The sequence below is a fragment of the Rana temporaria genome, chromosome 6 (genome assembly GCF_905171775.1).
Source record: "Rana temporaria chromosome 6, aRanTem1.1, whole genome shotgun sequence".
Lineage (NCBI taxonomy): Eukaryota > Metazoa > Chordata > Amphibia > Anura > Ranidae > Rana > Rana temporaria.
In genome coordinates this window covers 115,288,153-115,390,941 of record NC_053494.1, presented here as the reverse complement: position 1 = coordinate 115,390,941, position 102,789 = coordinate 115,288,153, and the positions used below count along the sequence as shown (strand labels likewise).

Genomic DNA, 102,789 nt, shown 5'->3' with positions numbered 1-102,789 from the left:
TCCTTGTGGATTTAATTAAAGCGGAGCTCCACCCTAAAGTGAAGTCGCGCTGATCAGACCCTCCCCCCCTCCGGTGTCACATTTGACACCTTTCAGGGGGGAGGGGGGTGCAGATACCTGTCTACAGACAGGTATTTGCACCCACTTCCGGCCACACGATACGGGCAAAGGACGGGTTTTTTCCTGGCATCCCGTCCGTCCCCCGTTGTATGCTGGGAACACTCGGCTCCCAGTACACAGCGGGAGCCAATCGGCGGGCGCAGCGCGACTCGCCCATGCGCCGTAGGGAACCAGGCAGTGAAGTCGGAGCGCTTCACTTCCTGGTTCCCTCACCGTGGATGGAGGGGGGAGCAGCAGGGTGACGAGCGATCGCTCGTCATCTGCTGCGGACGGCGCTGGACTCCAGGACAGATAAGTGTCCTTATAGTAAAAGTCAGCAGCTGCAGTATTTGTAGCTGCTGGCTTTTAATATATTTTTTTAGTGGCACATCTACTTTAACTTTTTTTTGGTTAAAGGGGGTCTGTCAGGGGGCGTGTCCTATGCCTACATACCTTTGCAAGTAGGTGTCCCTCCTTTGCATATTTTCTGTTGTTCACATCCCTGCACTTGGTCTTTCTTACCTAGGCGAGAATGACGTAGCGTGTACTGCCCACAGACTCCTGGGATATAATTATCATATGTCCCAGAAGTCTTCAGGCAACTCCAAGAGCACTGGGCACACATGCCCCACCAATCCCATTCATGCATGCCCAGTGCTGTAACTGAAAAGTCATAATGTTTCCACATTGCCTTAGTATCAGCATTGTATAAATAATAGGGTTCCGAGGGCGAATGAGCAGTACAGGTGTTGTATGCATCCCCAGAATTCTAACCAGGGAATCACACAGAGAAATTCATAAGGATTGTCATAGACAACCTTTAGAGCAGTGGTTCTCAACCCGTCTAGTGCCGTGACCCCTTGATAAAATTTCCCAAGTTGTGGGGACCCCTAACGGTAAAATTATTTTCCTATCATGTGTTGTCGGCACCCAAGGTAAGACAAGTAATTTGCGCCCCTAATCCACGGACATTTAGCGCTCCCTGAGTGCCTTCCACACGTACAATATTAAAACCCCTTATAGTACATTTTAGGATGTACCACCCTTTCCCTTTTTCTCCTTTCTTTCCCTTTTATCTCTCTCTATCCTAATTTCTTGTTTGTTATCCCCATCCCTCTCTAGACGTCTTTCTTGTTCTTTCTCTTATTCTTTCTCTCCCTTTTTCTTAGTTCCTCCTCCTCTTTTCCTCTCCATTCCATGTATTCTCTATTTTTATTCCTTCTTTTACTCCCTGGTGAACAGTATGGGATAAGTGGCAGTGTTTGCAGGGAGTTGGGATCAGTGGCAGTGCTGTCGGGGAGTTGGAATCAGTAGTAGTGCTGGCAGGGAGTTGGGATCAGTGGCAGTGCTGGCGGGGAGTTGGGATCAGTAGTAGTGCTGGCAGGGAGTTGGGATCAGTGGCAGTGCTGGCAGGGAGTTGGGATCAGTGGCAGTGCTGGCAGGGAGTTGGGATCAGTGGCAGTGCTGGTGGGGAGTTGGGATCAGCCAACTTAGGCGCTCTTGATCAAGGTCATGTGCTGATCTGAGAACTGTGGGCAACTCTAATCACAGGTAGTGTTACTCACTGTGTCTCCGACTTTGTGGTTTTCGTAGCAGTGACACCTATGCTGAAATCAGCAGATAGGGTCTCCTCCAGTCCCTCCCACTTCACATTCCTCACCAGTCAGCTGACCTCTAGTCCCTGCCTCCCAGCTATGCCGTGAACTGAATGGGCAGCTGTGAAGGGGCTGAGTGGGCGGCTGCAGGCTTCAGGAACAGCCCAGGTTTTGGGAACCCCTGGCAAATCCTCATTTGACCCCCAAGGGGATCCCGACCCCAGTTTGAGAACCACTGCTTTAGAATTTCATCTGGGCACAACACCGAAAGTGTCAGACTTGCACCTAATTGATGTCCTGACAATTACATGAATTTGTTGGTGCCGCACCAAAGTCATAGGGGGTTATTTACGAAAGGCAAATCCACTTTGCACTACAAGTGCTCAGAAAGTGCACTTTCAAGTGCAGTCGCTGTAGATCAGGGAGGGATATGCAAGGAAAATAAAAAAACAGCATTTTAGCTTGTAGAAGGTAAGACCTAATGAATAAGAACCAAAGGCTGCTTGAGGCCAATTAGCGTCAATAATCACAGGTCAAAAAAAGGGAGGGGTGTTGATTGGGACTTTCGAGGCACTGATAGAAGACCATAAAGGTGAAATAAAACAATATTTATTTACATACAACAATGTACAGTATAAAACACATTTGGGACAGACCCCACAAATGGAGCCATTGACCTCGACCGGTTTCGCATTTTAGCTTGCACATGATTGGATGATAAAATCAGCAGAGCTTCCCCTCAGATCTACAGCGACTGCACTTTCAGTGGAAAGTGGATTTGCCTTTCGTAAATAACCCCCACAGTGTTTACTTCCCTCCATGGCCTCTGCCCCTATCTCACTGATGGGCGTATGGCTGAGAAGTTTTGTAGTAGGGGTGAGTGGAGCCTGGTGGGGAAATGAAAGACGAACTTCCCATCAGGTCCACTTTACTTTGGATTGACAGTGGGCAGATTAATAGCCGCTATACAGTCCGATAGTGGTTCTTGAAGCCTACTGTTGTGCTAGCAATCAAAAGTAAAGAAAAGCTGAAGGGGAACCAGTCTGTCAGTTCACCATAAGGCTCTTCCCATCCAGTGACAAGTCATTTTCCAAATACAGGTGTAGCACTACCCCCGCAGGAGCCACTGGTGAATGTTGGTTATCCCCCATCCTGCACAGCCAGGCACATGAATTTCTCAATCAATCCTGAGACAAGAAGCAGTCCTTAATGATGAGAAGGGGAAACATTGAGGAGGGGGCACAGTGATGACGATGAGAGGGCACAGTGATGATGAGGAGAGGACTCAGTAATGATGAGGCGGGGGCACAGTGAGGAGGGGCAGAGAGATGACAAGGAGGGAAAACAGTGAGGAGGGGGGCACAGTGATGATGAGGAGAGGACCCAGTAATGATGAGGCAGGGCACAGTGAGGATGAGGAGGGGAAACAGTGAGGAGGAGACACAGTGAGGATGAGGAGGGGAAACAGTAAGGAGGAGACACAGTGAGGATGAGGATGGGAAACAGTAAGGAGGAGACACAGTGAGGATGAGGATGGGAAACAGTAAGGAGGAGACACAGTGAGGATAAGGAGGGGGACACAGTGAGGAAGAGACACAGTGAGGATAAGGAGGGGGACACAGTGAGGAAGAGACACAGTGAGGATAAGGAGGGGGACACAGTGAGGATGAGGAGGGGGACACAAAGAGGATGAGGAGGGGGACACAAAGAGGATGAGGAGGGGGACACAGTGAGGATGAGGAGGGGAAACAGTGAGGAGGAGACACAGTGAAAATAAGGAGGGGGACACAGTGAGGAGGAGACACAGTGAGTATAAGGAGGGGGACACAGTGAGGAAGAGACACAGTGAGGATAAGGAGGGGGACACAGTGAGGATGAGACACAGTGAGGATAAGGAGGGGGACACAGTGAGGATGAGGAGGGGGACACAGCGAGGATGAGGAGGGGAAACAGTGAGGAGGAGACACAGTGAGGATAAGGAGGGGGACACAGTGAGGAAGAGACACAGTGAGGATAAGGAGGGGGACACAGTGAGGAAGAGACACAGTGAGGATAAGGAGGGGGACACAGTGAGGATGAGGAGGGGAAACAGTGAGGAGGAGACACAGTGAGGATAAGGAGGGGGACACAGTGAGGAGGAGACACAGTGAGTATAAGGAGGGGGACACCGTGAGGATGAGGAGGGGAAACAGTGAGGAGGAGACACAGTGAGGAAGAGACGCAGTGAGGATAAGGAGGGGAAACAGTGAGGAGGAGACACAGTGACGGGAAGCACACCAACGGGGAAATAGCGGTGGGTACATGATGAGAGGGTTAGCACAGTGACAATGCTTTATCACAGTGAAGCTTTTTTTTTTTTATGATTGTGCTAAGGTTTATATGTGTCTAACAGACTCTTGCTTGTGACAATGCAACCAAACATATTTCATAGGTAAAAGGAATTCCATTTTCTTTTTTTGACCATGGCTCTTTAGCCCCTCCTACCATTTGGCCACACTCGCTTTTTGTAGTCGCGTGCAGCGTGCTACATGCACCGCAAGTCACTGTTCCCTTGTTCTCAAGTTCTGCATTTGCGAGGTAGGCCAGCAGATCAAGCCTGCCTTTTAGCTACACAGAGCCACAGATTTTCATTGTGCACCATTACAACCATCTAGTCACCGACATCCTAACAATGACGTCCTTGGTTGATATGGATCATGTAGGGCACCTGCACTGCATTCTTGTTTGCGCTCCCTTGTCCCTCTCTGTCAACAATGGTATCACATCGAGTGATGGTAAAAAACGAGGGGAGAAAAGAAACATCAAAATACTAGTCTGTACTGCCGCACACCTCCCAACTTTTTGGGATGGGAACGAGGGACACCTATTAGCAAATGTGTGCAGGCATAGAACACGCCAAAGATGTATTTACGGTGCAAGAATACACCACCTCTAACATTGGGTGTCGTATGTATGCAGCAGATGCTGTTGCTAAAGTCTGTGGGCATTCCATTCTGTCATTCCTTTTAGCATGTCCCCTGCTGTGGCATTATGTAAAAAGATTAGTTTCGTTTTTTACATTTTAGAACGGGGTGCCCTGAGATTATGCAGAATTGTATAGGGTGCCTTGACTTAGAAAATGTCGAGAAACAATCTTCTAGAATCGGTTTGGGCGCTGCTCCCCAAATCAAGGCTTGGCTTCCGCTCTCCAGATCGAGGCATGGCTCCTGCTCTCCAGATCGAGGCTTGGCTCCTGCTCTCCAGATCGAGGCTTGGCTCCTGCTCTCCAGATGGAAGCTTGACACCTACTCTCCAGATCGAAGCTTGGTTAGTGCTCTCCAGATCGAGGCTTGGTTAGTGTTTTCCAGATCGAGGCTTGGCTAGTGCTCTCCAGATCGAGGCTTGGTTAGTGCTCTCCAGATCGAGGCTTGGTTAGTGCTCTCCAGATCGAGGCTTGGTTAGTGCTCTCCAGATCGAGGCTTGGTTAGTGCTCTCCAGATCGAAGCTTGGTTAGTGCTCTCCAGATCGAGGCTTGGTTAGTGCTCTCCAAATCGAGGCTTGGTTAGTGCTCTCCAGATCGAGGCTTGGCTACCGCTACCCACAGCGAGGCTAGGCTGTTGCAGAGGAATTAACCGTGGAGCGGGCTGGGGTGGACAGGGTGATGAAGCGTGTGGCTTGTTTCCGTATCTCTGCAGTGATGTACTGAGGGAGCTGGACACAGAACAGGTAGTGTGCTGTCTGTAATATATGGACCCGCCCCGGGTGGGGCGTGTGCGCTCATGGTGTCGGTGTGGGATACTAGTGGGTGTCATTCGGCTGTCATAGGCTGTATAGAATCGATGATCTGTGACATCATTCATGTCCTGGTCTCATCTCTGTGTCCTGGACTTGTCTGGTCTGTATGTGTTTCTCCTCTATGGTTGTGGTCTGTATGTGTTTCTCCTCTATGGCTGTGTTTCTGTATGGGTTTCTCCTCTATGGCTGTGTTTCTGTATGGGTTTCTCCTCTATGGTTGTGTATGGCATGTGTCATATTGTCCCTGTATGATGTGCCTTCCATAGATCATCATTCTGTGACCTTCTTCTCACATCTCCTCTGATCCACATCCAGGACTGCTCTGTACTGATTGGATAGAATTAGTCTAATCCTGGGATATATTCCGTGTTATCATAAATCTACAGACTGGCCTATGAATAATGAAAGTACAACTACAGGAAAAACTTTTTTTCCCCCGTTTTATTCTGGTGTGACACGGGCGCTCCAATCAGGTCTGACTGACAGTATTTTTCGGCAGACATGATTGGGCCATCCATTGTTCTTTATAGAGCGACAGACGTCAGCGGACACCCACCGGCATCCAATCCTGTCCACCAAAAACAGGATCCATTCCCCATCCATCTGGCAGATCGGATGACAGAAAAGGACAGGCCACGTGTTTCCATCCAACCACCCCATAGAGAACAGCGGGCTGTGTCAGCTCTGCTATCATGGACTTGTCCGCCTGCTCAGTGGGGATCAGTGCAGAGATCCTATGCTGAGCAGGTGGATGCGCATTATAGGGAGGGTTATCACCCCGGTTCTGTTGGGGAGATTTCCCTTCACTTCCTGTCCCATACCCAAAGCTGGAAGTGAGAGGAAGTGCTGGTCCATGCTAATGTGACTTGAGTCACATAGAATCGCATGAAAACAGAAATTACATTATTTTCAATGGTGCCCATTGAAATCAATGCAGTTTAGTAAAAAGGTTCCTGTGCTGCTTTGATACAATTTACAGTGTGACTTGATCACTTTAAAATATGTAAAAATGCAGCCAAGTCGCATCAATGTTACACTGCGTTAGGGTTGTCCCAATACCACTTTTTTAGGACCGAGTACAAGTACCGATACTTTTTTTTTTCATGTTCTCGCCGATTACCAATACTTTTTTTTCATGTTCTCGCCGATACAGATTACCAATACTTCTTCTTTTTTTTTATGCCATGTGACAGTTTGGGTGGCACTTACTGATGGGCACTGACAGGTGGCTGGCACTGATGGATGGCACTGATGGACGGCACTGACAGGTGACACTGATAGGCGGCAGTTATGGGCACTGATGGCACTGACAGGTGGCAGTTATGGACACTGGCACTGACAGGTGGCTGGCACTGATAGGTGACAGTTATGGGCACTGGCACTGTCATATGGCACTGACAGGTGGCTGCCACTTATGGGCAGGCACTGAAATGCAGCAATAAATGACATGAGGAAAGTATTTTGAAATGCTATGCTGCAGCGCCCATCTTGTTACACCCTGCACTCGGCATCAGTAAGTATCAGCAGACATCTTGTTGCACCCGGCCCAAACTATATGGGCTGGGTGTAACGAGATGTCAGCTGCTGGCTTACTGTGGCCAAGTGCAGGGTGTGCCAAGATGGGCGTCGGGATGTCCAAGCTGACAGCGACCAAATGCGACGGTCCGGTCACCGATCCTGATGCGGCTGCAGTCTGCCAGCTTACCTAGCTAGTTCTACTGCAGGTGAGGACTCGCTCTCCGGCCTGCTGACTTCGCCCACTGAGACAGCCCGCCCACTCCGCCTACTGACTCCGCCCACTGAGGCAGCCCACCCGATTCGCCCACTGAGTCTGTCCGCTGAGCAAGTATCGGGTCAGGCATCGGGAGCACAAGTACAAGTACTCGCACAAATGCTCGATATCGGTACCAATACTAGTATCGGTATCGGGACAACCCTACACTGCATAATTGCACTGAAAATTGCAGAAAAATCTCATTGCAGTACTGTGAATCGAGCCTAAATCCCTCCAAAGTGGGGGTGTCACCCGAACCAGTACGAAGATATTTGCCAGCACACAATGGAACGACATAATTAGCGTCCAAATGGATAGTTTATTGCATGATCACATCACAAGGAGAGTGCAACGTTTCGGAGTCACGCAGGACCCCTTCGTCGGGCATCATATACCTGAGGAAGGCATGTGGGTGCTGCAGCTGGTTGTTTGCTGCAGCACCCAAATTTGCGCGCTCATCCAGGAATGTGTGCGATGGGAATATAAAGTATCACCTGAACCAGTGTCCCAACCTGAAGATGTCCCCTCTATTCCTGTTTTGGTGACAACCAATTTGTTTTTTCTTTCACTTTGGGTGATAATGATTAATGTCAGAGAGAGGATGAATTTCCCTAACAGAGTCGCAGAATACAATACAAAGTCACAGGTGTTCTAGTCCCCCTCCACTCTATCTATAGCAAGTGTCTTTAGTTATACTTTAATGTATTCTGCCCTAAGAATGACTGCTAGGTCTTATATTTAGCTCTATTTCCATCTATTTTGTGTTTTGGCGGCGTGGTGGTGGTGGCGTGTTACAAAGCAATGTGCATATAGGAACAGTTCACACCACATGCAGTACAGTGCGTTTTATTTCTGCATGAAAAATGCATGGGAAGTAGGTTATATAGTTTCCAATGGAAAAGTTCACACCAGTTCCAGGGCGTTCCAGTTTCAGGAAAAAAAAAGTAGAACCTGCTCAATTTTTCCTGCACTGGACTGGAAAGCGGTAAACTGCATCAATACACACCAGAAATGCACTGGAACGCATCAAAAATGCCCTGGATCTCAGTACAATGGAAAAAGAAAAAGGCATCCGGAAATGCATCAAAAATGCGCTAGATTGCGTAAACAATGCGCATGCAGGAACAGATCCGGAGTGCGTTTTTGTGGTATGAACCAGCGCTTAAAGAGTAACTTCACTTTTTGCTGAGAAAAAAAACAAAAAGTAAAAAAAAAAACCTGACGGAATTTTTTCATCGGATATTCCGACCGTGTGTGGGCCCCATCAGACTTTTATTTCCGCCGGAGATTAGAAATAGAACATGTTTTTTTTTCGGAAATTCCAATCGTTTGTGTGGAACTCCGATGAAGAAAAAACCCACGCATTCTCAGAATCAAGTCGACGCATGCACGGAAGCATTGAACTTCATTTTTCTCGGCTCGTCGTAGTCTTTTACGTCACTGCGTTTTAGACGGTCGGAATTTGGTGTGACAGTGTGTATGCAAGACAGCTTGAACGGAATTCCAAAAGAAAATTTCCATCGGATTTTTATCCCATCGGAAATTCCGATAGTGTGTACAGGGCATAAGTGTCATTTGTCTGCTGCTTCGTTCCTCTGCTATAAGCATGAATCACTTCTGACAAGTTTTCCTGACACCAAGAGAAAAAAGGTGACGGGGAGGGCTTTGAGAGCTGATTGGAGGAACAGAGCTGAGGCTGTCAATCATCTGGAGGTCCTTCTCCTGTCACAATTTTTCTCTTGGTGTCAGAAGTGATTCATGCTGATAGAGGAATGAAGCAGCAGACAGAAATGGCACTGCTCAGAATTGAGACAAGTTCATACCCTGGAAGGATATGCTTTGTTCATATTTAATGTCTGCGGTTTTCAATCACTGTAAGGCAGTAGTGTCCAAACTGTAGCCCGGGGGCCAGATGCTTTGCTTGCCTTTATCTGGCCTATCCCTTTGTTTGCCTTTATCTGGCCCTTGGGGCACTATTGCTCACCCAAAACAAGGCACTATTCCTCAGACTGACACTATCAATAGGGCACATTCCACCCATTGACCCCAATGATGGGGCACTATTCCTTCCCTAGATACCAACAATTGGCACTATTCCTTCCACAGACACTAATGATGGGGCACAATTTCTCCTGCTGACACCAATGATTGGGCGCTATTCCTCCCACTGACACCAATAGGCACTAGTCACCCCACTCGTATGATGAAGCATTTTTCTACTCCCACTGGCCACAATGCGGCCCTTAGAAAGTCTAAAGGGCAGTAAACTGGCCCTTTGTTTAGAAAGTTTGGAGACTCCTGCTGTAAGGTGTCTTCATTCTACATAGTTTTGATAACTCTAAAGAAGTTTGTGCTGTGCAGCCAGATTGTATAGTGTAAGGCCAGTTTAAAGAATATGTTACCCCCAGCATCTCTTATTCCTGATATGTGCCTGCTGTACTATGTAATTGTATGAAAAAGTATCCTGTGAAATACCTGGTGATCCTGCCAGTTACCCTGCTTTCCTATTTCAAACTGACCACACTAGGCACAACAGCACATCAATTCTAGTGTGGCCAGTTTTCTTGCTGTGTTGGGAGAACAGTCTGCCTCTCCTCCAATGATCAGGTTTGTGCTGACACGCCCCATTGCGAAGCTTGGTGTGCGGCTGTTTCTCTTTCTCCCCAGCTCTTATGCAGCTGAGAAGAGATAACGTGATCTATAATAATAAAAGAAAAATAATTATACAGTTAAACCTTGGATTGCGAGCATTATTTGTTCTGGAAGCATGCTTGTAATCCAAAGCACTGTTGTATATCAAAGTGAATTTCCCCATAAGAAATGATGGAAACACAAATGATTCATTCCACAACCATTTATTCATAGGTCCTTCAGTTTATAGTTCATATAAAAAGATTAGAGCAATGTGATAAGTTGTGTAACCATAAAATGTCCATCCATAAGGAGATTAGAAGCAAAATCCAGCAGGAGCTACAGGGTATAAAAGAGTTTTTCCGGCGGTACAGCGCTAAAAATAGCGCCTAAATACCTCCTGAAAAAATCCTGCCCAGCCGAGGGCTTTCACACTGAGGCGATGCGCTGGCAGGAGAGAAAAAAATCTCCTGCAAGCAGCATCTTTGGAGCGGCGAGAGGAGCGGTATGTATACCGCTCCTTCCCATTGAAAACAATGGGACACCGCGGTAATACCACCCGCAATGCGCCTCTGCAGAGGCGCATTGTGGGGGCGATTTTAACCCTTTATCGGCCAAAAGCGGGGGTTAATACTGCACCGCTAGCGGCCGAATCCCGTGGCAATTCCGACGGTATAGCGCTGCTATTTTTAGCGCCGCTATACCGCCACCGCGCCTCCCGCCCCAGTGTGAAAGGGGCCCAAGTGTAACAATATGGTTACATTTAATGAAGATATGACATTTAGCAACTCACATGGTTGATGAATAAAACAGACACATCTAAGTATTCAGGCATCCGGGGTAAAGCGATCCATATAGACCAGGGATAAGCAATTAGCGGACCTCCAGCTGTTGCCAAACTACAAGTCCCATCATGCCTCTGGGTGTCATACTTGATGCTGTCAGAGTCTCGCTATGCCTCATGGGACTTGTAGTTTGGCAACAGCTGGAGGTCCGCTAATTGCATATCCCTGATATAGACTGTCCTCCGCACCGCTGACTCTCACCGCTATCAGTCTGCAATCGTGACCGGGAAGACTACCCTGCAGTAGAGCGATCTGAAAGCGTAGCTTGAACCACTCGTGGAAAGGAGGACATTGATGGCGGTGCAGAGGATGGTCTATGTGGACAGATTTTCCCCGGATGCCTGCATACTTAGATGTGCCTCTTTTAATCATCAACCATGTGAGTTGCTAAATGTTGTACCTTCATTAAATGTAACCATATTGCTACACTTAGAGTCTCCTCTCTTCTTTTTTATACTCTTGTGACATGACACTACTCTTATATCAAGACATCACTTGTATATCAAGGCAAAATGTATTAAAAATGTTTGCTTGTCTTGTAAAACGCTCTCAAACCAAGGTTTTACTGTAATACGTTTTATATCTATACACAAACATTTTGCCTTTCTTTTCTATTTTAAACTGTGTTGTTTTACAAGGAGAGGATCCACATATACTTAGGGGGCCATGCACACTGGGCGTTAATCTTGTTCCTTTTACAGGCGTTTTGCTGTTTTCATGTATATGTGCAAAATATACTGACAGGCAACTCAGATTTCTTTTTTTTTTTTTTTTTACTGATCTATGCGCAGTGTATGTTAATGTGCTTGTGTGTACAGGCATATTGAAAACAATAGTCTGCATTTACAAAAAAAAAATGCTTGTATGCCTAGACATATTGCGTTTTTAGGTAGCTGTGTGCAAGAGGCCTTAAAGGAGAAGTCCAGCCAATGCTCATTGTTCGTTTTGCACTCCCATTACCCGTTTTCAGCAGAGCAGGCTGAAGTCCGCTCTCTGCTGACATCACGGATATTGGTCCAAGCACCGCGTCATCCCGACAATAAAGTCTGGATCCGCCAGTTGCCTGGACTGATTCCCCGCCCCCTCCACAGCTCAGAGCTGTATATCGCAATCAATAGTTGCAACACTGACACATGTCTTTACGTTCATACACGCCTATATGTGTGTGTTTGTGTGTGTGTGTGTGGGGGGGGGGGGGGGGGGGGTTATGTAGTTGGGTGTAACTTTTTTTTTTTTGTTGCACAAAAAAAAAAACCACTTATTTTTTGCTTAACTTTATTTTTTTATTTTTTTTTATCACATAGGGGCAATGTGATTTTTAGGTGACAGGTTCTCTTTAATTCAGGGCTTGTATGGAAGAACCTCTAGGTGCCCACACCTCATGTTTGGTGACTAGTCAGCACACTTTTGGCTTCCTTCTTATGCATTCTAGAGACTATCCAGCTTTCTAATCTTTAAGCTTCAATGCCAAGCCTCTTATAAGACTAAAGTAATTAAATTGACTTGAAAAGGGATAATCCCCGACTGTACTCGCTGAGCTAAAGTCCGCACTGAAAGGAGACTGGCATGGTGCTGACAAAAGCCTTCCAGAACCCTGGGTTGGCATGCTTGGCAGCAAGAGCTGTTTAGGAAATAAGATGTCATTGTGCGATATTGTGTGTAAAGCTGCCCTGCACACATCTCTCCAGCCAGCAGGATGTCCTGGTTGTCAGTGGAACTGCCGCCGCTTAATTGGAGTTGTCACGTGGCAAGGGATTGGTTTATTCTGAGCTGCATTGTGTGCGATTTGTGAGCAGCACAGGAAGTGTGGTGGGGGGAGGGGAACTTGCATTGCTTGTTTTTATGGCAAGATCTGTTAGGATTATCTTTTTCTTGTTTCAGGAATTGCTGTAATTACTTTCTCTATTGAACATCTTTTAACCACTTCAGCCCCGGACCATTTCGCTGGCCAAAGACCAGGTCACTTTTTGCGATTCGGCACTGCGTCGCTTTAACTGACAATTGTGTGGCCGTGCGACGTGGCTCGCAAACAAAATTGACGTCCTTTTTTTTCATAGCGGTGATCAGCGTTTTTTTTTTTTTTTAGTGACTGTGACTTTACACAAAGATGTGTGAACTGGCTTCGTTGAGAGCTGGGCACACTCTTGTCATTCAGATTGGATGTGGAGAAACCCACATCCAATTCGCACTAGTGTGAACCCAGCGTAACGCTTGCCTGAGTCCTGTATCGATCCAGCACTGTGCCAGGCTGCAGTTCTCTCTTACAGATTGCACTAATTGCAGCGGGAGCCATTGGCTCCTCCTGCTGGCAATCAAATCATCAGAGGAGAGAGCGGGGGTGTGGCCAAGCCACGCTGTGTTTTTCTATGTATGCACACAGCCCTGGTTCAGCATGTGTGCCCCCATAGCAAGCGGCTTGGTCCTTCTTTTTTTTAACATATGACGTCCACTCAGAGGGCGGGTTCCTGCTGACGTCATTTTACAATGACTCGGTAAGGAAGGGGTTGTTTTAACTTGCCCTGGCCATCTGTCTAAGGATGGTTTGTCTGTTCAGCTACCAGGTGATGGGTGAGATGTGGACGAGCCGGTTGGCCCGACGGATTCTGTCTGCCACCATGAGGCACCCGACCTGTTCCAGGGGTTGGCACCTTTTAGGCTCCATTCACACCTAGGCGTTTTCACGCCCGACGCCCGCCGCTATTGCAGCCTGCAATACGCTGGAGGGGTGATTTAACATTGTCGGCTATGGAGATGGTTCACATCTCCACGCCGAACGCTGAAACGCCTGAAGCTCAAAACAAGTCCCTGACCCTTTTTTTTTTTCAGGCGTCTTCGGCGTTCGGCCATATTACACAATGTGTAATCACCCCTCCAGCGAAAATCGCGGTAAAAAACACCGCAAATCGCCTACGCCTAGGTGTGAATGCAGCCTTATGCCACCATGGGGTGGCTGCCTTGATTTGTGGGGGGGGGGGGGGGGGGTGGGGTTTGGAGGAGTTTAGGTTCTTATATTTTTTTATGGAAAAAAAAAAATTACTAGTGCAACATTTGACGTCGACACCTTTGGCAAATGTTTATTGTGATGTATTGCACTGTCTTTCATAAATAAAGATTATATAAAAAATATATATATTTGAGTACAGTGCTGGCATGGCTGAGTAATTGTCAGTCAAGCCCTGAAAAATGGCCTTGGTGATGAAGGGGGGGGGGGGGGGGAATACAGGCCGTTACCAAGATCTGTGTGACTGTAGGAAGCTACATATGGTCTGTTTAGTATTCCGATTCCAGCAGCTTCCAATCTGTAATGGCAGCACAGCTGCTGCAAGGACACAGCCAAGGGATGAGATGGCTGGAGGGAACACAACGGCGTGAATACATCATGTGATTAATAATAGTCTCTGCTTTACTTCTCTATCAAAGGACATGTAAGGTCTGCCATAGCAAATCCAGCAGAACTCTGATTAGGAGGCATCCTGTTCCCATGGTTCCCACGGGGGTTTGCCTGTCAAATTAAAAAAAATAAGTTTGGTTTAATTTTTTCTTATTTATTTTAAATTTTTTAAAGGTAATTATTTTGAAGAAATATTTTAATCGGAATGTTTTGATCAAATTTTCTGCTGTTGTGCAGGACTAAAAATGTTTTTGGGGAAATATTATGTATGCATATTTCATTTTCTTTCCAGTAGATGAGTAGTCTGCTAATCATTACCGTATTGCTGGAAAAGGCCTGTTTAGACAACTGAATAGCTGAAAGTCAAATTACTTGCAGAGCTGAGTTGCTCCCCCTGTTCCATAGAACTCTGTACAAATCCTAAAGCACAACTCTGTAGAGCTGTGTTTCTAAAGAGGACAGTGGCGTCACTAGGGTTGGTGTCACCTGGTGCGGTAAAATATGGTGTCACCCCCCCAATAACATTTTTCAAATATTTTTTACCCTACTGTTTGCTCTCTCTTCTCCTTTCTTCCCCTTTTCTCTCTCTCCCTATCCATCTTTCTTGTTCGTTCTAGCCCTTCTTCTTTCTCTCCATTTTTCACATGTCAGCTAAAAAAAAAAATTAAAACAAATGTTTTTTTTTTTAAATCGGGATGGTGTCACCCCTCTTGCGGGTGTCACCCAGGTGCGGACCGCACCCCCCTTGCAACGCCTCTGGAAGAGGACAAGTAGAAGATTTCAGAAAGATCTACATTTGTTATTTTGACAGCTGGTTCACACAAGGGCAACACGACTTTGCAAGGTGACCTCAGCGTGACTTGAGCACGAACCACAGCGCGGCTTGAATTTGCCTCCAGGACAGGGGACTTTGTCAGTGGCCAATCAAAGAGCAAATCAGCTCTGTGGGAGGGAGGGGTTTGCCGAGAAAACGATTTTTACTTCCTGGAAAGTTGCTTCAGTTAAGACAGGGGATCCGACTTGGAGGCGACTTTCATTGAAATCTATGGGTACATGTCGCCTAGAAGTAGTACAGGAACCTTTTCTGAAGTTGGAGCGACTTCAGTAGTGTACATTAAGACGGCTCTCATTCACGGCAATGTAATTTGACATGTCGCGCGACTTCAAGTCGCATCTGTGTGAACCGGCTCTTACAGTTCAAAGTTGCATGACAAGTCGCACCCCATTTGTGGTAATGGAACGAATCAAGTCGCAGCGACTTTGAAAAAGGTTCCCACACTATTTTTGTGCGATTTATTTATTTTCAGTGCGATGTGTATTGACATCTGTTAGATGAAGATGAAGTCACACAGATGTCAGCAAGCCGCACATGAAATCGCACTAATAGTCGGCTTTGAATTTGCGCGCCTTCAAAGCCGCACTGTTGTGATCCAGGGCTTAAAGAGAAACTCCGGGTATGGAGGTTTTGGCATAGTTCTATTGGCCCAGCTTGAACCAGTGTAACTCTTTGCTGGAGGTACCATGCGTGGCAAATGCCCCTTGAAGCTGGAAATCACTGATGTAGTCGCACACTGATCTCTACTGGCTTCCGGGTCCTGCTCCAAGCAGCTGCCTTGCTGAACACAGGAGGGGAGGTCGCTCGCTTCGCAAGAGCACCATTCAGGGAACCCTTTAGGGCTGAAACAACTAATCGATTATGAAATTAATCGATTACTATTTTCATAACCAATTAATTGGCCAGTAACATAATGGGGTTAAAAAAAAAAAAAAAATTGCCCTTTATAGTACAAAAAGAGCAAATCGCTACTGTAAATATTACTTTCACTGTCACACAGTAAATAATGAACCCCTTACAGCAGGGTTTGACAAATTTGCTTGGAATCTAGGAGCCAGCTAAAAAAGTTAGGAGCCAGAAAACGCACCCCGTCCCGACGAGCTTGCGCGCAGAAGCGAACACATACGTGAGCAGCGCCCGCATATGTAAACGGTGTTCAAACCACACATGTGAGGTATCGCCGCGATTGGTAGAGCGAGAGCAATAATTCTAGCCCTAGACCTCCTCTGTAACTCAAAACATGCAACCTGTAGATTTTTTTTAAACGTCGCCTATGAAGATTTTAAAGGGTAAAAGTTTGTTGGCATTCCACGAGCGGACGCAATTTTGAAGCGTGACATGTTGGGTATGAATTTACTTGGCGTAACATTATCTTTCATAATATAAAAAAAAAATGGGGATAACTTTACTGTTGTCTTATTTTTAATTAAAAAAAGTGTAATTTTTTTCCCAAAAAAGTGTGCTTGTAAGATCGCTGCGCAAATACGGCGTGACAAAGTATTGCAACGATCGCCATTTTATTCTCTAGGGTGTTAGGATAAAAAATATATATAATGTTTGGGGGTTCTAATTAGAGGGAAGAAGATGGCATTGAAAAATAGTGAAAAATTACATTAGAATTGCTGTTTAACTTGTAATGCTTAACTTGTAATACCAACGGCCACCACCGATGGCGCCAGCTTACACATCTGGTGGTAATAACTTGTAATACCAACGGCTCACCACAAGATGGTGCCAGCTTTTTTTTTTTGCCCACCTTCCAAGCCAAGTCGCCAGGACACTATTTCTAGTTGCCCTGGCGACCAGGATTTGTCGAGCCCTGCCTTACAGTAGCGATTATTTGCTCTTTTTGTACTAATGTTAGTTTTTTTAACCCCATTATGTTACTAAACATCTTAGGCCTGGGTCACACCTCTGTTTTCAGGTGTTTTTTTTTGTTGCAGAAACACACTACAGTTAATTTACATGGTTTCCTATGGGACACGTTCACATGCATGATTTTTTCAGCTGCTGTGTATTTGGAAAGGCCAAGGACTTTTTTTTTTTTTATTTTTTTTTTTTAAAGCAAAACAGTGCTATTTATTTTTTTTGGTTCAATATACTTCAACGGAGAAGCTGCAGAAAAGCATGTAATGTGTTTTTGGGGCAATTTGCGTTTTTTAATCTGCCCAACAACAAATTGGCCTAAAAAAGAAAAAAAATGCAAATCGCAACAAAATTATTTTTTCTAAGGTTATTAACCGATTAATCGAAACAATAATCGGCCAACTAATCGATTATGAAAATAATCGTTAGTTGCAGTCCTAGAACCCTTTGCATTTTCTCATTTTGATTTCAAAGTTTTTTTTTTTTCTCATTGGGCAGATTGATAGCATTGGCTCCCACTGCTGTCAATCAAATGCTGTGATGAGGGAGTGGGGGGTGGTGCAAAGCCGTCCACTGTGTCACTAGATGCAGACAGAGCGACCCCGCCCATGGAAAGCAGCACTCGCTGAAGAGGAGAAGCCTGGAGCACTCTAGAAGAAGATTGGGGCAGGTAAGTATAATCCTTGTTGTTTTTATTGATTTTAAATAATGTCTGCTGACATGGAGGGCAAAGTGACAATATCTGCAAGGGGCATCCCCTGATTCCCTTGGGCCCCTTTCTCACTGCTGTGACTTGAAAATCGCACAATTGTTGCTGCGATTCAGGGAATGCCTCAGTAAGCTTGAGGTCTATGGACCTCAACTCGCATCAAAGTCGGACCAAAGTAGTACAGGGACTACGTTAAAGTCTGTGCGACTTGAAGTTGCACAGATATAAATGGTACTCATTGGAAATCATGGAATAAAACTTGACATGTAACTTTGCAGTCACAAGTGTGAAAGGGCCTTATGCTCACATTAATGGTGATCTCTCAAACTCCTTGCAGCACAGGAAAGCGGTAACATCACATCCATGGTCATGTGAATAAAAATAAATATTTTCTGGACAGCCGCACTGTTGCCTTTATTCGTAAAAACAGGAAAAGCACCACAAACCACAGCAAACTGAGCATCTGACGCGTTTCACACTACACTTAGTGTTTTATCATAGTTATGCATCTATCACAATTTGGATCTGCCTGGAGCGGTAACTTCCCCTTTTCCCATGGTCATGTGACTGTACTTGGTTTTAGCAACTGCCTGTTAGGCCTGGACACTGTCATTGGGGAGCAGGTCCCATGCTATCCCATAACCAGGAATACCAGGTAATTTTTTTTTTTTTTTTGGCCAGGTGCTACATGGGAGCGCAGATGAAGGGTAGTAAAAGAGGGTCAGATGATGACCTTTCCAGAACAGCAGTGACTTTGCCCTGCATGGATGGCAGCGTCTTGTTACTATGCAACCTTTTGTTTCTGTCTTTTTTTATTTCACATTTTTCTCTTTATCACATCACTTATTTCTGCTTATCTTTTCAGATTTTTTTTTATCTAATCTATAAGTCTTTGCAATGTATAGTTTGCACAGATCCAAGGGACAGAATGTGGTATGTGCTATAACGAGATTGTAATTCCCTACTTACAAATCTGTCAGCACAGTGAGATCCAGAAATAGACACATTATCTACACACACCCTGGGGCTGGCTATCATTTCTGGCGTGGTTCTGACATACTTTTTCTTAACCTGTTATGCCAGTGCTAATAGGTTAAGGTTAGTGTCATAAAATGGTGATATGTGCACTGTGACCAGATCTAGTAGCGGTAGTGAGCCAATGGCTGCAGGGAGTACAACAGCATTACCTGCAAGATTATCCACTTGGGCTCCATTCACACCTAGGCGTTTTAACGCCTGAAGCGCGACGCTACAATACGCCGGAGGGTCGAAATTACATTAATCTCTATGGAGACTGTTCACATCTCAACGCCGAACGCTGAAACGACGATCGCCTGAAGCTCAAACAAGTCCCGGACCCTTTTTTGTCACGCGTATCGGGCGGTTTGGGCGTATTTGAGCGTTTCCATTTCCCATAGAGAGTAATGGAAACGCTCGATTCAAGCGACTTGCGCGACAACGGGCGTTTTCTATGGGCGTTTCGTCGCTTTAATCAATAGAACTTGTCGCCCATGCAGAAGATTGAAAAAATCTACCAACATAGCAACAAGTGATGAAAAGATGATAATTTTTCCTATTGGCTAAAATAAAAAACGTCGAAGTACAAAAACGTCGGACGACGCTGTATGCAAACGCGCAAATAAGCATGAATACGCGTGACAAAACGCCGGAAAAAAACGACCGAACGACCGACGCTCAGGTGTGAATGCAGCCTTAAAGTGGTTGTGGACCCACTGTAAGGACTTTATCTAATCCTCCTGGTCTCCTAAGGATATGTGCTTCTGTGTCTGTGTTTTATAAAAAAAAATGACTATTGTACCCTATTTCAGAGCACAGATCGGCGCTCACGTGACCCGTCGGCTCTCTCCTCTCCCCGTCTGACAGATTCAGTGGGTGGGACCGAGATTCCCCCGGTGATGTCAGTCAGGATGAGAGCGCCGGCGGATCACATGAGCGGCGCTATGAAATGAGGTATAATCGTAATTTTTGTAATAGAACACAGAAGCACACATTATATAAAGTATTAAATGTTATTTCAGCAGCAGGAGCCGACAGGGAGGGAGGGGGGCGAGGAGGACAGGAGAGCTGCGGATGATGGAGGCACGTAAACGGACCACCATGTCAGTGCTCAGCAGCCATAATACACCTTGGTCAGTTTACAAGGGGGGCAGAAAACTGGCAAGATCAGCCAGGTTTTTTAGGTATTGCAGGGGGCCACATTACACAGCGCAAACACTGTGCTGTATAACATGCTTATAAGGGAACAGGAACCAATTGTATAGGTTAACAAACGCTTTAACCACTTGCCACCAAGCCGCCATCATTATACTGCAGCAGGTCGGCACGTTCCCACAAATCACCATAGATGTATGTCGGCACTTTTAAGCCGCACAGGGGAGGAACCAATGCAGATGCCGGTGGCTGTGATGTCCGTCGGCCACCCACAATCGCAAGCTCGAATAACAGAACAGGGATCTGTCAGTGTAAACAGACAGATCCCTGTTCTGACAGGGGAGGAGAGACAGATCTGCTTTTCCTAGTGATCAGGAACACCAATATGTCTCCTCCTCCGGTCAGTCCCATCCCCCCACAGTTAGAAAAACACATGAGGGAACACATTTAACCCCTTGATCGCCCCTAGTGTTAACCCCTTCCCTGCCAGTGACATTAACACAGAAATCAGTGCATTTTTATAGCACTGATCGCAGTACAAGTGTCAAAAGTGTTCGCTCCGTCTGCAATGTCGCAGTCCTGCGTAACCACTTAAGCCCCGGACCATTATGCAGCCAAATGACCGTGCCACTTTTTGTGATTCGGCACTGTGTCGCTTTAACTGACAATTGCGACATGGCTGCGGTTGTGCGACGTGGCTCCCAAACAAAATTCACGTCCTTTTTTCCCCACAAATAGAGCTTTCTTTTGGTGGTGTTTGATCACCTCTGCGGTTTTTACTTTTTGCACTGTAAACAAAAATAGAGCAACAATTTTGAAAAAATCAATCTTTTTTACTTTTCACTATAATAAATATCCCCAAAAAATTATTATTGATCAGTTTGCGCAAAAGTTATAGCGTCTACAAAATAAGGGATAGTTTTATGGCATTTTTATAAATAATTTTCTTTTTTTTTACTAGTAATGGCGGCGATTTTTTTTATTTTTATCGTGACTGCGACATTATGGCAGACACATCGGACACTTTTGACAAATTTTTGGGACCATTGTAATTTTTATAAAGATCAGTGCTATAAAAATGCACTGATTACTGTGAAAATGACACTGGCAGTGAAGGGGTTGACCACTAGGTGGCACTGTAGGGGTTAAGTGTGCCCTAGTGAGTGATTCTTACTGTAGGGGGGATGGGCTACACGTGACAAGACAGTGATCACCTCTTCTGATTACAGGAAGCGGTGATCACTGTCACCAGGCAGAGCGGGGAGATGCTTGTTTACATTAGCATCTCCCCGTTCTTCCTTACCATGAAACGATCGTGGGTATCTCTGAGGCGATCAAATCCACGGGATCCGCAGTCGGGCTTGCGGTGCACACGTCCACAATGCCGCACTCTTAAAGGGGACATATATATACATCCTTCTGCCTGTCCATGCCATGCTGCCGACATATATAGTCGTGCGCTGGTTGGCAAGCAGTTAAAATCTCCATTACTAGTAAAAAAAAAAGCCTACTACTTTAAATTTCCAAGAACTATATATCCCATGGTACCTTGCTGTCTGTAATCAGTGATTTCTGTACTTACTCCACTTCCTCACTCTCCTCTCAGCACCTCTGTGGTTCAGCAGGCTCTGTAAAATGGTGTGACACAGCAGTGTCTACTCAAAGGGCATAGTGAATACGTGTCACAGAATATAAAGTGGTTCTAAAGACTTTTTTACCTTCATGCATGAAGGTAAAATAAACTTTAGCGCAACCCCCCCATACTTACCCGAGCCTGATCCAGCAATGTGCCAGAGAGCAGCTACTCTCCCAGGCCTCTGTTTCCTCATTGGCTCTCGTTGCTGTCAATCAACCAGTAAGGAGGGAATGGGGGGCCAGGTTGAGCTTTGTTCTGTGTGTCTTATGGACACATGAGTGCCCCCATAGCAAGCAGCTTTCTATGGGGACACTCGGAGAAGAGGAGGAGTCGGGAGCACCTGCAGGGGGCTCAAGAATAGGAGGATCAGGGCTGTACTATGCAAAGTCATTGCACAGAGCAGTTAAAGGAGAAGTTTAGGCTGGGCTTTTCCTATGGGTCACAGGAGTGCAATTAATTTTGCACTCCTGTGACCTGTTTTCAGTGGAGAGCGGTCTGAAGTCTGCTCTCCGCTGACGTCACTGCCATCAGTCGGGGCAGCGCGTCATCACGACTTCCAAGTCGGGATCCGCCAGCTGCCCACGAGCCGCTGAGACAGCCTCTCCCCGCCCCTCCACTGCTCGGCGCTCCAATAAGTGTGGAGAAGCAGAGAGGAAAGCCGCTGACTGACAATCGGCGGCTTTCCTCTCGGGGATCTGTGAGAACCGAGCCATCAGCAATGTTCGGTGGCTCAGTTCTCAGTGCAGGGATGGCGGGGGACAGATCTGATGCTCCATCCACCGAGGTAAGTATGAATCTAAAAAATGTTTTAACCCATACTTCTCTTTTATGCATAACATGTTTGGGACACCACGTGTAATCCGCACAGGAATCGCAGCACATTTCTGTGCGCATTACATGTGGTGTCTCTGGGGGTGCGATTTGAGCCATGGATTTGTATGGCTCAAATTGCACCGCATTCACACCAAACTGGTGCAGGACCTTTTTTTGTTTTTGTGTGTGTGTGTGTTTTGTACCAGGATCGGATGGCAATTCTGCAAATTGTGCTGCGTTTTGCAAACCGATTGCATGATGTTGTTTACGTAACATATACTTTGCAATCGGGTTGAATGGATGGGTTGCGATTTAGATGCAATGCCGAATCCGCAGCAAATTCGCACCACATCTAGTGTGAACCCAGGCCTAGTATGGCTGTAAGAAAGGAAATGTGTGGGATGTTCACAAAGTGGGTTTAAAAACTTTACAATCATTCAGATAGCTGTAGGCTAGAAATGATTGCAATACAAGGGGGAAATGTAAAAGTATGGCCAAAGCTTTCTTGCCCCTACTTCTGGGGAATCGCAGTGCACTTTGTTTTGTGCTCCTGTGTCCCAGATTCAGCCAACAGCGGGCTAAAGCCTGCTGTCAGCTGACGTCGCAGGGACGGTCCAGGTTTGGCAGGGATTCCGACAATGTCGGGATCCACCCAAATGCATGACCAGCAGCTGGCTCAGCCTCACTGGGCTGCTGAGAGCCTGAGTCAGTCGCCCCTCCACAGTCTGCTGCTGGAGGGGCAGAACACATGGTGGTGACTGATAGTCACAGCCTCTCTGCTCACTGAAGACAGAACTGAGCGGTCATCAGTCTTTGATTGCTCAGTTCTTGGTGGGGGATAGTTGCAGCTTTGGATCCATTCTGCAGCCATCTCCGTGAGTATGCTTCTTTTTTGTGAATTGATAAGAAAAGCAGGGCACAATCTGAGTGTAGCATATGAACGTATTTATTGGCACAAAGTGCCAAGTTTCTCAGTACATTTAATGTTGCACTTTGTTTGGCGCCCTCCGGTGTGTTCTCTTGGTCCTGCAGGTGTATCCATTAATCCACCCAGTTTCTATCCTGGTCTGGGATTCCATGATGTGAGAATGTCCACTCTAAGCTTTTACTGTAGTATGTGCTGTGATTTTAACTGTCACAATATCCGTTGCCATTTGTCTTTTCACCACAATAAATACGTAAATGTACTACACTCAGATTGCACCCTGCTGTACTTCTTATCTGTTTGCCTAGAGATACTTCAGTCTCTCGTGCATTGAAATCAGCGGGAAGTTATCCCTAATACTTCTATTGGACTCCATGAACTTTTTGCTGTACTGCCTAGACATTTATGTGACACTTATTGTTGCATATAACCCTTTACTATTGTGTTTTTGTGAATCCATACAGTACTTCTTTTAACCACTTGACCTCCGGAAGATTTAAACCCTGTCATGACCAGACCATTTTTTGTGATACAGCACTAAGTTATTTTACCTGATAATTGCAATGCTGTACCTAAAAAACATTTATAAATCCCCCCCCCCCCCCCACACACAAATAAAGCTTTCTTTTGGGAGTATTTTATCACCTCTGTTTTTGTTTTTTGCACCATAAACAAAAATAAAAATATTTTTTTTATTTATTTATTTATTTTTTACTTTCTGCTATTAAACATATTCAATTAAAAATAAAAATATTTTTTTTCATAAATTTAGGCCAATATGTATTCTGCTACATATTTTTGTTAAGAAAAATCCCAATAAGCGTATATAGTTTGGTTTGCGCAAAAGTTATAGCGTCTACAATTCTATATATACCGGATTTTTTATCTATAGTAATGGAGGCAATCGGCGACTTGTAGCATCACTGCGATATTAAGTCGGGCACTAACTGACACTTTTGACACTTTGTGAGAACGAGTGACACTAATACAGTGATCAATGCTAAAAAATATGCACTGTCACTATACTAATAACACTGGCCCTGCTTTGCTGGGACACAAAATCCATCCCCCCCCCCTTTCTGTCAGAACGGAGATCTGCCTTGTTTACAGTGGGTGCCGGCGGACATCCAATGCCTGGCACCCGCAGATTGGCTTTTGCTGTGAGTAATCACTGCAGAAACGCACCACCGGCAGCGCATGCACCCCCTAGGCAGAAGTGCAAAATCATGTATATATTCGTGATACTGCACAGGAGGGTCAACCTGCAGCAGTAAATGTGCTACAGGCAGGACTCGACAAATCCTGGTCGCCATGGCGACTAGAAATAGCATCCTGGCGACTTGGCTTGGAAGGTGGGCAAAAAACAAAACAAAAAAAAAAAGTTTTTTTTTGTGAAGTCCCCAGCTCTTCCTTGTGTGTGCTGGCGCCATCTGGTGGTGGCCGTTGGTATTACAAGTTAAGCATTACAAGTTAAACAGCAATTCTAATGTAATTTTTCACTATTTTCACTGCCATCTTCTTCCCTCTAATTAGAACCCCCAAACATTATATATATTTTTTATCCTAACACCCTAGAGAATAAAATGGTGATCGTTGCAATACTTTCTGTCACGCCGTATTTGCGCAGCGGTCTTGCAAGCGCACTTTTTTGGGAAAAAATGACACTTTTTTTTTTATTAAAAAATAAGACAACAGTAAAGTTATCCCCGTTTTTTTAAATATTATGAAAGATAATGTTACGCCGAGTAAATTCATACCCAACATGTCACGCTTTAAAATTGCGTCCGCTCGTGAAATGCCGACAAACTTTTACCCGTTAAAATCTTCATAGGCGACGTTTAAAAAAATCTACAGGTTGCATGTTTGGAGTTACAGAGAAGGTCTAGGGCTAGAATTATTGCTCTCGCTCTACCAATCGCGGCGATACCTCACATGTGTGGTTTGAACACCATTTACATATGCGGGCGCTGCTCATGTATGTGTTCGCTTCTGCGCGTAAGCTCGTCCGGACGGGGTGCGTTTTCTGGCTCCTAACTTTTTTAGCTGGCTCCTAGATTCCAAGCAAATTTGTCAAACCCTGCCTTAAGCATTTAATATCATTTTACATTTGACTGTATATATGCTATAAATCAAGATTTATATTTTCACGCAATTTTAATAAGACAGTGACCATGTCTAATGACCCCTGGTTGTTATGGGTTAATATACTTTGTACTTCCTTAAGGCCCCTTTCACACTGGGGAGTTTTTCAGGCAGTTTAGCGCTAAAAATACCACCTAAATACTGCACTGCATTCTCAATGTAAAAGCCCAAGGGCTTTCACACTGAGGCGATGCGCTGGCGGGACCACTCCAAGTCCTGCCAGCAGCATCTTTGGAGCGGTGAGACGAGCGGTGTGTTTACGGCTCCTCCACCGCTCCTTCCCATTGAAAGTAATGGGAAACCGCGGTAATACCGCCGGCAGTGCGCCTCTGCAGAGGCGCATTGCCAGCAGTATTAACCCTTTTTCAGTCGTTAGTGGGGGTTAATACCGCACCACTAGTGGCCGAATACTGCCGCAATTCCGACGGTATAACACCGCTATATCGCCACCGCACATCCTTCCCCAGTGTGAAAGGGGCCTAATAATATGTCTGTTTATGTATCTGCTTTGCACAAAACATTCCATTCTATGAACCTTTTTGTTTGTGTACAACCAGTCTTTTCCATTGTTCATATGTTCCTTTTTAGTTTTGAGTGAAAAGAGGAAGGGAAACAATGTTGTCTTGCAAGAGGAAATTAGATTTCAGTGGGAAAATAAAAACTACTTTTGTTCAGCCATGTCGTATAAAAATAGAATGTTGGGAGTGGATAAAATAAGGATAATGCAGTTATCAGTTTCCTTGCACTGGACACATGGCGCTTGATTCTACGATATTTGATCTATCTATATTTTATTTAAGCTCTCAACGTGGTTTTTTTTTTTTTTAAAGGGACCCTGTCGCCAGAACACCAATCCCACCAAATTATTAATAAAATGATATACAAATTTTACTTCTCTTTATGCATGTTATTTACCTGCAAATTTGAAGAAAAATCTTGCTCTTGGCTCAAAAAAAAAAAAAAAATCTGGATTGCTGCAACTTTCATAACCCAGACACTGGACCAACAGCAAATCGTTTGAATAAATAAAGTGCACTGTCCCTTTAAATCCTATTGTGAAAAATCAAATCAATCCTGAACTGAATTCATCAGTGAAAAATATGCACAAAATCGTGCATCTAAACCTAAAATTACTAACATTTATGAAAAATGTGTATATATATATAAAACAGAAAAATATATACCGTATATATTCGATTATAAGCCGAGGTACCTAATTTTACCACAAAAAACTGGGAAAACATATTGACTCGAGTATAAGCCTATGGTAGGAAATGCAGCAGCTACTGTAAGAGTAAAAGCGGGTCAAGCATGCCCATTGCAACCTCACTGTGCCCATCCTCACTGTGCCCATTGTCGGTTTACCTGAAATTGACAGGCCGCAGGCGTCCATTCATTGTTTTAAAACTCACGGTCTCCTCCTGGTCCCTTCCATGATAGGCGTTTCTCAGTAGACCCAGTTCCGCCTATCATGGACGTTCTCTCATCCCCGGTTTCCCAGCAGACACTGGCCCGGATTCACGTACGAGTTACGCCGTCGTAACTCTGAGTCTGAGCCATCGTATCTATGCGCCTGATTCTTGGAATCAGTTACGCCAGGGTTTGACAAATTTGCTTGGAATCTAGGAGCCAGCTAAAAAACTTAGGCGCCAGAAAACGCACCCCATCCCGGAGAGCTTGCGCGCAGAAGCGAACACATACGTGAGCAGCGCCCGCATATGTAAACAGTGTTCAAACCACACGTGAGGTATCGCCGCGATTGGTAGAGTGAGAGCAATAATGTTTGCCCTAGACCTCCTCTGTTTCTCAAAACATGCAACCTGTAGATTTTTTTAAACGTCGCCTATGAAGATTTTAAAGGGTAAAAATTTGTCGGCATTCCACGATCGGACGCAATTTTGAAGCGTGACATGTTGGGTATGAATTTACTCGGCGTAACATTATCTTTCATAATATTAAAAAAAAATGGGGATAACTTTACTGTTGTCTTATTTTTTAATTAAAAAAAGTGTAATTTTTCCCAAAAAAGTGCGCTTGTAAGGCCGCTGCGCAAATACGGCGTGACAGAAAGTATTGCAACGATCGCCATTTTATTCTCTAGGGTGTTAGGATAAAACATATATATAATGTTTGGGGGTTCTAATTAGGAGGGAAGAAGATGGCGGTGAAAATAGTGAAAAATGACATTAGAATTGCAGTTTAACTTGTAATGCTTAACTTGTAATACCAACGGCCACCACCAGATGGCGCCAGCTCACACAAGGAAGAGCTGGGGACTTTTTTTTGCCCACCTTCCAAGCCAAGTCGCCAGGATGCTATTTCTAGTCGCCATGGCGACCGGGATTTGTCGAGCCCTGAGTTACGCATAGATTTGTATTAGATCTGACCGGCGTAAGTCTCTTACGCCGTCGTATCTTAACTGCATAGTTACGCTGGCCGCTAGGGGCGTGTACGCTGATTTACGCCTAGAAATTTGTAAATCAGCTAGATACGCCAATTCACGAACGAACATACGTCCGGCCGACGCAGTACAGATACGCCGTTTACGTTAGGCTTTTCTCGGCGTAAAGTTACCCCTGCTATATGAGGCGTACCAATGTTAAGTATGGACGTCGGGCCAGCGTCAAATTTTGTTCACGTTTTACGTTGTTTGCGTAAGTCGTTCGAATAGGACTGGGCGTCATTTACGTTCACGTTGAAAGCATTGGCTTCTTGCGGGTTAATTTGGAGCATGCGCACTGGGATACTTTCACGGACGGCGCATGTGCCGTTCGTAAAAAGCGTCATTTACGCGGGGTCACATAGAATTTACATAACACACGCCCACATCTACCACATTTTAATTAGGCGGGCTTACGCCGGCCTATTTACGCTACGCCGCCGCAACTTTGGTTTGAGAATACGGCACTTGCCTGTCAAAGTTGCGGAGGCGTAACATAAATAGGATACGTTACGCCCGCACAAAGATACGCGATTCTACGTGAATCCGGGCCACTGTGTTCAGTGTTCCGCCTATCACGGACGTCCTCTTGTCCGAGGGTGAAAAGGCGTCCGTTTATTGGTGGAAAACTGAACACAGTGTCTGCTGGGAGACCCGAGGATGAGAGAATGTTCGTGATAGACGTTTCTCAGCAGACACAGTTCCGACTATCACGGAAGGGACCAGGAGGAGGCCTCGAGTTTTAAATGATGGACACCCGCAGCCTCTCAATAATTTCAGGTACACTGACTCGAGGGGGCTATTTTCAGCCCTAAAAAAAGGGCTGAAAAACTCGGCTTATACTCGAGTATATACGGTATATTATCATTATTCATACAAGGACTTGAAGGGTTTGAATTAAGAGACTCATTATTTTTATTACTGATATCAATTGAATTTAGTTTGCACATTTTCATTTATTTATTGTTTGATTTGCACTATTGCTTTATTGCACAATGTTTATTTTATATAATGCATAATTTGCACAATTTTATATTTATTTATATTTTCACAGATGAACTTAGTTCAGGATTGATTTAAAGCGGAGTTCCACCCAAATGATCAACTACATCCCATCCCCTTCAGTACACTGCATATATGTTCAATTGCCACATCCATTATTTTTTTGTGCTGTAAATAGCTTTTTTATTGCGGGGTAAAGTCTGACTTCCTGTTTATCACTCCCATGGGAGTTGGTGTTTTTACTGCTTTCCCCAGCGCAGCATTGTCTCTTGTGTCATGCTTCCCAAGAGTCAGTGCGAAACGCTGCCCAGCGAAATCTCGAGTGATTGCCATCACAACGGGGCGGGAACTTTCGATGATGCCGCCCGTTGTGATGGCAACCAGGACGTTTACGGCACTGCTCACAGTAAACACTGAGCCTGCGCGGGAACGAGCGGCGAATGCTGGGAGGTAAGCATTCACTGCATACAGGAAATCTGTGCTCGTGGGCTTCGCATGCCCACAAGCAAAATGGAAAATGCCTTGATCACTTTTTAAAAGATGTTCTTGTGCACGAAAACGGACAGCGGATATACAAAGACACCAAAACGGTGAGTATTGTTTTGTAATGTGGAAAAGAATTGAATGACAAAAAAAAAAAGTTGGCCGTGGGACCTCCGCTTTTAATTATTCACCATGGGATTTAAAGGGACAGCGCACTTTATTTTTTTCTAAATATTTACCTGCAAAACCTCCCTTGTGTGGACATCCAAAGACCCTGAAACTTCCGCATCACCTGCAGTTTTTTAGGTTGGTGACAGGGTCTCTTTTTACGTGCCATTGAGAATATCTACCAAAGATCCCTGCGCTGCGTGAGCTGACCATAAACGCAAACACTTGGCTCAGCTGAATGCTCTTGTTTGTCTTTGGAAGGTTCATGGATTGTTACTAGTAAAAGGTATATTGGAATTCCAACCTGCTTGGCTAAGCTGTATTCATTTTGGCTGTAAATTCCTTAGAGAAGTAATATGAATTCTGAATATAGGAACCAATCTTCTGCCCATTTAAACTGAGGAATTTTTATATTATATGTGCAGCTTAATGAATAGTGAAATATATAACATTTAAACAGACATTAACGTTTCTGTTATCTCTAATGACGTCTTTTATTGCTGATGTCTGACAGATAAGGAATACTGTGCTGTTTATGATTGGGTGCTATGTGCAGAACAATGGACAAACATGGATAAGGCCAATTCACACTGAATGGTCAGACTCCCGTCACCACCACTACACACTGAAAACAAGTGTTGAAAAATTGTAAATAATAGAAAAAAATTGAAATGGCACGTGCAAAAATAAAGTGACGCAAACCTACAATTTTTTTTTGTGTGTGACCTTTTAGAGGAAATCATCGCAAACAAGCGATTTCTGTAGCTCTAAGGCTGACCATACATGGAGCTGATTTCTGTTTCTGCAACCACAGATTGATTCCCCCATCCGCACAGTGTTGACAGGTGAATGCTTCCCAGCAGTGGTTGTCACCCCCACCTGGAGAATACAGTGATTGTTGCTAGCGATAATTGCATGGAAAAGCAAGCAGGCTGGTTGAACCTAAGGCGATTGATCAACTTGAGTACATGCAGCCTGCCCATGCATGGTTTGAACAGGAACCGGCCGAGATTTGCACCTTCTGTGCTTGGCCTTAGTCAGACTTCTGTACCTGCCAACAGGTAGTTTGGCCTACTCTTCTTGAGCAAACTGCTCCAGCTTTTTCTCGAGTCAAGGGGGACTTCTTCAGACTGCAGGATTCAGCTTCTCCCATAGATATATAGTATTACAGTTTGTGGTTATAGAAGGCCAATTTAGAATCATTCAGGCTTCATTGTGTCCCACCAGGTGCAGCAAAGCAACCCCAACACATTACCAAGCCTTCTCCATGTTTCACAGTAGGTGTTCTCTTCTTTAAAAGCTTCATGTTTTCCTCTGTGAACATAGAGCTGATATGACTTTCCAGAATTTTTCCTTTTGTCCATCTTTTGCACTATCCTTGTGTTAAATGTGTGGTTGATTTTCCTCTCGTGGCCACATCCAGTGAGGTTGGCCACACTCCCATGTACCTTCAAGGTAAACTTTAGCTACAGGTTCATATACATGACTTGCCTGCAATGAAGTATATCCCACAATGTGCAGGCTGCTGAATTCTTTTTTTTAGAAATCTTCTTTTTTTTTAGAAATCTTCACTGCAGAGCTGCCCTGTGCTCTTCCTGGTTCTGAATCTCTGGTGCTATATGGGTTCACAGCTTTGGTGTCTGGGCTTAGCTGCACTAAATATGGTATGATGGAGACACGCCTCCTCCTTCCCTCTCCTCCCATTGAGAAAAATTATTTCACTGAGTAGACTGAGTGTAACATGATCTGTGACTGGAGGAGGTCCTTACTCACAGATTGTGTTACAGGCATTTAAAGCGTAGTGCCAGGCTAAACCCCCCCCCCCCCCCCCAAAAAAAAAAAAACATCAAGTCTACAATATTGGTAGCTGCTGACTTTTAATATTAGGACACTTACCTGTCCAGGCATCAAGCGATGTCCCCACCCGAGCCGATTCTTCAATTATTCTGATAAAGGGAAACCAGCAGTGAAGCCTTGCGAGGCTAGGACACAGTGAAATGATCTAGAAGGCTGCGGGGGAAGAAGGGGAGGGCAAACTGACCTGGAAGCGGGAGTAGGTACCTGTCAAAACCAGCTACTGGCTCCGCCATCTCTTCCAAAAGGTGCTAAATGTGGCAGTAAAGGGGGAGGAGGCAGACAATCGGAGCGTCCCCTTTTGGGTGGAGCTTTGCTTTAAAGCAGTATTAAAACCAAAATAGTAATACAGTATATTGCACCTTACTTACTAATCATTGCCAACCTATAAATCATTTATTTCCCTTGAGATTAATAAAGTATTCGGAATCCAAATTAGATGTGGTGGCTACATTCGTTTTTTATTTTTTATTTTTTTCCCCATATGATTTCGCCTGGTGATCTGGCCAGTAACACACCTTCTGTATTGGAGTGCTCCCAATCTGGATGAAGAAGCACTGGGCACATTTGGACAGTAGCATTGTTAGTAAGTGAGGGTAGTGTTGGGTGTACTAGCAGACTTGTATACACTAGCAAATTGAAACCAAACTCCAGCTAACACTGTAAAAGCAGTTATAGCATGTCCTTCTTTTTTTTTACTTTTGGGATAAAGGTTTTACAAACTGTAAATAACTATTCCTGATCAATGTTAGTACCCCTGCCAGTGTTGAAAGGTTTGTCTCATCCTTGTAACTGATACATTTGCAGGACAGCTTGTTCTAATGAAAAACTGGCCAGATCACCAGATGAAAATAGAAGAAAAAAAAAAGCATAAAAAAAGAAAACTAATACAGCCATCACACCTAAGACTTGTTAAACTGCAGTATAATACATGTTTGCTTTTGAGTTTATTAATGCTTTAAAGGGGTTGTAAAGGGAAAAAAATTCCCCCTAAATAGCTTCCTTTACCTTAGTGCAGTCCTCCTTCACTTACCTCATCCTTTAATTTTGCTTTTAAATGTCCTTCTTCTGAGAAATGCTCACTTCCTGTTCTCCTGTCTGTAACTCCACACTGTAATGCAAGGCTTTCTCCCTGGTGTGGAGAAAGCCTCTTGAGGGGGGAGGGGGCGAGCAGCAATGTCAGGACGCCCACTAACACACAGCTCCTTTCTTTATCGTACATCACGGGACACAGAGCAGCATATTCATTACTATGTGGGTTATATGGAGTACCTTCAGGTGTTGACACTGGCAATCTCAAACAGGAAATGCCCCTCCCTATATAACCCCCTCCCATAGGAGGAGTACCTCAGTTTTTACGCCAGTGTCTTAGGTGTTAGTCATGGTTTAGCTTGCCTCCGCATCCTTGGGATTAGGTGAGCTACCGGTTCTGTCCAAAAAAGCCTGAGCGCTAAAGTGGTCAGTAACCGGACCCCAAACCCTTGGGGTATAGCCCATAATGCTTTCTTTTTAAGAGAGCTGGACCCTGGGCCCAGAACTTAGAAAACCTTTGGGCGCCTAATGTTTTCTGTTTGCCAGGGTGCTATATGGGTCCAGGACAGTGGATCCTTCATGGAAGAAGAAGGTTCCCAGGGCCTGAAGATCTAGACATCCCCACGGAGATGGGGGAAGATTGGGCCTCTTGCTTGGCAAAGTCCTGCGGCATGGAGCAGGTAAGTAAGGGGAAAAAACTTGCGGAACTTGGCTCTTAGCAAGTTTTTTCTGGGAGGTCACAGGGGACATGCCTAAGGTTATGCATTGCATCTGGCAAACCAGTCACATATCATGAAGATAGGATGGCTCTATATGTTATCATTCCCCATAAAAAGTGACCTCCCTGGTAGTGTTGGAAAAACTGTGAGTGGGGCCTTTTGTGTACAAATGTATGTGTGTGTCAGAGAGCTATGCTTACCTGCAAGCCTCCAGGCGATGCTCTATCCAGTCCTCTTCCTCATGCCTGCAAGGCAGGCAAAAAACGCTGACCTCCTCGTGTGTTCCAGGCCTGCGGCTGCAGGAACAGAGAGGCCCTTCCTCCCAACCCCCCCCCCGTCGGCGGGCGCGCGCGCGGTGCGCGTGCACGTGTTATAGGCGCATTTGGCGCCGTTTTAGCTGGGGGGGAAGGGCGGGTCAGTGGTTTAAGGAAGGGGCGGCCCTTCCTTAGTGCCACAGCTCATTCAATACTTTGGCTTGAGGGAGGAAGGACTGGAGTGAAGCACGGGGCGCTGAGGACACACAGTGGCCAGAAAGAATACTACAGTCTTCAGAAGATTGTGGTTTAGCCTAGGAATAGGCTGTTTTTTCTTTTCCATCTCATAGTCTTTTCTTTGGCAATACTACTCAGGGGGATAGAATGTTTTTTCTTGCCTAGATTGAAAAAAAAAAAAAAAAAGAAGAAAAGTTTTTTTCTTTTGAAAAAAAAAAAAGGTGTCATCTGGGGTAGAGGAAACATTTTTTATTCCCCAAACAGGTGTTTGGGCATTTAACTATTTATAAGTCCCAGGTACCAATAAGTAGCAGGTGTGCCTCGGTATTGTACCATGGCATCAAAGAACAAGCCAGAGGGTACAAAAGGTGGGGATTCCCCCACAGAGTCTGAGGTCTCGGACAGAGCTATGCCGCTGCTTTCCCCACAGGGAGCCTTTGGGCCATCGGGATCTGGGGCTGGAGCTGACGCGAGTCAACCCAACCCTAAGATGGTCACGGAGGAGGTGTTGCTCACCTCTTTAAATGAGATGCGGAGAAGCATGGGAGAAATGATAGCCGCAGCTATGCGGGGTAGTAAGCGGAATAGATCTCCGTCACCCGTGCGCGGACCCTCGGAAGAGGAGGTCCTTTCCTCTGGGGAATTGGACGACCTCTTGGACAAAGACCAAGTAGGTTCAGGGATCGAAGATCCGGATACAGAGGAGTCTGGGGCAGTCTCCCTGAGGGAGAGCTGGTGGATTCAAGGCTTGACGGACTTGGTCCATAAGGCATTCAACCTGCCTGTACCAGATCTCCAGGTATCGACGATTTCAGCTTTGGGCTCACTGAGGGCGCCTCAAAGCAGTGCTGTGTTTCCGATCCATCCTCTATTGGAGGGAGTCTTGTTCCAAGAGTGGAACAAACCAGACAAGGTGTTCTTACCACCTAAGAAATTTTCTGTCTTATATCCTATGGAAGAAAAGTTTTCCAAGAGATGGGCTTCTCCTGCAGTAGACGCAGCCATCTCATGTGTTAACAAATCGTTAACATGCCCTGTAGAGAACGTACAGGTTTTCAAAGATCCAGTTGATAAGCGCTTGGAAGCACTACTTAAGAACTCCTTCACTTCTGCAGGGGCAGTAGTACAGCCAGCCGTGGCTGCGATTGGAGTCGCTCAAGCCTTATCAGATCAATTTAAGCAAATGCTTGAACTCATTCCTGCCGAGCAGGCAGAAGAATTTTCGGATGTCCCTAAGGCCATATGTTTTACGGTAGACGCAATCAAGGATTCCATCCAGCAAGCGTCACGTTTATCGTTATCCCTTATCCATATGAGAAGACTCTTATGGTTGAAAAGCTGGGAGGCTGAGCCCCCATGCAAGAAGCTCCTGGTAGGGTTCCCCTTCCATGGAGGACGGCTCTTCGGAGAGGACCTAGATAAATACATTCAGACCATTTCAAGCGGCAAGAGTACACTCTTGCCAACTAAGAAGAAGGTTCAGGGGCCTGCGTTTAAACGACAGTCCTCCCCTGGGCAGGGGCCCTCTAATGCCAAGCAGTATCGACGGCCTCCTGCAAGAGCAAACTTCGGCTTCAACAGCAGATCAGAAGGACAGGCTGTTAGAGGCAAGAGGCAGTGGTTTCGCAAGCCAGCAAAACCAGCCCCCAAGTCTACCTCATGAAGGGGCGCCCCCACCCACGAAGGTGGGGGGAGGGCTGCGACTCTTTTCGGAGATTTGGGAAGCCAGCATTCCCGACGAGTGGGTACGGTCTTCCGTGGCCACAGGCTACAAGCTAGAGTTCCTAAGGTTTCCTCCTCCTCATTTCCAGGAGTCGAGGATTCCAAACGATCTGGAGAAAGGAGCCGCATTAAGATCGGCTCTAGATCATCTACTTTCCCAGGGAGTAATAGTAGAGGTACCAGTCCTGGAACAGGGGCTGGGTTTCTACTCCAACCTAATGGAGGCTACGGCCCCCCGGGTGTTCACGAAGGTTCTAGCTCCAATCCTAGCCAAGCTAAGGATCCAAGGGGTCACGATCCTAGCATACCTGGACGACCTCCTAGTCATAGACCACTCGTCTCCCGGCTTGGAGCGAGCAGTGGCCCTCACGGTCCAATACCTCGAGAGGTTCGGCTGGGTCCTAAATCGAGAAAAGTCAGCATTCCAGCCCACAAGGCAGTTGGAATATCTCGGCATGAGATTAGACACAGAACAACAAAGGGTGTTCCTACCTCTGAGGAAGGTCAAAGCCATCAAGGAATTAATCCTACTGGTTCTAAGCAAGAAGGAACCGACTATTCGCCTATGTATGAGACTACTAGGCAAGATGGGGGCTACATTCGAGGCGGTGCCATACGCCCAGAGCCACACTCGCATCCTGCAGGCCGCCATCCTGTCAGCATGGAGCAGAAGGCCACAGGCCTTGGATATCCCGTTGCCACTCTCATCAAGAGTCCGGCAAAGTCTGTGTTGGTGGTTAGACCCTCAGAATCTACTGAAGGGAAAGTCTTTCAACCCAGTGGCTTGGAAGATAGTGACCACAGACGCCAGCCTGACGGGCTGGGGAGCGATTGTGGATGGTTCCACTCGCCAAGGTATTTGGGCAAGGCCAGAGAAACTTTTACCCATCAACATCTTGGAGCTCAGAGCGGTTCGACTAGCCCTCAGGGCTTGGACGTCGAAATTGCAGGGGTTCCCGGTGAGAGTTCAATCAGACAATGCCACGGCAGTGGCATACATAAATCACCAAGGGGGAACCAGGAGTCAGGCCGCTCAGAGAGAAGTGAGCTTGATTCTCCTAGGGGCAGAGGCTCATGTGCCCTGCATATCGGCAATATTCATTCCCGGAGTGGACAACTTTCAGGCGGACTTCTTAAGCCGCCAGACTCTATTGCCGGGGGAATGGTCTCTGCATCCACAAACCTTTCAAGCACTCTGCCAAAAATGGGGAGTGCCGGACGTGGATATCATGGCATCGAGACTCAACAAGAAGCTAGACAGGTTCATGTCCCGCTCAAGGGATCCGATGGCCTGCGGAACCGATGCTCTGGTTTGCCCTTGGCATCAGTTCAAACTTCTTTATGCGTTTCCCCCGCTCCAGTTACTACCCCGCCTGCTGCGCAGGATCCGGGTGGAGCACATACCAGTCATCCTGGTAGCTCCAGCATGGCCCAGAAGGGCATGGTACTCACTAATCTTAAGGATGGTAGTGGGAGACCCTTGGACTCTTCCTCTACGGCCAGACCTGCTATCGCAAGGTCCGATCCTCCACCCTGCCTTACGGCATCTAAATTTGACGGCCTGGAAGCTGAATCCCTGATTCTCAGGGGTAGAGGTCTGTCTCAGAAAGTAATCTCTACCCTAATCAGAGCCAGGAAACCGGTCTCTAGGGTGATTTATTACAGGGTCTGGAAGGCCTATGTAGGCTGGTGTGAGTCCAAGCGATGGCTTTCTCGCAAATTCACCATTGATAGAGTTTTAAGTTTTCTCCAGCTAGGAGTGGATAAAGGATTGGCATTAAGCACAATCAAAGGACAGATTTCTGCTCTGTCAGTGTGGTTTCAGCGGCCGCTGGCCACCCACTCGCTGGTTAAGACCTTCCTTCAAGGGGTCTTACGTATTAAACCTCCAGTTAAATCCCCGCTTTGCCCGTGGGATTTAAACCTTGTTCTGTCAAGTTTACAGAAACAACCGTTTGAGCCGTTGGCTGAAATTCCTTTGGTTTTACTGACAAGGAAGTTAGTATTTTTGGTCGCCATAGTTTCCGCAAGAAGAGTATCGGAACTGGCGGCCTTATCCTGTAAGGAACCATATCTTATTTTTCACAAGGACAGGGTCGTTCTCCGCCCTCATCCTTCCTTCCTACCGAAGGTTATATCCAGTTTTCATTTGAACCAGGATTTGGTATTACCATCCTTCTTCCCTAAACCTACTTCCAGAAAGGAAGGGTTGCTGCATACCTTGGATATCGTCAGGGCCATGAAGGCCTATCTTAGAGCTACAAAGAAGATCCGGAAAACAGATGTGCTGTTCATATTACCGGATGGGCCCAAGAAGGGGCAGGCAGCTGCAAAGTCCACCATTTCTAGGTGGATTAAGCAATTAATCACTCAGGCCTACGGCTTGAAAGGGTTGCCTCCTCCAGTATCATTAAAGGCTCATTCTACTAGGGCCATGGGCGCCTCCTGGGCAGCACATCACCAGATCTCTATGGCTCAAGTTTGCAAGGCGGCAACCTGGTCTTCTGTCCACACGTTTACAAAATTCTACCAGTTGGACGTAAGAAGGAATACTGATACAGCCTTTGGGCAGGCAGTGCTGCAGGCTGCAGTTTGAGACCCTCGGATTCCGGGGGCTCCTCTTTTTTGAGTTAAATTTAAAATTTAAGATTATTTTTCTCAACTAAGTTGGATTTATTATGATTTGAGTATTTCTCTAAATTAAATCCTTTTGTCTTGGAGATGTTCTCCCTCCCCTCATTGTGAGCATTGCTTTGGGACATCCCACATAGTAATGAATATGCTGCTCTGTGTCCCGTGATGTACGATAAAGAAAAAGGGATTTTTAATACAGCTTACCTGTAAAATCCTTTTCTTGGAGTACATCACGGGACACAGAGCTCCCACCCCTCTTTTTGGGGACCATTTTGGGAGGCATACTGCTTGCTACAAAACTGAGGTACTCCTCCTATGGGAGGGGGTTATATAGGGAGGGGCATTTCCTGTTTGAGATTGCCAGTGTCAACACCTGAAGGTACTCCATATAACCCACATAGTAATGAATATGCTGCTCTGTGTCCCGTGATGTACTCCAAGAAAAGGATTTTACAGGTAAGCTGTATTAAAAATCCCTTTTTCTCTATCTACAAAGTAGAGAGTGTCCTGACTTGCCTGCTCGCCCCCTCCCCCCTCAAGAGGCTTTCACACCAGGGAGAAAGCCTTGCATTACTGTGTGGAGTTACAGACAGAAGAACAGGAAGTGAGGATTTCTCAGAAGAAATAAGGACATTTAAAAGCAAAATTGAAGAATGAGGTAAGTGAAGGAGGATTGCACTAAGGTATTTAGAAAAAAATAAAAAAAATCCTTTAAAGCCCCTAGAACATAACATCATAACGTTTTCTGATTGTAGAGGCCCTATGGGATAGAAAATGTTTTTATGTTGCAGCATAGGTGCACAACTGTTTATCAAATCCATTTTAATAATAAAAAAAATTGTACAAAATAAAAGATGAGGAAGTGTCGAGTAAAGAGATACCAAATAAGTCGAGCCTCACTGCACTGCAGCTGCAAGCTCAGTTTTTAGCAATTTGGGCATCGGATGTACTTGCTGATCAGCTAAATCAGGGATCTTCAAACTACGGCCCTCCAGATGTTGTGGAACTACACATCCCATGAGGCATTGCAAGACTGGGACATTCACTGACATGACTAAGCATGATGTAGTTCTTGAACAACTGGAGGGCCGTAGTTTGAGGACCCCTGAGCTAAATTCTGAAGAGTTTAATAACAGGAACAAAGGTTCTCTGTGAAGATAATGGTGTAGGCTTGTTGATGGATTTTTTATTTTTTATTTTTTTCCAGAATACTGACTTGTTGAGGGAAGAACTCCATGAATAAAAAATCTATTGTCCCATGCAGTGGGGCTGTGCCCAGCACGGCATGATTATGTTGCTTGTTTTGTCTAGGAGTGTGAGGAAAAGCTATACTTGCCTGATACTCGGGAAAACCATGCCCCCCCCAGGTCCAGCAGTGGACTGTTCCTGTTGTCCTTACTTCCAGAGCTTGTCTATGGGCATGATGACGTCAGGAACAGTCCATTCAAGACCAATAGTATGTGGGTGGATAAAAGTGGCGGAAACAAGTCTTGCGCGCGGAGGATCAGCGGATTAAGTTTGGTATATCTCGGCTCCTCAATCGCCTAAACATGGACAAAAATTAGAAGGTAACCAATGCAGTGCTGGCACAGCCTTACTGTGTGGGAAAATGAACTTTTCCCCAGGAGTTCTTCTTTAAACACATGTTGTAAATGGTAAACTATATAACAACATAGTTGTAAACAACGTTTTATATGTATCAAATCGTTTTATCTGCACATCTTTATAGAGTACAGTAAGTTTGTAATCTCTGCTCTGAGTAGAGACCTGTGTTGTAAAACAGTAATAATGTTTTGTAATAAAGTATGCAGTGTGTCTGTACATACAATGTGTAATGTACACTAAAAGCAAAGTCACTGGTATATATTTTTAATAACCTTTTAAAGAAAAGATTTGATATTTACCTGTCCTGCCACCCACTCCACCAATATCCGCTGAATTGTCTGGAAATCCTTCTGTATGTGACACATTTCTGGGTGTGTTATGATTTCATGGTTCATCTTCTTCCAACACGCATGTCACTACTATGATCCATGTGATAACGTCGCAGCTGGCAGGGAGAACCACATAGGTAGATTCACAAAGAGTTAGGCCGGCTTATCAGTAGATAAGCCGACCTAACTCCGAATCTACGCCGCCGTATGCTCAAACAGAGATACGCTTAAACAAAGCTAAGATAGGACGGCTTGCGCCGTTCTATCTTAGATTGCAATTTTTCGGATGGCCGCTAGGTGGCGCTTCCATTGTGGCCGGCGTAGATTATGTAAATTAGCTTGTATGCCAATTCCCAAACGTACGCCAGCCCGCCGCAGTCGAATTACGTTGTTTCCGTAAGGCCTATGAGGTGGAATAACAATGTTAAAGTATGGCCGCCGTTCCCGCCGCGAGGTTCGAATTTTTTACGTCGTTTGCGTAAGTCGTCCGCGAATCGGGAGTTACGTCGTTTACGTCCACGTCAAAATCAATAGGCCGTACGGCGTACTTAGCCACAATGCGCACTGGGAAATGTAGGCGCCCGGCGCATGCGCAGTATCAAAAAACGTCAAACGTGAGGTCAAGCCTCATTTCCATACAACACGCCCCCCTCCAACCGATTTGAATTAGGCGCCCTTACGCCCGCTCGTTTTAGGCTACGCCGCCGTAGAGTAGCAGGTAAGTTGATTTAGAATCACTACTAGCCTAGCTAATTTACGGCGGCGTAGCCTAAACACACTAGGCTACGCCGCCGTAACTTTATTCCACTGTACGTGAATCTACCTAACAGTGTGCAGAGGGGGGCCAAGCTTTTGACACTCCCGGAAGTGTCAGATGCTGAAAATTGTTCAGCCACCACAACTGGTGTTCGCCACACACCGGGATGTTGGTGATTGGAATCCACATATTCTACCTTCTTTCTTTACAGCAAATGATTCCACTTGTAGGCCATTCACAAGATTAAAGGACTGTTCGTAATCGCCGCAATGATAAGAAGTCTGAGTCTTTTATGGCCCTTTTTATATGAAACTGGCACCAGACGGGCAATAATCTTTTAGACCTTTTCCTAGGAATCATAAATCGATCCAAATTTGTGTGACGTTTAATACGGTTATCAATGGAGAACATTTGCTTTGCATTTTTGGGCAGAAATAAGTATTTGTGCTTTTATCCAAAAATGTCCACATCTCTTATGCTGGGTAATGTGGTAATGATTATATGATGGGCAAGTGCCAAATGTTTTGTGGCCCAAAGCAGAGATGCATTTCTGAAAACATTTTACAAAGCAAATAAACTAGTTCAAGTTTAGCTGTTTATTTTCTATGGGGTAACTGTAAAAATTAGGTCAAGGATAGGCGAGCCACATTTTTAGTCATCGCACTTCCCCCCTGAATGGAGGTGTATTAATACTGCAGCCATGATGCTTTGTGGCACAATAAAAATTCTCTCTCTGATGTTTTCAGCAGGCGGTGACCCCACCAAACACAACATATTTGAAAGAATGAGGCGGTGTCACAACTTCAAGCCAAGAGCTAAGCTCGCGGTCACATCGCCGTGTTCCTATTCAAAAGGCCTGTTTGGCTGTCACAAGAAAAAACAAACAGATACTCAGGAGGCGGTAGTATTGCCTCATGAATGCCTGAGGCCCCGTACACACGACCGAGTTTCTCGGCAGAATTCAGCCAGAACCTCGATCGGAGCTGGATTCTGCCGAGAAACTCGGTCGTGTGTACACTTTTCAGCGAGGAAGCAGACGAGGAACTTGTCGGGCCGAATAGAGAACATGTTCTCTATTTCCTCGTTCAATGAGGAAAGTCATCCCGCCGAGATCCTCGGCGGCTTCAACACTGAACTCGACGAGGAACTCGATGTGTTTGGCACGTCAAGTTCCTCGGACGTGTGTACGGGGCCTGACAGTTGCCTCTGTATCCACTCTCTGAAAAGTGATCCACCGCATATATTTCTTCAAAGAGCGACACAGGTGTACAAGAGCCCTTACTTGGCGGCAAATTGGGATTTTAGGCTACAGTCCTCATCTTTTAGAATGCTGAAGGCTCATTAAGTGTTCCAAATAAATGGCTGATTAGTCTCTGCTCAGATCAATAATACACTATCAGTATATGGTAATAATCGGCGATTCCCTTTTTGAGAACTGTTATATTGTGGCAATTGTTACATGGATATTGAATATGAAATCCACAATTTGAATGGCAGCTAAACTGACTTTAGTGAATGGCCATATCCAGCCACTGAGTAGGCTTCATAAACACAGCAGATCTGTGGATGATGAAAACATTTTTACATTTTGTTGGATAGAGGAACATGCGATGGAAGACTACTCTTATGCCCCGTACACACCATCACTTTATGTGATGAAAAAAAATGACGTTTTTAAAAACGTCACTTTATTTGACCGTGTGTGGGGGAAAACGTCGTTTTATGTCTTCTAAAAAACGACCAAAAAAAATTGAAGCATGCTTCAATTTTATGTGTCGTTTTTCAAAACGTCAACTTTTACTTCACAGAAATTGACCGTGTGTAGTAAAAACCGTCGTTTAAAACGACGTTTTTTCACCCGCGCATGCCCAGAAGCTACTTATGAAGCGAGCTTCAATGGAAAAAGTGGTGAGAACGTAACCTCGCTTTGCTAGAACATTGTGAGAAAAACGATGGTGTGTAGGCAACTTCGTCTTTGAAAATTGAAGTTTGAAAAACGTCATTTTTTACTTCACAGAAAATGTCGTTTTTTTTCATCACATAAAGTGATGGTGTGTACGGGGCATTAGGCTTGGTTCACATCTATGCGGTTTTCCCCGTGGCTGCGTTTGCTTGTGCACAGCATCCTATTAATTTGAGTAGGCTGCTGTATCCACTGAAAAGGCCTGGAAAAGCTCCCTGCACCCTCTCAGAAAACACAGCTGCAGGGAAGGCATATAGTGCAATGCAGTTCCCAGTGTTTGAGGGTACTATTAGAATGAATGTTACCCCCACCCATCTCCTGAGTGGCAGCGCAGTTTTCTCTGCAGGTGTGAGAGCAGGTACGGTCCAACAGCAGCAACCACCTGCAGAAATGGGAACCTAGCCTTAGAATCATTTAGCCATAACATATCTAGATTATAGTTTGAGAATCATTTAGCCATAAGACTCCATTCACTCTTGTACAACTCCAAAGTTGCAACTTTGGATGTGACTTGTCCCTCTACAAGGTTGAATCTTACTGTTGCATATAAAACATTCGGGTACGACTTTCACACAACTTTTGAGGGTTAACATTGAATTCTATGGCCCTCAAGTTGCATGAAAGTCAGACCACAGTAGTGCATTAACTACTTTGAAGTCGCTATGACTTTCAGTCGCATATATATGAATGGTCATCATTGGGAAAACTTCTCCTGTGCAGGAGTATTGGCAACAGATCTTCACACTATACTGCAAACCGATGGCGACCTCTATTCACCCTTCACCTTATCTATACTCCTCGGCACGTTCAAATCCATCAAAAAAGATGTATTACGACGCTTTCTGGCGGCGGCCAGAGTAGTGATCCTCCGTCATTGGAGATCGGCAACTGTGCCTTCCCTGGGGGAATGGGCTACTGAAGTGGACCTCATAAGGGACCTTGAACGTCTGTTGGCAAAGGAATATGGTAAATACGAACAGTTTTCGCTCACCTGGACTGCATGGTCCGTGTTTTGTTACTCCTGAGTTTATCTCCTGGGCTGAGCATGGCTTAGATTGTGTCTCCTTGGGACCATGATGGAGTGATTCTTGTCTCCTATCTTTCTGCCCCCTCTTGTCTGCCCCTGATCTCCTCCTTTTTTTTCTTTTTCTTTTTTTCTTTCCTTTTCTATAAATTTAAATACACCCTGAGGAATCCAGGTGAGAGCGGGCAGAAGGGAGAGAACACTCACTATTTAGCAAGGCTGCGGGCCACTTCCTGTTCCAGATTCGGCCTGCGATCCACCATTTAATAATGCCTGATGTATATCTTTTGTGGCCCCGATGTTGGGAGATCGTTGGGGACCACAAAAGATATACATGTCCAGATAACAAGATGGGCCATTCAAAACCGGAACGCGGGCCGGACTGATCTAAGATGTTAGACCTGAAACTGTCTTTCCAATAATGTAAGGGGTAAAATCGTACGGTACTTCACAAACGTGAGCACTTTGCCTGTATCTGCTGTGGTAGCTGAGGGCTATTGTCACAGTACAAGGAATGCTTCCAATAGAAAGTCACACAAGGGAAAGTATAGAAGAATTGGTGTCCTGACAACACAGTTGAAAAGCCGGTTCATACCTGAGCTGCACAGAACATGATTTCATATTGTTTGGCAGTTTGCATGCTTAATTAAAGCTCCAGGGATTCAGACTTGACAGCAAATTAAAAGCTGAACATTTACTGAAATGTTGCTGCAAATAACACCAGAGGGAACTGTGAGCTCATGCGCTTCTCCAGCTTCTAGAATCACTACCTAAAAATATTAACACTGGATACATACATTTAGTGAAGGGGTCAGTTTTGCTGCTTCACCTCCATTTGTTAGATTCCCAGTAACGCCTAAATAGGCTTATAGTAATACCCCCTGCCCCTTACTGTCTGAACACTGATCTGCAGGACATAGATACCAAGTTGCTAGTGCAAGGATTGAGGTAATATTTAAAAATACAATAAAGTATTTCAATGAATATATAACTACATTGAGTAGGCATCTTTTTATAACTGCCTATTCTTACACTTAAAGTATATATAATGCCTTTATTTACATTTCAGATTAGGAGTAGGAAATATTTAATACCTCTTCTTCCCTTTTTTTTTTTTCCTTTCTGTATCCTATGTAAAGGTGCGAAGTTCAGGTAGAAAAAAAAATTATAATTTTTAAAACGGGAGCCTTGAAAGCATTGCACCGCATGATCAGCTGATTGCGGGTGCAATGTCAGGCTCCTTTACACACTGTGTACAGCTTTGTTGCCCATAACTCTACACAGTCTGTCATCGCAGAGCTGTAGGCAGTGTGAATGGACTACTAGCGTGCTGATCGGCGCACCCATAGTTCATGCAAACTACAAGTATGTCTGTCAGTCGCGGTGGGTGGCGGTGCTTGTTTATTCATTTGCAGGAAACCGGGAATGAATGATGCAACTGTGTGGGCGGAGCTGTCACAGGGAGGGGTGGGTGTTGTAGGTTCTGGAGCTGAAACATGTTACACCCTAAAAACATGTAACCTGTTACAAAAGTGAATTTATCCCTGACCGTTTGCTGCCCGACCACAGTACATTTATTGCGGGAGGGCGGCACAGCCAGGCAGGGTAATGTACTTGTATGTAATCCTGCCCCCTCTGGGGTAGTGATGTGCAGCAGAATGCTGCTGTGCCATTTGTGTCCCCCAGACACTTTGAGCGGCTGGGGGATCACAATGTCAGCAAAGCTGGTAGGCTATATTCACACTACAGCGTTTTGAATCGCGGGCAGATTTGCCACGAATCTGCTCACGATTTGACAGCGTCGATGTGTGAATGACAAATTGCGGGACTCGCATTTAAGATGCCATTCATTTGAATGACACCGCAAAAGTTCAGGCGCTACTTTGGGGCGACATGCTTCCTGCGATGCAGATTGCCACAACAATTTTGGCACGATTTGAAGTGTCATTCAAATGAATGGCATCTCAAATGCGAGTTCTGCAATTTGTCATTCACACATTCACGCTGTCAAATCACTGGCAGATTCGCTGCAAATCTGCCAGCGATTCAAAATGCTGTAATGTGAATGCAGCCTTATGAATGAATTTCATTCCTTAACAGTTGCGTTTCCTATAGTGATGCTGTGATTGGCCCACAGCTATCACATGGTACCTGGGCCAATCACAGCACCTTTGTATCATGTGATAGCTGTAAGCCCATTACAGCACAGTAGTAAATCAAAGCTGTTACTCCAAAATGTAAAACATTGCTGTTACAGTGATCATCACTATAATGGCAATCCTAGTGTAAAAAAAGGTTTAAAGGAGTTGTACTGTTTTTTTTTTTTTTTTTATAGAGCTGGTGGTTGACTTTCTTGTGCTAAGAAGCTGCTTTGTTGTTATCCTAAGCAGCGGGAGCAGGCCTTCCGCGGCTCGCCCGGGTTCTCTCGCCCACCAAGAGGCCCAGCTGGCCAAATAAAATTTAAGGCGCCCCCATCCCTCTGTGCTCACACGCAGAAGCGAACGCATACGTACTTTGTGCCCGCAAATGTAAAAAGTATTCAAACCACACGTGAGATATCGCCGCAATTGTTTGAGTGAGAGCAATAATTCTAGCACACTGTAACTCTAAACTGGTAACCTGCAGTAATTTGCCGACGTCATATGTTGGTGGCCTGGAGGGACGAAGGGTTCCTGCCCGCCGTCATATGACTATATGGCGATAGGCAAGTGGTAAAGCAGGTCTATTTACTTGGGATAACATCATCATTTACATTATACAAAATAAATTGGTCTGACTTTACTGTTTTTAAAAAAAAAAAAAATGTTTTATTCATGAAAGTGTTTTTCCTCTCAAAAAAATTACATTTGAAATACCACTGCACAGATACAGTGTGACATAAAATATTGCAACAATCGCCATTTTATTCTCCAGGGTCTCTGCTAAAAAAAAATATATATATATATATATATATATATATATATATATATATATATATATAAATATATATATATATATATATATATATATATATATAAATATATAATTATAATGTTTGGGAGTTCTAAGCAATTTTCTAGCAAAACATATGGGGCCAGATCCACAGAAGAATTACGCCGGCGTATCTATTGATACGCCGCGTAATTTCAAAGTTCCCGCGTCGTATCTTTGTTTTGTATTTACAAAACAAGATACGACTGCATCTGGGATCGATGCGACAGGCGTACGTCTTAGTACGCCGTCGGATCTTAGGTGCATTTTTACGGCGGCCGCTAGGTGGCGTTTCCGTCGAATTCCGCGTCGAGTATGCAAACTAGCTAGATACGGCGATCCACGAACGTTTGTCCGGCCGGCGCATTTTTTTACGTCGTTTGCGTTCGGCTTTTTCCGGCGTATAGTTACCCCTGCTATATGAGGCGTACTCAATGTTAAGTATGGCCGTCGTTCCCACGTCGAATTTAGATTTTTTTATGTCGTTTGCGTAAGTCGTTCGCGAATAGGGATTTGCGTAGAATGACGTCACCGTCGTAAGCATCGGCTTGTTCTGGTTTAATTTCGAGCATGCGCACTGGGATGCCCCCACGGACGGCGCATGCGCCGTTTAAAAAAAAACGTTGTTTACGTCGGGTCACGACGTATTTACATAAAACACGCCCCCATCACATCGATTTTAATTGCACGCCCTTACGCCGCCAAAGATCCACTACGCCGCCGTAACTTATGGCGCGCATTCTTTGAGAAATCACAAAAAAAAAAGTGAGTTACGGCGGCGTAGTGTATCTTAGATACGCTACGCCCGACGGAAATATGCGCCAGGGTACGTGGATCTGGCCCATGGATTTTAACTTTTAACAAATGTCAGAAAAAGGCTTAGGCATGAAGTAGTTAACATATACTGTATCCCTGTTCTCCGCCGCACCAGTCATATGATGGCGCTGTGCTGTACTGCACTGGTGATAGTATGTAAAAATAAAATACAAATTAAAATACATTTCCATAGACCTACAGGAAGAAGAATCAGTTCTGAAGCAAATAGAAGCCTGTCATCACAGGTCCTAAATCTCCCTAGGAGGGCAAATCATTTAGTTGTCTTTGTCCCCAGGGGGTTGGTTTATTCTCAGTTACTGTCCCTGGTGCCATCAAGAACAACTTCCTTGACTTGCGTTTAAATATATGAGTCAGAGTTACAGTATGTTTGTTGTGTTCTCTCCTTTAGGTGACATGAAGAAAGAAAGGTGAAGTTCAGCATTTGCCCTGAGCCAGCCCGTGTGTCTATTGCAAATGTGTTCACAACCAAATCCAACATTACCAAAGTCTCACCGCTTTCTGCCTCCCTGCTAAACCAATAATCCAGAGCCAATGCTCACCGGACATCACAGCAGATGCTAGAATCAGCCACCTGAACCCGAAAAATAACTCATGAATATTCAATGTGGAGATAAAGCCCCTGGCAATGGTAGGTACAATGCAAAACGAGGAAACATTTCTACCAGAATAGTCCAAAAATGCCAAGATAGAAAATGTTCCATTGCAGCTTATTTTTATATAACCTGTGGGCAAATGTTTACTGTGCCCATCTGCGTTTTGAATGAGAACAGGGAGATTATTTGGCCAATGAATGTGTTTTTTGTAGTGGTGCACCGAAATGAAAAACTATTGGTGCCGAAGCCGAAAACTCAGGATGCACTTTGCTAAAACTGAAATTTAGTTTAAAAAATAAAAAATAAATTATATTACACAATCTTGAAAGAAGAAAACAAAATGTAAACAAATTTCTTTATCAGTTTAGGCCAATATGTATTCTTCTTCATTTTTTTGGTAATAAAAAATTGCAATAAGTGTATATTGATTGGTTTGCGCAAAAGCTGCAGCGTCTGCAAAATAGGGAATAGATTTTTTGCTCTTTTGTTGTTGTTGTTGTTGTTTGTTATTATTTTTTTTACTAGTAATGGCGGTGAACAGTGATTTTTAGAAGGACTGCAACATTGCGGCGGACACTTTTGACACTTCTTTTTGGGACAAATGAGATTTATACAGCGATCGGAGCTAAAAATAGCCACTGTTTGCTGTATAAATGTCTGTTTACATTGACAGATCCCTGTTCTGTGTCTCTCAGGAGCGATTGCGGGTCGCCGGCGGACATCGTGGCAATGCGCATTGTCATGCGGCGGGCATGCACTCCCCTATACCCCTTAAAGCGCCCGCCGTACAGCTACGCCGATTGGTGCAGGAAAGCCAACCTGCTGCCATATAGCGACGGCGGGTGGTCGGCAAGAAGTTAAAAATCCTGCTTGCTGCATTTATGGTGCATATTTTGACAAACCACACCAAAAACGCACCTCTACATTGAAATGCATTGAAAACACAGCGAGACTGCATCAAAAATGCACCTGTGTTGCATTTTTGGTGCGTTTTGTGAGTCACATGACCTATGAAAAACCCACCATAAGCAAGGTAAGACCGCAACAAAATCGGCAGCTATTATCAGCACTTTTTTTTTTTCTTTCAGCACAACACTGAAAGCCCTATTTTTGGGCCGTGTTTTTTTTATGCAATACTAGTGTTTTGTTTTACTATGCAATAACTTTCATCTCTGTGGTGCATACAGATGTCATATTATGCACCAGCCCAACCAGCCAGACAAATGTTTAGTTTAGGAAGGGGTCAGAACCACTGAGTTTTTTCCTGTCATATGTTCCCCCATTGGGGAGATTTCCCTTCACTTGTTCTCGGCACAGGAAGTCGTATAAAATCCCTCCAACAGGAAAACGGCCAAATACTGATTTTTTTTTTTAGAATGTGGAAGGGTCTGTGCCTTTCTGTCCTGATAAGTTTCAACCCCTTTTGTTGTACATGTTACAGGGAAAGGAAGTGATTGGGGTGGTTTTCAATCTGGTAAGAAACAGAAACCTGCGAGAAATATGGTATTCACTTTTTTATTGAGAACTAAAGCCGCCTGCCACCATGGCTGATGGAAGTTGCAGAACTCTGCGTTGTATTTGAATTGTGACAGTGGGTGTGGGGAGAAGATCCCCCCCCCCCCCGCTGTCACAATGGAGGATCGGGTTGGGGTGGTGGAAGGTCATTTAGTTACATGTTATACCCTAAGTATGGGTTTGACATGTTACTAAAGGTGAACTTCTCCTTTCAGTTACACTTACTGTGATTTGGCCTTCCTACAATTTTAAGGTGGGATTGCAGTTTATTCTCTCTTAAATTTTGTGTTTGCAAGATGGCAGAGGAGGGTAGAGCGCAAACCATGGAAGGTCTGATTCAACTCAGAAACTAATGGTTATGGGAACTGTTGGGATTTACTTGGCATGGCAGCCAGGTCCTGAAGATATCCTAGAGTGGGAATTGTTTAGTGGTTTATAGCAGCAGTTGCCAACCAGTGGTCTGAGGACCACTTTGTCCATGATAAAAATGTTGTTGCCCCGGGGGGGGGGTGGGGGAGGTGTATACCGGCCAATGTTTCCAGGGTTGTTCTCAATGCGTTTTGACAGTCATAACTGTCAAAACGCATTAATACCCAGTGCCTTTAGAGGGAGGCGCCGGGAGTAGTGCAGAGAGTAAGAGGTGAAGGAGAGGACTTCCAATGGTAGCGCTGATCACAGGCTGTGGGAGGGAGCACAGAGCTAGAGCACGTGGCTGGATAAGGGGGATGAGCTCAGATGATTGATCTGTGTAAGGCAGTAGTGTGATGCAGAGTAGGGGACATTGTGTGTGTATAAGGCAGCAGTGTGATCTGAGAGGGGGGCAGAGAGCCGGAGCATTGTGTGTGTGTGTGTGTGTGTGTGTGTGTGTATAAGGCTGGAGCCTGATCCAGGGGGAGAGGAACAGAGAGCCATAGCATTGTATGTATAAGGCAGCAGTGTGATCCAGGAGAGGGGGCAGAGAGCTGGAGCATTGGGTGTAAAAGGCCTGAAAAAATTTAGGTTCGTGGGCCGCGGGATTCAAAATTGTGAGTTTAGTGGTCCATGAGGTCCAAAATGTTGGCGACCACTGATTAATAGTATTTTTAAAATGGAGAACTGTGTACATTGTAGCTAAACTCTTCTTTACCTCTTCCTTCACTAGAGGTCTATCATAGCCAAGATGTCCCTGAAATGGAACTGGTGAACATGTTAGAGGATCAACTACCCCAGTACAGATTACGAGTGGACTCCTTATTCCTCTATGATCACCAAGACTGGATCCAGTCCCCAACTAAACAAAGCAATGGAGCGGGCAATCTTTCTCCTGTTCTGGCTGAAGAGACTTTCCGTTACATGAGTAAGTGTCACGCTGTAAGCGGAATGCTGGTAAACTCTCCTTACTAGTCTGATTTTAGGTACACTTGTCGCAGTGTAAAAATGGCTAACTGGCCTTAAAATTAGAAATAGATACTTTTTAAGCATTGCATTTACTTTTTTAGATGCCTGCTTAGGCAAATGGGATGCTGTAAATGTTTACACTTACTCTCAAGGTTGAGACCTGGGCCTCCCTGTAATACCACATCTAATTGGCCAGTAAGCCTGCCCATCATAATGATGCGCTTAGGCCTCATGCCCACGGACGTTTAAAAAAACGGGCTGTAAAGCTAGTACAGACGCCAGGAAATAAAGGGCCTTTTTAACTCAATTTTTTTCGCGTTTTGCATTGAATTCAATGCACATTTCACTGTGCTAGTTTTCAGACGCATTTTTCTTTCTCTATCCAAAACAATGGTTCCCTATGGGAGCCCATTGATTTGAATAGAGTTCGCACCAGAAGTTGGATCAAGCTGCAAAAAACGCTCATAAAAGTGGCTGTAAAAAACGTCCGTGGACATTGGGCATTATTACAAATTTACATGAGGGTGGAGATCTGTCAGGGTCTCTCATGAATTCAGCCACCCCAGCTGCTTGAGCAGATATACAAAAATACAACCAAGCACCTAAGGATTTCTGGGGTATTTAAAGTGATTTTTTTTTTAAATAACAAGCATGTCGTACTTCCCTCCACTGTGCAGCTGGTTTAGCACAGAGTGGCCCCGAACACCCTCTACTGGGGCCCCTTAGGCGGCTCTCGCGGCTCCTCCCCACATCAGATAACCCCCTGGGAGAAGCACTCTCCCGAGGGGGTTAGCTTGCGGGTGCGCTCCCGAGTCCAGCATTTGCATCCACAGACACGAATGCCGTACTCGGCCCCGCCCTCCCGGCACCCGCATCATTGGATTTGATTGACAGCAGCGGGAGCCAATGGCTGCACTGCTATCAATCTATTTAATCAAGAGCCGGGACCCCGCGGAGGGACGGCGCATCCCCGCCAAGGCAAATATGGGGCTCAGGTAAGTAACACGGGGGGGGGGGGCTCTGTCTCTCCAGCGCTCACTGTAGTGCCGGTATGTGCAGGAGTGGGAATATCTGGCTCAGGCTTTCAGTGGCATGCTCAGGCTGAGCCAGCTGCCGGTCCAGGCATCGCGATGTATCCCTACATTAAAGTCGGGATCTCTCCAGTCTGGACCAGCTGAGTGGCATCAGCTGACCGCAGGCTTTAGCACGCCGTTGGCTGAATTTGGGTCACAGGTGTGCACTTATTTCTGCACAGGAGAAGTAGGGCCAAAAGTGCTTTGGCCCTATTTATCCTTTACAGGAGTATTGAATGGGCATAGCTGGCCAATCATCTCTGCCTGAAATCATTTCCCCCTTTGGCCACATGGCGATGGTAAGCATTGGTTTCATGACCTGACCTGCACGGAGGATAAACTGAAATGTTTTTTAAAAAAAATAAACTTTTTAATGCTTTAGGATTATTTTATACGCCTGGTAGTTTAAATAATACTGACCCATTTTTAATGTGATCTTTTAGTCTTTGGTTAAATTTAAGGGCGCCGATTATGGGATACAAATGGGGTATGGGAAAGGGTTTAAGTGTTTAGATTAAGTTATAAGAATTTGTTTTCAGAGTTGAGGGACAAGTTTGGGGTAAACAAAGAAAAAACAAACAAAAACACATACTCGCATTTATGCTGCAGCATCGGTGTGAAGCTGCAGCAGACCCATGTCTGTTTTAGGCCTGAGAACTGAGCGATCATATAATCAATCAGTTCTCAATCTGATCAGAATGTAGAGCAGTAACTGTCAGTCCCTGCTCTCCGCTCTCTTCCTCCAGCGCTCATTGGAATTCCGGGCTGGGGAAGGGGTAGCTGCAGCTGGCTCTGGCTCTCAGTTGCATGCTGAGAGGCGGAGCCAGTTGTCAATCGGGCAGGTGGCTGGATCCCGATAATATGCTCAGGATCCTTCCCGAGCGGCTTTGCCACATCAGCTGGTAGCGGGCAATAGTCCGTTATCGCCTGATTCTGGGTCACAGGAGAGCAAAGGTAAGTGCACTCTTGTGACCTCTCGGAGAAGTATGGCCAAAAAAGCTCTGGGCATACTTCTTTAATTTAGAGTTATTTTATGGGTTGGAGTATGGATTAAATGTTGGGGTAGGTTAAGTGTCTGAGGCTAATTTTAGTTAACTTTTAGTGTTAGGAGGCTGTTGAATGCCTGAAATGAATTGATTGTATGACATCGGAATCGGAGAAATCGATATATGTAGGATCTGCTGGTTGTGCTTGGAATGTGTTTTACACAATAGCTGACCTCCAGGTTGCTGCCTATAATAAAAGTAGAAGTGTTCACAAGTAATATTGATGTTTTTATCTGAGTTGAGCTGGGCTGGGCTGTGTTTTTTTTTATTGCACTGAAGTGCCCGAGGGAAAGTGTGCACAACTGTGTACATAGGTTTCACCCAGTACCTTGCTAGTCACACAATGCAGAAGTCAGGACTGGCTACACCACCTCAGGTCTGACAGCGCTGTGCTCCTTCATCAGAACAGCGATGGACAACGGTGATTTGGATTTTAATCAGAATGAGGAAGTTCTTAACTCCATTAGCCTGCAAGGTGAGCTTGCTTAGAATGCTGCAGTTTGTCAATTGTACAGTGATATAGGTGTAATCTCCCATTTTTAATAAGTGACCAGATCACTGTACTGAACATTGCAAACATTTTTAGGACTTTAAAACTGCAGAGAGAGAATATGGAGATTTGTAATGCCTGACTGCTGCTGTTCTGTTGGTTTAATAAAAAAATGAGAGGCACTGACATAAAACACAGATCAGATCTAACTTTACGCCAACTTTCTTAGCTGCCCGCTTGTTCTGCTTGAATTGCTCAAATGTATTGAAGAGACAGCCAGGCAGACAGTATTTTTAGAAGGAGGTCGGCACTCCATGTTCCTAAACCATTTTATTTTCATAGGGTCCCTTTAAGCTCTTTTAAATTAGAATTACCCCAGAGATGGGAGCTGAATGGCATCTGCAACTGAGCAGTACCTGATTGGTAAACATACTACAGTGCCTTGAAAAAGTATTCCTACATTTAGGTGTAAATTTCACCAATAAGTTAGTGTCTGTCCTTTTTTAATAGGCTGGCCAAAGTTACACTTTTTTTAAATTGGACTAATTGACAATCTTGGGCCAGATTCACATAGGAGATACGACGGAGTATCTCAGATACTCCGTCGTATCTCAGAGTATCTATGCGACTGATTCATAGAATCAGTTACGCATAAATAACCCTAAGATCCGACAGGTGTAATTGTTTTACACTGTCGGATCTTCGGATGCAGTACCGCGGCCGCCGCTGGGGGGAGTTTGCGTCGTAAACCAGCGTCGGGTATGCAAATTAGGAGTTACGGCGGTCCACGACGGTTTTTCGCGTTCGCTACGTCGCCGCTAGTCTAGTTTCCCGTCGCAAAGTTAGTCGTCGTTTTGGGTGCCTTAACTTTACACAGCAAACGTATTGCTGTATAAAGTATGGCCATCGTTCCCGCGTCGAAATTTAAAGATCAACGTCGTTTGCGTAAGACGTCCGGGAATACGGAAGTACGCTACGCACGTCGCCGTTCGAAAAAAATGACGTCACTTTGCGAAGCACGGCGGGACTTACGAAACGGAGCATGCGCAGTAGGTCCGGCGCGGGAGCGCGCCTAATTTAAATGCCACACGCCCATTTAAATTACGCGGGCTTACGCCGGAGGCCGCCGGCGCCGTTTTTATTGCAAGTGCTTTGTGAATCAGGCACTTGCGATGAAAACTTGCGGCGGTGTAGCGTATCTACGATACGTTACGCCGCCGCACTTCTACCTGAATCTGGCCCCTTGTTTTTACATACAGTGCCTTGAAAAACCCCTTGAAATTGTCCACATTTTGTCATGTTGCAACCAAAAACAATGCATTTTATTGGGATTTTATGTGATAGACCAACACAAAGTGGCACATAATTTTTTTACAAATAAATACCGTATCTGAAAAGTTTGGCGTGCATTTGTATTTCATACTCCGGAGTCAATAACTTTTGTAGAACCACCTTTCGCTGAAATTGCAGCTGCAAGTCTTTTTGGGGATGTCTCTACCAGCTTTGCACATCTAAAGAGTGACATTTTTGCCCATTCTTCTTTTTCAAAATAGCTCAAGCTGTCAGATGGGATGGAGAGCATCTGTGAACAGAAATTTTCAAGTCTTGCCACAGATTCTCAATTAGATTTAGGTCTGGACTTTGACTGGGCCATTCTAACACATAAATATATAAAAAAAAAATCCAAAGCTAAACACTGCGCTAAATAAATTGTGAATGTAATACGCAAATGATGTGTGATAAATTAATAACTAGCTGCCAGTACCAAAAAATTTGTGATACAAAAAATTCCTAAAACATGTGAAAAATACAGTACAGCGCTCAAAATGTTATATATAGGATTAATCTTATATACTTATTTCACTTAATATTTTGAGCGCTGTACTGTATTTTTCACATTAACACATAAATATGCCTTGATCTAAACCATTTCATTGTTGTTTTTTTTTTTTTTTTTTTTTTTTTTATAACCTAACCTTGCTTTAACCACTTCAGCCCCGGACCATATTGCTGGTCAATGACCGGGCCACTTTTTGTGATTCGGCACTGCGTCGCTTTAACTGACAATTGCGCGGTCGTGCGACGTGTTTTCCAAACAAAATTGGCGTCCTTATTTTCCCACAAATAGAGCTTTCTTTTGGTGGTATTTGATCACCTATGCGGTTTTAATTTTTTGCGCTATAAACAAAAATAGAGCGACAATTTTGAAAAAAATGAATATTTTTTTACTTTTTGTTGTAATAAATATCCCCAAAAATATATATAAAAAAACATTTTTCTCAGTTTAGGCCGATAAGTATTCTGCTACATATTTTTCGTTAAAAAAAATCGCAATAAGCGTTTATTGATTGGTTTGCGCAAAAGTTATAGCGTCTACAAAATAGGGCATAGTTTTATGGCATTTTTATTAATATATATATATTTTTTTACTAGTAATGGCAGCGATCAGCGTTTTTTTTTTTTTTTATCGGTACTGCGACCTTATGGCGGACACTTCGGACACATTTTTGGGACCATTGGCATTTTTATAGCGATCAGTGCTATAAAAATGCATTGATTACTATAAAAATGCCACTGGCAGGGAAGGGGTTAACACTAGGGGGCGAGGAAGGGGTAAATTATGTTCCCTGTGTGTGTTCTAACTGAAGGGGGGGTGGGACTGACTTGGGGAAATGACAGATCGCTGTTCATACATTGTATGAACAGACAATCAGGCATTTCTCCCCCTGACAGGACCGGGAGCTGTGTGTTTACACACACAGCTCCCAGTTCTCGCTCTGTAACGAGCGATCGCGGCTGCCCGGCGGTGATCGCGCCCGCCGGGCACGCGCGTCGGCACCAGGGACCAGCGGGGGGCGCGTGCGCCTCCGGCAGTGCGCACACGCCCCTATTGGCTGAATCGCGAGATGACGTATAGCTACGTGATCTCGTGCAGCCGAGCCGACCTGCCGCCGTATAACGTCGGCTAGTGGTTAAACTTCTTTACAACTTTATCTGTGATTTTTCTGGTGTTTTCCTTGGCCTTCTTGATGCTGTTTGTTCACTAAGGTTCTCTAACAAACCTCTGACAGCTTCACAGAACAGCTGTATTTATACTGAGATTAAATTATACACCGGTGGACTCTATTTACTAATTGGGTGACTTTTGAAGGCAATTGGTTCCACTTCATTTTAGTTGAAGCTATCAGAGTAAAGGGGGCTGAATACAAATGCACGCCACACTCTTCAGATATTTTTTTGTAAAAAAAATTGGAAAAACCATTTTATCATTTTCTTTCTACTTCACAATTATGTGCCACTTTGTGTTGGTCCATCACATAAAATCCCAATAAAATACATTTACGTTTTTTTGTGGTAACATGACAAAATGTGGAAAATTTCAAAGGGTATAAAATGATTTTTCAAGGAATCTTAAATAATGAATAAAGTGTTGTCTGCCTCCTATCTGGATGCTGTGATTGAACACCAAACTCCTAATTAATGACATTATTTGAGTTCTTTATATGAGTTTGAGTAAAGTAAAGCCATAATTTTTTGCTATTTTTGTAACAAAGTGAAAATGTATTCTGTTGTGATGCACTTAGAGCCAAAAGATACAGCCAACTCTTCTTTCATTGCTTACAGCTAAGAAAAGCTTACAGACTGCTAGACGTACATGAGAAATATATTATTTATTTTTTATTTTTTATTAATATATAGCTCTATGCCAGTGTGTTCCAGCATAATACTGTTAATCCTAAAACTCATTTAGCAAGATTCACAGAGATTGGCCCAACTTTGCGGCGGCGTAGCTTAGCGTGTTTAGGCTACGCTGCCGTAAGTTAGCGAGGCAAGTACTTGATTCTCAAAGTACTTGCCTGCTAAGTTACGGCGGCGTAGCCTAAAGCGGGCGGGCGTAAGGGCGCCTAATTCAAATCTGTCTGAGGGGGCGTGTTTTATGGTAATGAGGCTTGACCTGACGTGATTGACGTTCTTTTACAACTGCGCATGCGCCGGGCGCCTACATTTCCCAGTGTGCATTGCGGCTAAGTCCGCCGCACGGGCCTATTGATTTCGACGTGGACGTAAATGACGTAAATACCTATTCACGGAAGACTTACGCAAACGATGTAAAATTTTCGAATTTCGAAGCGGGAACGGCGGCCATACTTTAACATTACTATTCCAACTATTTGATGGAATAACTTTAGGCCTGATAATGCGTTACGGAAACGGCGTAAATGTACTGCGTCGGCCGGGCGTACGTTCGTGAATCGGCGTATCTACTAATTTACATATTCTACGCCAACCGCAATGGAAGCGCCACCTAGCGGCCAGCCTCAATATTGCAACCTAAGATAGGACGGCGCAAGCCATCGTATCTTAGATATGTTTAAGCGTATCTCTGTTTGTGCATACACTTAAACATAAGTCGGCGTAGATTCTGAGTTAGGTCGGCGTATCTACTGATACGCCGGCCTAACTCTACCTGAATCTACCTAATTGTGCCCAGACTATGAACATTTAAAGTATTTACTTTTTTTTACAGGCAAAAATATATATTTAAAACAAACCACCAATGACCTCTCTAGCTGCTTGTACTGTTTGGGGAAACAAAAGAAAAAAAAGATTTCAGCGCCTGTGCGCTTTGAGACTTCAAAATAAATTTCTTCTTATAGAAGGGTACCAAGAATATGCTTTCCAAGTCAACAAATGCTGAAGCCTTAAAGTGGTTGTTAACCACCTTCTCTTATATAATCCCATCCTCTCTGCACAATTTTAAGAAAGTTTGCCTGTTCGCTAAAACTTCCGTCTCCGGCTCATAGCTTCAGTTGGCGTGGCTAAGACCCCCCCCCCCCCCCTCCGTGCTGACGTCAGCCGGGGAGGGAGAGACAGAGCGCCGAGCTGCTGACAATCAGGTGAGCGGAGAGAGTGGAGCTCATACAGGTAGAATCATGCATTATTTTTATAGAACACAGGCACTGGGAAACTTCTTATAATGGTGCAGAGAGCATGGGATGATATAATAGAAGATATGAGAGCAGTTAGAGCAGCAGGAGTGGAGTGGAGGGGGAGCGGGCACATTGTACGAGCGGAGAGGGGAGGGGGGAGGAGGACACAGGAGACAGACACAGAGGAGCAGGCTGCGGATGACGGAGGCACGCAAACAGACCATGATATCAGGGGCTCAGCAGCCATGTTTGCAGAGGGGAGGGCATAGCTATGCAGGATCAGCCAGGTATTTCAGGCAATACGGGGGTCCAAATGGCACAACACAAGCACTGTGCTGTATAACATGCTTTAAGTGAACACGATCTTTGCCTTTACAAACGCTTAAAAGTAATTGTGAAGGCTATTTTTTTTCCCTATAAAATTAACACATGCTATACTTACCTGCTCTGTTGCAATGAATTTGCACAGAGCAGTCCAGATCCTCCCCTTTTCGGGTCCCTCTTCTGTGATCCTGGCCCCTTCCTCCTTTCACTACCCCCACAGCAAGCAGCTGGCCCTGCCCCCTCTCTCCCCTGATTAGCTAGCTGACTTTGACAGCAGCGGAAGCCAATGGCGCTGCTGCTGTGTCTCAGCCAATCGGGAAGGAGATTATGGAATGGCTGAGACACTCGTGGACATCCCTGAACAGAGAGGGACCTCAGGAAAGTTTTAGGGGGGCTCATAGGGGCTGCTGCACAGAAGGTTTTTATTAACAATCCTTATGCCTCTACAACTCCTTTTTAATATTCGAGAAATTATCTCATTCTTCTTTGTTCAACTCTCTTACATCAGTTTGAATTCTGATCATGAAGCCCCTCCAAGAAGCCCCGAAAAAGTCAGCCATAACTTCAATCTTAAAACAAAAAAAAAATACCAATAGATCAAGTACAGAGTATAAAAATTAAAACACAAATCCAACAAACTGGACCCATTTTATGGCACCTACAACCTAATAGTCCATATTATATTGAAAAAATGCAAAGGCCAGATTGATTTTGTGTCCAACAAACTCTCTGTTGGCACCATCCCTTTTCAAATTGAACTGAAGACCATTCGATCATCCCATAAAGTTGGTGAAGAGAGGACGGAAAAAAATGGGCGTTTCATTTTACTGACCAAAGATGTGAATCGCATTTAAAATAAAAAGTTTTTATTACAAAAATGTTATAGATCGTAAATATGACATACAACTATAATGTATTGTGTGGACTGATTTATGATATCTTGTATAATATAGTGATTGATGGTCACAATTTACCTATGTTTATCACTTTTTAATATTTGTAAATTGTAATAAAAACATTTGTTTTATCTTGTATGCAATTCATATCTCTGGTGGGAAAAAGGAGTCCCATTTTTACATTTTTCTCTTCACTGCTTTTATGGGATGATTGAGTGGTCTTCAATACAATTAAAATGTATTTCTCCCCTATTCTTTTAGCTACAGAGATGATTGAGGGCTTTTTTTTTTTTTTAAGGGTTTTTATTGTTTGTTCAGAACATGTAAATATTTTGGTGTGCCTAGTCTGGGCACAGGTTTAGCAAACAGTCTGAATCTAACTAATCAAGACCTAATTAGCTGGCAGAATGAAGGTGTATGTATTTTATTTTGTTAAGGCTTCATTTTCATGGACGTTTTTGGACGTTTTTACAGCCACTTTTCTGAGCTTTTTTTGCAGCTTAAAAATGTCTCTCCATGTTAGTCTATGGCCTCATGCCCACCATGACGTTTTTGAGCTGTAGATGGCTGAGCTGTTTTTAAGCTGCAAAAAAAAACCAGGACCAGTGCGTTCTGAAGCTCCAGCCTTAGAGCTGAAAAAACGCGCAAAAACGCTAAAAAACGCTACCGCTGCATTTTTAAAGCTCCAGCTCAAAGAAAAAAAAAGAAATTTTAAAAACAAACATGGACAGGCGTTTTTAAGCTGTAAAAAAGGCTAAAGAAAGTGGCTGTAAAAACGTCCATGGAAATGAAGCCTAATAGTCATGGCTCTTGGACAAAAATACACAATTGAAGTAAGCCAGAAAATATATTTTGGATGATTTTTGATCCAAATTTATTTTGATTTGATTTGATTTTTGATTGATTGGAAGATCCATCGGTCAAGAAGCATCTGCAGAGGTTGCTGGTTACCCATAGGCGTGAATATTTTCAAACTGACATCAGTGGCGGAATCTGGCTATAAGCTAATTTCTGTGGGTCCTTGTTGTTGCAACTTATAAAGCTGTCTGCATGTGTTACATTTTGCACGCATTAATTATATAAGGTTAGCAAAGGGTACAATATGTTCTGTCTGACCTATAAAAACTGTTCGCAAACTACTTTCTAAAAGTGATTGTCATAAATATTGCCTTTGCGTTCCTGCTCATTCTTATCAGAATGATTTCTATTCTTATTTCCTTTTCTTTTCTTTCTTTTTTCTTCCCTTCTCTTCTCTACCTTTCTTAAGCTTTTGTTGAACTTCCAACCACGTCGTTTGATGACTCTTGTAAATCAAGTCAGAGTTCACAAGGTAATCTTGAATTGATTCTTTAACAAAAACTACATTGTTGGAATTGATTTCACCTCCTTTGGAAAAAGTGTTTTGTCATTACCAGCTTTACAAATGACATAATTAGGTTGTCTGAATCGCCATAGCTAGAAAAAGGCCGAACAGTGCACGGAAGGTGGGACAAGTTAGGTGATCGCTGTGCAGTCTTGGAGACCATCCACACTCCTATTTAGAAAGCTATTAAATACTTGGAACATAAGACGGACATATCTAGAGCCACAGTGTGCAGGAAGGTGACAGCCGTGTACGGAGGGATTCATAATGTGATCATGCATAGATTGCACAAACCAATACACTTCTACACTCTTATCTGCCATTATATACAGTATTACTTGCTCCATATTGGCCTGGTCCCTAACACCCATGTATATTCTTTATTTCTCCAGTTCTCGGTTCAGAACGAATAGATCAGATGACTAGAAGCTATAATGACACAGATATGCTAAGTCACTTACTGACTGAGGTAAGTCTACTCACTCTTATTTTGTGGCAACAAATCATTATGAGTGATTGTAAATGATTATTGCATCTGTAACAGAAACATTCTATGCCTTGCGTCTGAACCTGTAGTTGTTTGTCAAACATAATCTGTAATGAAGAACAAGGTGTGATGGAGAGGTGAGGTCAGTACAGTTGTGTAAGAATTGCATACCGTTGCTCATATAATGCTGTTTTAATGCATTAAGAGAACCAGTCATGATAGCGTTGTGGGATCTGCCGATACTATATTGTATTTTTATTGTACAAATTGTGGAGCTGGCCTCCAAATCCTTTATTCACTACTCTACTTCACCATTAATTAGTCGCTGACCCTGAACAAAGGCAACTCCTGTGTTGCTGTTCTCTTTGAAGGATAAGTTCACCTTTTAACAAGAAAACAATAACAATGCACGGTTTGTTTTTGCAGGTAAAAAAATTGCTATTTTTTTGTTTTTCGGAGCCTGAAAAGCATTGCACCAGCAGATCACTGATGCCATGCAGGTCTCCTGCAGATTGGCGGTGAAAGCTGTTGGCAGGTTCACACTGACAGTAGAATCAATGAACTACCACAACGCTCTACAGTGTCCTGGTAGTTCTATGAGAACTACAAGCCAACAGCCACAAAGGCTATTGGTACTTGTAGTACGTTAATCCACAAGGATCTGTGAATCAATGACGTGGCCTTGTGGGCAGAGCCCCGCACAGCCGCCCAGTCTTTGAATTGTGGCAGCGAGTAAGGGGAGAAGATCACTGGTTCGCTGCCACAAGGAGGAAAGTGAGGGGAAGATCTGGGGCAGAGGGGTCTGATATTGAACATGTTACACCCTAAATATAGGTGTAACATTTTCAGAAATATGTCTGCCTGGAGGACAATGCAAAAGCAGAAAGGTGTGGTAAGTTTAGGTTTATTTCTGGGGAAAACTATGGCAATCTATGGTAAAATGATGCCTAGTGAGTTGATTCTTCTTTGAAGGAAAGTCACCCAAAGAAAGTCTACAGGAGTTTCAGACTGCCCAGAAACGTGTAATAATTTCCCAACATCACTATAACTGACCAGAGTAGGCATTGATCATTTTATGTTATCCATGTTTGAAAAAGTTGACGTATTCTTTTTTGCAGAGGGACAGGGATTTGGAACTAGCCGCTCGCATTGGCCAGGCTCTCTTGAAAAGGAACCACATATTGACAGAGCAGAATGAAGGTTTAGAGGAGCAGCTGACCCAAGCACTGGATCATGTGAGTTCATTTTCAAAGCATGTAATGTGTAGGTCTTTTGTGGCATTCTTCTTTACTGAGCAAGAACTGTACATTTTTCAATAAAATAAGAGAAAAATGCTGAAAATGTGTTTATCATACTTTTGAATCACTGCAGTTTTCTCATAAGAGCATTATCAAAGTTGCCAATTTTAACATATTCCAGGTGGTATTGCAATCCAAGCAGAGAGTGGATCCATTTCATGGTCTCCTTTTTTTCCTCTTCGAATAAAGTGGAAAATCGAATACAATTTTTTTTTATTTATTTTTTACTAGCTTATTGAATTAGCGCACAGTATGATAAATAGAGGTTAGGACTGTGCTCATAACCCGCCATATTGAAAGATGGGTAAGTAAAGTTGTAAAATCTGATCAGAAAGTCTGTTTATAAGCACAAAGGGGTTCTTTGTACTTAAGGTTCTTTTCCTAAAAAATGTTTATTTCTATCTTACTTTTTTGTTATGTAAGCTTGACTCTTATATGACATTCTGTACATTCCATAGCTTTTTTTTTTTCTTTCATTCCACATTTATTGACCAGATTTTATAACTTCATGATAAGCATTATCATGTTCTTATCAGAATGAGTACAAGTCAACCTATGGTTCAACCTTTCATCCTTTTCATCCTCAATTTTGTAATTACTTATGTAACTTCTTTATATATAATCCTTTGATTTCTTCATCCATACAAGCAATGTCTTTGCTACTGGATGGACCTTGTTAGTTGTACAAAAAATATTAGGGAACAGAAGAGCTATGCTTTAGGTGTTGGGGTGGTGGCCACTGAATTGGCTAGGAGTTTTTTTGGCCAGTGAGCATACGTCTCTTAATGACGGTTTTCTACATTATTGTGTAAAATTAGAACATTTTTAGTTGACTGAATGAATGAATGAGTGACTTGTATAGCGCTACACATGCAAACTGAATCGCCTCTAGGCGCTTTTTGCAGCCAATGTCTTCCTGACTGGTGCGGTCGTTTACCCCGAAGGATCTCGACACGCTTGGGACACAGTCGTACACACATATATACAATTGGACAGGATCCAATTAACCTACCAGCATGTCTTTGATGACTTATCAATAAGTCCTTTTTTTTTTCTTTACCTCCTAAAAATGCCCATGGACCTAATGCTGGCCTTACACATATAGATTTTCGTATGAGAATATTACATTCGATCAATGTAGGAATGTAATTTGCACATTTCAATTGCTTTTAACATTCAATTTTAAAATGAATGTAGTTTCTGAGAAAAAACACATACACTGTCCGAAAATTTGTTTGATCAAGATACGTTTTCTATTCTACTCCTTCCAATTTTCCCATAACTGTGGTCAAAAAACGTTGATTTAACCCCACTAACGATTAGAAAATCGAACAAACGTTCTTAAAATGAACATTTTCGAATGAAAATCTACATGTATAGTCAGCATAAGACTGCAGTCGGAAGATCTGACTGACAAATTTTGGTTCTGTGGAATGATGATTGTGCATTTATGCAATAACATGTTATGGCAAACAGGAACAATCTATGCAACACTATTCATTTTGCTTTGGTTGGGTGTAGTGCAGAGCCTTAAGATTGATGCTGTTATCCAAATCAGATACCAATCTATGGGTACCTTAAATTTTAATGCTAGTTACTTATACACATTGTAATGTATTAACCCCTAACAGGTAAACCAACTCCAACATGAGTTAGCCAAGAAGGATGACTTGCTTAGGGTGGTATCTATTGCCTCGGAAGAGAGTGAGACTGATTCCAGCTGTTCAACCCCCTTGAGGTCCAATGACTCATTCACCCTCACACATGGACTCCTGCAGCTAGATAACTTGAATGGGAAACTTCGAGAACTGGAGGAAGAAAATCTTTCCCTGCGCTCCCAGGTAATACAAATAATTTGTTAAAGAATATAAAGCAGAAGTATTGTAAAATCACAGAAACTTTTTTTCTTTGTCAAATTCTTTTATTTGTACATACAAAATAAACATGGTACAGAAAAGAACATCTACAAACGAAATGGACTACAACCCCCGAATTCTGCAACTAGTACAGCATAACCTTCATTCAAATTACAAGTCAAAATGCCCAAAAATTCTACACCACACTGAAAATCTCAACCCTCTAAATTTATTTTAGATTAACTAGTTGCCGACCGTGCACCGTCATTATACGGCGGCAGGTCGGCTCTCCTGGTCGAGAGCCCGTAGCTATACGTCGGCTCTCTTTGCGGCCACTAGGGGCGCGTGCGCGCGCCCCCTGCTCGTCCATGACTCCCGTGTGGGTGTCCGGCGGTCGCGATCGCCGCCGGGCACTCGCGATTGCTCGTTACAGAGCGGGGACCGGGAGCTGTGTGTGTAAACACACAGCTCCCGGTCCAGTCAGGGGGGGAAATGCTGATCCTCTGTTCATACAATGTATGAACCGAGGATCAGTGTTTCCCCTAGTGAGTCCACCCCCCCCCCCACAGTAAGAACACACCCAGGGACATACTTAACCCCTTCCCCGCCCCCTAGTGTTAACCCCTTCACTGCCAGTGGCATTTTTATAGTAATCCAATGCATTTTTATAGCACTGATCGCTATAAAAATGCCAATGGTCCCAAAAATGTGTCAAAAGTGTCCGAAGTGTCCGCCATGTCGCAGTAACGAAAAAAAAATCGCTGATCGCCGCCATTACTAGTAAAAAAAATATATTAATAAAAATGCCATAAAAATACCCCCTATTTTGCAAACGCTATAACTTTTGCGCAAACTAATCAATAAACGCTTATTGCGATTTTTTTTTTTACGAAAAATATGTAGAAGAATTTGTATCGTCCTAAACTGAGGAAAAAAATGTTTTTTATATATATTTTTGGGGGATATTTATTATAGCAAAAAGTAAAAAATATTATTTTTTTTCAAAATTTACGCTCTATTTTTGTTTATAGCGCAAAAACTAAAAACTGCAGAGGTGATCAAATACCACCAAAAGTAAGCTCTATTTGTGGGAAAAAAAGACGCCAATTTTGTTTGGGAGCCACGTCGCACGACCGCGCAATTGTCAGTTAAAGCGACGCAGTCCCGAATCGCAAAAAGTGCTCTGGTCTTTGGGCAGCAATATGGTCCGGGGGTTAAGTGGTTAAGCAGGAAAAATAAATAATCCAATCCAAGGCCATTCACAAGGAATTGGTTACCAAATTTACAGGTACCGAGCATCATGTACTAGTAAATCTAAAGCTGCAGACTAGTTGGCATTAAAACAAAACAACCAGCGTGAAGGAGCAAGTGATTAACTCTAATCAAAGGTGGTTGAAAGAGGAACCTATTCACCTCAAACTTGGGTGTATGTATCCTGTTGAAATCGATGGAAAGCCTTTATTTCCAGGTAGCCAGTGATGGTGCTGGTGTTTTTTTTCTAAGACAGTATAATCGGCTTCTTGGCATAGAATAATAGGGTGAGGAGGGTGCAAATTACATTTGTAGGCGCTAGAGAGTCTGACAAACTCAGAAGACCAACCTTAATGGAGAGTGTCATGGGTAGTGGTGACTGAGGTGATGCAAGCCAGAATATCTTTCTGGAATAACTGGGCATTGCCAGAAAATAGAAAGGAAATTGGCATGCACAGAGGAGCAACGCTATCAGGGGGAGCATTAATTTCTATAGAACCTTGCAAGTCTAGCCAAAGTGAAGTAAATTCTCTGTAGGCATTCATAGTGGGTCCATGACTTACTCCAGTATTAGAGAAAGAAAACCCGCTGCTCCAGACAAATGCACTTCAGCGGTGAGTATGGTTCAAAACCCGATGGGTGCAGGCAATGCACAAAGCATAAATGAGAGGGAGGAGATGATGGACAGCCGCACTCCAATAAAGTGTAAAGAATGGTGCCTTTTATTCCAGTAAAACGAAAACTACAACAGCAAAAAAAACTCCAAACAGTGGGGTAACAGAGCTCTTGGGGGGGAAAAAGGGCCTCCCAGATGTCATTCCAGTCATCCCTATGTAAAGGTTTACAGAATCTATACTAAATTTGTTACATACGGTACCTTTTTTGTCATTTTATTTTTGGGTGCATTGTGTGGCAGTAAGAATACTCTGCCATCCCAGTTACCAACTTTTAGTATCCTCTGACAAAAACAGTAGGTGCATAAATTAAAAAGATTAGCTGTGGTAACAAGAGCTGGAATATGCCCATGCATGGTTTGATTAAAGTGCTAACCATGATGATTTGATGAAAATCAGAACATGTAGAGCAGCAGTGGTAATCGTTTAAATTATAGAGTGCCTCAAATGTGAACCCCCCCCCCCCTACAAATTTAGAGTGTCATGCGATAGCAGCCCATTTTCACACCTTAAAGCGGAGTTCTACCCAAAAATAAAACTTCCGCTTTAAGTAAAGGTGACCCCCTGACATGCCACATTTGGCATGTCATTTTGGGGGGGGGGGCGGATACCCTCTTTTTAGGGGCACCCGGCTCCCACTTCCTCCCGGGGCTCCGCATCGCCTGAAGGAAGTTCATCTCTCCCCGTCTCTCCCTGCAATCTTTTGGGGCACGTCACAGGTCCCAGAAGATTGCCCGGCCAATTGCAGCACGACTCGTGCATGTGCAGTGCGTGCCTGGCTGTGAAGCCACAGCAGGCTACCCACAATCAGAATGCTGGCGCTGAGGAGAGGAGGGGGAGCAGAGCAGGGCTTCCTTCGCCAACATCAATAGACCGTGGGACAGATGAGTGTCCGAATTATTAAAAGTCGGCAGCTACACTTTTTGTAGCTGCTGACATTTATATGAGTGGAACTCCGCTTTAACATCCAAAAAATTGGTCCAGCTGCATTTTTTGCAGCGTATCCCAATGTAAACTGAAGAAGTTGTATAGTAACGGAGTGTAATAATAAACCCCAGCATTGATGTCGGTAGATGCTATAATAATCCCTCAAATTGTCAGCGGCTACAATGACCATCCCCAACATTGGTGTCAGTGGATGCAATAATAACAACCCAGCATTGGTTTAGAGTGCAAACACAAAACCCCCAGCATTCGTGTCCGTAGATGCACTAACACCCAGCATTCATGTCGGTGACTGCATTAATAGCTGCCAGCAGTGGTGTGAGTGTAATAAAAACCCTCCATCCCCCCACAGTACAGTGTCTGTTTCGGTACCAGGTGCTGGAATACAGAGTGCATTTCAGTGCCTGGCAGTCCCATGTCTCTCTCTTCAATCTATATGGTGCCCAACATCTAGAGAGAGCCTGCGGGTCATGTGTTGGGCACCAGGGATGTAGAGCTTCTCTGGAGCACAAGTGCTGTGTTTGTTAAAAGGCCTTGTGATTGATTGTATACAGATTTTCTTGCATTTTTCTCAATGTCTCTGATTATCTTTTCTGAAGACTAAATAAAAGTAATAGACACCGCTCTTTTCATTAAAAGACAAAATCTATTTAATTGCAAGACTAATCCTTTTGTAATGTATTTAAAACAATGTAATTAAAAAGATGAACCTGTTTGAAGTCCAGCCAATGTGACAACCACGACTGCACAGATGACAGTAGAGAAGCGAGTGTAGCCCTGAAGGAGCAGGAGATCATTTGCAGGCTTACTGGTGGAATAAAAGGTCCCTTTTAACACGGGTGAAAAGCCCCATTGACTGATTAAAAAACTGACGTTCGATCACGATCATGTTTACATTCGTGTCCGTTCAGGTCCATTATTTTTTTTTTTTTTTAATCTTTATTGAAGCTATGTGGGATGTTCAGTAAGGCATAACAGTACATACAGTAATTGGTGACATCTAGAGATGGACGGTAAACCCAACATTTCAAAAAGGCAACAGGTAACAGGAAGAAACCCAACAAAGTTCCTTAACAGCCAAATAGAGAAAATTATCAATATGTAGGTTATTGTCTCCAATTCAAATATAGCCTGTTTTTCAAACAGGACTGTGGCGGGAACCACAAATTGTAAATGACAGAACATTTCATGGGTCATACACATACCTGTAGGAAATAATATGAGGCAAATGTGACATTAACTAGCAGGAACCTAGCTAAGGAGAGTTGGGGAACGTCACTTGTATATCTGAAACTGGTTCCGTCTTGGCTTTCTTCTCGGGTGATGTAATGGTGGCACCTACCAAACGCCGCATACCGAAGTTTTTTTTTTTTTTTATTTATTTTTTTTAGGTTAATATAAGGTCCATTTTATTTTGTTCCGTGTAAACACATTCTTGCGTTAGTTGTGACTCTTTCAAGCTGCCGGGAAATTTTTATTCATTTTTTTAAGATTTATCTACGTTTTTCAAATGTTACCTCCTTGCAACTATAGCTATAGATTTCTGATGGCATTCTGTGCACATAATAGGCACATATCTGTTGCAGATGTGGCTGCCTTTTTTTTCAAGGGGTTCTAACAGATTGTGTATTTGTGACTCATCATCTCCTGGGCAGTCAACCAATACAGTTTTGAAAAAATGCGGCTTTTTGGCATTTTAATTTGGACAAATTTGCCATTAAAGTATACCAATCCTTTATTTTAAGATTTGGACAGTCCAAGAGTGGAGCGGGATTAGAACACCTGTAAGGTTTCATTTCTGTCTGTGCCCCCCATTGGAGAGATTCACCCTTTCTAGTTGTCATGTTTAGCAATCGGACCAAGACTGAATGTGAAAAAAATGTCAAATTTTGGGTTGTCGCCAGAAATAAAGGGGAAATCTTCTAATGGGTACACTAGTTTTTTGGAGAACCAGGGATACCCTCACTTTGGAGTGATCTCTTCTCACTTTCTGTTTTTTCTGTGAAATGAAATCTCCCCAATGGGAATCAGATTTTTTATTTTTTTTGAAAAGCCTATGGCGTGTGAACACACCCAAAAAACTCCACCCGGTGCAGAAAAAATGTGCACACACATAAAGAGTGTTCACAAAAACGTGCAGACGGGTGCAATGTCAAGTGGTCCTCCTGTGAAGAGGGACCCAAACCCTGATCCCCCGGGGCGTTAGGCTCCAGACGGGGACTGAGGTACTGTGGTCCGAGCAACCGAAGCCGACACGGACCCAACTTCCTCGGAGTGACTGCCGAAACAGAACCCTCCCAGTACTAGGTGGGGCTCCACCGAAGGGAGACCCCATGAGAGCAGGCGAACTAAGCCAGAAGGCCATGTCCACCCACTCCCAAGACGTTCAGGGCTGGCCCGAGGACCCGCACCCTACTAATCACACAGTGACAAAACGTGCACAAATAAAAAAAGACAAAAAAGTGACAAACACAGGCTTAAATAAAATAAAGTGGGGGAAGGGATAGTGGAGAGGAGAGTGAAAGAAGTGGCCATTGTGGTGAAACAATGACCAGGCCCTCCGACCAGGAATAAAAAATTCCTCCGGTCCTAGCCAAAAGGCCCGGCCCAGGAGGCAGGTGCTAAAAAAAGCGTGCATCTGGTGCAGTGACCGTGGTATTTTAAATCAATGTGTCCCTCACACAATGGGAATCAGATGGTAAAAAAAACAAGGCTTATAACCCTCCTCTACTGTCCAAAATAGAAAAATAAAGTTTAACTTTAAAATAAGTCGCGTCTATTCCTATTTATAGCTACTAGCTAAATTCGAACGGTTTTCCACCAGATTAGGTCTAAATTATTATTTTATTCACACATAAACCTTCCTCTAAACCTGACCAACAGTATTAAATCACATTCCAGGCATCCGTGCCTCTTGGAAGGGATAACCCAGATTTTATAGCTCACTTTCAAGTCCAGACTGACAGTCTGTCAGAAATGACTATTCTGTGCATTGCTTTGCACTGGAGGTGACAGTTTTGCTGAACTTGTAGTTCCAGTAGATGGCTTTGTTTCGCTGCCTATTAACATTTTTGCTCCATTGGGATTTCTACCTAAAAGTTTTTTTTTTACGCGGCACTAGACAATATATTTAGTACTGTATCGCAGAGCTTATCCAGTTAACAAAAGGCTTTTAAAATAATATTTACTTGATGACAGGCGCATACTAAAGGAGCATATGAGCAAGGTCTGTGGCTATGGCACAGCAGTTGGAGTACATGCCAATTTTTTTTAAATCCTTTTTTTTTTTTTTCATTTATACTAGATGTCAAGCAGGTTTTATTTATTAAAAATTGAATACTCTAGTGTTTTTTTTTTTTTGTTTTTTTTTTTAACAGTAACATTATGTGGTTATTCTTGTTTGTGGTGATTAGGTGTAGTAGATTCAGATTGATTCAAACAAAGGAAAGGGAAGAACATACACAAATCATGTTTAGTTTATGGGTGTGCAAAGAAACAAGTAGTGTTTTCAAGACTTGTACATTAAATCTGTTAGGTATTTGTTACTGTCACAGCTGTTCTATATCAGTGCTAGGATATATGTATGTCTATACTGTACAGCACATATGTCAAGCACAGAGCCCAGGGGCTCCATTCACTCGCGGTGCGCTGGCAGGGCATCCTGCCAGCAGCTTCTTTGGAGCGCATTAGGAGCGATAATCTCACCGCTCCTAATGCGCTCCTGCCCACTGAAATCAATGGGCAGCTGCACTTTGCTGGGTGGTTTTAACCCTTTTGCGGCCCGCTAGCGGCCGAAAAGCGCTGCAAATCCGACAGTAAAGCGCTGCTAAAAATAGCGGCGTTTTACCGCCGACGCTCAGGGCGGCTCAGTGTGAAAGGGCTCTTAACATAATCCCGAACACTGATTTAGGGCTGGTTCACACCAGGTTCAGTCCTGTGCGTTTTAATCTGCATCTAAAACAGTGTGCATAGTGTTTTCTATGTATTACAATGACCCTAGTTCAAACTAGTGCGTTCCAATGCAAAAGTAGAACTTCCTGCATTTTTATTTTGTACAGAGCACAGCAAAACACATCAAAAAGGCATCCGAGCGCATGTGTCCTGAATTGAGATGGAAAAAAAAGGGGGGGGGGGGGGAACACACTACAGCACATCAGCAAAAGGCTCATGCAGGGATGTATCCGCAATGCAGAAATTGTGTGAACCAGCCCTTAAAGCCAAGTTCCACCCAGTTTTTTTACTTTATCATATTTAATATATCGATGGCAATAATTTCTTCATTGATCTTCCTTTTTTTTTTTTGTCCACTTACCATGTTTCTAAGCCGTTTCATTTTACTTCTTCCTTTTCCCACCCGTGGCTAATCACGTAATTTCCTTGCGGCGCACTGTCTCCTGGGAGCTTGGTGTCATAATTCCCAGGAGTCAGTGTGGATTGTCGCCGCTCAACATCGCACAATTTTAAAACTGGAAGTGACGCGAGGAGATCTTCATTGCCATCACAACGGGGCGGACACTTCCGAGGACGCCGCCCGTTTTGATGGCAACGTCAGAAGTTTACGGTGCTGGGAGCCTAACATTCTGCACATGCGTGAGAACGGGAGGAGCATGCTGGTCGCTCAGCTGCACCGTATCCTGGCTTCCCATGCACACAATATGGGAAATGCCAGGACAGAAGAATAAAAGTTAATTTTTTTGCTTCAAAATCTGAAATCGAGCGGCAATATATACAAAAACCGTGAGTGCTATATATAAAAGTTATGATTGTAAGATATTCACACAAAAAAATATATATATATATAGTTGGAACTCTGCTTTAAGGTTGCTCAGAAGGAGCTTGGTTTGTCACAACTCTTGGATATGCTCCTACACTAGTATACTTGTAAGCTTCAGCTACAGGGCCCAGCGAGTTCTGGCATTAAACCAGGATTGGGTTAAATGACGGGGTTTGGAGGTTTAATCTCAAATTGGGCAAAGGTTAAGCTCAATTTTACATCACAGGATTCAAGGGAAGACGAAAACAGGTAACTGGTCTCTGCGCTGTACTGTTATCTTAGGTACTTTAAGATCAGGTTAATTGTAACGTCTGGAACTCCATATTCACTTTATTGCGCACCAGAGCTATCAGTACTATAAAAATACCTGGAGTCAGATATTGGCACCAGAAACTAGTGGTTCATGTGTACTGCTCTTCCATTTCAGTACTCTGGCCAGGTAGCTTAAAGCGGGGGTTCACCCTAAAAAAAAAATTCTAACATTACATCCAGCATACTGACGACATTTACAGTAAGCAGGTCTTTTTTTTTTTTTTTTTCGCCGTACATACCGATATAGTGCGATTTTTCTCCCCGGGTTCTGATTCCTGCGGGACTAAGCGTTCCTATCCCTGGGTTAGATGATTGACGTGTTGTGAAAAAGTTCCCATGTCGCACAAGGCGCGTCACCAGTTTTCCGTAAATAGCCGAGCTGCAAATCGGCGCTATACGGCACCTGCGCAGTCAGCTCTACACGGCAGGCGCAAGCGCCGTATAGCGCCGACTCGCAGCTCGGGTTTTTACCGAAAACTGGTGACGCACCTTGTGCAACATGGGAACTTTTTCACAACACGTCAATCATCTAACCCAGGGATAGGAACGCCCAGTCCCGCAGGAATCAGAACCCGGAAGCCGGGGAGAAAATCACACTATATCGGTATGTACGGCGAAAAAAAAAAAAAAAAGACCTGCATACTGTAAATGTCATTCGTATGCTGGATGTAATGTTAGAATTTTTTTTTTAGGGTGAACCCCCGCTTTAAGTGATCTAAAGTATTTGAATTTCATATTTGTAAAACGTTTCACTTACTAAATATGTTGTTTATCTCCTGTTGTGATTCACAAACTTCTGCCACACTATGCACCCGGGTGTTCACATTTTGCAGTTTGTGTCGCCTCTCTCCTCAAGCTTTCTCATTGCCCTTCACTACTATGCAAGGTCCACTTATAATGTACGGGAACGCTTCCCCCTGTAAAAAACAAATCACCTACTGATAGTATCTTTAATGTACCTTTTGGATCTTTTGATTGGATTTTAGTCCTGGTTCACATATATGCAATGCAGGAGCCAGCACAATTTCTGTGCTGGTTCCTGCATCGCATATGATTCGCAGGCAGTTCACACTGCCCTCTGTGAACCGCTGCAGGTGTCAATAGAAAGTTAATGACATCCCCAGATCGCAGTGCTAACTGTGAAATGGTGTAGGACTCGGATCGGATCGGTGTGAACACCCATGTGATCCGGTTTCAGTGGAGACCAAAAAAAGGGTCCTACACCATTTTGGTGCAAATGCGATGCGATTTCAGCCATACAATTTGTAAGGCCGAATTTGCATTGTACAGACATCGCATGTGATCTTTACAGCAATATGGTGCGAATCACATGCAATGTCTTGCATCCCATAAGTGTGAACCCAGCCTTAGATTTGCCTGCCCCCATCCTCTGCATTGCTGGGCATAAGATTATCCTCCTGTTAGGCTGGATTCACACCTATGCATTTTTAGTGCTTTTTGCATTTTGCAGATTTGCTCTACAGAACGTGTTTCATAGGAAACCATGTTAAATGGACTGTAGAGCAAATGTGCAAAATGCAAAAAGCACTAAAACTGCATAGGTGTGAATCCAGCCCTAGGAAGAATTCTGGGGAATACAGAGCAGGGCAAATCTTATAAGATGAGACACCAGTCCATCGCAACAGCATAATATTATGGGTGTGGGAATTGATGTCATTTTATCACAGGATATGCTGGATTGCTTGTCATTATTAAATCTACATTCTAATTGTTAATCTAAAACTACAGGTCAAAGTTCTACTAAAGAACTAACTAAAGAAAGTTCACTCAGGTCTCCGTTATTTACAAGCTGCCTCCTTCATAGTATTTGTGGTGTGATTTATGATAGCCAACTTTATAACACATACTTCCATAGAATAATCTTAATGTTCTTTATCTAGTTGGTTTCATAAGTATTTGACATGGGACTTGACCTTAAAGTGGTTGTAAACCCAATCTAAAAAAAAAAAAAAAATCCCTGCAAGACAGACATAATGAGCTAGTATGCATAGCATACTAGCTCATTATGAATTGCTTACCTTAGATCGAAGCCCCCGCAGCAGCCCTCGTCCCCCCCTCTGGCGGCGACATCTCTTCCGGGGGTTACTTCTGGGGATGTGCTTCCTCAGTACTCTGGGGTGTGCAGAAAAGCAAGGCATTAACACAACACACCATGCACTCACTGCAACTAATAGTGTATATGGGCACTTGTTCATTTGTTTATCAGATGAAGCTTGTGAAACATCTGCTGGTCTAAGTTGACATTTATTTCACATTTTTCTGTTGTCTTAAGGCTACACATTTGAAAACCGAAACAATAACTTATGAAGAAAAAGAACAGCAACTGGTCATCGATTGTGTGAAGGAGATTCGTAAGTGTTAAAATGTACTTTGTTACTTAGTTTTTACACAGGGAAAATACAACCCTGACAGTATGGGAAGTTGGGCTGGTTATGATTAAAGTAATTGTAAACCCCATACTTGAAATTTGCAGTGTTTACCTATCTCTCTCTGAAGCTCTGAGTGCAGTGTTCTTCTGCTGCTCCGTTCCTCTGTTATCAGCAGTCACTTCTGGCAAGTTCTCCAACACACAAGATAACAGCAGCTGAAAATTTGTGTCAGGGAAGGAGCTTAGACATAGATAAGCAGAGAGATTGTCTATTCATAATACAGCTCTGCAAGTTCCTTTGTTCCTCTGCCTTTTTTCAAAAGACATGTATTTTTATTTATTTATTTTTTAGCACTAGACCTCCTCTGTAAATTAAAACTGATAACCTGTAGAGATTTTTAAACATCGCCAGTGGAGATTTTTAAGTGCCAAAGTTTGACGCCATTCCACGAGTGTGTGCAATTTTGAAGCATGACATGCTAGGTATCAATTTACTCGGCGTAACATTATCTTAAAAAATTGGGCTAACTTTACTCTTATTTTTTTATTTAAAAAAAGTGTTTTTTTTTTTTTTAAATAATTGCACTTGTAAGACACACTGCTGTGTGACATAAAGTATTGCAATGACCGCCATTTTATTCTCTAGGGTGTCTGGAAAAAATATATATTGCTTGGGGGTGCTAAGTAATTTTTCTAGCGACCCCTTTCACACTGAGGGTGTATTGCAGGCGCTATAGCATTAAAAATAGCGCCTGCAATCCGCCCTAAAAGTGCTGCACTATTGTCTCCAGTGTGAAAGCCTGAGGGCTTTCACACTGGAGCGTTGCGCTAGCAGGACGGTAAAAATAGTGGCATTTTACCGCCGACTCTATGGGCGGCTCAGTGTGAAAGGGGTCTTTGGCTTCATATATATTTTAGGGGCTGCCATTGAGATCTGTGTCAAGGATTCTGGGTCATTCATTCATTTCTTTTGTTTTGTGCTTTATAATATGAAAGAGATGAGAAGTATACTGAGGAGATGTAGACCACCCACTTTCCCTAATAGTGGTAGCAGGTGACAGACATGGGGGGAACCAGTTACAGACCTCGGCTTTTTTGGACTCATTCACACAGCACCACATGCTCAGTTTTGGCTTGTTAGTTCAGAGGCAGCAAGGTTGCAGTGCTATGCATGTTTTGTTACACCGTGCATGTACCTTACTACATGTCTGCATTTTGCTACAGTCCACCTCACCACCTGGCTGTGTTGTAGCGTGAATGGGGCACATAGAAAACATATGTGTTGATCCAGTGTGGAAAAAAAGTTTGCCGCACTATGTTTACCCTAGTGTTACACTTTGGCATGTGTAGAATGCATTCCTTCTCTCTTTCTGCTGCAATGTTAATCTGATAAATACCACTGCAGCCTGTGCTGAAGGCTGTGTCCCAGGGCAGTGGTCATCAACCCTGTCCTCAGGGCCCACTAACAAGCCAGGCTTATAAGATAACTGAAATATTATAAAATAACCCTGCTGGGTAGTGGGTTCCAATCACCGTGCTGCAATAAACCTCAACCTCATTGTGCAAATAAAGTACATAAAATTTCATAAAACAATTCATCAAATAAAATAATTCTAAGAAAGCCCTACTGGGTAGTGAATCCAAATCCCCAGTGCTGCAAGAACACACAATTGTGCAAATATATAAATAAACCAACTAATTCCATCTAACAATCAATAAAAAGCATTAAAAAAACATGGCTATGAATGAACATTTTATTAATATATAAAAATTAGTTTGTATTTATTTATATATTTGTACAATTGTGTATTTTTGCAGCACTGATTCACTGAGAGAGACATTGGGATCAGAGAGACAGGGGAGCTGAGGGAAAGGGGGAGGAGGGGGAGACTGAGAGATGACGAGAGAGACTGCTAGCCCTACCTTTCATGCCAGTGTGTCTCCTTTGATCCTTCCAGCGACTCCATGGCCTGGCAGCGTGCCCGTCCTCTGAGTCCCCAGTCAGTCTGTTCCCCGGGCCTCAGTTCACTACGAAGGGGAAGTTGGAGCAATCCATGCTCTGGACTTGAGGCATGGGAGATGCTGCGCCCACCTCTTCTCACGTCTTGGGGGGGGGGGGGGTCAGGGGGGCGAGGTCAAGGAGGAGGCAGCCACGATTTAACTATTCTTTTGACTCCCTGGCTCTCAGGCTTATCTGTCCTCGGCTCGGCACCTCGCTGATCACGTCCATGAAAGAGATCCCCCTGCTGACGGGGGCCGCTGCGCGGGCCACATGACAAGGCCTGGCAGGCCGGCCCGCCGGCCTTGTGTTTGCCACCCCTGGCCTAAGCGATCCGAGTAGAAGTTCTTCTCTCCCTTTCTGCAGTCACCTGGGACAAGTCACAGGTCTCAGAAGACTGCGGGACCATTCACAATGTGCAGTGGAGCAGGCACCTGGCTGTGTATTGGCAAGCTGTCACAGACGGATGCCCACAGTTGAGATGCCTGGGGCAGAAGACAGAGGGGAGGGATGGTTTGGGTGAGCACATCACTGGATCCTGGGACAGGTGAGTGTGTGTTTTTTACAAATCAGTAGTAACAGTTTTTGTAGCAGCTGACTGTCAATAAACACAAAAATGTCTGGAGCTCCTCTTTTAATGACAGTCATTGCTCCCCGAGAAGAACAGTATGGTTAGGTGTAAATGTCAGCAATAAATTAGAGGCTGTCCTTTTTTAATGATAGTTTATTTAAAGTATAACTCTGGACAGCCTATTGACAATCTAGTTTTCATATACTGTATTTGCTGGCGTATAAGACTACCTTTTACACCTAAAAAAACTAGCCAAAAAGCAGGGGCCATCCTATATGCCAGGTCAGCTGCTCGGATGCCTGCTGGATGTGTGGTAATACTGTATGTGGCTTCGGCTACATACAGTTTATACTGCTTAGCCAATCCCGGTGAGCGATGTATTCAAATGAATACAGAGCCTGCTCGGATTGGAGTAACAACCTCTGCCAATTCGAGCAGGATACATACAGTAGCCTGCTTGGATTGGCTTTGAGAGTCAGAGAGGCGTGGGCTGATGATGTTGCAGCCTCTGCCAATCCAAGCAGGCTTTGTATTCATTAATAGAATACATTGCTCGCCGTGCTTGGCTCCAGCAAGAAGGAAGAAGAATATGGCTCCAGAAGGAAGAAATATGAAGCGTCGGAAGGGGGGTCGTCTTATACGGCGAGTACAGACAAAAGATCTTAAACTGTAAAATTAGGGGGTCGTCTTATACACCCGGTTGCCTTATACACAAATACGGCATTCACATTAAATGAGTTTTTAAAAGCAAGTCCTTGCTAACCTCTAGCTGCTTGCACTGTGGAACAATTAATCCACAAACTCTCCGCAGTCTAATTTATCATTTTCTTCTTGGACACCTGTTTAGATTAGAGAATTACTGCTCGTTAAGACTATATAAGTAAATCAATATCTATAGAATGGCCATAGTTACACCAAGATTCATCTGCTGAAAGTGACTTGTCGGATGTCTTTCCTACCATAGGGTGTAGAAAAGAAATAATGAAACGATTTTTTTCACCTTATTTCTTTTCTTTTTTTTGTTATATTTCTTGTAGAAGTATTCAGTAAACTGGAAACTATAGGTGAATAGACATCTTTAAATGATGAACTGGCTGTCATTACAGGCGAATCAAATGCCCAGATTGGCAAACTCACTGACGAGCTTTCCACAAAGTCAGAGGAGATCGTACAATACCAGGAGCAGATCTCTACTATGCTGTCACAAATGGTTGAGCTTCAGCACAAACTGAAAGAGGTATATGTGTTGGCATGTTTTCAGCATTTTTTGGGTAGTAACATCTTGCTTTTAAAACTAATGAGGGATTTTGAATTTAGAGCTTTTATTTTAGAATAACTTCACAGCATAGTTATTGGTGGCATCAAATGGACCCCCATAAGTATTTATTCTTTTGGGAAGGATTGTAAAAAAAGATCTGCCTAGTAATTAACTGTTAATTTACAAAGCATATCTGGGATGCGGCCGGCTCTCACCTTATGTAAAAGTGTCCAAGTGGTTTGCATGCTGTTGCTCTTTAAAGTGATTGTAAAGGTTTGCTTTAAAAAAATAAAATAACAAACATGTTTACTTACCGGATCTGTGCAATGGTTTTGCACAGAGCAGCCCTGATCCTCTTCTTCTGGGGTGCCCTGTCGGTGCTCTTGTCTCCTCCCCTTCATCCGGTGCCCCCAGGGAAAGCTACTTTGCCTGGGGGCACCCGTGTGGGCATGTTGGTACTGAAAGATTTTGGATTGCTAAATCCAAAAATCAAAGGTGGGACTTTATATGAGACTGTGGCCATCCGGTACACAAGCCTCCATCCCTGGCAATATGCAAAAATGGGGGACTAATGGGGACTAAGGGAAGGTTGGGACTTTATATGAAACAAAACATAAGGGGCAGAACGAATCAGTAGGTAAGTTAAAATAAACTGTTTATTATTGGCACATATGGATACGTTGCAAAGTAGGTACATGGTAATATGTACTGTATTGAAATGCATAATGGAAACATGATCGATCAGTCATAGGGGAGTACCACCATACCACCATTGGCATTTAAATGTTCGAATCATGTACCCCTATGCATTATTTATTATGGAATTATACCATTTTGGATACACTGTTGATCACAGTACTTACTATATGCTACATTACCTACCATGTTACCATTTTAACCTCTCATGATCAATCAGTCATGCCACTGCTATATACTATACACATATTATTGATTTACCATGTATACCTAATTGTTGGTTGCATTGCTTATCATGTGTCGCATTGTCCATCATGTTACTTTTACTATGTGTCATGACTGACCCTTCATGTTTTTATTTTTCTAATCTTAATTTTATTATTAATACCAATACTGTTTGCTGCTGATCACAGTAATTTACTATGTGCTATATTGTTTACCATGTGAATATTGGAACCTTGCAAGACCGATCAGTCATTTCTCCATCATGCACTTTAACATATTTATTGATCTACCATGTAAATTACCATGCATTCTTGCTGGTTGCATTGTTTATCACATGTGACTTTGCTTACTATGATACTATTGGAACTCCCCTATGACTGATCGATCATGTTTCCATTATGCATTTCAATACAGTACATATTACCATGTACCTACTTTGCAACGTATTCATATGTGCCAATAATAAACAGTTTATTTTAACATATGAATACGTTGCAAAGTAGGTACATGGTAATATGTACTGTATTGAAATGCATAATGGAAACATGATCGATCAGTCATAGGGGAGTTCCAATAGTATCATAGTAAGCAAAGTCACATGTGATAAACAATGCAACCAGCAAGAATGCATGGTAATTTACATGGTAGATCAATAAATATGTTAAAGTGCATGATGGAGAAATGACTGATCGGTCTTGCAAGGTTCCAATATTCACATGGTAAACAATATAGCACATAGTAAATTACTGTGATCAGCAGCAAACAGTATTGGTATTAATAATAAAATTAAGATTAGAAAAATAAAAACATGAAGGGTCAGTCATGACACATAGTAAAAGTAACATGATGGACAATGCGACACATGATAAGCAATGCAACCAACAATTAGGTATACATGGTAAATCAATAATATGTGTATAGTATATAGCAGTGGCATGACTGATTGATCATGAGAGGTTAAAATGGTAACATGGTAGGTAATGTAGCATATAGTAAGTACTGTGATCAACAGTGTATCCAAAATGGTATAATTCCATAATAAATAATGCATAGGGGTACATGATTCGAACATTTAAATGCCAATGGTGGTATGGTGGTACTCCCCTATGACTGATCGATCATGTTTCCATTATGCATTTCAATACAGTACATATTACCATGTACCTACTTTGCAACGTATCCATATGTGCCAATAATAAACAGTTTATTTTAACTTACCTACTGATTCGTTCTGCCCCTTATGTTTTGTTTCATATAAAGTCCCAACCTTCCCTTAGTCCCCATTAGTCCCCCATTTTTGCATATCGTGTGGGCATGTTACCGAGTCCCATTTCTGCATTCATTGATACAGCGGGACTCAGCCCCCTCCGCACCCATGTCACTGGATTTTATTGACAGTAGCAGCAATGGCTCCTGGTGCTATCAATCTGTCCAATGAGGATAGAGACAGTGGCTGGAGTTTCTGGGTTTATGCGCATCGCTGGATCGAATGGACTTGGGTAAGAAAAAAAAAGTGTGGGGGGGGGGGGGGGAGCTGCAGCAAAGAATGGTTTTCACCTTAATGCATAGAATACATTAAGGTGAAAAAAACTTGAATTTACAATTACTTTCATTTAGAGCAGGGGCCTCCAAACTCTCAAAACAAAGGGCCAGTTTACTGTCCTTTAGATGTTACTGGCACCGGGCTATGGCCAATGGGCACTACTCATTTTATATGAATACTTTATAACCTAGTCTCTAGGAATACGTTGTAATTTCCTTTAATTTATTTATTCACTAATTTTAAAAATAAGCTGTATCAATTTTATCCATGCGTTGGATCACGCGCTTTTCTCCTTTTTGCTCTCTTCGGACCACCCCTGGTCAGTTTATGCAGCGGGATTCGCATGGTTTTCCTACACAACCGACCATCTGAAAAGACTACCATTTTACACCAATACCGCCTGTACGAGCGCAGGAGAAATTAATTTTCTGTCCATACCTACACTATGGCCAGTGGCAGTAATATTAGTGGGGGGAATAGTGCCCCATATTTTACTTCAGGGAATGAACAGTGCCCCCACCATTGGTGTCAGTGGGAGAGAAGACCGTCTCGTATCAATGGGAGGAATAGTGCCCAAAGGACCACATCTGGCCAACGGACCACAATTTGGAGACCACTGTTTTAGAGGAAAGTTAGTCATAGCACCAGTCTGAGAGCTAAAATATTTTTAGGTTTCAGTTTTCCATTATTTGAAAAAGCCAACGTTGAAATTATTTAAAGGGGTTGTAAAGACAAAAATATTTTCCTTTTAAATTAAAGTCTTACAGTAGCTGATAAAGTAAAAATGTATGTTTTGCATTATAAGTAGTTTGATACCTGTTAAAATCGAGCTGTTTTATTCACCTCCATCACTCCTGAATCATTATTCTCACTGACTTCTTGGTTTGCGGTTCGCATTCATTCTTGCTACATTACGGCCTAATGGGAACTACAGTTCCCATTAGGCTTAGCCTCCATGCCTGTGAGGGATAAGAGAGCATCTTCACGCAGGGCTGTAGTCATAGGGAGGGGGTGAGCACATTCTGCTTTCCACCATGCAAAACAGCTCAGATGCTGGTGGAAAGCAAGAAGAGGAGAGACAGGAAATGGCATTTTCAAACCTGGATTACTGTATTTTGGAGGTCAAAAGGAAAAACGAGGTAAGTGAGATTTAAGTGCTCTAGCTTACAGCAGTGTTCCTTTAACTATAGTAAAGTTCCAGAATGTTATCAAATATCTTGCACATTAACTCCCTGGTTAATGCACATATAGGCTAAAATATTTAAATTTATATATTCCATCATGCTTTTACTCAACAGGGTGCATTCGAGAAGGAGGAGCTGAGAATTCATTTACAAGCATCTAAGGAAGCCCAGAGACAGTTGACTGCTGAAGTAAGTTATTGTAGCAACTTTATTTCCTACTCATTTTATTTTCTTGAACGTTTTAAGATTACTTTTTGTTTCGGTTTTGTTTTTTTACCTACTTTATTTTCCCAGAATTGCAATAAGACTAGTTAACCAGTACTAGTTAACCAGTATAAATATAATAAGAGAAATTGTACCAAGTTCCGAAGCAGCTGGAATGTGGAGCAGCATTGAATGACAACCAATCGACTTCTATGTTTCATTGTCAAAGTTTAACTGAACAAGCTAAAGTTAAAAGTTGATTCCTTATTTGTACAGCTGCTTCATATTTTGTCTGCTCCAGTTTTAGTAAATTACCCTCAATGTGTACTTTCTAAAATTTTAACATACAATTCTAAATAAAACATAATTGGATGTGTCAAGTTTTACATTTACTAGAAGAACAGTAACTCTAATCATCTCTTGTTCAAACTGTCAGATTAAACACAGTGTTTTTTTTTTATTTATTTTTTTCTCATACAAAGCTGAATGAGGGTTCATTCACATCATATGCAGTGACCTGTATTTTTCTGCACAAGAAAAAGGCGGATCGCTGATATTGCACATAGAAAACAATTGTTTGATTTCTGTGCGGTCTAGTGATGTGATGTGTAGTACGGAAAATTGCAGAAATGCCGCATGTTTATTCAGCATACTGGATGGCATTCTGTGTCACCCCACTGCAGTGCAATGTTTGGTGGTGCTCTGTGGAGACGTGAATGAAATGTTACTATGTGCGATACTATGTTCCAATTCAAATAAAGTTTAAAGAAAAAAACGAGCTGAAAAACGCATCACGGCGCTTTCTCCTGGTCCTCTTAGGCCTCGTACAGACGACCGAACATGTCTGCTGAAACTGGTCCGCTGACCAGTTTCAGCAGACATGTTTGGTCGTGTGTACAGCCGACCGGACCGGATTCCTGGCCGAGCGGACTTTTTCCAGCGGACAAATGTTTCTTAGCATGCTAAGAAACATGTCCGCTGGAAGCCTGTCCGTCGGACATGTTCGGTCGTCTGTACAGACTCACCGTACATGTCCGACCGGCCGCCATCCCTCGCATGCGTCGAAGTGATTCAACGCATGCGTGGAAGCTTTGAACTTCCAGGGCCGCAGACGTCCCCGCGTATTGTTTACGCACGGATTTCTGTATGATGGTGTGTACAACCATCATACAGAAATCTCCGACCGGACATGTCCGCTGAAAACGGTCCGGCGGACCGTTTTCAGCGGACTGTCTGGTCGTCTATACGAGGCCTTACAGTGGTCAGTTCACCGAGTTAAATACCGCATTGGCATTAAAATAACTCATGCGGTATTTATACCAGTAGAATGCAATTCACGAAAAATGTACGTTAAATACTACATGCAATAAATGTTTTATTTTGCAGTATTTAGTGCATTTTTTGCACCTTATTTTAACGCATACTAGACCTCCGGCTTCAACGGGAATTGAGATATTTAGCAGTAGTATTTCTTCCACTGCTAAATGTGATAGTTTAGCTCAAAGCTGCTGGTTAAGGAGTTTGCACCCGCTGGCGTCCTAGCAACCAGTGACTCATGGCTGCTGTCAGCTGGGGATACCTGGCTGACAGCAGAATGTAAACAAAGACGCCGACAGTAAGAAAAAACGTCGTCGTCCTCCCGCCGCTTCTCCGGGCTCTCCTGTGCCATCGGGGGCCCGGAGAGCGAATCGGCCGGCGCTCGCTGAAGAACCATAGAGATGACTGGTGACCAGACGGTCACAGTCATCTCTATGACCGTCGGAGGCCCGGGCGCGACGTCATGACGTCACGCCCGGTACCCGGAAGTAAACAATGCCGCAATCGCGGCTGTCGGTGTGAGATCGTGAATGTTTTTTCACCGATTTCATGCTTGTAAGCCTGGAGGAGAGATGTGGGGTCTTATTAACCCCACATCTCTCCATAAATAGGACCTGTCACTGTGATTCCTATTACAAGGGATGTTTACATTCCTTGTAATAGGAATAAAAGTGATAAAAAAAATAAAAATAAAATAAAAGTGTAAAAATAAAGAAGTAAAATAAAAATAAAATGAAAACATTTTTTTTTTAAAACGCCCCTATCCCCGGTAGCTCGCGCGTAGAATTAACACGCATGCAAGTCCCGCCCACATATGTAAACGCCGATCAAACCCCACATATGAGGTATCGTCGCGTGCGTTAGAGCGTGTGCAACAATTCTAGCACTAGACCTCCTCTGTAACTCGAAAATAGTAACCTGTAAAAAAATTTAAAGCGTCGCCTATGGAGATTTTAAAGTACCGAAGTTTGGCGCCATTCCATGAGTGTGCGCAATATTAAAGCGTGACATGTTAGGAAAAAGGACCCAAACCCTGATCCCCCGGGGCGTTAGGCTCCAGACGGGGACTGAGATACTGTGGTCCGAGCAGCTGAGGCCGACACGGACCCAACTTCCTTGGAGGGTCTGCCGAAACAGAACCCTCCCAGTACTAGGTGGGGCTCCTCCATTAGAGCAGGCGAACTAAGCCAGAAGGCCATGTCCACCCACTCCCAAGACTTTCAGGGCTGGCCCGAGGACCGGCACCCTACTAATCACACAGTGAAACAAATAACGTGCACAAACAAAAAAAAGACAAAAAAGTGACAAACACAGGGGAAAAATAAAAAAGAAAGGTGGGGGAGAAAGAGAGATTAGGAGAGTGAAAGAGTGACCATCGTGCAGTACGATGGCCGGCCCTCCGGCCAGGAATCAAAAATTCCTCTGGTCCTAACCAAAAGGCCCGACCCTAGAGGCAGGTGGTCAAAAAGTGTGATATGGTGACGTGACCAAGGGGCCAAAAAGCAAGTGTGCCGGTAAAACACAAGTGCAATTACGGCACCCCTGGACTGCCACTCCAGGGGCACATCACCGTAGACTTTTCAATGGACCCTGGCCCACAGCCCGGACAGTCACAGCCCCCTTCCATGCCTTTGTTTACTTAAGGGGGGGGGGGGTGTTTGAGGGGGCTACAGTTTTTTTTTTATTATTTTATGCAGTATTTACCATGTTTGTTTTTTTCAATACCGCATAAACTTATAGTGAATTTATTTTTTCAGTTTAGCATGTGATATTTGGATCTAATGTGTCATGTGATACAGATATTGCATGCAATATTCTTTAGTGAATTGGCCTAAATCAGGGGTGTCAAACTCAATTTCATCATGGGCCGCATCAGCATTATGATTGCCCCCAAAAGGGCCGGTCGTATCTGTAAGATGGGATGTGCTGGACATCTAATCTTACAGATACGACTGGCCTTTTTGGGGGAAATCATAATAAGCCACCCTACCATCAGAAGTTAAGTCCCCCACTGTCCCTTACATCACAGTGCACCCCCCTTTCCTTATGCTGCTGCTGGGAAGAAGATGGATGCATTGCTTGAAAGCAGAAAGTAAGGGTCTGGAGGAGGACCAGAGGAGGGCTGAAGCTCTCCTGCAGCTGCAAGAGAGGTGCGAGGGCCACATAAAATGGTCTGGAGGGCCGGATTCAGCCCGCGACCATTGTGTTTGACACCTATGGCCTGAATGGTAAGATTTTCATTGAAAGCTTTCAATGTTAACAGTCTGCATGGCAAATGTACTATCCTGCAGCAAAAGTACTATCTAAAAAATAACAAAGTGGCACCAACCTCAGAGACAAAGGGCCTGATCCACAAAAGGGATACGCCGGCGTATCTACTGATACGCAGTCGTATCCCTGTTTCTATCTATGGAACTGATCCACAGAATCAGTTTCTCATAGATAGGCAGAAGATCCGACATATGTAAGGGACTTACACTGTCGGATCTTAGGATGCAGTACCGCAGCCGCCGCTGGGGGCATTTCTCGTCGAAATCCAGCGTCGGGTATGCAAATTGTCACTTACGGAGATCCACAAAGCTTTTACGCTTCGTTTTTTCTCCGTAAGTATTAGTTTGCCGTCGCAAAATTAGGGCTGCTTTTACAAAGTGTAAAGTTAGTACACCATGTAAAAGTAGACCCTTCTTTCCCGCGACGCTGTCAAATTTTTTTTAACATTTTTTTTTTTTTCCCCCAAAGCAACTTTTTTTACCCGGCGCGATTCACAAAACTTGGCGTAACGTAATTTTGCGTAATGCACGTCAGGGAAAATCGCGTAGGGAGCATGCGCAGTACGTCCGGCGCGGGAGCGCGCCTAATTTAAATGGGACTCGCCCCATTAGATTAGGAACGCCTTGCGCCGGACGGATTTAAGTTACACCGCTCAAAATTTCTAGGTAAGTGCTTTGTGAATCGGGCACTTAGGTAGAGATTTTGCGGCGGTGTAACTTAAACGGTAAAAATTAAGTTACGCCGGGTTTTTGTGGATCAGGCCCAAAGTAACTAAAGAGAAATAATGTAAAGGGGGCAATAAAGTTCTAGTACTTTTACACAGCTTCAGTTGCAGCCAGCCTTCATTCTAATGCTGCTGCTACAATCTTTAGAATCCTTTCACCTCCCAGGTATGATCATGGTGTGAAGGAGATGCAGGCATTTGGTGGTATATATGATATTATAGTACAATTTGTTTTTACCCCTGTTGGGGTCTGCTCAAGTTTTTGCAAACAGAAATCCCCTGCACCACCAGAATGATTAGTGGTCTCTGGAGTCCTAGCTGCACTCCAGAGAGGTGATACAATTACCAAAATGCAAGTTTTTTTTTTTTGTTTTGTTTTACTGAAATATTTAAATTGGGGGGGCTGTATAATTTGACAATTTTTTAATGGCACATGTGCTAGTAGTGCAGGCTGATTTTCTCTCTGTTGTAAGATTTCATGATTTAAAAAAAACGTTTTTTTCCCTTTTTTCTAATCCTCCTTTTGCTAAGGTTATTGGAAGTATAAGCACCATTGGTTACATGTCTTACTTATAAGAGAAGATCCTCCTTTAGGTAGTGCATAAGTCACAAAGTTCTGTATCCTCCAATGAATGCTAATGTAAAAAACAACTTTAAATAACCTCTGTAACTTTTTTGCTTGCAGCTTCACGACTTACAAGATCGCAATGCAGAATGTGAAGGGATACTGCAGGAGACGCAGGATGAACTAAAAATGCTGCGGTGCAAAGCCAGCCCTTCTGCACTTCTTAGGAGACCCCAGTCATGCAGCGTTTTCCCTGTGGTAAGATCACTTTACTGCTCACCAATGCCCCACTTATCCACAAAGATCATAAACATAGGATAAATATTACTAAGTTGTTTAAAGTGAACTTCCAGGCAAAAATGTAACTCCTTTAGCAAACATAAGTACACCCCTCCTCTCTCGTTTTTGGATACAGTGGAACCTTGGATTACGAGCATAATCCATTCCAGGAGAATGCTCGTAATCCAAAGCACTCGCATATCAAAGCGAGTTTCCCCATAGAAGTCAATGGAAACAAAAATAATTTGTTCCGCATTGACTTCAATGGCATGCAATACAGCATGTGGCCAGAGGTTGGGGGGCGCAGGAGAGCCATTGGAAACGATTGGAAAGGCCCGGGGACAGCTCGGCTGAACTTGGGAACGGAGTTTTTCCGAAATTTTCTTAGCATTTCCGAACGGCTCTGGTGCCCCCCACCTTAGGCCAAACGCAGTACTGCACACCGCTGAGGCTTGAATTCTGCTCGTTTTGCGAGACAACACTCGCAAACCGAGTCAGGATTTTTTAAAATACAGTGCTCTTATTGTGAAATGCTTGTTAACCGCATTACCCCCCCCCCCCCTTCGCCTGCTAGGACCTGTGTGTGTCCCACTAGATGACAGGACCATTAAAGTGCCGCGTGACTCGCGCATGCGCAATAGGAAACAGGATATGAAGCCACAAGGCTTCACTTCCTGTTTCCCTTAGTAAGGATGCCGGCGCCTGCACCCGGAGCTGATGATTGGCTCGATTTTGGGTGCCGACATCGCGTGTTCCCTGGACAGGTAAGTGTCCTTACAGTATATTAAAAGTCAGCAGCTACAGTATTTGTAGCTGCTAACTTTAAATTATTTTCACCCAGGCTGGAACTCCTCTTTTAAGCTTCATTGATTACATTTGTTACTTTAACCTAAAGGATTTTTCCCATCTAACATTCAGTTAAAGGGTAAGTTCACCTTTACAGAAAAAAACTGTAAGGTGAACTTGCACAAGACTCTCTCCTCATCCCCCCATGGTCCCTATGATCTGGTCTCTCCTCATCCCCCGTGGTCCCTATGATCTGGTCTCTCCTCATCCCCCGTGGTCCCTATGATCTGGTCTCTCCTCATCCCCCATGGTCCCTATGATCTGGTCTCTCCTCATCCCCCGTGGTCCCTATGATCTGGTCTCTCCTCATCCCCCGTGGTCCCTATGATCTGGAGTCTAGCGATCACCCTTACTGGCACATCAAGTCACTGCTTCACTGGTTTGGGACTTGAAAATCTCCTGCTCTATCTCCTAAACATACCTTGTCGGGAGGTATGTATAGGAGCATTCTAATTGGTCGTTGCCGTCACATGGGTGGGGCTGACCAATCAGAACCTGCGTAGCCCGTTCTCTCACCGCAGGCGAACAGAGACAGCTGTGGGGATTTCAAATCCCCAGACCGGTAAAGCGACAATACGATGATCTATCAGAACGAGAGATCGCTGAAATTCAGGTTAGCATGACTGGGTGCGATGGGAAGGGGCTCCAGTGTAAGTTCACCTTACGGATTTTCTGTAAAGGTGAACTTACACTTTAATTTGCAGAAATATCATATTGGCATGCAGTTGGTAAAGTGTATCTCTAGCCAACTCTTTTTGGATACAGAAGGATTCAGACTTGTATCTGGTTTTTGCTGCTTTCCGGGGCTCTGTTAGAGAGATCTCCCCTCACTTACTGTCACATGACCAAGGTTTCACAAGACAGGAAGTGAGGGGAAAATCTGCAACTGTGACCCTGACTGCAATAAAAAGCTGACAGGTTCTGGCCTTTCCCTATTCTATAAAAAATGTATTTTATTTGATGCTTGTGGAGACTTTGCCTCACTTTATTTCTAGTAAAACCATTGTCTCATTCTAATTAGGGTTGTCCCGTTACCGATACCAGTATCGGTATCGGGACCGATACCGAGTATTTGCGGGAGTACTTGTACTCCCGCAAATACCCCCGATACCTAAATAGAATACTTGTCCCACCCACCGCCGCAACGAATGCCGCCACCGACCCCGTCGCATACCGCAACGCCGCCGCCGCATGGGTTAATGCAGCTATGTCCCCCCATACCTAGATGCCACCGCCGCATGGGTTAAACAGCGTGCGGGGAACATCACAGCTTTCATTTGAATAGCTGTAGTATTTCCCGCCGCGCCGCTTATAGACACTCCCCCTTGCTCGGGATCTGTCCAAATACCAATCCCGAGCAGGGGGGAGTGTCTATACGCGGCGCAGCGGGGAATACTACAGCTATTCAAATGAAAGCTGTGATGTTCCCCGCACGCTGTTTAACCCATGCGGCAGTGGCATCTAGGTATGGGGGGACATGGCTGCATATAGGGGGGACATGGCTGGATTTATGGGGGACATGGCTGGATTTATGGGGGACATGGCTGCATATAGGGGGGACATGGCTGCATATGTGGGGGGACATGGCTGCATATGTGGGGGGACATGGCTGCATATGTGGGGGGACATGGCTGCATATGTGGGGGGACATGGCTGCATATGTGGGGGGACATGGCTGCATATGTGGGGGGACATGGCTGCATATGTGGGGGACATGGCTGCATTTGTGGGGGGACATGGCTGCATATGTGGGGGGACATGGCTGCATATGTGGGGGACATAGCTGAATATGTGGGGGGACATGGCTGCATTTGGGGACACATTTTAAAAAAAGTATCGGTATTCGGTATCGGCGAGTACTTGAAAAAAAGTATCGGTACTTGTACTCGGTCCTAAAAAAGTGGTATCGGGACAACCCTAATTCTAATGTATATTATTTTCTATTAGGACTCTTTGGCAGCAGAGATTGAAGGTACTATGCGGAGAGAACTGAGTTTGGAAGAAGATTCAAACTTTGGAGAAAGAAAGTAAGAGACCTTCTGATTAACCCACTATATCTAATAACAACCTTGGAGAACAGTGTGAAAATATTTTTATATATATATATATATATATATGACTCTTCCACATGGGGCAGGCTTCATTGGAGCCTGCCTGCTCAGCGGGGAATCTGTCTGCTGATCCCTGCTCAGCAGGTGGGTGGCTAGTCCGTGTCTGCTCTTCTTATGCAGAGCGGACGCAGACACAACACGCTCTCCTCTATGGGTGGTTGAATGTAAGCAGACCGCATGTTCATTTACACCCCATCCGTTTGTTTTTAGTGGATTGATCGGTCCGCTCGTGTGATTGGGGACTTATGCAGGTAAAAGTCAAGGTGTTTAGTAAATAATACACATCTCAGAAACAAAAAAGCAGAAACAGGGGTGACTATAGACAATTTATTTGTTGCAGGCACTGTTCTGGGAGTATAGGTGGGGAGCTAGGTCCTTGATCCTGAATCCCCTGTGGTAAAATAGGAGACACAGCTTACTAAGAAATGCTTGGTCAGAAAATGAAAGATGCAATGTTATACAGAGACTGTTCACAGTGTAATAAGAACACAGACTGTAGCCGTTTTTAAGCACATAGAAGCGTACAGAGCACAGGTGTTAGAAGTATGAGACAGTGTCCTATACATTGCTGATCGGCCAGTGCAAAAATCTGTTCTATAACTGCACAGATGTCAATGTAAATCGCAGCCCAAAATCGCAAAAAGGTAGTACAGAACCTACTTTTTTTAAATCGATGCAGCGCCGCAGATGCGGCATCGCACCGATTTAGGATGGTGCAAATGTCGCCGATTTGACATGTCAAATCGTACCAATGTGAACCAGGGCTTACTGAAAGTTTGAAAACCTTACAGCCTTTTTAATGAACTCTTTGGGGTAGATTCAAGAAGCACTTGCGCCCGCGCAACTGCTTACTTGCTCCGGTGTAACGAGTGCTCCTGATTCAGGAACCTCGTTACACCGACTGCAGCCTAGGATCTGACAGACATAAGCCTCCTTATGCCTTCACATCCCAGGCTGCATTCTTGCGTTGGCCGCTAGGGGGCGCGGCCATTGTGATCGGCGTATAGTATGTATGTAGCATACTACCACCGATTCACAAAAGTTGCGCGGGCCCTGCGCACGCAAGGTACGGAGTTTCCGTACGGCGACTTTAGCGCAAGGTTGCTCCTGCTAATAGCAGGGGCAGCCAATGCTAAAGTATAGCTGCGCTTCCCGCGCGTGAAATTTAAATTTCACGTCGTTTACGTAAGTGATTCGTGAATGGCGCTGGACGCCATTCACGTTCACTTAGAAGCAAATGACGTCCTTGCGACGTCATTTGCCGCAATGCACGTCGGGAAAGTTTCCCGACGGAGCATGCGCTGTTCGCTCGGCGCGGGAGCGCGCCTAATTTAAATGATTCCCGCCCCCGGCGGGATCATTTACATTAGGCGCCCTTACGCAGGGTTAATTAGCATAGCGCCCGCGCAATTTACGGAGCTACTGCTCCGTGAATCGCTGGGCAAATCGAAATATTTGCGTGGGCGCAGAGAAAAATCTTTGCTCTTTGCCCACGCAAATATTGCTACCTGAATCTGGGCCTTTGTCTATTCGGTGTACGTACATCAATGTTTTTTGCATCTGATCTGCGCCATGTTGTGGTGTCCTGGTGAATCGAAGTTATCAAGCACTGCTAGTAGGAAAATGACATCCTGCACCAGAGTAACTTCTAGGCAAGTGTTAAAAATTAGTGCTGATTGTATGGCGTTAGTTTGTGTCTTTTCTATAGAGATGGTATAAATTTGTGAAGCTGTTTAAGGGCACCAAAATAGGCTTCACAGCAGTTGGCTTTCAGCTGCCAGAAATATGTTTCAATCCAGAGTATCACAAAATTAAAGGATCACTAAAGGATTTTTTTTTTTTTTAGCTAAATAGCTTCCTTTACCTTACTGCAGTCCTGGTTTCATGTCCTCATTGTTCGTTTTTGCTTTGAAGTTGCTGTAATTCTGCTGTGATCTCCACACTTCCTGGTTATGAAAAATCTCATGGCAGCTTTTCACTGTGGTCCAAGCTGTGTGTCTAAAACTCCTCAGAACCAATCAGATTCATTTTAAAAACAAAACACTGCCCTGGATTTAGTTGTTTTTGTTCTGTGGGTCTCTTTACTTCACAGAAACATGAAACCAGTTTAAAAACGAAAGTGAAACTACAGGCACATTATATGATTGAATTTTATCTATTTTTAATCATTTTTAAAAGGAATCAGTTAACTTTTATGTGTCTATACCCTGTAAACAGTCATTTCAGCAAAAAAAATGTTTTTCCTTTAGTGACCCTTTAAGACAATATTCCCATAATGGTAAATTTATTTACATTTTTCATGTTAGAAAACAACCAAAACGAGTGTTTGATACAGTGAAAGTGGCGAATGAACTGCGCTGCCGATCTTCTTCTGCATCGATACCTGGCTCTAACCGTTCTGGAGTAGTGATGACTGCTCTTCCTTTTGAATCTGGAGCAAAGATTGAGCAGACAAAGCCTAATGTCCGGCCAATTGAACAAGGCACAAAGGAAAAGTAAGCGAAAAACAGTGTTTAAGTGTTTCTGTGGCTGTATAATGAGTGATCTTTTAAAGCCTAATCCTCTTGTATGTTATGGATATAGAAAACATGATTTAGTTACTGGTGGCCCAGCAAGGGGTTGTAGCATACATTTTGTCCCTGAGCCTTAGTAGAAGCTGTCAGAGCTGTCATCTAGATGACTTTCTTCTGAAAGACTCATCTCCTTCCCAGCTATTTTTATAAATGTTCTCAGAATAATTCAGATTCTCCAGGCTTTCCGGCTAGGGCATCAGTTTTTAAAACAGTCAGGGAAAGCAAAGTTTTTTTTGTTTTTTTTTAAACATTTCTCTCTTTCCTTTACAAACAAAAAAAAAAAATGGTTATCACTAGCTGTCTAAAAACTATAAACAATTCTTTTGGGTACAATGTTGCATAACCATGTTATTGTCAAAGTATTAGAACACTGAAATCTGAAAAAATGCCTGGTAATGAGATTTAACCACTTGCTTACTGGGCACATAAACCCCCTTCGTTCCCAGGCGAAATTTCAGCTTACGGCACTGCGTCTCTTTAACTGACATTTGCGCGGTGGTGCGACGTGGCTCCCAAACAAAATTGACGTCCTTTTTTCCCCACAAGTAGAGCTTTATTTTGGTGGTATTTGATCACCTCTGCGGTTTTTATTTTTTGCGCTATAAACAAAAAAAGAGTGACCATTTTAAAAATATATATATATTTTTTTACTTGTTGCTATAATAAATATCCCAATTTTTTTTTAAAAAAATAACTTTTTTTTCTCAGTTAAGGCCGATACGTATTTTTCGACGTATTTTTGTAAAAAAATCACAATAAGCGACTGGTTTGCGCAAAAGTTATAGCGCCTACAAAATAGGGGACAGAATTATGATTTTTTTTTATTATTATTTTTTTTACTAGTAATGGCGGCGATCTGCGATTTTTATTGGGACTGCGACGTTATGGGGGACACATCGGACACTTTTGACACAGATTTGGCGCCATTCACATTTATACAGCCAACAGTGCTATAAAAATGCACTAATTACTGTATAAATGTGACTGGCAGGGAAGGGGTTAACACTATGGGGGTAAGGAAGGGGTTAAATGTGTATCCTAGGTGTGTTCTAACTGTGTGGGGGGAGGGGGGTGACTGGGGGAGGTGACCGATGCTGTGTCCCTATGTACAAGAGACACAGATCGGTCTCCTCTCCTCTGACAGCACGTGGAGCTCTGTGTTTACACACAGAGCTCCACGTCCCTGCTGTCTTACCGATGATCGTGTGTACCCGGCGGACATCACGGCCGCCAGGTACACGCATCGGCTTACAAGCGATGCGCCGGGACAGTGTTTACCCGCTGCGCGCCCCCCAGTGGCGCGCGCGGGTAATGCTTTTAAATGACGTCCAAAGACGTCCAGTTGGCACTTGAGAGCCGCGCTGTTGACGTCTTTTGTCAATAGCGCGGGTCTCAAGTGGTTAAAAACATGGTGCAAATAACGCAAAATATGTTATCACTGAAAATGCACACTATTTTTCCTTTAGCTTGACAAGGTAAAATTTGACTTAAAAATGGTTGTAAAGCCTTACCTATACCCAGTGAAGGGACTGGTCTCGGGTGATGCACAGAGATTAAACAAATCCTCCTACATAAGTTGTACCTTTTTTTATCTGCAGCAATCTCTTCTCTACAGCCATTCAAAGTGCACAATTTATACAGCTTGCCTGAGCTTTTAGAAAGCAGGTGGCGGGGAGCTGAAGATACTTTCTGCAGATCTCAGTGAGGAGAGCTCTGAGAGATGACTGGAGGAAAGGGACAAACCCCAAGTCACACATCAGAGCTGAAGCTGTCATTTTACAGGCTTGGTGCTCCCTTCCCTGTCACCTTTTTTTTTCTTGGTGTCAGGAAAACTTGGCAGAAGTGATTCATGCTCGATAGCAGAAGAACAAGGCAGCAGACAGAAATCACACTTGGTGCCCTGTATTTTAGACAAGTACAAACTGGGATATGATTTGTTCACATTTCATGTTTGAGGTTTACAACCACTTTAATCTCTACTTTTTACAAACAGGAATATTTTTTTTTTAAATCTGTTTTCAACTTTTACAGGGAACTCTTAAAGCTGGGAGATGCTAATTTGGAAACTGCATTGCACAGGCTCCACCTTAGAAGACAGAACTATTTAAGTGAGAGGCAGTTTTTCAAGGAAGAATGTGACAGGAGGTTGAAATATCTAGAAGATGAACATGACCAGAGTGGCTGTAGCAGTCCCAATGGAAGTGTCCTGTCCATGTCAACCCACTTGTCAGATGTCACAGACACTTCAGCTACCTCTAGTACCCTGCGAAGCCTTCTGCCAGAGAAACTGCAGATCGTCAAACCACTGGAAGGTGTGTATATGTGGCATCTCTCAGGCACTTTTTGACTTCCGCGAAGCACATTTTGTAATGTCTTAAAGCGGTAGTAAACTCCGCCTTTGAACTTGTACCTACAGGTAAGCCTTATTGTAAAGTGAAGATCTCCCAAACTTTAGGAGATATTTGCACTGGATGCAGCCAGTGACCTCACCGGTGCGTGCGGTCTGAAGCGTCAGCATACCCATGCTGTCCCTTCAGAGCTCTGTGCCGTAAACCGTGACATGCATGCGCAGGAGTGACATCATCGCGGCTCAGACTTTCAAAGGACCAGAGCCCGCGAACCCGGAAGGAATACCAGGGGAAGATGGAAGCCCGGTCAGCGGTGACAGCTCACTGCTGGAGGGCTTTGCTGTAAGGTAAGTACTTCATAATGTGCTAGTATGCAATGCATTGCCCTGCAATGTTGTGTTTGTTTTTTTTGGTTTTTGTTTTTTAAATCCATGGCTATATTTTGAGCATATTCTATTTGTTTTCCCAAAGCTTGGCCCTTTCTGTATGAAAATGCTGATGATAGCCATGCATATGAGTATTTGTTCTTTTCTTTACATCATGATTGTCTTTCTGAATTGTTTTTTTGTTTAATCAGTATGTAAGCCTCTCTTTTAAATATTTGTACAGGTTCCCAAACTCTCCACCAGTGGCAACAGCTAGCACAGCCAAACCTGGGTACCATTCTAGATCCCCGTCCTGGTGTAATTACCAAAGGATTTAAGCCTCTTCCCGAAGATGCCGAATACCGCTTATGTGACTTAGAAGAGGATGAAAAGGAGGACGAGGATGAAGATGAAGAAGGGATAACTTTCCAAGTGCAGGAAAGAAAGGAAGAAGTGCCACAACCCACCTTAAGCATTTTCCTGCCACCTATTTCTGTGTCATCAACACCAAGTTCTGGTTAGTGCTCAATAGTGTACCTTTTACGTTTTGGACATTCCGGCATGTCGTGCTACCATAGCAATCTATCAATTTCACTACGCCTTTTGTCTATTTCTACAGAGATATCTTAGCATTGATCTTTCAATGTGTTTGTTTTTGGTAGATATGCACACTGCACCTTTCTTTACCTCTGTACACTGTAGTCTGTGGCACATTTCCAATAGTAAACAATAAACCTTTCAGATTTTTCAAAACATGTTATAAAACAATTGTCCTCCTCTATATCTTAAGGCGTTGGCTTGGTTTTCTTAAAGTGGTGGTTCACCTGAATTTTTTTTTTTTAAAAGCCAGCAGCTTCAAATACAGCAGCTGCTGACTTTTAAAAAATGGACACTTACCTGTCCAGGTCGGCAGCCGAAGCCGAGTGGCAGCTCGGCTTTCGGCTTCCCCCGCCGCCATCCTCGGTGAGGGAATCAGGAAGTGAAGCGCTGTGGCTTCACTGCCCGGTTCCCTACTGCGCATGCGCCGTTCCCTGTGGTCCCCGTTGTGTTCTGGGAGCCGAATGTTTCCCAGAACACAACGGGGGGGGGGTCGACGCAGGAGTCTATACCAGGAAGTGGTGCAAATACCTGTTTTAGACAGGTATCTGCACCCCCCCCCCCCCGAAAGGTGTCAAATATGACACCGGTGGGGGGGGGTTCCGAAAAGCGGAGGTTCACTTTTGGGTGACCCTCCGCTTTAAGTCTTTTCATTGTTATGTGTATTCTGTATTTTGTGGCTACATACTGTGCAACTTACCTTTTCTGATTATTTGCATTGCAGCAACAAACCCTGGCAAGTGCCTGGGTAGCACAAACTCAACATTTACCTTCACCACTTGCCGAATCCTACATCCCTCTGACATCACTCAGGTTACTCCCAGGTAAGCTTGACCCAACAATTGGTAAAGTCTTTCAATGCAGTAAGTTCAACAGTCAGGGCCCATTCATACTAGGAACTGCATGTGGAATCACACAGGATCATTGTGCGTTTCCTGCGCAATTCACGTGCAGTGCGATTTCATCCCCATTAATTTTGAATTATCTAAAATTGCAGTGCACCAATTGCATGCACTACTTTTTGAAACTTGGGGCAACCGCTTTGCATGGCACCTTTGTACCAGGCGATCCCGTGTGGGCAAACACACTGCGTTTGCATCCTGTGTTTGGGCTGCCATTAAGTTTGTATTGACCTTCGCAGCAGATTGCAAGGGCAGTGCGATTGGAATGTGGTGTGGGAAGCTGCATGGCAATGCAGCTTTCCTGCACTGCATTCTAGTGTGAAAAGGCCCTAATTCTTACAACCAGGGTTATGGCTCCACAGAACAATCGTTTAGGCTGTGAGAGCAGTTTGCAAAGTTAGAATACCTGCTTATAGAAAGGATCTTAAATCTTTTAATAAAAAAAAAAAAAAACATTGGGATCTTGCAAGAGGTATTTCAGATCACGCTGATTGAGTCAGTAGAATATGTTTCTTAGGTAACTGGTATTGTTTTAGTATCCAATAATTCTTTCAGACACCAACATCCGCCACGTTTTGTGCAGAAGCACATAGATTTTGCTGTTTCCTAGTCAGACACCCATAGCCCTGCCCTCTCTATAGTGTGTGACAGCAGCTTTCATGTAGAGACTCACTGTATGGCAAAACAGTCATACTTCAAGCAGCCCTGGCCCTAGATAATCCATTTAGTGATGGAAACATAACTTCCTTACAAACATCAAAAAATAGCAATTTTTTTATAGTTTAATTAACAAAGTTGTTACTATATTAAGCACGTTGGTGCACTGAGCATTTTTTCTGGTAAAGTCTAGGCACAAAAACTTTAATTTAAATATATTCCTCAGTAGGCACAAAATATATAAATCCACTTTGTGGACCAAGTGCCTTTGCAAACTCATATAATACTTTGTAACAGTAGCAGTGACATCATCAATGTGCTGTACATAGTCTGGACAGAGAGGAGAGCTATGAGAGGGGCACAGAAGGCTCCACCCACTACAGGCTGCATGCAGAAAACTATAGGCAGGGGGGCAGAGACAAAACCAGACTCCCTGCACAAGAGAAGTGGGCAGGAGTGGCCGATTTTTATGGCAGGAACTTATTGCACAGAGACAAAGCTTCACACTGGATTACTACTAGAGATAAGCTCCGGCGTGTTCGCACAGTTCACGTGCAGAGCCCGCCAGGAAGTCTGCACGGCGTTGTGCTAATCACAGGCAGGGAGACATATTCCCGATGCTCAGCTGCAGAGATCAGGAAATGTCTCCCTGCCTATGGTTAGCGCAGCACCGTGCAGACGCCGCTGGAGCTCATCCCTAATTACTACACAGATCTGGAGGAAATACACAAAGTACTCCAAGATTCAAGAGGATTGCACATGTCAGATATATTTAGACAACATTTACTTATCCTGGAGTTCCATTTTAAGGATTTGCATACACTTTAAAGGATAAGTTCACCTTTTGGAACATGTTACATGCTCCACCCTGGTGAAACATGTAACATGTTTCAGCTCCTGCCTCCTCTGCCCTCCGATCCACCCTTTCTGTGACAGCGGGTGGGGGATGAATGAACTACAAGTTCTGTTGACCTTTGTAGCTGATGGCTTGTAGTTCTCAATGTACTGCAAAGGCGATGATCACCATGAATAGATGTCTCCATTGAAAAAATTCCCCTCTGACACTCCCTGGAGAGAATGAAATAAAAACCTCAAATGGGCTATAATACTGTTGGCCATGCACCGCTTTTGCGGGGAAACGAGTGTTTGATAAATCGATAAATGGACTGCAGCAATAAAAATCTGACCATTCTGGCTTGAGTATGGAAGGATTAGAAGAGTTTTGACTCTGACACTTATAACTTTATTATGTGTTGTCAAGTATAAGATAATATATTATTTTATCATTCATTGGGGACCCAGGATTAATTCTGATACAAGAGGGTTACACTGCTGTTTACATGAGATTGGCAAACAAAGCTGTTCAGGCAGTATATGCGATGAATAAAAAACCTGCAATTATTTATAAGCATCTGTTTGTACATTTTCATTACTAAACATTTTTAAAGGTGCCTTTGTTGTAATTTTTATGATGAGGGGGGAGATCCTTGTTAACTTTATTGCCGTCACATAGGGAAAGATCAGCCAACAGTCACCCAAATAAAGTTCCACTAGAAAGTTGACAGTGTGTGTTTAATATAGTTATGAACACAGCCAGATGGTGCAGACGCTATCAAATGCTTTTTATTGATGGATAAGGTGGAAAAGTGGTTAAGGACAAAGTTCCATCTTTTTCTGCCAAGGTGTACTACACTAGATTAAGGAGTGCCTCTTGGGGTTTTTAGCATCAGGCATTTGTTTCTCAGATTTGCAAGGTTGCCATCCAGTCTTCTTTTCACATGTTTGCTAAATTCTACCAGGTGAATGTTCAGGCCTCTTGTGATGCTGGCTTTGGAGTTGAGATTTTTTAGGAAGTTATTTGAGCTGCAAGTAACCTCAGTTGTACACTGTTGCTTTGTTGCCTGCCCCTCAATTGGACAAAACTGGAGCTGTAGGCCCCTTACACATGGGCCGGCTCTGTTGGAGTCCACCTGCTCTGTGGGGAATCTGTCCGCTGATCACCGCTGAGTGGGCGGATGGCTGGTCCCTGTCTGCTCAGCTTATACAGAGCAGACACAGACTGCTCTTCTCTATGGGCATTCGGATGAAAATGGAACGTCTGTCCGTTTACACCCAACTGCTATTGAGTCTGGCAGGCAGATGGGGAGCAGATCCCTATCCGATCCCTATCCATCTGTATTTAGCAGACAGGATTGGATCAGATGTCGGCAGGTGTCAATAGACACATATACGTTGACACCCTCTACCTGGAAAACTGATAGGCGGACCAGATTGGTGTGTAAAGGCCCTATATGGGAGTGGGAAGGGCTGACTTGCAGCTTTGTTTGCTAGTGTCCAGTCCCCTGTAGGCAGCAGTATAACCCTCTTGTATTACAATGAACCCTATGGGGAGCTGCGGTGGCTCAACGCGATTGGCACTGCGCAGACAAGCTATTCACCTCTGCAGCTAGGGGTTCGGATCCCGGTCTCGGCTGCATGTGAATTGAGTTTGGTGGTCTCAGCCCAGCTCCCGGTGGGTGTGCTATGCGAGGTAAGCCTGCGCTTAGTACGCCCACCCCCCTCCCACAAAAACCACCACACTTACACGCACTCGAAATTGGGTAAACATGCACGCACTTTGACCATGCGGTCTCTAAAAAGAGGCTGGTTGAGCGGGCTAGATCCTCTCACTCCCTTATAGGGAGTCCCTCTGCCCCGTTGGGCTTCAAAGCGGAGCAGGTAGGGCGGGCTGTGTGGGAGGACCCCCCATGCACCCGCCATTGCCCCCCGGGGCATGGAGAAAGGTGGCAGATTGCCTCTGGGGGAGGCCTGCCTACTCCCAATTCCTGCAGTCCGGCTCCTCTCTCGAGTACACGCACAAAATACACTCAAAAAGAATGAACCCTATGTACCTTAATAAACTCCATGCAAAGCATGTTACAGTAAGTACAAAGCTACTGTTTTAACTTGTACAGCCTAATGTGTTAAGTCTTTGTTTTAAAATGTTTCATTCTCGTTTCTTTCAGTTCTATGTACACTTCATCATCTTTTGGAAGTGGCAGCACTTCTTCCACCAGCACATTGGGGAATTCTCCTGCAGTGTCTTGTCGGCTGAGTGTTGGAGAATATTTTAGCAAGGGATTAGATTCCAGGTTAAACAGTACAGGTAACTTAACCAAACTTCTTCAAGAACAAGGGATTTCTGCCAAGCTGAATAGCAATAACGATCCAGAGAAGCCACCACGTCCACAGAACTTACTTCTTCCCTCCACACCACCCAATTCTCCTACACGATCTCCGTGTGTTTCTCCCCTCCCATTTGAACCAAGACCAAATCCATCAGAAAGTTTCCTGGCAGTGTCCAGACCAGTGGAGAGTTTTCTTCAAGAAATGTATGGTTTGAAGCCCACGCGAAACCAAGCCGATTTGGGGCAGCTGAAGATGAATTTGGTGGATCGGTTGAAGCGGTTAGGATTCGCAAGAGTGGTTGGGCAGACGGACCAAATGCAGACCACAACACTGAACAATGGGTTAAAGCGGCAAGAGTCTATGTTTGTTTCAACAAGCAGTAGCCTTTTGGGTGGTCTAAGAAGGAACCAGAGTCTTCCGGCTATCATTGGTGGACTTGCATCTTCAGTTTGCCCATGTCCTCCAAAAATGGGTAGTTTGAAAGAGGATTGAGCATGTAATTAAAAAAAAAAAAGACTGCTTTGATTAAGTGTTCTCTGTTGAAAGAAGAAGAGTGTTGGCTTGTTTGTGAAAGGTTGTAGAAGGTTTGTGTAGGTGAAGGAGGAGAAAAGAGGTTATAGAAAAGATTTCCCACAGGGAATACTTGAAAGGCTGTGAAGAAAGATGTTGGAAAGTGATAAAATATATCTGAACAGTAGGATTCAAATGTAGACAAAATGCGATGGTGTTAGTTTTATTAAAACTGGATAGTAAAAAACCTGGTGCAGCTGTGCCAATCAGCTTCTAACTTCAGCTTTTTGAATTAAGATTTGACAAAAAAATAAATAAAAGCCGATTGGTTTCTATGCAGAGCTGCACCAGATTTTGCACGCTCCAGTTTTAGTAAATCAACCCAGATGACTGCAGTAGATCTGAGCTCACCAGGAGCAGAGCAATTATGCTGGTGAACTTTGCATCCAGAGATATTCCTCAAGCAGTCGCCTATTTTGCCACCAATTTTTAGGCTTGTTTACTGATAAATGATCCATAGAATGTGGTTATGACTGAAGGCTTGATACAGAGGTCATTTAATAAATCAAAGCTATAATTGTTACATAAAGTGTTAAACATTGTGAAGATCAGCTGTATATGATAGTAAGTATTCCAGCCAACTTTATATAAATATATAAGAAATATATAACCAGTTTAGAAACAAAGGAAATGAGAATGATAGCCCACCAAAAGAAATTGCAGCTATAAAAAAAAAAAAATACCAACCAAACATTTCTTTGCCAGTAATATGCAGTTATCTTAATTATTTAGATTGCTGTGCCACCTACCGTCCTCTACCCATACATTTATTAAAGCGGCGTTCCACCCAAAAATTGAACTTCCGCTTTTCGGAAACCCCCCACCCCGCTGGTGTCGCATTTGGCACCTTTCAGGGGGGAGGGGGAACAGATACCTGTCTAAGCCAGGTATTGGCTCCCACTTCCGGGCATAGATAGCCCGGATATCTATGCCATCTCCAGCCCCTCCTCCGCCCCCCCCCCCCCCCCCCGCTGTCTTCTGGGAG

At 43.9% G+C, this 102,789-nt stretch overlaps 1 protein-coding gene across 4 annotated transcripts; it reads left to right on the top strand.

The window, feature by feature from the left end:
• Positions 1 to 5,268: 5,268 nt before the first annotated feature.
• TRAK2 (trafficking kinesin protein 2) lies at positions 5,269 to 102,042 on the top strand. Of its 4 annotated transcripts, none has more exons than XM_040357220.1 (17): positions 5,269 to 5,399; positions 47,626 to 47,865; positions 50,487 to 50,681; positions 60,750 to 60,812; positions 61,238 to 61,314; positions 62,451 to 62,567; positions 64,262 to 64,471; positions 74,736 to 74,814; positions 78,508 to 78,638; positions 82,422 to 82,496; positions 87,509 to 87,646; positions 90,461 to 90,540; positions 92,931 to 93,119; positions 95,229 to 95,509; positions 96,155 to 96,427; positions 97,232 to 97,331; positions 101,072 to 102,042. In XM_040357220.1, exons 2-17 carry the CDS (start codon positions 47,829 to 47,831, stop codon positions 101,724 to 101,726), a joined length of 2,700 nt encoding a protein of 899 aa, XP_040213154.1. In that variant the 5' UTR covers positions 5,269 to 5,399; positions 47,626 to 47,828; the 3' UTR covers positions 101,727 to 102,042. The 4 variants fall into 4 exon arrangements, with proteins under 4 accessions (XP_040213154.1, XP_040213156.1, XP_040213155.1 ...); XM_040357221.1 differs by lacking the exon at positions 5,269 to 5,399 and adding an exon at positions 31,651 to 31,740; XM_040357222.1 differs by lacking the exon at positions 60,750 to 60,812 and having other exon boundaries at positions 5,272 to 5,399.
• Positions 102,043 to 102,789: the final 747 nt, after the last annotated feature.

What these genes read in the sequence shown, in the direction of transcription:
- TRAK2 (XM_040357220.1), top strand. Translation starts at nt 47,829, where the DNA reads ATGAATATTCAATGTGGAGATAAAGCCCCTGGCAATG. An exon ending in TGACCCAAGCACTGGATCAT is followed by an intron (nt 62,568 to 64,261) that starts GTGAGTTCATTT and finishes AACCCCTAACAG; the next exon opens with GTAAACCAACTCCAACATGA. An exon ending in ATCTTTCCCTGCGCTCCCAG is followed by an intron (nt 64,472 to 74,735) that starts GTAATACAAATA and finishes TGTTGTCTTAAG; the next exon opens with GCTACACATTTGAAAACCGA.